This window comes from Macaca nemestrina, chromosome 6 (assembly GCF_043159975.1).
Source record: "Macaca nemestrina isolate mMacNem1 chromosome 6, mMacNem.hap1, whole genome shotgun sequence".
Taxonomy (NCBI): Eukaryota; Metazoa; Chordata; class Mammalia; order Primates; family Cercopithecidae; genus Macaca; species Macaca nemestrina.
Genome location: NC_092130.1, coordinates 71029681 through 71173859, shown reverse-complemented (window position 1 = coordinate 71173859; position 144179 = coordinate 71029681). Strand labels below are relative to the sequence as shown.

Here is a 144179-nt window from a genome sequence, read left to right as displayed (position 1 = left end):
TAAAGGAGCAAAGCAAAAAGATTCAAATAAACATGATCAGAAATGACAAGCAGGATGTTTCCACTGACCCCACAGAAATAAAACCATCAAAGAATATTATAAACACCTCTATATACATAAACTGGAAAAACTAGAAATACATAAATTCCTGGACATATACATCCTTCCAAAACCAAACCAGGAGGAAGTTGAATCCATGAACAGATCAGTAATGAGCTCTGAAATTGAGGCAGTAATAAATAGCCTACCAAAAAAAAAAAAGCCCAGGACCAGATAGATTCACAGCTGAATTCTACCAGAGGTACAAAGAAGAGCTGGTACCATTCCCACAAAAACTTTTGCAAAAAACTGAGGAAGAAGGACTCCTCCTGAACTCATCCTATAAGGCCAGCATCATCCTGTTACCAAAGCCTGGCAAAGATACAACAAAAAAAGCTTCAGGCCAATATTCATGATGAACATTGATGCAAAAATCCTCAACAAAATACTGGCAAGTCAATTCCAGCAGCACATCAAAAAGCTTATCCACCATGATCAAGTAGGCTTTATCCCTGGGATGCAAGGTGGTTCAACATACACAGTTCAATAAATGTGACATCACATAAAGAGAGGACAAAAAACACATGATTATCTCAATAGATGCAGAAAAGCCTTTCAATAAAATTCAACATACCTTCATGTTAAAAATTCTGAATAAACTAGGTACTAAAGGAACATGCCTCAAAATAATAAGAGCCATATATGACAAACCCACAGTGAACATCTTACTGAATGGGCAGAAGCTGAAGTATTCCCCTTAAAAACTGGCACAAGACAAGAATGCCCTCTCTCACCACTCCTATTCAACACAGTATTGGAAATCAACATAGTATTGGAAGTCCTGGCCAGGGCAATCGGGCAAGAGAAAAAAATAAAGGGCATCCAAATAGGAAGAGAGGAAGTCAAACTATCCCTGTTTGCAAATGACATGATCCAATATCTAGAAAACCCCATAACCTCAGCGCTCAAAACCTTAAGCTGGTAACTTCAACAAAGTCTCAGGATACAAAAATCAATGTGCAAAAGTCACTAGCATTCCTATACACCAACAACAGGCAAGCCAAGAGCCAAGTCAGGAACAAACTCTTATTCACAATTGCCACAAAAAGAATAAATTACCTAGGAATATAGCTAACTAGGGAGGTGAAAAGTTAACTACAAAGAGAACTACAAACTACTGCTCAAAAAAACCAATGACACAAACAAATGGAAAAACATTCCATGCTCATGAATAGGAAGAATCAATATCGTGAAAATGGTCATACTGAGCAAAGTAATGTATAGATTTGATGCTATTCCCATTGAACTACCATTGATATTCCTCACAGAATTATAAAATACTATTTTAAAATTCACATAGAGCCAACAAGGAACCCCAATAGTCAAGAAAATCCTAGGCAAAAAGAACAAACCTGGAGGCATCAAACTACCTGACTTCAAACTATACTACAGGACTACGGTTACCAAAATAGCATGGTACAAAAACACACAGAGGCCAATGGAATAGAGAATGCAGAAATAAGACCACACACCTACAACCATCTGATCTTTGATAAGCCTGACAAAAACAAGCAATGGGAAAAGGATTGCCTATTCAATAAGTGGTGCTGAGATAACTGGCTACTCATATAAAGATTGAAACTAGACCCAATCGTTACATCATACACAAAAATTAACTCAAGAGAGATTAAAAACTTAAATGTAAAACCCAGAACTATAAAAACCCTGGAAGACAACCTAGGCAATACCACTCAGGACACAAGTACAGTCAAATATTTCATGATGAAGATGCCGAGGTCAGGAGGTCGAGACCATCCTGGCAGACATGGTGAAACCCTGTCTCTACTAAAAACACAAAAAATTAGCTGGGCGTGGTGGCACGTACCTGTAGTCCCAGCTACTCAGGAGGCTGAGTCAGGAGAATCACTTGAACCCAGGAGGCAGAGGTTGCAGTGAGCTGAGACTGCACCACTGCACTCCAGCCTGGGTGACACAGCAAGATTCTCTGTCTAAAATACAAATAAGATAAAATGAAAAATGCAATTGCAACAAAAGCAAAAATTGGCAAATGGGAACTAATTAAACTAAAGGACTTCTGCACAGCAAAATAAACTATGAGAGGAAATACACAACATAGAGAGTGGGAGAAAACTTTTGCACACTATGCATCTGACAGAGGTCTAATATCCAGCATCTAAAAGAGACTTAAATTGACAAGAAAAAAAAAAAAAAAAAAAAAAAAAAAAAAAAAAAACCTTAACAATCCCATTAAACAGTGGGCAAAGAGGATGAATAGACATTTTCCAAAATATGACATACACACAACCACAATCATTTTTTAAAGCTCAATATTTCTGATCATTAGGGAAATGCACAATGAGGTACCATCTCATATCAGCCAGAATGATTAAAAAGTCAAAAATAACCGATGCTGGTAAGATGGTGGAGAAAAAGGAATGCTTATACACTATTGGTGAAAGTGTAAGTTAGTTCAACCATTGTGGAAGACAGCATGGCAAATCCTTAAAGACCTAAAGATAGAACTACCATTCAACCCAGCAATCCCATTGCCGGGTATATGCCCAAAGGAATATAAATCATATTATAAAAACACATGCACATGTATGTTCACTGCGGCATTATTCAGAGTAGCAAATATATGGAATCAACCTAAATGCGCATCAATGATAGACTGGATAAAGATAATGTGTTACATATACACCCTGGAATACTACACAGCCATAAAAAAAGAATGAAATCATGTCCTTTGCAGGGACATTGATGGAGCCGGAGGCCCTTATCCTTAGAAAATACAGAACAGAAAACCAAATACTGCATGTTGTCACTTGTAAGTGGGAGCTAAATGATGATAACACAGGGACACACAGAGGGGAACAGTCACTGGGGATCCTTGGAGGGTGGGAGGAGGGAGAAGATCAGGAAAAATAACAAATGAATACTATGCTTACTACCGGGGTGATGAAATAATCTGTACAACAAACTGCCATGACACAATGTACCTGTGTAACAAACCTGCACATGTACCCCTGAACTTAAAAAAGAAAGTGTATATATACACCATGTAGCACCACCCAGTCATAAAATAAGAATGGAATAATGCCTTCTGCAGGAACGTGGTTGGAGCTGGAAGCCATTATTCTAAGTGAAGTAACTAAGGAATGCAAAATCAAATACTGCATATTCTCACTTACAAGAGGGAGCTAGGCTGTGCGTACACAAAGCCTAGAGTGATATAATGAAATATGGAGACTCAGAAGGGGGAGACAGGAGGGGGAGTAAGGAATGAAAACCTACATATTGGGTACAACATACACCACTTGGGTGACGGGTGCACTAAAATGTTGAACTTCACCACTATACAATTCATCCATGTAACCAAAAACCACTTGTACCCCCAAATCACTGAAATTTTAAAAAATTAAGGAAAAAGAAAATGTGGTACATATACACAATGGAGTACTATTCAGCATAAAGAATGAGATCCTGTCATTTGCAACAATGGATGGAACTGGAGATCATTATTTTAAGTGAAATAAGCCAGGCACAGAAAGACAAGCATCACATGGTCTCACTTATTTGTGAGATGCAAAAATCAAAATGATTGAACACATCGAGATATAGAGTAGAAGGATGGTTACCAAGGCTGGAAAGGGTAGTGGCAGGGGTAGGGGTGGGGCTGGGGCTGGGGGTGGGGGTGGGGGTGGGGGATGGCTAATGGGTAAAAAAAAATAGTAAGAATGAATAATACCTAATAATACTTAGTATTTGATAGCACAATAGCGTAGATATAGTCAAAATATTTTAATTGTACATTTCAAAATAACTAAAAGAGCATAACTGGTTTGCAACACAAAGGATAAATTCCTGAGGGGATAAATACCCTATTTTCCATCATGTGTTTACTATGAATCAAATGCCTATATCAAATTCTCTCATGTACCTCACAAATATATACACCTATGTGCCCACAAAAATGAAAACAAAAACAAATCTTTTGTGCCTTTTTCTCTCTCTCTTTTGTGCCTTTTTACTGGGTTGCTAATTTTGTTATTGAGTTGCCACAGTTTTCTCTTGAAGCACCCTCAAGGTCTGCTGGAGGCAAGAGGCAGACTGTGAAACGACTGGTTCCCGAGAGTAGCATCGCAGCTCAGGGTTCATGATGCTTCTGACACTTTCTGGTTCATGAAGCCCTGGCCCTGGTTTGAGCTTTCTGTCCTCGCCTTCTTCCTCAGAGTACAGTCTGGAGGACCGGCTGGCAGCGTCCCTGACGGCAATCCCCTGCCCTCTGCACCTGGGGAGTAGTCTGGATGGTTTTCACATGGCCCTTACCCTCACTGACATGGATGGGCCAGTGAGTTTACTTTGGGGTTTTGACTTTTAGTTCTGAATGTGTATCTTGGCTGCCCATTCTATGTCTCATCCTGTCCCAGCCAGCACCTCAGTTCTGATACAGCCACACACATCAGCATCAAGATGGAAGGATGTCAGGAGAATATTAAACGTTGTCTGGAGGCAGACATCCCACTATTTCATTTGTTTCATGGTATGTCTTTTTTGGTGTTTAATCTTCCAAAAAAATGTCAATTTATTTCTTATATCTGAAAAACTCATACCCCCCACCCCACCACCACTCTGCCGTGATGCTGCTCTCCCTCACCTAAATCCCACTGTCACTTCAGGCCCAAATTTAAACCTCATTTTCTCTGTAAAGCCCACCCTTACCTCCCGCCATCCCCTGACCCATTCCAAAAGGCACTGGGCACACTTTCTAGAGCTCGTGTTCACACTCTCTCGCTCGCTGTCTTTTCTCTGCAATCTTTAGAAAACACTGATTTCTTAACACGCACCACTACCTCTAACAGAGAACTTGGCCATCTTGAAACGTTGTTTTTAATGTTTTATCTCTCCTGCTTACGTCCAGCTCCTTGAGAGAGGGGAAAAGCGTTTTCTTATTGTAACAGTGCCTTGCAGGTAAGTGCTCAATAATTGTTTATATTTTGTCTAATCAAATTCTGTGTTTAAAGATTTTCCCCTTCATTGTGCTGGTGCCATGGAGAAGGGACCAGCAGCTATGCATATGTGTGTGAGTTAGGTGGGAGGAGAAGGGGGAGAGGGGGAGAGAGAGAAAGAGAGAGAGAAGGAAAAGAGATGACCATTTCCTTAACTTTTTTCAGGTGAGGCAGGTTGCTCCCCAGCATCACCTCTGCACATCAAGGCTGCTTACTGCCAATGCCTGCCACTCTGCCTAAGCATTTTCCTTGTTGCAAGAGCCTGTGCACCAAGCAAGTGGCAAGTGCCAATGAATTAATGCTCATGGAGGCAGCCCTCAACAAATGATGGATGGGGAGCTGGTGGATAAGTATCTCTGCCTTTTTGACAACTCCCTCTCAAGTGTGTGCTAACTCTGAGGTGTGTTCTACATCGTCTCCCAGAGATCTCTGGCGGGACTGAGCCCCAGTTTCTCACAGCAGTAACAAGCTGTACAGGCCCCTTATCATCTTCCTTCTCCCTCTGTCACTCTTCTGCTTCCTCATCAGAGCTTTTTGGGATCAGCCTCCAAATAAACTACTTGCACTTAAATACTTGTCTCAGGGTTGGCTTCTGGAAGAACCCACATCAAGACAATTTGCTTTGCATTCTTTTGGATGGTCTTTCCCTGTGTCTAAAACAGAAGCCAAATCCTGAACACTCTTCTGAGGAAGCTCTGGTCGGTGTCAGCAGAGGCAGGAGGACTGGTTGTGGCACCTGGCGTCAGGCTTTCTTGGAATAGCGTTGGAGGTCCTCTCAGGGCACTCCGGGCTGCTCTCCACAGGGTACTTCCACAGTCGGTTCCAGGTCTGGTTGTTTCTAAAACTCAGACCAAACGTAGTAGCACCCAAGGGAATTCACTGGGTCTGGCATGACGGCCTCACACAAAGCCAAGCAGTGTCTGAGTCTCTGTCATGAGTGGCTATAGTAGATTAAATTGGACAAAATTTTCAGGGACCTTCACCGAAGTGCAAACCAAAGCAATTGTTCACATATGCAACATTCACCCAGGTACTCTCCCAAATAAAATAGACAAGAATATTTATCTAACAGAATGGAAGAATGCCTTAAGAAAGACAAGATTCTCACAGCAAGGGTCAGTCTAGTATCAAACAAATTCTAACATATCTACTTTGAGTCTCAGTCCACTTTTAATACAGTAAAATTTCCTTCTTTACTGGCCTGTATCATGTTGAATCCATAATGCAACATGACCCAGCTTTGACATTATTTGTAGATATAAAAACATGATACTCTGGAAAGAATTATAAATGCTTCACTGAGCTTTAGTAGGAAAGTCTTCTCTTGAAAAACAGAAATCAATGTCTAGCATAACACGTGGCACTCTTAGAAATAAGGCAAATTCTATACAGAGTCTTGCCTGAAACAAGCTTGAGTACATTCTGTCCAGCAATTGTTATTACTAGTAGCTGAAGAAGAGTCTTACTAGAAGAAAGAAACAGGAATACTGGATCCACATTGCAATGAGAACCATATGTGACATGCATTAGCATCAATAATACTCACCATTCATATATTAGCATCTCCTACATTATCACTGAGGAATTATTGAGAACATTTGGTCCACTGTGACTGGGGACTCGCACCTCTTCTGGGTGGGACCAGGAATCTCTTGTTGTCAAGCTCTGTTGATGTCTCACAGCTGTCAAATGTGCTCATTATCCCAGTTCATTCTGAGGCTCCTCATTCACTTGCAGAACATTCTCAGCTTCTTCAGTTAAGTGTTCATGATGACAGACTCTCTGCTAGACTGTGAAGAGTACTCTGCTTTCCCATCACTGTGCCTGACGACTCGCCAGCCACTGGTTACAGCCTGGAACAGCATATCTACTGCTCCGTGGGACAGTTTGGCCCTACGTCTGTGTCCTCATGAAGCTACCTGTGCTGCCATCATGAGACAGTTTTATTTGAAAATTATCCATACTTTCTTTTAGGTGGGAGGTGAGTAGTATTCAAAGCTCACAAAATTAAAAAAAAAAACTACTGGAATATGAATTCTGGGACTAACTATAGTCTCGATTTTGGATGGCTGAGTGATTCTTTTCCATCACACTATCTGCGGGATTCTCCTTGGCAATGAAACCATTAACGCTGAGATAACGGAATAACAGTGCTGACCAGTGTATCTCTTTGGCCCAGGTCTTCGTCAGAGCTGAGCCCTCTTGAAATCTTGAGTTCTGAGTTTGGGTCAAACTAATTTGTGCCTCTATAAATGTCTTGCTTTGAGATGATGCTTGTTTTTAAAACAAAGGCAGAGCTAACGTAATAGATTGTCAAAAAACAAAGTTCCCAGGATAGTGAAAATCAATTGGATAATATTAACGTGTAGAAATGGCTTTCAGAAATGGTTCAAGTGGTTTATCATGATACAAGTCAGACCTCAGAGGACATTAAGCAAATGTTACACATGTATTAGAGTACGGGGAGTCTTTTCTTGACCGTATAACTTTAGATGCAGATGACCTGTCATCTCCCTTAGACTTCTTAAATGGCTCCAATACTCAGGATCCTACTTAATGGTGGTGCTTGAGCTTCTTAAATGTAATGGAACAGCTAGAAATGATTCCCTGGACTACTTTGCTGGATCTCAGCAACAGGTCAAAAGGCCAGGCCAAAATCACTGCTTGTACTAAAATCCCAGCTGGGTCAGGGACCTCATGCTGTTTATTGCCACCTGCCCTGCATCATCAACCTGCTCCTTGCAAATAGCTCATTTCCACTGACTTTGAACATTTAAACATGCTCAAGGCTCTTCTGTCTTCTCACAGTTGGATGACAATTGCTGGCTTTAATTCCTCATTCATTCTTCAACCCAGAAGCAGCCTGACCTGCCACTCCATGAAATTTGCTCTTGCCCAGATCACAAACAGCCTCTTTGTTTTTGAATCCAATGGACATCTTTCAGTCTGAATCTCACTTGACCTCTTGGCAACTCTGGGTGTTTTCAATCACCCTGGGATTTCACTAGGATGAGGCAGAAACTCGCAGGTCGAGGCAGTAGCTCCCTCTGACAGATTATACAAGGTGGGTACTAGGAGGCTATAAAGATTTAGAGTCATGAAACACACATCACCCCCTCACAATTCTGCCCAAGGTGGTGCTAGAAGTCCCAGTGGGGCACCCTGTGCTGTGTGTTGGCAGGAAGGAAAAACCAAGACTAGCTTTGCAGCATGTATTTTTTATCCCCTTTCTCTTTTTTAAAATTATCCCATTGGAGTAAGGATAGGACAACAGTTTCCAGAAAACATGCAAAAATAAGGGCATCATCCTTCTGGATGAGTTTATGCTAAGTGTATCAAGCTTGATATGTTACATTGTTAACAAACATTTTAACGGATGGAACTAGGCAAGAATAGCTATCATTTGTGTTTCTCCCTCTCTTTATCTTCAGTCACATGTCCTTCCTCCACATCACACCCCTGGCCAGCTTAATGAATTTCTATAATTAGCCATAACTTCTGATTTACAGACTTTACCTTTACCCTTGCCAACATATTTGTCTGCACCATGCTATAGCCATGGCTTCTAATCCAGCCAGCATTCTGCAGCACCTATAGAATTGCAGTCATCAATTTGCTTTCTTTATAGTGTGCTTTGTTTTCCTAGACAGCTTCTGGCATGTAGTTATATGAGGCCATGAGCATCATTCTGTGTGACCTTCTCATTTTCTCCTAAGCACCTAGGTAGTCATTTTGCAATATGCCTTCTTTCCTAATGCCTATTCTCCTCCTGCTGTCCAGACCACTATTATCGAATAGTCTTCTCTACTAGAAAGCCCTTCTTGTACACTGTGGTCCTTAATAAATGTTTTAGTTGAATCCCAAACCTGTCCCCACTCCAATAACTTGCATTTTTTCCCCTGAGTCTGCCTTCTAGGATTACCAAAAAAGTACCTGTGCGTTCTGTGAGAGCATGGTGTGTTTTACATGGCAGTCTCTAGAGTGAGTGAAGACTGATTTCATGTCTCCATTTAGGGCAGCCACCTCAAAACGCCCCTTCCTTTCTCCTTTCCATTGTTCTTAGTTTAAAAACACAAACCCTGGAGTCTTTACCACTGCTTATAAGGCCCTATTCCTGTTGTTGCTCTGCACAAACCTCCTATGCAGTTCTCCCACTCTTGGGCTAGGGAGCCACCGCAGCCTGCCTGCTGTTCTCAGACACACTAAAATCCCTGTCGCTCTGTCTGCACTGCTCTTCCTCTCCATTCCCCTGGGCTCATTCTGCACCTCTGTCAAGTCTGCTTAAACTTCCCCTCTGCCCCAGCAACCCGCACATTCTGCCCCAGAATTCCCCATGGCCCAGATTCTGACTCTATCCTTTCGCCCATAGCAAATTATGTAACTAACTTATTTATTAAGTTTATTTGCTTAGTGTCTATCTCCAATGCCTCACCATGAGGGTGGGAATCTGCATCTCTCCACTGTTTATCCCAAGTGCTGAGCAAATGTCAAGTACATGGCAGGTGTTCAATTTATTCTTTATTATATGAATAAATGAATGAAAGGGGGTTAGATATAAGTAAAAATGCATTAAAAAGTAAATTTCAACAGGTTGTCTTTTCCTAATAAAATACCTCCAGCTCTACCTACTCTCTTCGTGTGCTTTTGCATCTCAGCGAAAAATTGACCCTTGCACGAAGAGACCAAAGAGGTTCAATTGCCAGAAACCATAATTTTGACAGAAAATCACATGGTGGGATAGGGTGGGTTTGGAAAGGAGTAGTTGGTGGAAGTCCAGCTGGAAAAATCAGTTGGATAGGGATAGATTCAGGAGAAAACGGTGAAGGGGGAAGAAGCAGAATTGCACACAGATCTACTGAACAGCTGGACACAAGGCAGTAACTAATTTAGAATGCTTGAAAGGGTCCCAAGCAGGGAAGGTAGTTGTTGCTGCTGATGCATTTAGTTTGAGTGGTGATGGATTTTAATTGTGCTGAGAGAGCCAAAGCAAGAAGACCAGGATACCTTGTAAACTGTCCAGGTCCAGAGACCAGCTGATCTTAGGGAAGATGAAACTAAGAAAAATGGCAGGAACCTGTGATTGCATCAAGGTTGTGCAGCTGGTGATATTGTGGTGCCTGCAGATGAGCTTATGTCCTAGTATTGACAATGGACATATCCAAGGTTGTTTTTTCCCGTTAGCATTCTCTGGGTTACAACTCCTCACTCTCAACTTTCTAAAATAGGGATCAGGGGCAGCAGATTGAGCCAAGCTTCTTGGAGCAGCTTCTCTCTGTTATGGGATGTGAGATGTCAGAACAGTTGACATGGTGACTCATCCACAAGGAGCTTCTGGTTTAGGGATAAGACACGTGTGTATGCAGACAGCTAATACAACTTCCAGTAAAGACGGTAATTCTATTTGGAGGAGGTGGAGGTTAAGTTAATATAGGAGACTAGGCAGGATCTTAGTAGGATGTGGGAAACTAATTCCTGACAGGGGGCCGCAGGGGCAAAGACTTAGAGATACTGGGAAAGAAAAATATGGTAGATTTTTCATTCAGTAAAACACGTGGCACACTTCAGGAGCAGCAGAGGGAGATAAAGACAAAGGAAAGTCATGTTCAGTTGGGGAGAACCCTGAAGGCCAGTCTCAGGGCTCTGGCAGCTTTTCTCTGGCAGCTATGATAAGTAATTGGATGGTTATGAGCAACTATATAAATGCCTCAGTACAGTTTTCCCTTAGATGTTGAGAAGTGAGAAGTAAGAGGAGCCCATTTATGGAAGGAGGCTGCACAGATCTGAATGCCTCTCAGGTCCAGCTACCATAAGAGACTGAAAACAGAAGGTGAAGCTGACTGTTTACTGAAGCCTGGGAGGCTGCTCCCTCAGCTCCAAGTTGTGGGTCATGCCTGGCCTCTCTGGACTTCTGAGGCAGGTGGCTACAGGCCATAGAGATGAAGAAAGTACATCAAAGCCCAGGAGAAATAGCAGTCGTGTATCTGAAATTTATGTTCCCTCATGAGATTTTCTACCTCATATTTTTTCTGCCAGCTTCCCAAATCTTTTTACTGCTTTTGTGTTTAGTCAAATTTTAAAAAAATCTTTAAAAGGAAATCTAATAGACACAATGAGTGAAAAATAAGCAGAAGGGAACTATAGATCATAAATCTGAAAGTGTGGAGATGAAACACATCTACTTGAGAATTGCGGTCATAAAGGCATCATCTAATGTCTGATTGGATGGTCTACTTCAAAAAATAAATATAGATGATTACAACTTCTTTACTCTCTGTGTATGTCCTCATAAGCCTGACTTCTTCAGAGGTTACAGGGCATGAGCAGAGAAATTGCTTTAAAAATAATCCTCTGTCATTTTTCAATTTCCAAATAAAATTGGTTATTTGGCTCAGAAAATACTTCGTGAGAGATAAATCATTTTTAAGAAACACTGAACTGCTATTAAGTTTTTTTCCTTATGTGGTAGACATTCCTGCCTTTAAAACAAATATGTACTGTACAAATTGAAGTATAGCAAGAACATTTGTTCTATCAAAGTTGACAAGAAAACATGTTTAAATGAAGATGCCATCTGTTTCCTGGCCTTAACACCGACATTTCCCTGTTCTTTCCATGCACCTACATACCTCAATGTACATCATGTATTAATAACAGACAGGGTGGCAGATGCTCCCATTTTTGCTGCCTTTGGAAACATGTAGCAGATTTTATTTAGATATTCTGTGATTATATTGTCTCATGTTGAACAACTATTGTAGACTTATGCTCCTCTAAGTAGCCAAAGTCAAGTACCAGCCCGCAGCATTTTATGTTACCTGAGGGGACTGGCTGCGAAGCTGTATTTTAAAACCAAGAAGGTATAGCAGCCCTGTCTGGCTTCCTCAGACGTCTTTGCTCTCTCTTCTGTAATAGGCAACTCTGGCCTTAAACATCTATTTTTGAGACACCCTCTGTCACCCACACTGGAGTGAGTGGGGCAATTGTAACTCACTGCAGCCTCAAACTCTTGGGCTCAAGTCATCCTCCCACCTCAGCCTCCTGAGGAACTGGGACTACAGGCATGTGCCACCACACCCAGCTGATTTTTATTTTTATAGAAACAGGGTCTTGCTATGTTGCCCAGGCTGATCTCAAATGCCTGGGGGCTCAAGTGATGCCCCTGCCTTGGCCTCCCAAAGTGCTGGGATTACAGGTGCGAACCATTGTACTCAGCCTTAACAGACATTTTATGTTTTTAAAACGTATGTTTTGGTAAGCTGCCGTGTACCCAGAAATACTTCATTCTTAACTCAAAATATCATGTATGGATGTGCACATATGTGCACACACACACACACACCCAACAGGATGTTGAAATTGCATTTTTCCTTAAAGATTTTTAACTAAAGTATAGAACCATCCCAGTACTTGAAGTAAATCCAATTCGAGTTTGACAGCAATCAATCTCTACATTTGTTTCAGTAACTCCACTTCATCCACTCACACACATCTTTGTCTTTTCATACTCTTTGGAGTGTTTATACTTCAAAAGCAATGCTAATAAGCTTTATCATTTCAATACAGTTAGCAGCACAGTATGTGTCTATTGGTGAGAATATTGGTGTCTATTTATAGACCTGTTTAGACAGCTTTGCTCTTCCACAATGTATAGGACATATTTTGTCACATTATTGGATTCAGGTTTATAACACAGCATTAATGTATTTATTAGCTTACATTGAAGGCTCTGTTTACGTGTAATCATAGTTTTTAGCATAAACACCTTTGGTGAGCATAATGTGTCCTGCAGTTACATGTGACAGTTCTCCTGCTTCTCCTTCACCTTGTCCAACCTTTTATACATTTGCTGAATACCTTTCTGCAACAGGACTTGAATGGCCATTCCTGTGGCACAATAAATCTAATAAAAAGTGTGCCCTGGAGAAGATGGAAATATTAATGTTGATGTTCAAGGAGAAATAGAGGTCCAGGGCACTGGAGAAGGGGAACTAAGGAGAACTAAGGAGCATGGGCTGTTCCGAATTGTGGGTGTTACTAGGAATACTATCCAAATAGTATCTAAGTTATCCAGCAAGCATGGCTTCATAGAGCACATTTCAAACACTCATTACCATTCTGGACAATGTCCAGAAACACCGCCAATGAGGAAAGAGCTGAGGGGCCTTTCCTCCTCCCCACCCCAGCTGCAAAACAAAAACGATTTTTAAAAAGAGGGTGAAAAAACTGATCCTATACTGTTCTTGGGCACAGAGTTAGGATTAAAGTAGAGAAGTACAAAGGGATTGATTTTAGCATTATAATAGGATGCAATTTGTACCTGGAGTTGCCCACTAGTGGGAGGAATGACCTTGGGAACTCCGTGGCGCTGATGTTTCCGTGGGGTGTCGCAGATGTTCTTCCATATTGGAGGATGAAATTGGCTCAGAGCAATGGTTCTTGAAGCTGCCTGTACTTCGGAATCACTTGAATTTCTTTGAACTGAAGATTTCTGGGCCCCACATCAGACTTCATAATCAGAATATCCAAGATGGGAAGCTCTAAATATATGTCCTTTATAAACTCCCCAGGCAATTCAGATGGGCAACCAGCATTGGGAACCACCCATAACACCTAATTCTAAGCTGTCATTCCAGATGGAATTTCTGCTCCAGATGCCTACGACAGTAACAATAATACCTCCATCATCAGATCTGTTTCTTTTTCCATGCCTAAGCTTTGCTTTCCTTGGTCTTGGCTTTACTTTCAGCCAGGCTCTCTCCAAAGGGTGGTAAACCGACAACTAACAGCTCCAGGTTAGTCCCTTCCAAGTAATACTCATTTGCTAAAACCTTGTTTTGCATAATATAGAGGCATGAAACTAGGAAGAAATTTAGGGGATTATGTGCTATTAACCCACAATTATATGAAAGTTTGTTTCCTTAAAGGGAACAGCTGGTCTCATTTCCTCCTGAGAACAGCACAAGATAAAATGAGTTTGGTTTAGACACAAGACAAGTACCTCATCACTGAAAGTCATCTAACTTCAATTATGTTACTGAGGACAGACACAAACATTCCCCTCCAGGAATCTCTGGAAACTATATGGGTTTCTCCGTGCTCAAGAGGGCTAAGTCCTGCCTACAGGTCAGATGCTCTGACGGCACTAGATTCTATATTAACTTTCAGCCCCTAGATGCATCTGCAATTTAGACTGCTTTCTCAGGTCTGACTTCAGTGTCTCTCTAGGATAGGGCGTGGCTGTGTCTGGCAGCAGAGGTTGTTGTAGTGGCGATGGTCAAGGGCTTGGCTTTAATTTTCACATATAAAAATTGGGGAACAGGGAGGTAATTGGACTTTGTAGTTGTCTTGTTCATTTATTACCTAACTCCCCTCTCTGGAATGAGAGAGAACTAATTTGATTGGGTCAAGGATATATTCCCCAATGCCTAGAACTTCGATCGAATAAATAGAAAATAACTGGCTTTACAGCTGGGAAGAGAAGGGAAATATGTGACTAGCCTGTGGCTGCTTCTCGCGAGACTTGGAATGTGCAGTGAATGCAGCACCTGACCCAGCATAATGTCCCCTCCCCACCAGAGCAATGAGCACCAAGAAGAGTTGGTGGCCTGCGAGCTGTGCTCATCTTGGGAGAGGTCACTTGGTTCAGCCTCAAACTGAGTCACAGGCCACTGCGTATCATCCATATCAGGAAGCTGGGAAGGTGGTAGGGAAGAGCAGATGGTGGGCCAGTGCCAAGTGGGGTAGGGCTCTTCACTACACAGCAAGTAGGTGCTCCATGCAGTGTCCAGAGCTCCATGCTGTCAAATCAGGGAACCAAAGAGACATTTATTAAGCCGGTGTCAGTGCAATGTGACTTCTGGGCTAATTGATCAAAAGCCTGCTTGTCTTCTCTTCCTCCTTTCGCTTCTCATTGATCTTTAATAACACTCTCATCTTCGGACAGATCAATGTTACAAATGAAAAATATAGTACAGCTTTTTCCCTATAGAAATCCAAATTCACTGGACCTTCCTTGACCCTTTGTAAGATTGTATTTGACAGAGAATGCCCTGTCTTCATGGCCATCAGTTGCAAGAGTGATCAAGGTAGAGACTTGAGTGCCAGGATGGGGATGGTTTGAAGATCTATTTCACAGATAACCTGTCCTTCCTTAGGAGTGGTCAGTTGGTCTTGACCATGCCCAGCAAAAAAGTTTTTGGAAACAATCTTTTACAATTTACACTTAGGAGACAATGGAGTAGATATCTTGATTTTTTTTAAACCTAGAATTTTTTGCCACCCACTGTCTAAACATGACAGACCAAATCTTCTAAAGTGTTTAACACCCACAGCCTGGCAACATGGAGTAGAAAAACTCATGTACAATATATACTTTCAAAAGTATTTTTAGTTTCTTCCATGAAGCAACTTATTTTATTCTTGTAAAAAACATTTAACTGTCAGCAATGGTTCATGTCTGCTAAGTTCTGCAATTCCCACCAACAACTCAGTTAAAGACAATGAACAGCTTCATTTGAATTTGTTTGTCTCAGTCATAGCAGGCTCACAGACACCTGGTAGGTGTCCCTTGGTTTACCAAGGGAAGCAGTGGCATCTGTTCTCCTAGAATAAAAAGTCCAAATCCTCCTCTAGACTAGAGTACATTTAGTTCTACCTGGTGTGGTATATTTGTCTGACATAATGTGTGGGATATATCATTTTCTTTGGGGGAAAAGATGGCAGAGCTAATTTGAAGAGTTTTTAAAACTACTCACAGTGTTGTGGGCAGGTTGTTAGGAACTGCAAGGAAATTCCCAGGGCTAGCAACAGCAGGGAGTCACTACTCTTGGTCAGAGAGGGGATGGAGCAGTTACAGCACCCCAGGAAGAACAGCTGCAAGTGGAGCTGTCCTAGCCCAGAGCTCGCCCTCTGCCCACTCTCGTCTCCTGCCAGCAGCTCCTGTCAGCCGAACCCCATCAGAAGCCAGAAGGCAAGGGAGCCCGCTGAGGTAGCCTCCAGAGGCACACAGCAGGCTGGCCACAGGATCCCAAGGCAAATGGAAGATATGCAGCAAGTGACGAGGATCGAGGGAGACAGGGGTGATCCACTGAATGCTCCCATTCATCTTTGTTCATTCCTTCATTTAGACATGTTACTTGCTAAACACCTATAAGTGAAAGCACCTTGGAAGACACAGGTGAAGCATGGAAAATGGTCCCTTCTTTCAGGGTGCTCTTAATTGAATGGGAAGACAAGGCATCACCACACAGAATGCCAAAATAAGCGCTAAGCTGCCAGGCAGAGCACTGCAGAGCGCATCAGTGGGACTGGAGTTCGGAGGCGGGAGAAGGCAGTGTGGGCTCTGGAGGAAGGTGGGTGCAGGTGGGAGCATAAGAGGATTTTAACAGGTCCCAGGTGGGACTGGCCTCATGATTTTTTAATGAGTTCTAAGACTGTACAAAAATTTTTTTTTTTTTTTTTTTTTTTTGAGACGGAGTCTCGCTCTGTCGCCCGGGCTGGAGTGCAGTGGCCGGATCTCAGCTCACTGCAAGCTCCGCCTCCCAGGTTTACACCATTCTCCTGCCTCAGCCTCCCGAGTAGCTGGGACTACAGGCGCCCGCCACCTCGCCCGGCTAGTTTTTTGTATTTTTTAGTAGAGACGGGGTTTCACGGTGTTAGCCAGGATGGTCTCGATCTCCTGACCTCGTGATCCGCCCGTCTCGGCCTCCCAAAGTGCTGGGATTACAGGCTTGAGCCACCGCACCCGGCCAAAAAATTTTAAATACATATACCTTTTTACTGAGTCTTTACAATGTGCAGGCGATTTACATATAATCTTTTGTCAAGGCCTTACAGCACTGCCTTGATGGATATTATTTCCCACATTTTATGGATGAGGACAAGTGAAACTCAGAGGCAGGGTGTTTTATCTAAGGTCACATCTAGTGGTACAGCAGCTTGGATTCAAAGCCAGTTGTTTCTGACATCAAATTCCAAGCTACTAACCTCCTTGAGGATAAAGGACAATTAGCAACAGTGTCAGCCCTGGGTTAAAACATTTTCCGATATCCTCATGTGCTCTCAGATGCCTGGCAGCTAGAACCTGGTCCCCATTTGAAGAATCTGTCCAACTTGTAAAATTGGTTTCCACATGAGCTGCCTGCACTTAGGTGTAGTATTCGCATCTGAGGAAGTCTGCATGGGGTGCTGTCTCTGTATTATCCCTGTTAAAAGCCCCCTAATGACTTCTCATTTGCCTGGAATCCATGGACTATGTAGACAGACAGTGGCCCCCTTCTACCTCTGATTTGATTTTCGACTATATACCATGTTCTCACTCAGCTCCAGCCAAAAACACTGGCTTTTTCTTTGACAAGTTACATTCTTTCCCCCATAGGTTCTTTGCCCTAGGTCTTCCATCTGGAATCCTCTCCCTATAGATCTTCACAGACTGGCTCCTGTTATTCACTCAACAGAAATGTCTGAGTCCTTTGATCATGCCCATCATGGCTCCCCACTCAATCTCTGAATCACCATCTTGTCTTATTTTCACTGAAAGATTCATCACTGTCTGGTATTATTGTTTTACTCTGTCTACATCAGGGTTGGAAACTTTTGCTATCTTATGCAATGTTAGATAACTGTGCCTCAAGTAGTATCTGGCTCCTTAAATGTTTTTCAAACGAATGAATTCATGGAGATGAAACCTGGCTCGGAAAAGTAATAACAGTAGGGTATATTCAATATTTTATACTCACCCATATTTCAAGTGTTATTTGTACTTATATTTCAAGATGAGCAAAGCTTAAAGATGTCCAAGGATGGGTATTTGTGTTGATTCCAAGTCTCTGCTATTATAAATAGTGCTGCAATAAACATATGTGTGGATGTGTCTTTATAGAATGATTTATAATCCTTTGTGTAAATACCCAGTAATGGAATTGCTGGGTCAAATGGTATTTCTGGTTCTGGATCCTTGAGGAATCACCACGAAGCTGCAAACCATCATTCTCAGCAAAGTAACACAGGAACAGAAAACTAAATACCACATGTTCTCACTTATAAGTGGGAGTTGAACAATGAGAACATGTGGACACAGGGAAGGGAACATCACACACCGGGGCCTGTCAGGGGAGTGGGGGGAAAGGGGAGGGAGAGCATTGGGACAAATACCTAATGCAAAAAGGACTTAAAACCTAGATGATGGGTTGACAGGTACAGCAAACCACCATGGCATATGTATACCTTTGTAACAAACCTGTACATTCTGCACTTGTATCCCGGACCTTAAAAAAAGATATCCAAGGATATGCAAGCAACAGGACTGTAACATATACCTCTTGAAGCTAAGTCATTGGCTTTACAAATCCACTGTTGCTGCTTATGTGATTTATGGCTGTGATTGGGAAGCCTCCAGCCCCCACAAATACAGTAGCTTAAGTAAACACTTTTCTCTCACGTGTTATTACAGAATTCAGTGTCTGTCAGTCAGAAAGTGATGTCCATCCTTGGATCCAAGCTGGCTGTCCCAGTTGTTGGCATTTCCTAGCCAGTTGAAAGGGGGAAAGAGGGAGTGGAGAGCCCAAAACTTCCTTAGGAAGACATGATGGGAAGTTGCATACACTGCCTTCACGAGAGAGATAGGAGAAGCTAGTTTGGGGAATGTGTGCCCAATTAAAACTTGGTGAGTTTTGTTACAAGAAGGAAGAGGAGACTAGATGTAGGGGACAATGAGCAGTCTGAGACCTTGTCACAAGCCTATCAGATACAGGTTATCACCACCTCCATTTTACATAGGAGAAACAGGGGAGAAACTGGCCAGCCTTAATGAAATGGTTTTCACCATTAGTGAAAGAGCAGAAATCGTAATATTCCATTTTAGTTCCCCATTTCATCATTTCACACACAGACACACACAGACACATGTTCTGTATTCAGATGAGATTTAGCCCATTTTAATCCTGCTAAATCTTCAGCCTTGACCTCTTAGAAGTTTGAGTGATTAAAACACTCTTAGAAGTGTTTTAATCAAAATGGACAAGGAAGTAAGTAAAGGTGAGAGCCCAGAGGGCTGGGACCCTGTCTGACCCTTTGACAGCATAGCTTGCCTCCTTCTGTGTGTACTGGGCTCCTGGGGAGGCTGTCTTCAAAGGCAGCATCCCCAAATAAGGTAGGACCTGGGTCTCAGGCAGATGGGGTTGAGTGCACATTGGGGGCTTTGTAAATAATGAGAGTCAGGTTCTCTGGTTGCTGAGCAACATACAGGTCATTAGAAAGTAGAGTAGCCACAAGTTCTTGTTTGCTGGGACAGTCCTTGTTTATAGCTGTTGTCACAGTGTAATTAAGAGTCAATGCCCCTCTCAAAACTGCACCAGTTTAAGTTACAATGTACCCTACCAATAGGCCTATGTTACCACTGACACTCAGGCTTAAATGTGTTGGGGCAAAAACACTTTGGAAATCTTGAACAGCTAAGCAGGAGAGATGCCTGACGTGCCTCAATACCAGTCTGTGGATTTGATTGCCATTATGAAGAGCCAGTGAGAACTTGCTAGTTATTTCCTAGTTCAAATTAATGGAAATTCTATTCTGTTCGGTAAACCCAAATAATCTAGTTATAAAGGTAATTTTGTTGTCTGTTCTTAGATTATCAAACAGCATAAATGTCTTTGTTTTATACTGCAGATTAATTAATCATTAAAATATCTAGAAACAGAAGCATGCATAGTCACAAAGTATCCAAAATACATAAGACTTTATAAAAATCTGTAAGACACATTCAATAAGTAACCTAGAATTCATCTATTTCCCGTCTATGCCCTTTGGTTTCATTCATTTTTCAGAATACTGAGTTACGCTGCACATGGACTTTCAGAAATGTTCTGAGTTAATCAAAATGTACTCAATTTGTAGCACAACAATTTTATTTCCCAGGGGTCATCATCACCACTCCATATCTAAGAACCTGATAAAAAATCCCAGAGATTTGTAAAATGAGTTTTCAAGGAACTTTGTGATTTGGAGTAAGAAAGGTGTAGCTAAAGATCAACACTAAAAGCGTCTGCTTCTTGAAGTTGGAATGAAATACAGGAAATATTCATTATCTAAGAATGGGTAAAAGAACAAAAGCTACTTAAGGTGAACTCACTTACAGTAGCAACCAGAATTTCATAGTTAGTGATGAAAACAAAGGTTTGATAGAATTAAAAAATTGTAGATTTTGGTATAACTTGCCAACAAAATTGTAGTTCAGCATATACCATATTTTACTTAATGCTTGATTTTTTACAACATGACCACTAAGAGGATGATTTAGCCCCACTTTTCAAAGCCTCACATGTGCAATTTTGAGCAGTTCTATAACATCACTTCCATCAGACATCACTTCTATGCAATCCTGACTATTTCACAAGAGTTACATTTTTATTTTTCAGATCAATTGACATTATATTAACAGTGCATTGTTGAATATTCCAGACCACCAATCATACTGGAACCTAAATAAAGACACTGATGTGACTGGTGGGAATCAACACTAAATGGAGAATATTTGAACGGGGAATAATTTCATGACTGTTCTGTCTATTAGATAATATCTTTCAAGACCCTCATGCCAAAAAAGCAACAGCAGCAAGGCTGTAAGTAATAGACTCTGGACTTATCGAGGATGCCCTGTACTTCAGGCTTGAGTCCTAACTCCAACATGCACTCTGCTCTTGAACAAGTCACTCTGTCCTCCAAGCCCAAGAAAACCAGATTTTTGTGGGATCCAAGGGGTTCTGTATAAACGCTTTAATGTACATGTTCTGAGGGTGTGTGCTCATACATTTCCTTGAATTCAAGAGTCCGAACCTCGAATCTAAGGTTTCTCACATGGTTTCTAAAGTTGCTCCCAGCACTCACATTCTCTGGTTTCCGATCAAATTCTCGGTGAGGAATAAAAGTAGAAGATCAGATTAAGTGTGGGGTGCAGTGGGGGGTGAGGAGTACGAGGGAAGTGTTTGAACTGTTATCTGTAGTCAGTGTTGAAATGTAGAGAAGGAAAGAAAAAGAAAAAGAAACAGAGAGAGAGGCAGAGAGAGAGAGAGGCAGAGAGAGAGAGAGAGGCAGAGAGAGAGAGAGAGAGGCAGAGAGAGAGAGAGAGGCAGAGAGAGAGAGAGAGAGGCAGAGAGAGAGAGAGAGAGGCAGAGAGAGAGGCAGAGAGGCAGAGAGAGAGAGGCCGAGAGAGAGGCAGAGAGAGAGAGGCAGAGAGAGAGAGGCAGAGAGAGAGAGGCAGAGAGAGAGAGGCAGAGAGAGAGAGAGAGGCAGAGAGAGAGAGAGAGGCAGAGAGAGAGAGAGAGGCAGAGAGAGAGGCAGAGAGAGAGAGAGAGGCAGAGAGAGAGAGAGAGGCAGAGAGAGAGAGAGGCAGAGAGAGAGAGGGGCAGAGAGAGAGAGAGGCAGAGAGAGAGAGAGGCAGAGAGAGAGAGAGGCAGAGAGAGAGAGGCGGAGAGAGAGAGAGAGAGGCAGAGAGAGAGGCGGAGAGAGAGAGAGAGAGGCGGAGAGAGAGAGAGAGAGGCGGAGAGAGAGAGAGAGAGGCGGAGAGATAGAGAGAGGCGGAGAGATAGAGAGAGGCGGAGAGATAGAGAGAGGCGGAGAGATAGAGAGAGGCGGAGAGATAGAGAGAGGCGGAGAGATAGAGAGAGGCGGAGAGAGAGAGAGAGAGGCAGAGAGAGAGAGAAGGGGGAGAGGGGGAGGGGGAGAGAGAGGGAGGGAGAGAGAGAGGGAGGGAGAGAGGGAGGGAGAGAAAGAAAGAGAGAAAGAGAGAAAGAGAAAGAGAGAGAGAGAAAGAGAGAAAAAGAGAAAAAAAGAGAAAGAGAAAGAGAGAAAGAGAAAGAGAGAGAAAGAGAAAGAAAAAGAAAGAGAGAAAGAAAGAGAAAGAGAATGAGAAAGAAAGAGAGAGGGAAAGAGAAAGAGAAAAAGAGAAAGAGAAAGAAAGAAAAAAGAGAAAGAAAGAAAAAGAAAAAGAGAAATAGAAAAAGAGAGAGAAAGAGAGAAAAAGATAAAAAGAGAAAGAGAAAGTGAAAGAGAGAAAAAGAGAAAGAAAGAGAAAGAGAAAGAAAGAGAAAGAAAGAAAAAGAGAAGAGAAAAAAGAAAAGATTTTTTTGAGTTTATGGTTTCAGGGGAGTCAGGATGCTGTATGGAATACTTAATTATGTATATACAATTGCAAATCATTAGAAATACTGGGCACTCAGCTGAATCTATTTTTAAGGACTTAAAACATCATGAACTACTATCCTATATTAGTAATTATGACAAAAAATCATTGTAAGTATCAGGCTAGGAAGACAAAAAGAGCATGTACTATTTAATATGGGTAGAGTCAGCTCTCTGAGAACAGAAACTTGCCTCTTATACATTATTCCAAACCTTGGCATCATCATAGCTGCAACTTTATTAAAGACTAAACAGTAAATAAACTAAGACCTCAATGTGATATTCTTGTAATAGCAAATACAAGAAATAAATTGTTTTCATGGGTCAGCTCCACTTTCAAGGCTCTTTAGAATCTCCTTCGATGGACTTACAAGATTTGAGTCGCATTTATTCATCATCTGCTCATCAGGAACGGAGGGACTCAAGATAGGGAAATCTGGCATGGTAGTTCTACATTAGTGTACAGCTGAACTCATGAAAGCTTGAGTGACAAGGTTCACTGGTGGTTGGGCTAAAGCCCAGGGTTTTAGGAAGTTGCTGATATTTTTTATTTAGCACTCTTAGCCAAGTAGAACCTGTCAGTGTGGGGTTTGAGAACTTTATGTAAAAACTTGAAGCAGGTTATGGAGACTGAGTTAATTCAAATAGAATCAGAGGCTAGGACATAGAAACTTGTTAAAGCAATTTACTGAGCTGATTTCTCAGAAATTTTTGGAATTTTAAAGGACTCCAGGAGATCACGTTTGTTGGGCTCCTGAGCAGACCTTTCTTGGTAACATATGGTAAGAGACATGTGAATGATTGAAGCTGTATAGAAAAACAACGAGCAGGCTAGGCGTTGGAAGAAAGAAAATGCTTTCTTCCCCAGCATTTATTTCTCCCTTTTTAGTAGTAGCTCCCATTTTTCATTGGAATCCATCCTTCCCCACTATCAGCCTATGGGACACCATCCAAGGCTCCATGGGGTGGACTCTGCTCAAACACGCGACTCCATATTTAATCACAGCAATCATGACACCATCTCCTTTTGGTTACAGTGACTCAAAGACTAATGGGTGTGACCAGAGTGGATGGTGAGTCACTGGATTTTCTGGGAGGCTACTGAAGAGACTTTCTAGAGACAAACCTAGGAGAGTGTGAGGATGTAGCTACTTTACTACCTTGAGAGTAAAACAGGGAGATTTCAGGCATCATCTGGAAAAGCCTGAGAATGAATATAGTCAGACATTGAAGAGAAACTGAATCCTAGAGGTCCCATTTAAGCCTCGAACCCAGCCATGCTGAATACCAGGTGACCCCCAACTCTTCAGTTCTGTGAGGCAATAAATTCCCTGCTTAATTCCAGATTAGACTCAATCTCTATCACTTAGAACAAAATAATCCTGATTAAATGTACTTGCCCTTGAGATTTGAATGTATTTCAGGATGAATATATCAGGCCACTGTCTCTTAGTTGACCAAATTTCAAAAACTGCTGAGAATAACTCTACAACTGGTGCTTGTGTTGTATGACTCCAGGGGTGCTGTTCAGAGACTACCCAACAAAGAGATTCCCCAAATCCCAAGGAAGGTGCAAGAAGGTATGAACCCCAGCTCTCCGGAATCTAATTCTGGGCAATGAGGCTCTGAGAAATCTATCTTCCAAAAGAGCCACTAAAGTAAAATGGGAGAATCACCAGTGAACTAAACCTGGAATTAGTATCGAGGTATATCCTGCCTGAAAAAGATTTTACAGTTCAAGAATATTTTGTAAGTTAAGTATTACTATTTTCACTTAATCAAAACCGGCATGAAAGCTATAAGTGTACTTTTATGAAACTGTGAGACTTGTTTACATAGTAAAAATATGAATTTTAGGTCATTGGCCCACTACTTTAATACGGATAGTTTTGCCTTACAAAATGAAGGTAGATAATAGCGATGACAGATTTTTTTTTTTTTTTTTTTTTTTTTTGAGACAGGATCTTGCTCCACCACCCAGGCTGGAGTGCAGAGGCATGATCTCAGCTCACTGCAACCTCTGCCCCGCCATGTTCAAGTGATCACCATGCCTCAGCCTCTGGAGTAGCTGGGGTTACAGGTGCATGCCACCATGAACGGCTTTTTTTTTTTTTTTTTTTTTTTTTTTTTTTTTTTTTGTAGAGATGGAGTTTCATCATGTTGGCCAGGCTGGTCTTGAACTCCTGACCTCAAGTGATCTTCCCCCATCGGCTTCCCAAAGTGCTGGGATTACAGGTGTAAGCCACCACACCTGGCTGAATTTCTAAGAGATATAAGTCCTCCCCATAAAAATCTCACAATTTGATCCTAATTGGTAAGTTGAAAAAACTCATTGGAAGCTCAGACTTCTTTAGGAGAGTCTACAAAGCTGAGTGGCAAGGTCTTCCCCATCGTCACGACAGTTACAGGATGACTGGTGGCTCAAATGGATGGCTGAGGGACTCCTAGAACCTTCAACAGCTTTCTCCTAGTCCCCAACTACTATCACAAAATGTCCTCCCCATAATCCCCTAAAATGACATCACTTGGAGTTCCCTTTGTGTTGTTGAACATCTGCAGGTTACTAGCCAGCCGAACCTGAAGGTGGTTACTTTAGCCAGCTGGGTGGATTGAGCATGGAACTGGGGAAACTGGGAATAGGATATCAAGGGAAACCATGTTCCTCTCTGGGCAGGATTAAATCGGTTGAGGGAAGGAATTGAGAAAGCATGTATTCAACTTTCTTTTCTACCATTTAGAGGCACTTCCATGTTATTTGATCTAACCTTTCATTCAGCCCTTTGAGGTTTTTGGTTTTTTTTGTTTTTGGAGATGGAGTTTTGCTCTTGTTGCCCAGGCTGAAGTGCAGTGGCGCAATCTCGGCTCACAGAAACCTCCGCCTCTGGCATTAACCCCATTTTTACAGATAACTCATCAGTTATGTCTGTGTTTCACAGTGAGATATAACTACAGTGGCTTTCTACAAGAAAAGTGTTTATTTTCTCATGTAACCAGCACAGAGGCAGGAAGGCTAGGTACAGCATCACCTGAACAATACTGAAGTTCTATTAGTAAGAAAGAAGTGGTGAATGGAGAGTGGAGGTACTAGCAGTACCTAGCACAGCTGATGAAAGATTAAGTAGGATACTAAATGTAGATAGCAAATAAATAAAGCCAGGATTTGAACCTTGGACCTGACCCAAAGTCAGTGTACCCCCTCCCATATTATAATGACTCTGGATGAGATCCTAAAACTGGAAGGCACAGATTACCTTAGGTTAAGCCATCAGCATGTAGGAGCAGTTACCAAAATAAGCTCTTCATTTCCACCTTCGTCCTCAGGGCTAATTACCACCGCCATCGCTTTCAGCACCTTATCTACCCTTACATTGTGATTTGCCTCCACTTTGGTCCTGAGGCCACTCTGGAGAGTGTCTGTCAACTCTGGCCCTGTCCTGTGGAGGCTCCAGGGGAAGTGGTCGTGCAGTAGCATGATCTTGGCTTACTGAAACCTCCCCCTCCTGGCTCAAGCAATCCCCCCACCTCAGCCTTCTGAATAGCTGGGACTACAGGCATGCGCCACCACTCCTGGCTAATTTTTTGTAGTGAGGAAGTTTTGTCATGTTGTCCAGGCTAGTCTCGAATTCCCGGGCTCAGGCAATCCACCCACCTCAGCCTCTCAAAGTGCTGGATTACAGGGGCGAGTCACTGTACCCAGCCAGGATACTTCTTCATCCTGGTAGACGGCCTAATGCCTAAGCATGACCCATGACCAGGTGTCCCTGTCACAGGAAACACTGGCAGAAGCTCTTGTGGCTCTTTTCTGGCCCGAGGCCAGTTTATTCCTACCAGGATAGCCACTCTCCAGGAGAGCCCTGAGCGGGAGGAGAATTAGATTCGGGTATGTTGGTCAGGTGAGACACAGAGGCGACCACAAACAAGATATATGAAATGAGAGAAGCATTATTATTACTTACACATCCCTGAGGGCCGATGGGAAGTCCAGAGACAGCAGAGTGCTCAACTGGCAGGTGGGAAGGGAGAGCGAGGGCTTGAGACTAGGCCTCTACCACGGCCCAAGGGCTTTCCTCTGGGAGCTGTGGATTGGCCAGTTTAAATAAAACAAGTGTGTATGTGGGTGGGGGTTGGGGGGTGGCTTATTTACCTAACTCTGGTGTTGACCTTAGGTTTCCTCATGGCCAGCAGCTGTGGAGTGAGTTGGGCTTTGGGTTGGTGAGATGAGAAACACATGGACTCCTCCAGGCACGGTGGCTCACGCCTGTAATCCCAGCACTTTGGGAGGCTGAGGCGGGTGGATCCCTTGAGGTCAGGAGTTTGAGACCAACCTGGCCAACATGATAAAACCCCATCTCTGTTAAAAATACAAAAATTAGCTAGGCTTGGTGGTGCACGCCTGTAGTCCCAGTTACTTGGGAGGCTGAGGCAGGAGGATTGCTTGAACTGGGAGGAGGAGGTTGCAGTGAGCCGAGATGGTGCCACTGCACTCCAGCCTGGGTGACAGTGTGAGACTCCATCTCAAAAACAAAAAGAAAAAAGAAAAGAAACACATGGGCTCTATCATGCCCCTCTAAGGAGGAAAAGTCACATCTAGACCAAAGGCAGCAGGGTGCGACTGGGTTTCACACAGCTGATGCCGGGTCTGAAAGTGGACACTGAGGCAGCAGCTATATTAGACAAGTGATTGACACCTTGACTAATTGGGTGTGAAGATGACGTTTCTAAAGTTTCTTCCTTCAAGAGAACACATGTGCATTGTCTTGTGCTCAGCACCAGCAGGTGTGGACACCAATCGCTCTTCTCACAAAAGCCATCTTTTTAGTTGCCATTGCCAGGGTTTTGGGGGAACTAGAAAGAAGGTCAGGAAGCTAATTAGGGGAGGGATGCACGCTTATGGAAGATAATCTCATGCTGAACATCGTGATGAAAATGTATCCCCTGAGTCCTTCTTGAAGGGGGTTTTGCTTTTCTAAGTGGTATTAACTTCATCGTGTTTTAGCCAACACTCTCAGGAAAGCATTACAAGAAAGGGTGACTGTGAGGTTTTTTCCTAGATTATGTTGTCAACCTAATTTTACATAAGTCAATAATAAGAACACGCTGGCAGATGACTTCTATGAGCAGGTAACATTTCCTCTCCTAGTTATCAACATGGCCCAGGTTCAAAATGGCTAAATGTAGGATGGGAATAAGTGTAATGTGCTTCTAAGTTAATTGTTTTATTTTGAAATAATCACAAACTTACAGAAATGTTACAAGTATGTTACAAATAACTCCTTTTTTCTGGATCCATTTGTAATTCACCAACCTGATTCCTATTACCTCTAAATACTTCAGTACCTATTTCCTACAAACAAGGGCATTCTCCTGTAGAAACATGATGTAACTATCAAAATCAGAAAAGTAACCCTTATATATTGTTGCCATCTAAACCTCAGCCTTCCTTCCATTTTAGCCAATTGTCTCCTACGTGTCTTTTATGGCAAAAGGCTCCAGAAGCACTGCAATTGTCACATCCCTTAGGTCAACTTTAGCCTGAAACAGTTTCTCAGTTTTTCTTCGTCTTTTCTGACCTTGAATCTGGGAGATTATAGGTCAGTTACCTTGGGGAGTGTTAATCAATTTGAGTTTTTCTGATGTTTCTTCACAGTCAGATTCAGATGACGCATCTTTAGAGGGAATATCACAGAAGTCCTAAATGCCTCCTGTCAGGTGGTACAGGATTTCCATTTGATGGAAACATCATTGATGATGTTTCTTCACTTTGACACTTGAGTCAGGTGATGTCTGCCAGAAGTTCCCATTGTAAAGTTACTCTTTTCTCCTCTGTAATTAACAGGTGTTGGTGGAGAAATCGTTTGAAATTATGTAAGTATCCCATTTATCAAACGATATTTTATTCACTTATTTATTTATATCTGAGTGGATTTACATTTCCTATTTTGTTCAATGGGTTGTAGCCTTTCATTGTTATTTAGTTTGTTGCACAAATCGTCCCATTTGGCCAGGGAGGGCCCTTTCCAGCCAGCTTCTAGTCTTTGAGATGGTTCCATCATTCTTTGATCACTTCCTTTTCTGGCTCAAGATGTCCTAGGCTCATCTTTTCTTTTCCCAACCCTGAAATCAGCCATTTCTCTAATAAGCCCTGGTTTCTTTTAGCGGAAGGTGATTTTTAGAGATCGAGATCTGGGTATTAGGATTATCACTACTCCTAGGCATCTCAGCTGACAGAGGTAGGCACTGGATCTGTGTTACAGTAGGTAGCTAGGCAGGCATGAGCAGGGCAGTGGAGGACTCCCCCTCAACGCACACCAGGAGGGTCAGACGACCATCAGGTGATGGTCAGGCGGCTGTTAACTGTTTCTCTAAATAACTGGTCACAGCCAGCGCCAGGGAGAGGTAGTCTCCTAATAGATAGAAAACACCTGAAACTGGTCAGCAGCTTCCCAGTAAGATCTCAGGAGTGGGATGAAGTAAGGCAAGATCCCGGAAGTATGCCAGTGTATAAAACCCCAGGTCAACAGGTCAGGCTGCACATTTGGATTCTCAAGTTGCTCACTTGGCCCTCTTACAAGCTGCACTTTCCTTTCCTTCCTGTTCTAAAGCTTTTTTTTTTTTTTTTTTTTTTTTTTTTTTTTTTTTTTTGAGACGGAGTCTCGCTCTGTCGCCCAGGCTGGAGTGCAGTGGCGCGATCTCGGCTCGCTGCAAGCTCTGCCTCCTGGGTTTACGCCATTCTCCTGCCTCAGCCTCCTGAGTAGCTGGGACTACAGGCGCCCGCCACCTCTAAAGCTTTTTAATAAATTTTTACTCCTGCTCTGAAACTTGCCTTGGTCTCTCCTTCTACCTCATGCCCCTCAGTCAAATTCTTTTTTCTGAGGAGGCAAGAATTGAGATTTGCTGCTGGTAACTTGGGGGTAACTTGGATACCTGCCACCACTAACATCTGTGTGCACACGCACATTTACAGCTACATTTATACATCTATGGATACGGAAAACCATGGATTCACACTGATACATTGAATTCCCATTCAACACATGGCTTCCTTCTCATTTTCTTCCTCTCCACATTTGTGACTCCCTTCACCAATGGTGAAAAATCTCGATTCCATATGATTAATATATTTTGTATTTTATCAAATCCCCTGGATGTAACCAACCTCCCACCTGACCCGTCGCCATGTGCTCCCTTGTACTCACCTCTTGTGGGTTCTAGTTCTCTATAGCTGAGCTGCCCCTACAGGGATGCCTTCCTCACCCAGCTTGGCTCTGACACCGTGCAGCAGCCCCCTGACTTCCACCCTCTTCTCCCACTGCCTGGCATCCTCAGCTTGGGGTTTGATTCCCTGTGCTGGGCCATTCTCGTCGGGGACACTGTCCATATTTACTTGGGCTCCAATACTCTGTAGGACTTGAACATACCATGCTGAGCTGCCCCTCTGCAGGACTGCCTCCTTACCCTGTTCTGATGCAGGCACTTTACTCTGTACCATTGTGGTTCCCTTCACCCTGGCACCCCTACAGTCTTCACTCTGCCCTAATGGCTTTAGCACTGAATTGTTCAGGAAGGAAAGAGAATTAGAAAGAAGTCATGATTTGGATTAAAACATTTTTAGAAAATAGCTTTGGAACCTGAAATGAACCATGATCTTTGATTTGAAAGAAAGAAAAAGAGGGGATTTTGGAGGCCTCCAGGCCAGTGGTCTTTTCCTCTGTTGAGGGCAGTGGATTAAGTGGTATTTATGTGTTTAAAGGAGCAGATCCCTGCACAGTAGAAGTGCTTTTCCCCCTAATGGGTAAAGGAGACAATAGGTCTAGAGAATGCCCACGTTGGTCTAGCGTTGGAACAACAGAGGGAGTACATCAGCTTAGTTTGTTAACACCAGCTGCACCCATAGTGGATGACCACACACATCCTTCAGAGAGGCCTCAGGACCTCCTGGCCCATGGCTGTGGCTTCTGTAGCTGCCCTAACAACTTGACCCTCAAAGATTCTTTTCTTCTGCCACATAAAAGATAATCTCATAGGAGGCTTCATCATTTGTCTTCAAAGCTTTAAAAATAAATTTGGGCATTGTGTTTAGTGCACTACTTACATGAAACCACTGCTGTTTAGAAGAGTAGATTTAAATATTATTCATGAATTCTGTGAGAATCTAGATGGTTGTTTTACACTAGGCAGAAATTTCAAATGATTATTATAAAGGAAAACATGAGTCTTTTAAAATAACTTGGTATGTTTATTTAGATACACAGGAGGTAATGGAAGTCTGTATTAGTATGTTTTAGCAAAGCCTTATCAAGATGGACACTGGGAACTCCTGACACAGTGACTGGCCTCTCAGGCTGTGTACCTGGCCTGTCCTCAGGCAGAGCACAGCACAGCCTAATAGCCCCTCTCAAGAAACAGCAATGAGGAAGGAGTTTGTGCTATGTCTGCAAATTCCCCAGGGGAAAAGGCTTGGTTTGTTTTAGAAAACATATTTGCTTGTTTTTATATTTCTAGAAAAGATTAGCAAAATTCTTGCCCTTTAGAGTTTTTAAAAAGGTAAAATAGAATTGTGATTGGGGGAAATGTTAGCACTTAGTTTCTGTTTTGAGTAAAATCATAAAGCAAGATTCTCCAACCCACGGCCCACAGGCTGCATGCAGCCCAGGATAGCTTTGAATGTGGCCCAACACAAAGTCATAAACTTTCTTAAAACATTATGAGATTTCTGTTTGCATTTTTTTTTTTTAAAGCTCATCAGCTATCATTAGTGTATTTTATGTGTGGCCCAAGACAATTTTTCTCCTTCCAATGTTGCCCAGGGAAGCCAAAAGACTGGACACCCTTGTAGGTCAGAACACTCCTCACCTCAGAGGGGCCTCCTTCCTGCAGGGCCAGCGAGGACCTGTGAGGCTCTGCTGGGACGCGGACGCAGACGAGCTGCCACACCTCAGCCTCACTCCCTCATGAGCCCTGAGACCCAGGAATGTGCACGACTAGAGACTCCACTCTTAGTTTGAGGGCTGGAAGCAGTGGGATCATGGGTGGGTATTTCCAGGTCCTATAAAAATAGAGAATTAAGGAAAACTGAAGCCCTTCAGCCAGCCTCAGGACCCCAGAGTCCTGTGTTCTCTGTTCCATTGTGATCAAAGAACCAAAGTAAAGTGTGTCCTGAAAGGTCACTCAGCCCTAATTATGGCAGGACTCAAAACAGGGAAAGAAAGTAGTGGTCCTATGACAGAATAGCTTGCTTATAAGGTGGCTTTGTAAGCAAAAACTATGAATAAATTATAATAAAAAATTTCTACACAAAAATCTTTGAGGATAAATGGAACAGTGTTCACTGAACACTTAAAACACGTACACATGAGGCATAATATCAGTGGATTAACTTTGCTTCAAGAAATAACAGAGATCATGCAAGTCCCTGTGTGGTTAAGATTTTTGGCAGAAAAATTAAGCTATCTTTGTCCAAACTTTAGTGTGTATAAGAATCTCCCAGGAAACTATTTATAATGCAGATTCCTCGACCCCACCCCCAGAGATTGCTTCACATGTCCACGGAGCAAACTGTAATCGACAACAAATCAGGGAGAAAAGAGAAAGGGTATCATAGGCGGCCAGGACTGTTTAGTGTGATGCAGGCCTGGGGAGCCCAAGTCCCTCATTGTTGAACTGCAGATAGCCGGGAGAAAGGCATGGGTGTACGTCTTTTGAAAAGAACAAATTTACTGAATTATAAAAGTAATATAACGATGTTACATTCAGTTCGAGAAAATAAACAACTAATCCTATTATCCAACTACTCTAACATGTTAACTCTATTATTACCTCATTCTCATCTTTTTAACAGATGCCTAATTTTACATAATCACAGGACAATTTATAAATCACATACATTTATAAATTGTCTCCTCCTTTCCTCTCTGTTTTATTGCACATAAGCCCTATTCCATGTCTCCTCCTGGTCTCCCTAATCATAATTGTAATGAGCTCCATGTTGTCCTATTGGTTTCACAGTCACTTACTTTATCATCATCCAACTGTTGAATGCTTACTTTGCTTCCAGCGTTGCCATGTTGAATTCCTTCATTCCTAGAACCCTTTGACCTTCTGGATCCAATCCAAAGGTAGATTCCCTTCATCCTTGGGATCTGTTTTTTTTAACCCACTGAATGCTCTTCTCTTGTGATCTTCCTTTCAAGTCAGGGCCCAGGCACAGCCTATTGGCCTTGAGAGCAGTGCTGTGAAGGGCTGGGGGCAGTGGAATTTTCACCGAGCTCAACTACTGAAGGATGCTAACAAGGATGGGGATTTTTTTTTTTTTTTTTTTTTTTTTCTGTGCTAGAGACCGTCCAGATCTCTGGAATAATTGTAAAAAACAAACAAAAATGAACAAATAGGAATCTCTCAGGGACCAAAGAAGAGCTTATAGAATTAAAGAAAGGAGACTTTTTGGAATGAAAGGAAAGGAGAAAAATGGAAAATAAAACACAACCTGAAAGCTTGAAAAATGATAACAGCTAATGCTTATTGAGTGCTTTTTGGGACTTTGAGGGATCTGAGGAAATGGTGTCCCTCTTTCCTGATCAACTTCTAAACAAACAGGGAGACAAAGGAGTGGCAGATGGTGGCCAAAGCTGCACCTTTGTTACTGATATAGGCAGAGGAAGGAAACAGTTTATTTCTGTAGGCAAATGCTTTTCTCCAGGGCCACTTCTAGAGTGCACAAGGTCCTGGGTAAATATTTTTGTTGGGTTCCTGTCTATATAAATAATTCGACTGAAAAATATATTACAAAATTCATGAGCCCATGTGTGATACTGTGATTTGTCAATGAAAATTTAGATCAAATAATGAGTGAAGAAGTCCTTCCATGTGGAAACAAACATCAGGAATAGGGAAGACGTGTTCCTACCCAACACTGACTATGTGGCAGATCCTAAATACTTGATGGATGTCAACTCCCTCATAATAACCCTAGATAGACAACCATCTGTCCATGTTTTATAGATGAGGCAACAGGTACATGGAGGTTGAGTTAGCTGCTCAAGACTTCACAGCTAGAACATGGTAGGACTAGGATTTAAACTCAGCCTGACTGATGAAGGAAAGAAGGAATGAAGAAGGAGAGACAGGAGAGAGGGAAGAAGGGAAAAAGAAAAGTGAGAAAAGGCAAGTGCCTGTCACCTCTAGAGCAACTGGCAGGATTGTTAATTCCTTCCAACTTGGAGTCTGTAAATAAATATTGCCTCAGCTTCCCTGTTTTTAAACTCAAGAAAATTTGCCCAGAACCCTGAATTTGTATTTCCATTTTATAGGAAAAAATATTCTTTTTGGGTGCAGTCAAGCTCATCTTCACTTTTGTAGAGATCATCTCTGACATTAACAGGTTGCCAGATAATGCTGTTGCTCAATTTATAAGACAAAATGTTCCCTTCATTGTCTTTATTTTTTTACCCAGCAGGTTTCCTACTTTAAGACCAGGAGGCAATTACCGGCTCCTAGTGATAATCAATCAGTGTTGTCATCCTTAAAGAGCTCAAAATTTCATCCTGTACTTCTATTTTCATAAAGTGCTGGCTGCAGAGCAAGCTCTCAGAAATGTCCCTGCTTCCCCACGCCAAGTTTTGGGTCTTAAAACTGACCCAGAACTGAAGCAGAGAAACAGAAACTCAAAAACAGAAGGCTTACTCTGCTTATTTGTCATTATTTTCCCACTTTGCTGGTGGAAGAGTATCTGAGACAAAGCAGGTTGTAGGCAAATGTTACCTATTCAATGAAGGCCATTGTTTCTGATCTCACCATAGCTGCTGCCTTGACTCACAGAGAATGACAGTGAGTACAGGTGAAAGGAAAGCAGGAACAGTATTTGGCATAGTAGAAAAAACTGTTAGTAGTCAGAAGAACTAAATTCAAGTCCTAGCTCTGACACTGGTTGGCTGTGTATGATCCTGGGCAAGTCACTATCACTGTTTCTTCCTTAAGGGAGCTAATATGGTGGTTATTTAGATCATTTTTTGATGATTCTCAGCACAAAGCAGTCAATGAGCAGACAAGGATCTTTCGCCAAGTTGCTTTGGCAACATTCTCTCAGGCTCCGGTTAGGCGCCTGTTCCTAGAGATGATGAGGCTATGGGTATTCATTAACCAAAGGGATTAGCCGTCTGGGATAGAGACCAATTAGGACAGAACAAGATCATGTAGAGTGGATTTAGTGTGAGACACAGCAGGGACCCAACATTTACCCCTGGTCAATCACAACTTGCTTCCTACCCAGGCCTTACTAGTCTGTAGAAATACAACAGGCTTCCTTTGACCACATCATTGTTCTTACCTATTTGCAGGTGTGGACAGTGGTCACTGACACTGTGGACACCATAGGGGCTGGCAAGAAAAAAAAATGGTGGAGGCAGAATTCTGTCTGCAGTGGATATAAAAGTAACATAAATTGCATCTGCTGAGATCAGGTTTTTTTTCCAGGTAAGAGTAAATCAATTTAATGTTCAGGCTCCTCTCCTTAACCTCTTCGGGCTTATTCTCTGTGATTGTTAATACAGATAATTACCAACTTCTAAGTTTTTTGGTCCAAATGTTTAGTGTTTTCATCCCCAATGAAATAATGTTTAAAGGGTTACTGAGCTTGCAAGGTTAGTCTGCAAGAACTATTAGTGATGTCACTAAAATTTATTTTGTTCGTACTTACCTTGAGTATTAACTCACTCACCTATGCAGTAAGCAACACAACAAGGCAGTTAAGGGCATTGGGTTGGAATCCTGACTTCCTTACTTACTTGCTATGTGAGCCTTGGCAGCTACTTAATCTTTTGATGTCTTTGGGGAATTATAATAGTGTTTACTTCTAAGTTTTATTAGGATTATGTGAGGATTAACTAAGCTATTGCACGTACAATGACCCAAAAATGTTCCCAGCACATAGTATGCACTCAATAAATGTTAACTAGTTTACTGTCACTGTGCTGCAACATTATTTTTTATCTCTTCCGTTCTTTATAACCAAAGAGCTTACTTAACTGAAACAGAGGCTCACTCAAATTCTCTCCAGTACTGGCTTGTGTGTGATGTTATAAGGATATTCATGTTTGGTGTGGGTGGCAGATCGGGATAGAAAGTAAAAAGATGCCTGAGGAAAGGAAGGAGCTATGACTACTTCATTCTGGTGTTCCACTGGTCATGAGGCTCAGCTTCCTTCTCTCCCACTGCAGTTGGCTTCTTCTTCAATCCATTCTTAGGTATTTTCTCCCATTCAGTTATTAACTGTTCTTAGTTTCTGCTTCCTCATCACTTCAGCATGTCATGACTACTTACAACTTTAATATCCCTCCTCCTGCAACCCTTTTGCTTCACCTCCCCATTTCCTGTTGGGAATTCCCTATTTCCCAACATAAATTAGTGAGAGAAGCTGATAGGCCTGCCTTATCTCCAGCACCAGGTCGCTGGTCAACCTCTGAATGTAGGAGCCTTGAGTCAGGTGCCCAACAGTCCAATCACCTGTGGCTGGGAGGAGTAGGGTTTGAGGCCTGTGTTATCCCATCCCTTTAGCAGGGGCTATGGTGTTGAGAGACAATTCTTCCTCGATTTCTTGTATTTCTGCACATCTTCTGAGCAAGAAGCATGAACAGCTTTGTCCTGTCCTGCGTTTTCAAAGATGTTTGGATACCAAATTGCTTCTTAGGAGACAGATATGTTGTCCCCTACTCTCCTCCCAGGTCAGAGGACAGATTTGTTCCCTGAGCAAAATGAGGATAATGTCTTGTCTTGGGGCAGGTTTCTAGCAGTCCCCTAAGATTGGGGTTTCCTAAGCTCAAATTTCCTTAGCTGTGACACAGACTCACACTGTGTGTGTGTAGCACCCGAAAGGGAGACTGGGGGAAAGGCAAACTGATGTAATTATGAAACTCATGCTTTCTACTGTGCTATGAGAAATGAAGTCCTTTTTCTCTGATCCAGGGATCTTGTATCTACTCCTGGGACCTAGGAAACTTGTTAGCTTGCAAGCGGGGGAAAACCCTGAATCCTTTGCAGTCCTTGACAATGAGAAGGCATATTCTCCTTCAGGTAGAATGGTCCTTGCAGGCACTGTGGTAAATCCATCCAAGGCAGCATTCTGTTCTGCTTCCCCTTCTACTGAGTTTCACCTACATATAAATTAAGCTTTAGGTAGTTCTTCAGGGCCTTAGTTGTGGGAGAAAATGCATTATACAGTAATGAGGGTTGGGGAAAAAAGAACCCAAAGGATTGTGCAACATTTCTGCCCTCCCTGAGCGAACCTCGGTTATGCTCAGATTCGGCACCTCTGCTATACCACAGTGCTGCTGCTAAGTTGAGAGTGGGGACTGTCTTAACATGGCTGTGCATCTGCATAGCATTTATTTCCCTTAATGTCCAGTGTACTTTCATTTGGCCCATTCAGCTTCTGTGAGAGTCACAATACAGCAAGTCTGACAATTTTACAATGATGCTTACTCCTTGTTAAGCCCTTAGTAAGATAGTTTGCAGGGTTCATTGTGTTAATGCTGGTACGCCAGCATAGTTACAAAAAAAATTATACAATATTCTGTATCAGAGCCTACATGGCCAGCAGAAAAGCAAGGCTTCAGAATTGCCTGCTTTATGTTCTATTTTCTGGATAAAACCACACTGGATGCACATGTGTGAATGCTGTAGCACAGGAAGAAGAGAAAACAAGCAAAAATAAGGCACAGGATATAAGGTCAAACACTGGAGTTTTGGTTCTTCTATTCAACTCACCCCATCTCTAGAAAATAAACTCTTGGCTGGTGCTGGTGGCTCATGCCTGTAATCCCAGCACTTTGGGAGGCTGAGGCAGGTGGTTCACCTGAGGTCAGGAGTTTGAGACCAGCCTGGCCAACATGGTGAAACCCTGTCTTTACTAAAAATACAAAAATTAGCTGGGCGTGGTGGCACATGTCTGTAATCCCATCTACTCAGGAGGCTGAGGCAGGAGAATCGCTTGATCCGGGGAGGCAGAGGTTGCAGTGAGCCGAGATCGCACCACGGCACTCCAGCCTGGGCGAGACTGCATCTCAAAAAAAAAAAAAAAAGAAAAGAAAAGAAATTATTCTCCAATTTCCCTGGTTGTAAGACATCATGACCTGCTGTGGGCCATGGGGCATACGACCTCTTAGGAGATGGGTTCAATCCTTCAACCTATAAATATCTCAATATAGCTATAGATCCTTTGGGCTTGAGAGTACGTGCTGGTAGCTAAAGTCACCTTAGGGGGCTCATTCTTTCCTTGCTTTTGTTTCTAGCTTGGGTAATCACAGAAGAGACACTAAGGCCCTGTATGTCAGGCATTCCCCAAGCTAAGATGAAATCCTTTCTACTGAGCAAATCCAGCTGTGCTAGGGGTGGGCACGCGTAACACTCTCTTCATTACAATGGACACTTCAGGATGCCAGGGATCTTGTCTGTCTTGTTCACAGGTTTGTGGGAATAGGCACTTCGTAAATATTAAATGGACAGCAGCTCAGGTTATGCAAATATTTAATTTGTTGGGTTTAATGAAGGTGTTTTTCAGTGGATTGAGAAAGGATTCCCATTTTATATGTCCTAATATACTATTTTCATAAGCTCTCTAATTTGGATATGTTTGAACATTTTCTTTCAGGTAGTATTTACTCATTTAGATGTGGGTTGTAACCAAGGTGCTCACTTGTGAATAGATTCATTATCACTCAACTGAGGCTAGAGGTAAGCTCCTCATCCCTATCTTCATCTGCTTTAAAGATCAATTTAAACGGAAATAAAAAGTCTAATATTCTAGAATGGCACGAAACCTAGAATACTGCAATACCAGGGTTGGGGGATCCTTGGTGCAGGTAAAGAGGAAGAATTATTTGCTGGGGCCAAAAGCCAGTCGGCATGATGGCATGTAGAGAAGCCCCTTGTAACAGCTGTCTGTAACACTTGGGTTCTCTTCACAACTCATTGGGACTAGACTAATAGAACTAGGGCACAATGTAAACGGCTGGATTTTAAAAAGAATGCTTTAAAAAAGAATTTAAAAATGGCATTTAAGGATTGATATCAAAAGGAAAGCCCCTATCAAGTGTCTCTTCCTACGAATGAAACAACTTGGGAGTAGGTTCTGTACTCTTTGGAGTATTTGCAATTGTGGAGAGCAAATGTCCATGGCTTCTAGAGGAACTGAAATCCAGACCTTTGGAAAGCGTAGCACAAATTGCTTGTAGAAAGATGTCTGCATAGTTAGCTCTCGCTGGCTAAGAGACGACAGGATGCTATACACATTTCAGGCCTGGGACAGTCTCTGCAGAACAGTTTAAGAAAACCAGATTACCAAGCAAAGGGAGGAAGTTCTCATTAGATCTTACTGGTGATTAAGAAACTTCACTAATCAGGGCCACATTAGAATCTTGGTCATCAGTACACAAATATCTTAACATGTTAGCAAAATAATATAGCAAGGAAAAAATATTTCTCAAAATTCTGAACAGATCCTAATTTTTTTCTGATAAAACAAAACAACAAAACAGACTGCATCTCAATGTACTTAAATAATAACACTGATAACACTGATCAGGTAAGCTGTTCCTACTCAGGAAGGCAGCATGAAGTGGACAAAACCCACAGCATCTCGTTTAAGAACCAGGGCTCTTTGACCATGTCTGGGGCTCAATTTTTTTTTTTTTTTAATTTGTAAAGTTGAGATGATAAATAAACCCTGCAGACTTATTATGAAGATGAGCTAAGATAGAGAGCCTAACACTATGCCTAATATTTAGTGCTTCATAAATAGGAACTATTGTAATGTAAAAATGCATTTAAAAAATGAATCTTCGTAAGAAGAAACATTGTTGTAATCTAAGGAAATCACAGTGACTGGCAGAATTTTTCTTACTGACAGTAAGTAGTATCTTTCTAAAAAGATAAGATAAAGACCTCCCTGTCAATGTTCACTATAAAAACCATATATTGATTATATACTAATACTGTAAGATGCAATAAATTGCCAACTATCTTTATTAGTGTGTTAGGTTTGTTGCGTTTTAGCAAAATTAGTATTATGAAAATTACATTTTATTTTGACTTAATAAAGTTCCCCCGTCAAATTCTCAACTCTTGAAAGGTAATTAATATGTTTTTAACAGTGTTTTAGCTGAAATGTTCATCAATCTCCAAAAAGTGGTGCTATAAACAATGATGGAAACAAAGTATATTTCCCTATGACTTTGCACATCAATGAAAAACATGTTTTTTCAAACCCTTATTCATGCACAAATAGTGGTAGTACTGAACCTACAATTTAGATTCATTATAGAGAAAACAGAAGTAGGGTGATTACGTGACTTTGTCAAGGTCATGTTATTTCAAACACAATTTTGAGACAGGAAAAGGTGGACTCCAAAGATTATTAAAATGAGCTTGACATTGATCACTTAACAAATTCTAAGGCAGATTATTAAACAGATGGCATGTAAGGAGTTAGAAAAAGAGGTAGTATGGTTTCACTAAAATGAGGCATTTCCAGCTGACTTCATTTCCTTTCTTTAATATACTAGCACATTAGGCTACTTCCAAAGACAGTGCATAGTGCATCTGTCTGCCAAACATGACAAAATTTTTAGTGTCCTTTTTAGGAAAGATGAAGCAACGGGCATATGAAGTGACTGGTAGTTACTGCAACAACTGTAACCAAAGTACTAATTAACAGATCACTCATCTGAAGTGCAGTGTATAGTGGCATTCTGAAGAGTCCCTGTATTGCATCACATTCAATTCAACATGTATCAACAACTTAGACAAAGCCACTAAATACCAAAGGTATGCTTTATCAAAATTGGAACTGATGCAAGGCTAAGTGGAAAAACCTGAATTCACAAGAACCTTCATAAACTAAATTCAGTAAGGATGAATGCTGTCCTTCAATTAGGTTAATAAGAGACTGTATAAAGACTAGGCGTGGACTTGGCTTACCAGCAATACCTGTGAAGCTCAGCAACAGACAGCAAACAGTATGACAGCCTGGCTAATAATGATGGTGGTAATAACAACATACACCAACCATAACAGCCATAGGAGAATCACTCTGAAGTTGGCAACAGTGCTCCTGAATCCTGCCCTAGTTCGATCACAAAATTGTGTTTAATTCTGAGCAACATACTTTAAGAGGAGTGAAAGAGCCAACCCTAGGCTGGTCTGGAATAGATATCATGTAAGACTTCAGAACGTGTGAAGCCTGAAGCATATGAAGAGGTGACCACACAGAAGAAACAGGACTTTCTATCTAATTTCACATGTGCTGTTTATAGAGAAATTTGGTGACAATCTTCCAACAATGAAATTCATCCTTTGCAGGGGTGACGAATGGCTCCATCCAGCAGTGGCTGAATGAAAATGATGATGAAATGATAAAAAAACATCGACAGTAGAGGTATACCACTGTTTCCAGCTTGGAGACTATTTTTCTAGTACATATTTAACCTGTTAGAGAAGAATTGGAATTCTAAACTTTCTAAGCATTTAAACAAAATGGTTAGTTTTTGTCTAACTTTGTAAATTTTTTTGAGACAGGGTCTCACTATGTTGCCCAGGCTGCTCTTAAGCTCCTAGGCTCAAGCAATCCTCCTGCCTCAAGCCTCCTGAATAGCTGGGATTATAGGTGCACACCACCAGGCCTGGCTAGTCTTTGTCTAATTGAATGGCGTAATTTATCAGCACCCAATTGACCCTTCTGAAATGAGTTCTCTGAACTGTTTGAGAACCATGAGGAATCTTGCTAAACAGGTAGATTTAATAATATTTCCATGCCTGATTTGCAGAAAACCACTGACGTGAGGTGGGCTCCCTTCTTATTAACGGTTTCTGCAGTCCGGAGTCAGTGTGGAAATCAGGTTCTGCTGAAACCTACAGGATAGCTAAGGATGTCAGGCAGGAGAGGGCAAGGACTCAGAGACCCTCCAGCAGTAGGAAGTCCATCAACTACTTCTGTCTGGCTCTTCCTAGGGCTTTCTTATATTATAGTTCAAGGACTTTTAACATCACATGCTCATAGTGTTGTCATTAACTCTAAATCCTTCAGGGTTACATTATAGAAGTGATACAATTACACAATTAAATATTAGAAATGACCACCGAGTATATTCTGTTTATTGTTTATGATTTACACAGAAAATGATGGGCTGGGGTTGTAGAACAATAAACCAACCATTACATTTAGACCTGGGCTTTTGAAAAACTTGCATTCCATTTTAACAATTCATATGTATCTAACAAATACATAAATCCAGATCACAAATAATCTTAAGAGTTAGAGATAAACAATTAAGAAACACAAAAGAAAACCACATAGATCTACCTTTAAATATCAGCATTCATATTACAAGAAATAAGAAAATGTTAAAAAAATAAAATTAGGTTAAGTCACAACATAAAATAGAGAAATAAGATAAATGCTATTTTATTAATATTCATACTTATTTCTAATTTACCTTCATATAGTCTTAACTTTTTCAAAAGGATCCAAGATATGACCAAATAATATTTTAGTATCTGAACTTGCCAGCCTTAGCTATACCAGAGCTTGTTACCATGAAAATCCTAAAACCTCAATTTTCTTTTTCCTTTTTAAAATTTAAGCCAACTCTTACTCAACTTTTCTCCTTCACAGCAGCTGTTTATAGATAGTAGGGAGCCAAGAATGAAGGACAGTAACAGATGGAAAGCAAAAAGTACAACAGCTATCTTAAGTTCTGCTCTCAACATTGCTGGTTGAGTTTGGAACCAAAACCTCCTAACAACTGGCAGATAATAGATAAATCTTAACAGGCAAAGAAGAAATATTTTCTTTGGGACAGCTGCTATCTAGAAGAAAACCAAGGTTCCTTAATATAGTCTAAATATAATGTGTGGCTTATTATAGAGAAATCTTTAGCAACGTAAGTTTAACCAGTAAGTGTCACAACTGATCAACAGTACTTAAAAGGAAACAAACAAACAAAAATCACACTAGCCACAAATTTCCACAATATACATATGAAATTAATTTTAATCTGATTTGACTCCTTGACACTAACTGATCATTAATGAAATATGGTATGGAAAGATCACAGAGTAGAAAACAAGCAAAGATTAGTTTATACAACAATGACTATATACATCAGAGGGAAAACATGCTAGCTAATGCAACATTAAGGCCTGAATGTAAGCATTTCCAAAGTCACAGAAGCCCCAAAGAACTCCTAAATTACAAATTCATCACATTACATGCATGCAATGTTCACTTTTGTTTTACCCATAAAAGGATACACAGTATTTTGCTGTAAATACCAGACACATTTACAATATATGCAAAAATTAGAATGCAAGTGTTATGTTCCTTATATTTAAGCCTCAAATGTGCCAACAGTGAAAATTCATTTATTTTTAAAAATGAAAAAAAGAGACGGGATATAAATACTCAGAGGAATTACACAAATAAGATGTAACTCTGCATTTGGGAAGCCATATAAATATTCCTTTCATGTGCCCAAACTAAATTATCAATGGACCAATTAGATGGACGTACACTCACTATGTGCTTTACTGTTTTACTTGCTCAAATGTGAGATTCTAACAGTCATCATTCTCTAGTGTTAACATCAAATCACATTTGTAAGTGAACTATTATGTCCATGTTTGCACATACTCTTCTACTGTGTGTGATTACCTAAAGGAGACACTGTGCATCTTAGTTTGGGGTTATATAATTACAAAGATGACCCTGTGCAAGTTTTCAGACCTTCCAAAATACTGTAGAAGCAAAATTACCTTAAACTAACTATATCCAATATTAAACAAATGTGCCATGAGTGTTCTGGGCCTTCAAGTATAATTTTTACCAAGGAGAAACAGGTTGGGTGAGGTTAGAGAGGGTTTCATAAGGCCATCTAATTCAGCTCATTGTACCAAGCCCTGAGCACACTAGATTCTTTGTATGCTTTACTAACCTTATGTTAAGCACATCCACTGGTTTCATTAAGGATTTTACTACCTAACTTTATTTCAGGGGGAGTTACTTCTAAGATTTAAAACTTTTGTAATGTTCTGGCCAGAATTTTAGCCTTCATTTGGCATTCTGAAAAGTCCTAATTTTAAACAAAAATGGACTTTCTGAAAAATTTCTCAGCATATGAACCAAGAGGTTATGGCGTAGCAAAACCAAAGGGACTAGTGAAAAAGCATACTTTACAATTTGTTTCATTTCCAATGAAACCAAATTTTACTACTGTTGTGAACACAGTCTTAACATTTGATGCAAACAGGAGCGCTTAATTATAATCACTTAGTGGCAGTATTATAGACAAAGCCAGTAACGTATGCCACACAGATGATTATTTCTTCTGGAGGAAGTCAACTGATAAGCTTGGCTTTACAATTAATACAAACATATTCAACTAAAGAAAATGGATGCACTGTCTCAACATTCAGCTTGAAAATGTTTAATACTTTCTGCAAACCTAAATTTAGTTTAGAAAGGTTAATATTCTTTCTAAACTATGGCATATACTATATATAGCTTTTTTAAATATATTTATATATAATTATTTGCACATGAGATTTAGAAGGAATTTGCAGATTTACTTTGATACACTGATCTCATTTCAACTGTTAAGGTTTAGGGCGCTTCTGCAGTACTGTCATTTGAAGGTGGGGCATCAGGATCAGGCTCAGAGGAAGGAGCTGCAGATGCTTCAATAACTGCAGGTGGGAAATGACGGCGGCACACAGGGCATGTTCCCGACTGGAGAAAAAAAAAAACGTTAAGAGCCACCAGAATCATCTTAACTGCCACACAAATAACTTAGAAAAAAAGAAAAAACAGTATCATTATCCTAATAATAAATATCTTAACAACAAAAAATAAACTTCAAATCCACACAATGCAGAAAGACATTATTTTCATACTATTCCCTCTGTGCCCAATCAGACTCTAATTTCTTTGAGGGTAAACAATGTCTCTTATTAATGTTCATATCTTTAAGGTCATTAATCCTCCTTCATTTAGTGAGTTTTAATTAAGAGCTGCTAAACTCAGCGGTGATGCAATGGCAGAGGGTGAGCAAAGAATCATGGCACATGTCCGCATGGAGGTCAGAGTTTAGCTTCAACAATAATCTGAACGGAATTATCATTATTTAGTCTATTATGCATTTATTAGAGAAACCACAGACCTACTTTAATTCACATCAAATCATTTATGATTTATTTATCATTTATGATTTGGTGTGAATTAAAGAAGGTCTACGGTAAATTAATGTAGATCTATGGCAAATTAAAGCCCCATTTTAGGGTAGCACAGATAAGTCAAAGCAGATGGACTTCAGACTTTCTTTCTAAGCCATGACATTTCTTTCCAAAAAGAGGTAAGAGTGTTAGGTGCCTTCTAAATGACAAAACAATCAGCCACAGACCTTGGAGGGAAGGTGGGGAGGGGAAAGCAGTTATACTAGGAGTACAACATTCTAGGACCAATGGATGATTATAGAGCTACATTATCTGATAAAAGATTATCCCCTTGCAAATCTGGTCTTTTTCCCAAAGAGAACTCCCTGCTGGAAGGGAGGCTGAAGAGATCATGCTGTTGAAGGCGACAAAGAACTGTATCTTGGGAACATTCTCCCCAGAAAAAAAGCAAGAAAGGCTTCACACTAAGATATTTCCTGACAGGAGAAAGACTGAAGAGACTGTTACCTTGAGTTACAGCAAAGTCTCAAGTATAATTCAAGGCTGTACAACATATATTATGTTTACCGTTTAAGAATTCATTTTAGGCCGGGCGTGGTGGCTCATGCCTGTAATCCCAGCACTTTGGGAGGCCGAGGTAGGCGGACTGCCTGAGCTCAGGAGTTCGCAAACAGACTGGGCAACATGGTGAAACCCCGTCTCTACTAAAATACAAAAAATTAGCTGAGTGTGGCAGCGTGCGCCTGGTAGCCCCAGTTACACAAGAGGCTGAGAAAGGAGAATTGCTTGAACCCGGGAGGCGGAGGTTGCAGTGAACCGAGATAGTGCCATTGCACTCCAGCCTGGGTGACAGAGCGAGACTCCGTCTCAAAAAAAAAAAAAAAAAAAAATTCATTTCAGCAAACATTTCTTGTGTACTTGCCATATAGATTGGGCCCAACAGTAACATTTTAGAGTCAAATAGATGAGCGTGGTCTTGGTGAACTATGTACTAGCTATTTAAACTTAGACAAGTAACAATCATTAGAAAACAGGAATAAAGATACCGGTAAGTCCTAATGTTCTGTGAGGATTAAAGGAGAGATCATGAATCATTAAAGAGGAATCATCTGACAGTGACTGACACACAGCAGGCACACAAAACACTGCTTCTTAGGTCTCTGAAACTATCGTGGGAGTTTAAAGACAGAATTTATTAAGGACAGAAAAGGTGGAATTTAAACTGCACCTACCTATATCATCTAATCTTACAGATGGTATAGGGAAAAATCATGCCAGACTTCAGGAGCAAATGTACAGAAACATAAGCAAATGTACAGAAAAGTAAATCTGAAGAAACAGGTTGAGGTCTAAATCACAGAAGGTCTTGAATGTCAAGATTAAAGCTTCAGATTATTCCACAGGTGACTGGAGGTCTCTCTCTTTCTTTTATGAGAAGGGAAGTACATGATCAGAACTATATTTCATAAAAAGCCTTTAATGATGGAATGATAGATAATGAAGATTTGGAAGAGTGGGGGGTAGGAAGGGGGGAAGATAATGAGAAATTAGTTAATGGGTATAATGTATGTTATCCAGGTGATAGGATATCCTAAATGCCCTGACTGGACCACTACGTAACCTATGCATGTGACAAAGCTGCACATGTACCCCACAGATTTATGCAAATAAAAAAGAAATGAAAAGAAAGTACCTCTAAAGGAAGTAAGGAAATAAAGTAGGTAACTACAATAGTAGTTAAGACAACAAACGCTGAAGGTCTAATGTATGGGAGTGGAAAGAAATGAGGGAATGGACCTCACAGACTCAGCCACGCTCAATATTGTTAAGAGTTGGTGGCTCTGCATTTTCTGCTTCCCCACTAATTTTAATAACACCTACTTTCACTACTACCACCATCATGTACAGACACTGAAAAAGTCATTTTCTACTGAATTCTAATTTTCATTAGTAATAAGTTTACCATTACTTTTCCTACACTATATGTTTACTATGTGCCAAATACCATATTAAATTCATCACGAATTACCTACTTTAACTCTTATAAAAACCCTACAGGTTGGTATATTGTACAATACAGCCATCTAGGCTGTATTAATAAAATGCCAGATAAATAGGTCAAGAAAAATCACCTAAAATATTATTTCCCAAATTAAGTTCTGGGAGAGGGGAGACAGCAAGGAAAACAGTATTTTAAAACTAATTCAGAATCCAGCATTATACCTCAATCCAGAACGCCAGGAAGTCTCATGAGACTTGAGACACACATGATCTCTACACAGGCAATTACTCCTCAAATAGTACATGTTAGCACATGCTGTTTACTAAAGACTGCTAGCTCGTCTTTGTAACTTGCATCCTAAGTTTGTATTTGTGATTTTGTTGTTAATAAAATAAAAAATCTCTAATTTCTAATAACAGCTTTCATCTGATTTGTAAAATATTTACTGGGCACTTACTACCTGCCAGGCACTATGGGTTATCTCATATACAGATATTTTATAAAATAACAGTGAACATTTCTAAACTGGATTTCAGAGATTTTAAGTGGAGTTTTGAGAACAATGAAGTGGCAAATAGAAATAGAGGAACAGCAAGAAAGGAAAAGGAAAAAGAGGGAAGGAAGGAAAGCAAAGGGAAAAGGGAAGGAGAAAAAAAGCACTGGTTATAGGGGAAAAAGATAGTTGTATTCCTAAGTAGATAATCTGGGAAAGTGACTTGGGAATTCCTAGTGAGCTGGATGGTAAATATCCTTTATGCAAAAAAATAGACTTCACAGAGAAGACTGAAGTAAAACACTCACTTTATTTAAATAATTCAAATATGCTTAAGATTTATTGGGCAAATATTTGAAGGCAATATATAAAAACTGGAATAGGAGCTATTTGGTAGGTTATTAAATATCTTTCATATACATTTCAGAAACACCAACCCGTATTAGCAAAATAGCTGTATATTGTTATAGTACTTTGAGTAGTGCCAAAGGCTTCTCTGCTTGAGATACTTTTGAAAACACCAAATTTCAAGGTTATGATTAAAATTCTAATCAGCTTTATTCTAAAATAATTTTTCAGATATTTAATCACTTCCTAAAATGATTAAAAGCATGTTATTGTTGGCTATGTTATTTTTAGACAATGTTAATAAAATAAAATACTTCCATATTATCCCTGATTTGTAATCATTAAAGGCAACCAGTTTTTAACAATGAATTAAAAAGTACTACAAATTTGTAGCTAAATAAAACAGGTCTAAAAGATACTACCATTGGCTGGGCATGGTGGCTCACAACCTGTAATCCCAGCACTTTGGGAAACTGAGGCAGGCAAATCACCTGAGGTCGGGAGTTCCAGACCAGCCTGACCAACATGGCGAAACCCTGTCTCTACTAAAAATACAAAAAATTAGCCGGGCATGGTGGTGGGTGCCTGTAATCCCAGCTACTTGTGAGGCTGAGGCAGGAGAATCGCTTGAACCACAGAGGCAGAGGCTGCAGTGAGCCGAGATCGAGCCACTGCAATCCGGCCTAGGTGACAAGAGCGAAACTCTGTCTCAAAAAAAAAAAAAAAAAAAAAAGAGATACTGTTATTATTCACTTGCAGAAGACACTATTAAAGTATTAAATTTTAAATTAATTATTCTATCACTCACCTTTTGTAGCCAAATTGAGACACAAGGTTTGTGAAAGAAATGGTGACAGGGCAACTCTGTTGCTATATCATCCTTAATATACTCACTGCAACAGATTGGACAGCATTGTTCCTGACCAATAGCTGAAAACAACAAATAATTTAGATCAATCACATATAGTTCAATTTTAATAAAACTGAAAAGCAATATATTATACTCAGAGAAGATACCTCTGAAAGACGAAAGAGCCAATCTTTGATCAGTTAATTGGCAAGCATTTCTGTCAAATACTTGGCAATTTGGAATCTAATAAATACTGCTTTTGTAAAAAAGCTGACAAAGGAACATTTGTCGCAGTCTATCACTTGAAAATTAAAAATATTCTTATACTAGGTGAATTTGTAAGCATCTGGTTCTAATAAACAAATATTTAATCATCTAGGTACACTGATAATATACTTAAATGTGCAATGTGTTCCTCAACATTTGAGATCAACTCTGCCCTTACCAGTGTGATCTTCAAGAACAAGGGTCTCTGGAAGACCATCGATGCTTTCCTTACTGGCTGGTGGATTGGCCACCTCAACATCCACTGCAAGAGACTCTAAATGTGCCAGAGCAGTCTGAAAAACAAAAGGTACAGTTCTTTGTTAGGAAATACTTTAAAACAGTAACAGAAAACTATTTTTTAGGGTATCTTCAAAATTATATCACCATTATTCTCTTCTTGTTAGTTTCTTTTGCTTTAGTCCTTTGCTCCTTTTGCCTCTTCAGAAGAAACTACCACCACCAACAACAAACCAAAACATTAAATATACACGCAGAGCCCAACTTTCTACACGTGAAATAAAAATATATCTTGTCTCGGCTGGGAGCGATGGCTCATGCCTATAATCCCAGCACTTTGGGAGGCCAAGGCGGGTGGGTCACTTGAGGTCAGGAGTTCAAGACCAGCCTGACCAACGTGGTGAAATCCTGTCTCTAGTTAAAAAAATACAAAATTAGCAGGGCGTAGTGGTGCATGCCTGTAATCCCAGCTACTTGTGAGGCTGAGGCAGGAGAACTGCTTGAACCCAGAATGTAGAGGTTGCAGTGAGCCGAGATCATGCCATTGCACTCCAGCCTGAACAACAAGAGTGAAACTCCATCTCAAAAAAAAAAAAAAAAAAAAAAACCCGGGTGCGGTAGTGTGTGCTATAATCCCAGCTACTCAGGAGACAGGCAGGAGAACTGCTTGATCCTGGGAGGCGGAGGTTGCAGTGAGCTGAGATCACCACACACTCCAGCCTTGATGATAGAGCAAGACTGTGTCTCAAAATAAATAAATAAAAATCTACCGTGTCTCAATAATCATCTACTTTTCCGTATTTATATTTTGAAGGAGTGGTTACTTTTTCCAACTATTGGTTCCTATGTGAGATCAATAACATGAAAGAAAGTAATAAACATTTTAGAAAGGTTCACTTCATGAAAGATAAAATGTGGCTGAGGCTACCAGATGCTCCAAGTATGGAAGCAAATAATGCGCTCCCAAATGGCTGTATCTACTACTGGCATGGATTTGGCACACCCACATTACCAGCTCACAAGTATTACTAGGTTATCTGGGTTGTGAATTTCATTTACAGGTTCAAATACCTATGTCAAATTACTGTTCTAACAAGGATGGAAAGAACATCAGATCATGTGATCATCTGGTATACGTCATCCTCATCCTTTCTGGCTCCAATTAGACTAGAACAGCAGTTGAGACTTTCGTCTTTTTGTCTGCAACCTGTACAATTACTTGCTCTTAGTGCACATGCTGCTTCGCCTGCCTGGTGCTTTCTGTCTATCCTTTAAGTCCTATCACTCCCTCAGGGACTGCATAAGTCCTATCTCTTCCAGGAAGCCTGTCAGTGGTCCTAGACTGCACTAGTATCCTTCTGAACTGCTACTGTATTCAAAGAATTGGTATTACACAGTTTAATTATTACATGTTAGTATTACATCCTAATTATAGCATCATAAGATTATGGAGCTATGAAAGACCTTGGCTTCTTTGTAGGGATGAAAAACTTGAAGGAAATTTGACAACTATCAAAACTGGGCCTCCCATCCTGGTTGGAGTGCAGAACATTGTAGCTGCTACAGAAAACAGCCCAACAATTCCTCAAAATTAAAAACAGAATTATCACATAATCCAGCAATTCTAGTTCTGGGTACATACCTAAAAAGAACTGAAAGCAGGGACTAAAACAAGTATCTGTACACCCACGTTCACTGCAGCATTATTCACAAGAGCCAAAAGGTGGAAATAAATCAACTGTTCATTGATGGATGAACGGTTATGCAAAATATGATGTACACATACAGAAGAATATTACTCAGCCTTGAAAAGGAAGGAAATTCTAACACATGTCACAACATGGATGAACCCTGAAGACATTATGCTAATGAAATAAGCCAGTCACAGAAGGATAAATACTGTATGATTCCTATATGAGATACCTAAAGTAGTCAAATTCATTGAGACAGAAAACAGAATGGTGGCTGCCAGGGGCTGGAGAGATGGGAAAATGTGGAGTTACTGTTTACAGCAATGTGAATACACTTAATTACACTGAACTGTACACTTAACTGTAGCAATAGTAAATTTTATGTTATGTTTATTTTACCATAATGAAAAAAAAAATGAACAAGCCAGGTTTCCCATATAGAAGAATTCTGCCTGACAGCTTAGCTAACACTCTATTCTTTTGGACGGCAAACTTAATATTTTATACATGCCTAAGGTTCTACCATAGATATTCCCGAAAAGAAATTGAGATAACTTATAATAGAGGATTACAACTTGCTTTGGGCCAAGCCTAAAGCAAAATCAGGACTAAAAAAGGAAAAAGCAAAAGGGTTCACCAAGAGTTAATAAACACAGTTAATATTATTGAACACCAAATTTGACTCTGGATATGCAGAGAAACATTGCAGAAAATAAGACACGCTGCTCTAGTAATTGAATTATTGCTTCTCAGCTCCAAATACACCTTTCATTTCTGCTCTTTGAAAACAGACTTGGGCATTTAAAGTATTTTCCCTTTTGTTAGCCGACATGATTTTAAGTTTTGTCAGTAGAGGGTGCTGGAGAGACACTGCACACGGAAAGGACTTTGCTTCATGGTTCCCTTGGGCTTGCCCCTGCAGTGTGCCAGGCTTCCCTGTGCACAGATGGCTTCTCCAGCATCAGGCTCCTCCAGTGTGGGTGGCTTCTCCAGTGCCTGGCTCCTGAAGCACATGCCGCTTATCCAGTAACTGGTAATTGCAGGACAAGGTGGCCAGTAGCTTCTCCTGGTACTCATCTTGGGTGGTTCTGCAGCAGAGTACCTAGGGGCTTGGTCACATCACTGTGAAGCTTCTCTGGTGCCCCAGAGGGCAGATTCTTGCCAAGTTCCAGAAGGCAAATTTCCAGCAAGTTCTGCCAGCGCAGTACCATAAATACTCCTCCGTAAGCCATGGCTGTGTCCTTCCCAATAAGGTCTGGCTTTCAGCCTTAGAGGGGAGGGAAGTAGAGTGCTCTATCTCGGCCCTAAAGCTGTTCCTTAAATCTGCTAATCCTATATTCTTTAGAGTTTGCTTTATTTCCTACTAGCCAATCCTTTGGTATTCGAAACTTCTGTTGTAGTTAATATTTACAGTAAATTTTCCCTGTTCAAATTACTGTATTTCTCTCTCGGGACTGAACTCAGACTGATACAGAATTTGTATTAAGAGTGATCCCAGGACACATTTAAAGCAGTGCGTAGAGGGAAATTTATAGTACTAAATGCCCACAAGAGAAAGCAGGAAAGATCTAAAATTGACACCCTAACATCACAATTAAAAGAACGAGAGAAGCAAGAGCAAACACATTCAAAAGCTAGCAGAAGGCAAGAAACAACAAGATAAGAGCAGAACTGAAGGAGATAGAGACACAAAAAACCCTTCAAAAAAATCAATGAATCCAGAAGCTGGTTTTTTGAAAGGATCAACAAAATTGATAGACCACTAGCAAGACTAATAAAGAAGAAAAGAGAGAAGAATCAAATAGATGCAATAAAAAATCATAAAGGGGATATCACCACCGATCCCACAGAAATACAAACCACCATCAGAGAATACTATAAACACCTTTACGCAAATAAACTAGAAAATCTAGAAGAAATGGATAAATTCCTGGACACATACACCCTCCCAAGACTAAACCAGGAAGAAGTTGAATCCCTGAATAGACCAATAACAGGCTCTGAAATTGAGGCAGTAATTAATAGCCTACCAACCAAAAAATGTCCAGGACCAGATGGATTCACAGCCAAATTCTACCAGAGATACAAAGAGGAGCTGGTACCATTCCTTCTGAAACTATTCCAATCAATAGAAAAGGAATCCTCCCTAACTCATTTTATGAGGCCAACATCATCCTGCTACCAAAGCCTGGCAGAGACACAACAAAAAAAGAGAATTTTAGACCAATATCCCTGATGAACATCGATGCAAAAATCTTCAATAAAATACTGGCAAACCGAATCCAGCAGCACATCAAAAAGCTTATCCACCATGATCAAGTGGGCTTCATCCCTGGGATGCAAGGCTGGTCCAACATATGCAAATCAATAAACATAATCCATCATATAAACAGAACCAAAGACAAAAACCACATGATTACCTCAATAGATGCAGAAAAGGCCTTTGACAAAATTCAACAGCGCTTCATGCTAAAAACTCTCAATAAATTAGGTATTGATGGGACGTATCTCAAAATAATAAGAGCTATTTATGACAAACCCACAGCCAATATCATACTGAATGGGCAAAAACTGGCATTCCCTTTGAAAACTGGCACAAGACAGCGATGCCCTCTCTCACCACTCCTATATAGTGTTGGAAGTTCTGGCCAGGGCAATCAGGTAGGAGAAAGAAATCAAGGGTATTCAATTAGGAAAAGAGGAAGTCAAATTGTTCCTGTTTGCAGATGACATGATTGTATATTTAGAAAACCCCGTCGTCTCAGCCCAAAATCCCCTTAAGCTGATAAGCAACTTCAGCAAAGTCTCAGGATACAAAATCAATGTGCAAAAATCACAAGCATTCCCGTACACCAGTAACAGACAAACAGAGAGCCAAGTCATGAGTGAACTCCCATTCACAATTGCTTCAAAGAGAATAAAATACCTAGGAATCCAACTTACAAGGGATGTGAAGGACCTCTTCAACGAGAACAACAAACCACTGCTCAATGAAATATAAGAGGACACAAACAAACAGAAGAACATTCCATGCTCATGGATAGGAAAAATCAACATCGTGAAAATGGCCATACTGCCCAAGGTAATTTATAGATTCAATGCCATCCCCATTAAGCTACCAATGACTTTCTTCACAGAATTGGAAAAAACTACTTTTAAGTTCATATGGAACCAAAAAAGAGCCCACATTGCCAAGACAATCCTAAGCAAAAAGAACAAAGATGGAGGCATCATGCTGACTTCAAACTATACTACAAGGCTACAGTAACCAAAACGGCATGGTACTGGTACCAAAACAGAGATACAGACCGGTGGAACAGAACAGAGCCCTCAGAAATAATACCACACATCTCCAACCATCTGATCTTTGACAAACCTGACAAAAACAAGAAATGGGGAAAGGATTCCCTATTTAATAAATGGTGCTGGGACAACTGGGTAGCCATATGTAGAAAGCTGAAACTGGATGCCTTCCAAACACTTTATACAAAAATTAATTCAAGATGGATTAAAGACTTAAATGTTAGACCTAAAACCATAAAAACCCTAGAAGAAAACCTAGGCAATGCCATTCAGGACACAGGCATGGGCAAGGACTTCATGTCTAAAACACCAAAAGCAATAGCAACAAAAGCCAAAATTGACAAATGGGATCTAATTAAACTAAAGAGCTTCTGCACAGCAAAAGAAACTACCATCAGAGTGAACAGGCAACCTACAGAATGGGAGAAAATTTTTGCAATCTGCCCATCTGACAAAGGGCTAATATCCAGAATCTACAAAGAACTTGAACAAATTTACAAGAAAAAATCAAACAACCCCATCAAAAAGTGGGCGAAGGGGTTGGGCATGGTGGATCACGCCTGTAATCCCAGCACTTTGGGAGGCCGAGGCGGGTGGATCACGAGGTCAGAAGATCGAGACCATCCTGGCCAACACAGTGAAACACCATCTCTACTAAAAATACAAAAAAAAAAAAAAAAGGCAGGTGTGGTGGCAGGCGCCTGTTGTTCCAGCTACTCTGGAGGCTGAGGCAGGAGAATGGCATGAACCCAGGAGACAGAGGTTGCAGTGAGCCAAGATCACACCACTGCACTCCGGCCTGGGAGACAGAGCAAGACTCTGTCTCAAAAAAAAAAACAAAAAACAAAAAACAAAAGTGGGTGAAGGATATGAACAGACACTTCTCAAAAGAAGACATTTATGCAGCCAACAGACACATGAAAAAATGCTCATCATCACTGGCCATCAGAAAAATGCAAATCAAAACCACAATGAGATATACCATCTTACACCAGTTCAAATGGCAATCATTAAAAAGTCAGGAAACAACAGGTGCTGGAGAGGATGTGGAGAAATAGGAACACTTTTACACTGTTGGTAGGACCGTAAACTAGTTCAACCATTGTGGAAGACAGTGTGGTGAGTCCTCAAGGATCTAGAACTAGAAATACCATTTGACCCAGCCATCCCATTACTGGGTATATACCCAAAGGATTATAATTCATGCTGCTATAAAGACACATGCACACGTATGTTTACTGTGGCACTATTCACAATAGCAAAGACTTGGAACCAACCCAAATGTCCATCAATAATAGACTGGATTAAGAAAATGTGGCACATATACACCATGGAATACTATGCAGCCATAAAAAAGGATGAGTTCATGTTCTTTGTAGGGACATGGATGAAGTTGGAAACCATCATTCTGAGCAAACTATCGCAAGGACAGAAAACCAAACATCGCATGTTCTCACTCATCAGTGGGAACTGCACAATGAGAACACTTGGACACAGGATAGGGAACATCACACACCGGGGCCTGTCATGGGGTGCGGGGAGCGGGGAGGGATAGCATTAGGAGATATACCTAATGTAAATGACGAGTTAATGGGTGCAGCACACTAACATGGCACATGTGTACATATGTAACAAACCTGCACATTGTGCACCTGTACCCTAGAACATAAGGTATAAAAAAAAAAAATTCATGGGAAGAGCATGCAGAAAGAAAAAAAAAAAAAAAAAAAACCAGTTCTGCGTCTTGCAGGACACAGAACTGCATTTGGGGATTGGTTTGGTTAGGCCTGTGAGCTTGAGCTCAGTGCTGAGCTCCTTGCCAGTAAGAATGGGATGCTATTAATCCATAGTCTGTAGTGGCATCACAATTAATCAAGGTATCACTGTGGTTGACAGTGATGAAGGTCCAACTGAAGCAAGTGTCTTAAGAGCCCAGAGAGCTGCTATACTTGACCTTACAGCAACAGTGATCTAACTATAAAAATCGTGATGTGAGATGATTTATTAGTAAGTGCCCTTGTGCACCTACAGAAAAAAATTACAAACTCAGGTCTCTTAGCCCTCACAACAGGGTATGAGAGCCAGAAAGCATCCATGACAGCCCTAAAAGAAGCTCTTGCGCCTAAAAATCAAACACAAAATGTAACTGTGTGGATTGCTAAATGAAAATTAGAGTTGACTTCTCAGTCTCATCAAATTTCTCAAAAGTTTTACCATTGATTGGTTAAGGAATAAGATTCTGAAACCTGGAATGAGGACATCTGCTTGAACTCTGAGGAAACTGATAATCTTGAATCCCCAAGTCACTCTGAGCCTCCTGTTACCAGTGGAAATAGTCTGCCCTCCACAGACTAGGCTTCCTCTGCTTGAAAACCCTGTGATAATAAACCCTGGAGTGTGAATCTCTTAGTGCTTTCATGCCCAACAGTAAAGTTACCAGAAAACTACAGCAGACAAAAAAAGAAAGAACAACTGAAGATATAAACAATGTAGGTTTGGGTTACTCTAACAACTAAAGAATCCTAACCAGCTAAGTGAGCTTCTGGCTGAGGGCAGGGAAAAATATGACTGGGTCATGGAAGAAGGAAGTTATAGCTATCATTTACAGTCTCACGACCAAATACAGAACAAGGATTAGTAATTTTGCATATTTTATGTGCTTATTTTATGTATGTGCTTATTTGTATATATTAACAGTTTACTTTTTCTCTTTCCCATTTCTATTTCATATACCAGTTGTTGGAAGTTAAATTTGCAATTTAGTCTTTATATAAGAGAACATTCAGTGTGACTATGAATTTATGGAGTAATGCATAGCTAGTAATAGATACAATGACACTTGGAACTAGCCATCTGCTCATTCTGGGGAAAGGGTGAAACTTCAGTTGTAGTAATAGCTGTATTTTGTGGGCTGAAAACACAATTCTATTGATGGATGGAAATTTAAACGTGCATTGAAAGGTATGTATGGAAGCCAAGTTGTCAACATGCTGGAATGTTCCATTTATGGAATTATTGCTCCATAAATCCAAATTCACCATTGTGTCAGCTCTGTGAAAATCTGGGCTGTTTACTTTCCCTCCTAACAGCTGGCATGATGCTAAGCTTTGTTCACAGAGGATGTTGAAGAACACTGCTGGAGGAAAGGGCTTTCCTTCTGTCCCAGTGTGCTTGCTTGACAGAGCACACCGGGACTAGTGTGATGTTCATAGCTTTTTCTAGCACTAGACTCCTACAGTGCACACAGCTTCTCTAGCAGCCAGTTCCTGTAATGCACTTAGCAGGGAGCAGCCTCCCCCAGCACCCATGTTGGACAGTTCTGCAGCACAGTGCTTCCACTCAGATACCTTCCTATGAATAGCTCTCCTCAGCACCCTAAGAGAGCTGACTTCCAGCAAGTTATACCAGCACATACCACAGTGACTTCTCTCTCATACAGCAAGCCACAGCGATGCCATTTCCATCAACGTCTGGACCTCAGCCCTGAGGTAGACTAGGCACTCTTCCTTGGATTGTCCTAGCTTTGCCTGACAGGTGGTGGTTGCTCCTTATATGTGCTTTTCACATATTCTTTAGAATTTTTATTTCCTCCTAGCCAATCCCTTGTTACTCTACTTCTTTGTTCTAGTTTAGAATTCTTTATATTGAACTTTCCCATTGCAAGACAGGAAATGGAAGGTAAGATCCTGTTATCTGTCCCTTTCCTTCTCACATAGCTATAATTATGAATCTTATCCAATTTCCCATATGTACTACTGAAGATAGAACCTGCTTGCAAGAACTCATCTCTGCTACACATAAACAGAAATAAAGGATATTATTTATAGTAACTTTCATTTGGGGAGGTTATTCCAGGCTAATTACGCTTTGATATATGTTTGTCTTAATGGGTTCATCATCTCTTTCTAATGATTATCTGCACATTTGCAGTGCTAATAACACCTCAAATTTCATATATGTAAAAATAACTTATTGCCTTGGTACTGTCATGTATTTAAGATAATCCAGGATCACTTATAAGCAACACAAGCAAAAGATAGCATTTTATGGCCACTGCTATGAAAATCTATAAAAATTAAAAAAACAAAAAACAAAAAACTATCTACACCTTTAGGCAGTACAATGTATTTACAATAGTTAGTCCAAGAGTCAGAAAGACAACTAAATAGCCTAAATCACCCAATCTAGAATACATTTTAAAGTAGCATTTAAAGTAGCATAATCCTTTATCAGCACAAAATTTTGTTCTGAAGAATAAAATACAATTCAGTTTTTAAAGAATGAAGATAGCAATACTGATTCTGAATGACAATCACTGAATCCAGATTTGTTCACTGATTACATCACTTAGTTGACTGTTGATTTGAATAAACCTGTATGAATATACCATTTACTGAGAGCTCCCCAATACAAGCAGGTATTTTGCTAAAGGCTTTAACACAATCTCACAACAACCCATCAGGTAGATTTTATTATTCCCATTTTCTAAATGAGGAAGCTAAAGCTTAGAGAGGTTAAGTGAATTATCCAAGGTCACATAGCCTAACTCTTTAACACAAAAGCCCATCTTCTTAACCTCCACATTACTGCCTTCCGAGTGCCTATGCCTGGGTATATATAGGTGCTATTGTATGTAGAGACTTTACAAGGGGCCCGTGGGTATGGACAGTCTTAAGATGATCAGTTTCAATAAGCTTTCATAGGTAATCTTTCTTCAAAATGATCCACATAAGAATGTACCTGCAGTATATCATGCTGGTTCTCTGTTCTAACATTCTGTTTATACTTACCTTTCTTCCACTTTTATAAATAAAAGCACACTTCTTACCCATTCAGGGGGACAATCTGAAGTATGGAGGTAGAACTGAACTCTAATGACTAACTAACAAATCTTTTGGGTGACTTCCAATCCCTTGCTTAAACAAACAAACAAACAAAACTGAACGAATCTAAGGAATATCTAAACAACTTAAGTTGATGTGATTCTGGGTAAATATCTCAAAAGAATTCAGTGACAATGCCATAATAAACTCCTTCCATTCCTGTTAATTTATTTAGGTGAACAACATTTTTCAACCTTACATTCATAAGATGAAAATCAAAAGTAAAACTTATGCTGAAATGTTTCTCATTTCAGTAATAAATAAAATTCACTCATAACTGGGAAAGGAAAATGCCTCCATCTCATTAGATGCATTTCCTACAAAATACTTATCAAAATTCATAATTTATTTTTGATCATTTGGATACTATTAATTGTAACTCAATTTAGCCACTTTTTACATTAAAAATTTTAAATATTTTTCTAGGGAAGAAGTACAATAAAGTAAATAATACTACTTAGATTTATGCTGAAAAATTTTAGATGTCAACATAAACGTGCAAGGGGATTTTTTCAAAATCCATTTTGAGAAGTAGAAAAGTTTCAAAAAGTTAAAGATGTTTAATGTTTTATCCTCTCCTCACTCAAATTAGAGACACAGATATAGGGAAACAAAGACATATTGCCAGTATTTTCACCAAAAGCCACTACCTGAAAAGAACGATCAATCTAGTATTGGAAAAATACCAGAAATGAAAGCAACTACTTCCAAAAACTTATAGGGCTGCTTGAGAAACAAACAAACAAAAACAAGCAGTTTGTTTTGTTTTTGTTTCATTTAAAGAGTGTTAGTGTTAAATATAAAAGAAATAATCATAGATTATTTTTGTTTCATTTTAAAAAATGATTAAATAAATGCATACTGAACATAGGAAAATAAGATTTCTGGAGAGTGACAGGAAGAAAACTGTATTGATTTTCTAGGAGTGAAACATTTCAATCAAATTCAAATAAATTAAATCAGAGCACTAAACTGTGAAGAAGCTGATAAGCCTTAGAGAAGAGAGATGCTTAAAGCCATTAAACAGAGGCATAAGTATAGACTGGTAGGAATAATGCCACTGGGTTCACTACTGGTAGAAGCCAACAACGTGAGACTGTAAGCTCTTACTTGCCTCTTGTCTTAGTTCACCGCTAGTGCCTTTACCTAGCATGACCTCTCAAGACCAGTCTCTCTGGCTCTTCTTTCCAGATGCCAAATGTCACATTCCCCACTAGTAATAAATAATAAAACATTTCATTCTCAACACTTCTTTTTAAAGTTATCTCCGTATTATAGGAAATCATAAACCATTAGCATAAAATGAAAGACTAAATGTTGTGAAATCAGACCCTAGAACAGACCTAGCACAAGGAAATGAGTGATCCTTAATTTTTATATATTTCTGATGCAAGTTACCATGCTATACCATTATTTCTTATGTGTCAGAATTTGCCAAGGCAGGTTAAATAGTTTGGCAAAAATCCTAAGTGTATCCTATCTCATGATGTTCTTTCTGACTTTTTTCCTAGTATAGAGTATTTCTGCTATGGTTACTTTGAGAAAAATTATTCATTGTAAAGCATAACTGAAAGCAATCTCCATGGACAATTACATATGTAAAAAAAGTGATGACAAAGCAGAGCTAGCATAAATGTATGCGAACATGTATATGCATGCATGCATGCGTGTGTGCAAATGGATAGGTATCTAATATCTATAGATGTCTGTATCTAATATCTATAGATATTAGATGTCTAATATATAGCTAATGTATATGCTATGTATTACATAGTTATATATAGCTAATATATACTGTTATATGTTATCTATGTTATATATAGCTAATATATACTAGGTATTATATATAGTATATACTATATACACTAGATATGTTATATATAGCTATATATATTATAATATATGTAATATATAGTACATATAGTATATAATATATATTACAAATTAGAGGTAATTTAAAGACAAATATATCTAATAGAGATATAATACATCCAATATATATTATATATTATATACTAGAGAGGTAATATATTAGATATATAAATATATTATTAAATATATCAATATTAGATAGGTACCTGCTACCTAATTTGTCAATCTAAAGTAGACTTCCTGGCTGGGCATGGTGACTCATGTCTATAATCCCAGTGCTATGGGAGGCCAAAGTGGGAGGATTGCTTCAGGGCAGGGGTTTGAGAGCAGCCTGAGTAGTAACATAGTAAGACCCTATCTCTACCAAAAAAAAAAAAAACAACAGAAAAAACCCAAACCAGGTCTGATGGCCCGTATCTGTAGTCCCCGCTACTTGGGACAGGCTAAGGTGAGCTGATCGCTTGAGCCCAGCAGTTCAGGGCTGTAGTAAGCTATGACTGTACCACTGCACTCCAGCTTGGGCGACAGAGTGAGATCTTGTCTCAAAAATAAATAAATACATAAACTGGACTTTCTAATCTCAGAAAATTTAAAGACAAAATATATTATAATGCTTCTAAAAGTTCTTACCAAGTTTTTTGTCCTCTCACCTGTGGCTCATTCACCAGTCATTTCTGTACCTATATTTTGGAAATCACTTTGGAAATAGTGATTTAAAGAAAGATTTCTTTTAATGAAATCCACTGGTACAGTAGTAGTTCCCAAACACGAAAATACTTGGGCTTTGAACTTAGGCAAATAACATTTAAGAACAAGTTTTTCTGTTTTAGTTAAATAATGAAAAGAAGGCAAGAGAAACTTAGGCAGCAAATATGCCCCATTTATTGAAGTGTGTATATGTTTGTTGGGATAAGGAGCAGCAAATTTCCTAACTGCATTAGGCAGCCGGAGAGTATTTAGAAGCCATGAGAAAAAAAGAGATTTGTAATATATCCTTAGCTTCAACTGCATTTCACAAATACACCTGTGCATGTGTATATAAGATATTCACTCTCGTACTTGTATAATTCAATAGAGAAAAAGGTATTATTTTCTAAATGTAAGCAAAACATTTTCCATCCTGCAATAAAAACTGAGAAATACTGAAATTTAAGGCAAACTAGCAGGACACCAAGTATAATATGTATACACATACTGGTGACAATTATTATTCAATAACTGTTACTAAACTGATGGGAAAAAGATTCACCTTTTCTTAAGAATAGTCTCAAAATCCCTTTAAACCTTTATCATTTTGCATCCCATCAACTTATATATGGACATTAGAGTTATGAACATACCTCCATAGCCTGGGCTAAGCGTTCTTCTAATGCCATGTAGGTAAGGAACTGAGGATCCACATATGAAATAGCTTCGGCAACTCCTAGTCCATCTGCAAAGCCATCAAATAGGCTGAAAAAAAAAAAAGAAAGAAAAAAAAACAGAAAAACAAAACTCACCACTATGATTTGGGAAATCTTATGCTGAGGACATAATTGTATTAGCATACTGATAAGCCGATAAGCATGCTGTGAACAGAAAACCTTAAAATATTTTAATACCAACTTGTAGGGTTAGGGGCAGGAGGAACCCAACAGAAAAGTGAGGTGCTGAAGATAAGTAGTTAAGATACTACTACCTCATCCAACAGGCTGCCAAATTCAATGCACAAAGTTTATAGAAAAATTCTCTTTTGTGTTTCTGGCTCCAACTCTAGAGACTGCTTAAAGGTACCAGTTGAGCATCCCAAATCTGAAAATCTGAAATCCAAAATGTGCCTATGAGTATTTCCTTTGTATGTCATACTGGCACTCAAAAAGTTTCAGATTTTGAACCATTTTAGATTTTGAATTTTCAAATCTGGGATGCTCAACTGGAAGTATATGCAAATATTCCAAAATCTAGGAAAAAAATCCCAAATCCCAAACACTTCTGGTACCAAGCATTTCAGTTGAGGGATATAGTACATTTCCCCACCTGATTATTTCCCACACATTTCTTCTGTTTTTCAGTTTCCAATTTGCATGTAGATGAGAGTATGACAAAGAAAATAACTATATATTTTTTAATTCTATCATTACTCATGGCCTCTTTTTTCTTTTCTCATTTTGTAATGCTGAATAATTCTAGATTTTAAAATATTTTATTATTTCAAGCCTTTCTCATTAATCTATCATCTCCTCTTCTAAGATTAGGCCACCTCCATTACTATACAGCTTGAAAAATATCTAGCTCCTAACTGCTCATTTTTATTATAATTTTCTCTTAAAAACCGTTAAGCTCCTAGAAGGAAAATATGTCTCACTTTGGTCCTATTCTCTTTCCTCCACCCCTGAACACATCGAGATTCCTCCCTTTCCTCTAGTCTTGGAAATACTAAGTATTTCAAAATTTGAAAACTATAAGCATGTCCTTGGTCCTCTTCTCTCTAATCTTGCTCCCTTGGAAACTATTAATATATTCAAGCCCATTTTCTTCAATTATCCTCTCTGCAGGTAATTCCTAAATCTCTACCTAATTCCTAAACTCCCCTGAAGCTCCTGACCTACATTTCTAGTTGTCTGTGGGGCACTTTGAGTAGATGTATTCCTACCACCTCTTAAGTACAAGAGATCCTAAACTGAGCTTATTTTGTCTAAAGACAAACTTGTTGACTTTCATATCCTATCATATTTGAATATCATAGTCCTAAACATCCACAAACAACCTAGCTCAAAAATCATTTTGATGTCAACCCATGTGCCATAATTAAAATTACCCATCTATTGCCGAGAGACACAAAAATGGTTCTTAAAAAGAATATGTTATAGTTTAGCAGTATCTGGAAATCAAGTATCACACAATACAAAGCAACAGACATGCTCATATAATCACCGATTTTGGAATTAATATTAAGAATTACTGAATCCATCCACCCTTGAAATACTGAAACTCCCTCATCTAGCAGTAATATGTAATACAAAGAGAAAGAGCCCTGAAGTCAGTAAGACATAGTAGGTGTGCAAAGGTGCCTGGTACAGGGATGGTACCATAGTAGACATTCAAGAAACAGAAGAAACATTCCTTCCATGCAGAAAATACACTGCTTTCTAAGGTGGTATGTACCAGTGCAGGATAGCACTACTAGGAATTTAAAACATATTAAGTATTCCTACTTGTAACTTTTGCTCTGTTGCTGTAATTCTGCCTGCTGAAACAACATAAATTGTGTCTTCCTTCTCTTTGCAAAACGACCCTTCAAACGACTGAAGACAACTATCTCCCAATAATTCTTTTCTTCTCCAGGCTAAGCAAATCTAGACACTCAAAGCATAATATCCAGTTGTAATTTGGCCCACTACAAATAATCAGTTAAAAATCCTAAGATCATGTACTTGGCAGTCACCATGGTAATAACTGTTTCAGGCCGGGTGTGGTGGCTGTAATCCCAGCATTTTGGGAGGCCAAGGTGGGCCTTTGAGCTCAGAAGTTCAAGACCAGCCTGGGCAACATGGCGAAAGCCCGTATCTACAAAAAAATACAAATATTAGCCAGGCATTGGTAGCTCATGCCTGTAGTCCCAGCTACACGTGAGGCTGAGGCTGGAGAATCACTTGAGCCTGGGAAGTAGAGGTTGCAGTGAGTCAAGTTTGCACCACTGCACTCCAGCCTGAGTGACAGAATGGGACCCTGTCTGAAAAAAAACATAAAACAAAAAACGAAAAAACAAAAAATTGTTTCAGACAAGAACCACTAATAGGTGCTAAAACTAGTGGATGGAAGTTTGACAGTTTAAGAAGAAACATGTTATTTACAGTCTCAAAGTATCTTCACGCTAGAAGCCTATTGACTACAGTTGACCCCTAAACAACAGGGGCTTGAGCTGCGTAGGTGGGTACCCTTAACCTCAGTTTTTTTTAACACCCTGCCACCTCTGAGATAACAAGACCAATCCCTCCTCTTCCTCTTCAGCATACTACTCAAGATGAAGACAGCAAGGATGAAGACCTTTATGATGACCTACTTCCACTTAATGAAGAATAAATATATGTTCTCTTTTTATGATTTTCTTAACATTTCTTTTCTCTAGCTTGCTTTATTGTAAGAATACATATCACATACAAAATATGTGGCAATCAACTGTTTACTTTATCATAAGGCTTCTGGTCAACAGTGGACTATCAGTAGTTAACCTTCTGAAGAGTCAAAAGTTATGCTTGGATTTTCTAGTGCACAGGGATCAGCACCCCTAACCCCTGTGTTGTTCAAGGGTCAGCTGTATAAAAGGATAAATGACAACTGTAAAGAAATCTGAAAGATAACATCATAACCAAATCAGATTTTATATCACCAGTAATGGGTTGATTTGACACCATGTATTTTCTGATATGTACTGCAAAGGACAAAACATCATTTCTAGGGTGTTTCTGCTAAAAATTCACAACTCAAATCTATTCATGACAGACAAATACACCCTAAGGGACATTCTAAAAAATAAATGACCTGTACCGTTCTTCTAGTGCCATGTAGGTAAGGAACTGAGGATCCACATATGAAATAGCTTCGGCAACTCCTAGTTGCCGAAATCTCAGGGTAACGAAAAACAAAGACTAAGGAAATGTCCACATTAAAAGAGACTCGTTAACTAAATACAATGAAAAATCTAATACAAAGATTAGACCAGAAAAAAATTTCTCTAACGGCACTGGTGGAACAACTACGAACATCTAAATAAGGTCTGTAGATTAGATGATATTGTATCAGCATTAATTTGCTGACTTTGACAATTTTACTGTGTTTTGTAAGAAAGTAGTCTTGGATTTGGAAATTCATTCTAGAATATTTACAAGTAAAGAAAGGGACATCATGCCTGCAACTTACTCATAAGTGGGTCAGAAAAAAACCTTACTATAAGTATAAAGAAAGGAAAGACAGAATGGTAACACAAACGTGGTTTTAAAATGTTAGCATTTAGGAAATCTTAGTGAAGGATATATGAGGATTTTTGTACTATTTTTGTCATTTTTCTGTAAGTCTAAAATTATATCAAATTATTTAAAAATTCTATTAAGCCACAGTTATATCCACACAGAATTAACTTCTCACAATCTTATTAGGTTAATAAGAACTCAATTTCTTACAGGAAGACAGAGAAGTTAAGGAGTTATCAAACAAAAAACAAACGGTAGAGTTGGGATTTGTCAGTACCTAAAACGATGATTTCTCTGTGTCACTTCCTACCACACCAAGCTATCAGGTACTCTTTAGTATTCTGAACACTAATGCAACTTGTAACTAATGCAACTAATGAAAACAAGTAAATAAACTTGATAGAGGACTTTTTCCATTTTCCTTTAAACTAAATTAACGAACCAAAAGGCTTCACTTTTTTCCTAAGCAGTGGTGAAATGAAAAAACGTGTGCCAAAGTTTGACCTCAGAGACAAGAACTGCTGCTCTTTGCCATGGCTTTACCCATAGCATGCTATTTTAATATAGAAATGAAACCACATTTTCATTTTATCAACCTTTAGACATTGCCACATAAATTAATGTAGTACCATATAAGCAAATAATGAGGTGCGGACATAGAGCAACCTTCAAAATTTGTGTCTTAAAATTAATGCTAAAATGTTTCTATAATTTAAAAAAAAAAAACTACTTTGAAGCTCTGTACAGTTTTAGACCATTAGTAAGGTTTCTAAAACCTTAACACAACAGCCATATCTAGAAAGATCATCAGTGAACTAGAACCTAAAGTAATAGTTTCTCAAATTTAAGTTCAAATTATATTCAGAGGCTGGGCACGGTGGCTCACACCTGTAATCCCAGCACTTTGGGAGGCCAAGGAGGGCAGATCACTTGAGGTCAGGAGTTTGAGACCAGCCTGGGCAACATTGTGAAACCCTGTCTGTACTGAAAATATAAAAATTAGCTGGATGTGGTGGCAGGCGCCTGTAATTCCAGCTACTTGGGAGGCTGGGGCAAGAAAATCACTTGAACTTGGGAGGCGGAGTCTGCAGTGAGCCGAGATCACACCACTGCACTCCAGGGCAACAGAACGAGACTCCATCTCAAACAAACAAATTATATTCAGTAAAAACTTCCATTATTCCTTCAAATTTTTAGGTAAAACAACTTTTTTGGAAGTTATTTGGAAATATGTATCCATACCCTGAAAAATACTACGTATCTTAGTAATGTCACCTCCAATTATTTGTCCTAAACGAAAAACCAGAAGTATAGAAAAAGTTTTATGCAGGATGGGGAAGAAAAAGTTCACTGCACTATTTCAATGAGTCAAAAATCCGTTAAATCTTAGTGCCCCTATAGGAAGGAGCATCTTCATAACAGAGCTGTAAAAAATTATTTTTAGAGTCTTGAAAATGTGCAACAGAAAAAATTCCTTCATATGAAACCATAATTGCCTCCCAACATGCACAGATGATGCTAAACAGATGATTCTTTCAACTGCTGAACACTCTGAGGAATTACTTTGCATAATGGAGACAGAAGACTTCCGAATTAACAAGGAGTGCAGTAAAAAGGTAATGGGGAGAGAGAGAGAGGAAGGAAAAGACAGAAGCATCAAGATCAGCAAGACTGGGACTAGGTAAAGCTGCTTATTCTTCATAACGTATGGGAAGCCAGAAAATGTGTTTTAAAGTATGAGAATGTTTAAGGTAGAATTACAAACTGCATGGCTGTAATGAAATACCATTTCTACTTCCCCAAAATGGTAATAAAAGTCTGTTCTCCACACATTTTTTCCCCCCTTGGGAAGTAAGAATAGGAAAGGGCAAGGAAGATCTCAAGATGTTCAGTTTCCCTTCTAGAACAATCTGGAGAAGTACAGAGAAGTAGCTAGCACACACAGAAAGAGAAATTAAAGACACAAAAGAGGGCTTAAAACATATGTTCCAGAAACCTGAAGAGATTCAGGAGATATACATGAGTTTTTTCTTATTTATTTTTCTGAATTTTCTGTAAAGGAATTTTAACTGGAAAAACAACACAAATTCTTTAAAATATATTTGTACAGAGAAAGAAACAAGGGTGAGTACATCAAGATATCTTTTTTGCCCCAGAAAAAGTAAAAAAAAAAAAAAAAGGGGATCAGTTAGGACACCTTTCTGCATCTCAATAGTTACCTGCTTCCAGTGGGCTACTACACACTTGAAAGACACTATAAACCAAAACAGTTAAATTCTGAGCATTGTATCATAAGTAGTAACAATTTCACGATACAATTCACTTATATGTTACTTTCATTTGAAGCTGACTATTCTTTGTCAAGCATAAAGTAAAGTAAATGCTTTCAACATCTCTTGGAAAGTAAAATTTTATCTTCTATATTTTACATACAGAGAAGGAAAAGGAAGAACAGGGAAGGAAAACTATTCTTACGGTTTTCTGATTCAACCACAGGTTTTAAAATTCAAGTGGTATTCATTAAGAAGCTATTTTTGAAAGAATTACGCTAAGTACTACAGGGCATATAAAGCAAAATTTTAAAAGTCAGAAATCTAAAACTCAAAAAATGTGTATAAGTAACTAGGATATAAGGTGAGCTTCAAGAGAGCTAAAGGTCAAAGGAAGAGGTCACTGACTGGAGGAAGCAAGAAAGGGTCCAAGTTGGAAGGAACATTTGAAATGAGCTTTGAAGAAGAGGAGAACTAACAGATGGGAAAAATTAGAATATTTCTTAGCTAGCAGAGATTTAATTTTCATAATTGAGAATCATGAACTCATTCTACTCAAAGAGTCTAATTAAGCATCCTAATAAAATCATGCTACATACCTCCAATCCACATCTAAGTCTTCACTCACACTGGAGTCATCCTCCAGGTTATTGTTACCATCCAACATGAAAGCTGGCTGTGCAAATTCATTGGCAGGTTCATTTCCCTCATCACTGCTGCTTTCATTGACTTCATTGTACTGTAACCAAGGAATTTCTCCCTCTTCCAAGGATGTCTGTTCCCTAGTACAAACATTTTAAAGGAAGAAAAAAATATTATTTTAAAACATACCGTAACACTGTCTTTAATTCTATTCCATGCAAGTGGATTATGTTGAGTTCTAAGCTCTTGGTACTTTTATAAACCTAAAAAACTGTCTTCCTTAACTGCAGAATTATGTAAAAAAGGAAAGAAATTAGTATAGGGTCATATGTATACAGAAATAGTTCCTAATTACATAGGAACATATTTATTTGATTTACAAATTATCTATGCTCTGTTTTCTCCTTCTGTAGGAGAAACATAAGAAAAATCCATCCCTGACTATTTGAATTTTAAAACACTGCTCTTGAGTACTTTCCCTTCACAGTTAAAATGAATTCCTTAACCTGGCCTTCAAATCCTTGCATAACACATTCTTTCTGTTCAGCCCACTTCTCCAACAGCATCTCTCATCACTCTTCCCCCAGCTACTAGGCTCCTACTGTTCTTCCTACTTTTGCAACACATGGAGATCATTTCTACCTTGGGGCCATTTGCTCTACCTAAAATGTTCTTGCACTGAATGTTTACCTTGCTTTCTTTTTGATGTTCATGTCAGATTATAAGTCACCTGCTCAGGGAGGCCTGTCTTGAACATTCAGTTTAAATAGCTCTCCAGTTACTGACTACCACATAACTCTGCTTATTTCAATTATAAAATTTATTTTTGCTTAACATTTTCTTATTTGTTTACTGTCAGTCTACTCCTAATAGAAACTAACTAAACACGAACAGAGACACACAAATCTATGGTACAGATCAAGAAAATAAGGAGGAGATAAAGGAAGCATTTCAAAACAGGAAGAAAAAAAAAGGACTCCTTAGGCTAGGTGCAGTGGCTCACCCCTATAATCCCAGCACTTTGGGAGTCCCGAGGCAGGCAGATCACTTGAGGCCAGGAGTTTGAGACCAGCCTGGACAACATAGTGAAATGCTGTCTCTACTAAAAGTACAAAAGATTAGCTGGGTGAATGCCTAATTTCAGCTACTCAGGAAGCTGAGGCATGAGAATCACTTGAACTCAGACGGCAGAAGTTGCAGTGAGCTGAGATGACACCACTGCACTCCAGCCTGGGCAACAGAGACAGATTCTGTCTCAAAAAACAAAAAAGGACTCAACAACAAAATGTATTGGGACAACTGCGTATTAGGCTGTAGGGAGGGAGGTTAAATCCCTTAAATAAACTTTAGCTATACTTTTTTGAAGTACATGTGCATATGCACCCCCACCCTCACTTAAACAATGAGTACCAGAAGAGTCATGAGAGAAAATTTTACAAAAATTTCAGTGTCATTCTAAGTATGATATAAAACCCTGAAGTCACAAACAGACTGATAAATTCTACAACATTCACATTAAAGAAAACACTCACGGAAAAGTCAAAACGCCCAAAATTTGGACACAAAATTCAAATTGAGAAAAGTGAACTATAATACAAGAGAGACAAAGGGCTTTTCCTTAATAAATAGAAGCTTAAAATGTAAAAACAAACCATAAGAAAAACATCAATATATATCAACAGAAAGGAGGCAAAGGTTATATTTGGTTGGCAGAAAAGGAAATTCAAATAGCCCTTAAATATATAAAGAGAAGCTCTGCCTCATTTATAATAAGCAAAATGCAAATTAAAACAACTATGTTTCAACTATTAGCAAAAATAAAAAATTCTGATAATATCCTGTGTGTTGGTGAAATTTTGAAGAAAGGCAACCTATAGAGTGTTGGTAAGAAAGTGACAAATTTAAGTTCTTTGTAGGGAAACCTGGCAATAGCTATAGATTAGGTTTATGCACACTCACTGACCTAGTGGTTTGGCTTCCAGTTATTTCTCCTAAACAAGTATGCACAATGTGTTTTTTTTTTTCTTCAGCATTACTTACAATAACCAAGACTGTCCACCAAATGAAACTGGTATACTCATTTAGCATTATACAGTAAGTCCTCACTTAACTTTATAGACAGCTTCTTAGAAACTGTGACTTTAAGCAAAACAAGGTAGTACTATGCAGATTTTTAAAAAGAATAAAGGAAATCTACATGCATGAATATGAAACAATCTAAAAAACAGATCTATAAACAAAACAAATAACAAAAGCAAGGTGTACACATATGTCTACACAATGTGCTACCGGTTGTATAAAAAAAATGGAATGTGTACACATATATGCTTTTATGTGTATAGAAGATATTTAGAAGTTCAAAAAGGAAGCTGGTTATAATGGCTTTAAATAAAATCTAGGTTAGAAAAAATAAATATGTAATCATAGATTCATCAAAACAAGGTTGCCAGCTCTAAGAGCAAGTCTAAGGATGAAAAATGTGTGAGTAAAACCATAATTTGGCACTATAATAACGTAAAAGACTAATTTTGAAAAACTGGGCTTCTTAAATTACCAACATTCAATATCTCTGCTCTTGCTTTTTCTTTTGCATAGTAAGTTCTTTCTGAACCCTAATTCTCATCTTTAAGAACTCAGCTCAAAAGTCAATTCCAAAGAGACATCGTCCCTGACCACTCTAATTAATATCTTCATTATTTACCTTCTTTCACATTACTGTTTTATTCCCTTCACAGTAATCATCACAGTGTGTAATGTACTGGGTTTGTATCTTGGTTATCATCTGCCTTTCCTACTGCAATGTAAGCTTCATGAAGGAATGTTATTTGTCTTGTTTACTGATACACAACTCCAATATCCAACACAATGCCTGGCACAAAGTAAATGCTCAATAAATATTTGCTGAGTGAATAATTACTAACACAAATGACATATGGATAATTTATACTTAGTAAACTAAACTAACAGTGATTAAAGGCAATCAAATATAAAATCATGAGGCCAGGCGTGGTGGCTCACGCCTGTAATCCCAGCCCTTTGGGAGGCCAAGGCAGGCAGATCATCTGAGGTCCGGAGTTCAAGACCAGCCTGGCCAACATGGTGAAACACTGTCTCTACTAAAAATACAAAAATTAGCCAGGCATGATGGTGGGTACCTGTAGTCCCAGCTACTCAGGAGGCTGAGGCAGGAGAATCACCTGAACCTGGGAGACGGAGATTGCAGTGAGCCGAGATCGTACCACTGCACTACAGCCTGGGCAACAGAGAGCAAGACACACCCTCTCTCTCTATATATATATATGTGTGTGTGTGTATATATCTCATGAAGAAGAAAAAAGTGCCACCTCAACCTACCACTGTCAAAACCAATTATGTTTGTGAATTTCTCTTTATAGATTTTTCTATATAATTTCTAGATTTTCTTATAGGATTAATCTCAAGCTGAAAATGTATATGCTTCAAGAAGTACAAGTTTTACTATTAGTCTAGACTGAAAAAGTTTTTCCTAAAAAAAAAACAAAAAAAACATAATTTACCAAAATAGTTCCCATGAGAGACTAAGAATTAGAACCAATTATCATAGAAAAAAATTATCATCAAAAAGATATTCTCCTACAATAAAACAAGAGGCCTAGATGGTTTCACAAGTGAATATTAACAAACTTTAAAGGAATAAATAAACTAAGCAACAGATGCAAAGGACAGAAAAAGAAAAAGAAAAGCATAAACATTCTTTTAGCAAAGCGAGTACCAAACTGATACTGAAACAAAAAACTAAAAGACAATTTGCATCTAGAAATCTCAATATAAAAATCCCATGTAAAATATTAGAATCCAGCAGCCCATTAAAATAACGATAAACCATGACTGTGATCAGATTTGGTTTATTTCAAGGAGCAAGGGAAGTTGAATATTAGCAAATCTAATTATAGAATAATTCCTCATGATCAGGGCAAAAGTGAAAAATCATCATGATCATTTCCATTGATGCTAAAAAGACTTTAATAAAATTCAACAAACATTCTTGCTAGAAACCCATAAAATAATAAAAGGTTGGAAGACAGCTACAACCATTCATTTACATCTTGTCTATGGCTACTTTTATACTGCAACAGTAGAGGTGAGTAGCTGCAACACAGACTGGACACAAAGCCATGAATATTTATTATCTAGTCCTTCATAGTATGTTTGACAACCCTTACAGTACTAGAGCTTTCTCATTAAAATGAGGAAAGAATAAAAATGTTAATCATCAATCACTGATATTTTGGAGAGATCATACAATGCAATTAGACAAGATTATGAACACTAGCTTTTGCAACTAACTTTCTCCATTTCTGTGAATGAATCACTGATTTCCCTCTTGAGGCTGTCCTTTCTCCCTTAAGCAATGACAGTACTAATTTACCCATTCCTATCTTAACCAAAATGACATTTTAGGTGCCCAACTTTTCTTATTAAAGCAAAGTGGAGACATACATTGTGTCTCAATAGAGGATACTGAAATTATCAGTGTTTTCAACTTAATTGTTCTTTTTAAAATACCAAAAGCATAATGAAAAAATCAGGGGGTCCTATTGGTTCTACATAAGGCTTATAAATACAATTAACGGCATATCCAACATTTGAATGTGATATATACCACTCTTGTACAATATACAGAAAAATAAATCTCACTGTTCTCAACATACCCTTCCTGAAGAGATAATTCTTGGTTTTCTTCTTCAGGGCCACTGCTATCACTCTGTAGCTCAGGTTCATTCTCATCTTTTCCTGGCAGAGTCTCCCAGCTTTCATCACTTGAGGATTGATCTTTTTCTGTACCAGAAAATCGATGAGGCAAAGAAGCAGACCATTCCCCATCACTGCATTCAGAACTGTAAATCAGAAGAGAAATAAACTATCATTATGTGTTCAGTTATTTTTATCATTTGGGGTGTTAACTAGATGATACGGTTTGGATCTGTGTTCCCACCAAATCTCATGTTGAACTGTAATCTGAAATGTTGGAGATGGGGCCTGGTGGGAGGTTACTGGATCATGGGGGTGGATCCTTCATGAAGAGTTTAGCGTTATCCCCTTGGTACTGTTCTTGCAATAGTGACTGAGTTTTCACCAGATCTGGTTGTTTAAAAGTGTGTGGCACCTCCCCCCTCACTCTTTCTTGCACCTGCTCCTGCCAAGTGAGAAGTCTTGTTCCCCCTCTGCCTTCCACCATGATTGGAAGATTCCTGAGGCCCCCCTAGAAGCAGAAGCCACTATGCTTCCTGTACAGCCTGCTGAACTGTGAGCCAATTAAACCTCTTTTCTTTATAAATTACCCAGTCTCAGGTGTTTGTTTATAGCAATGCACGGATGAACTAACACACCAGACATCACAGTATAGAGTGGACTGCTGATGCCACACATGCTTCGTTAGGTGTTAATTCAATCTTTAGACTATTAAACAAATAAATGCATGCAGCAGAGTATGACTCTTTGAAAAGAATATGGCACATGGCAAGTTATGGAACATATCACTTTACTTTTTCTTTCACTACATCCATGGTACCTAGATAGGGGCTTGTCATATTTTAGACATATTTCTAAATAAACTTTTAAGTACAATTTGGTAATCTTAAATGCTACCTGGAATAAATGTAAGTAGACTTACTGCATATCTAATATGACTATAACAACTTTCAAATTATATAGTGACAACTAATGACATATTTTCTATGAATAAATTTCTACTATTACCATGTAATAAAAAGTTAACTGTCTTTTTTCTTCCTTTTTCCCAAAGAACTTTTAAAGAAGTGACATTCAAATGCATAAAAAGCAGTACTGGCAAAACTTTACTGTCCTTAGGTAGGACCGTGAATACGAAGTAAGTTTCAGTTCAGGCCGGGCATGGTGGCTCATGCCTATAATCCCAGCACTTTGGGAGGCTGAGGTGGGCGGATCACCTGAGGTCGGGAGTTCGAGAGCAGCCTGACCAACATAGAGAAACCCCGTCTCTACTAAAAATACAAAATTAGCCGGGCGTGGTGGTGCACGCCTGTAATCCCAGCTACTCGGGAGGCTGAGGCAGAAGAACCACTTGAACTCAGGAGGTGGAGGTTGCGATAAGCCAAGATTGCGTCATCGTACTCCAGCCTGGGCAATAGAAGTGAAACTCCCTCTCAAAAAAAAAAAAAAAAAGCACAGAAAATTACTTTTTTACATTTAGCTTTAGTCAACTTGGTTACATTTAACTACTCTTAGTTTTTAAAGAATTAGTCATCTTATAACTACCAAAGGCTAAAATATTACTTATTAGTGTTGAAAGTAAGTCTTAAATGCCCCCTACAACCATATCAACCATTCTGGTTAAGAATCTCCTCAAAGATTTCTCTATGTTCACTTGACTTGGAAAATCAAAAATAACAATTTTAGTTTACATTTTTGAAAGGAAGTGATAATTGGTAGGAAAATTATATTTTAAAATGATGATTATTATGTCATTAATATGCAGTTAGTGATTTCTTTTATTAACAGATGCACTCAAAAGATCAAGATGCTATTAACAAACAGTAGCACTAATCTAAGCTCTGAGAAGTTTAATAGAAGCAAAAATATAAAATCAATTGCCAATTTCCAGTAAACAATGGATGGCAGGGCACTAACATCCCGGAAAAGGAAAGCTATAAAACCTAGGCATAGCAACTAAAAGGTGTTCTTTCAGCTGGGTCTAAGCCAAAGTTCCTTGTATTCTGTACAATTTTCTGTGGCCCAAAGAATAATCTAATATAAACAATTTCTAGACTTATGTAAGTGTAAAAATCCAACACAGAAATTTGTTTTAAAGGAGCTTATTCAGCTAAGTTTCCTTGACTAAGAACCTTATAAAATTCAAAGCTAAATTACCAACTCCTATTGTAATATGTCTTTAACAATTAGGGCAAGATTTCTACATAAATTTGTGGCAATTCCTAACATATATAAAAGAGAAGCTCATTTAAAAAAAAATAAATTTCACTCAGAATATGATCCTGTCCAAAGAGGTAACGTAAAAAAGCTCTCACTTTTCCATATTAATCAAATAACTCATGGAGTATCTCTAAACTTCAATACAAGAGGAAAGTCTATGATCAATAATCAACAAGCCTATTGGACTGGCAAAATTATGGATTTTTTGGGAAAGTTATGGATTGGCAAACTACTACAGGCTTGGGTTCAAACCTGGCTCTGCTGTCTGTTTTTTAATGGTCTGTGAGCTACAAATGGGTTTCACATGTTTATCTTTAATTCTGCCTCTTAGTCACCAAAGCCTAAAATATTTACCATCTGCTCCTTTAAGAAAAAGTTTGCAGACCCCAGGCCTATATCATTATTACTCATGATACCTAACCCTCAATGCTAAGGAGACAACTTTTAAATGTATATCCCCAGTCAGCCCCAACCACCACACTAAGCTTTTCCTATCACTAACTACCCTCTAAGCATTTTAAGATTTTTCACCTTCCTTGTCAAAAATTCTATTATGAAATTCATCTGTCAGATGAATCCCTCTCTTGATTTGTTATCTTTTAATGTTATCACCATGCTCTCATTCTGCAAACACTTATTTTTTGACTCTTCACAAACTGCCCACATTCAAATCCTTTCTTACTTTCCATTCTTTCTCTGCACAATGGCTCTTATAGTCTAGCTCCTTTTTCTCCGTTTCTCCTAAAATGTAAAACCCTGGTTCAAATGCTTTTCTCCAAATTAGACCTATATAGTCAATTATTAATTGGTGTTCCTAAATTTAATTCCACTCCCTCAAAATGCATTCCGAATACTACCATCACTTCAATTTACATATCAAACAGTACGTTTATAGTATTACTCCAAAAAACCTTCAACAGCTCTTTTTCCCTAATGCTACAGCTTTAGTTTCACAAACAAGCCATTTGCCTATCATTCTCACAATTTTTGTGGCAGTTGCACATTTACCTTCTGTCTTAAGGTATGATAGTTGAGAATACAGGTCCTGAAGTCAGTTTGCCTGGATTTGAATCCACTACTTATTAGCTATGAAAATCTCTCTATGCCTTTATAGTCTCACATATCAGGTGAATAAAACAACAGTATTTAATAGTTCACTGGGTTCATGTAAAGGGTATATGAATTAATATATATAAAACATTTTAACAATGCCTGATAAATAATGAGCCACCAATAACTGTTAGCAAATCTTTTTTTAACATTTTTTTTTTTTTAACTCAAATACATTTAGTCAGGATAAGCAATAGCCATTAAGTCCTGGATTTGATGTGCTACCTATATTTTACTTTCCATTAACATGAATACATAATGATTAAAATTAAAAACATTGTCTGTGTACCACTTAATATATTTCACCCACTTTGGAAATAGTGGCCTATAGAATAAAAAGTTAAATGTCTTTGAACAGCACTTATAATTTACTGCTATCTGATCCCAGTACTTTCTTGCATCCAACTCATGAATGCTCTATTTCAAACAGTGTCCTCAAAGTGTGAACTTTCACTACAACCATTCCTCTTGCCATCAGGAACATCTTTACAATCACTTCACCTTTTCCCCACTTCTAGGCCCAGATCAGACTCTATTTCTTTCAAGACCTTCCTGTATAAAATCGCTTATCTTGTTTTTCAATTATTTCATGAACTAGACTTCTTGTTTACTCAGTGCAGCTCACTACAACACAGCTGCTTCTTTAACATTGCAATTATTTTTCATAATAGTGCAGAGAAATCAAAGGAAATGGGTACTGAGAAAAGACAAACGGATGTGGAAATTAGGAGGTCACCACGGACATTAAAGAATATAGGGCCGGGTACGGTAGCTCACGCCTGTAATCTCAGCACTTTGGGAGGCTGAGGCAGGCGGATCACCTGAGGTTGGGAGTTTGAGACCACCCTAAGCAACATGGAGAAACCTGGTCTCTACTAAAAATACAAAATTAGCTGGGCGTGGTGGCGGGCGCCTGTAATCCCAGCTACTCAGGAGGTTGAGGTAGGAGAATCGCTTGAACCTGGGAGGTGGAGGTTGCAGAGAGCTGAGATGGTGCCATTGCACTCCAGCCTTGGCAACCAGAGCAAGACTTTGTAAAATAAATAAATAAATAAATAAATAAATACAAAAGAAAGAAAGAAAGAGAAATAAAATTAGCCAGGCATGGTGGTGCACACATGTAGTCCCAGCTACTCAGGAGGCTGAGGCAGGAGAATCGCTTGAACCCAGGAGGCAGAGGTTGCAGTGAGCTGAGAGTGCACTGCCGCACTCCAGCCTAGGTGACAAAGCGAGACTCTACCTCAATAAAAAAGAATATACAAATAATATTAGGAATTGGATTTCAAGGCAGTAAGAAGAGTAGATAGTGACAGAATAGAGGCATTAGGTATGGAAAACTTTTTCTTAAAACTCAGCGGTGAAAAAGAAAACACAAACAGGCAAATAACAGAGAGCAAGAAAAAGTAAAGGTTTTCTTCAAGATAGAGAAAAACTCAAGGTTGAGAGATAGAGGGAAGCAACCTATGAGTAAGGACAATTAGATGAAGTATCAGAAATTACTATAGGCACAGAATGAGAGGGGCTACCTCTCTTCATTGAAGAGGAAATTAAAAATACAAATAAATACTACTATCCCCTAATATGGAGAAGAGGAAAATAAGAAAATTCACATTTATACATTTTTAACTTCTATAGGAAAACAAGAAACGAAGTTAACCACTAGGAGTACATGGAAGGAAAAACAAAAAGGGAAAAGATTTAAAAATCACTTTTTCACGCCTGCAATCCCAGCACTTTGGGAAGCCGAGGTGGGCGGATCACGAGGTCAGGAGATCGAGACCATCCTGGCTAACACAGTGAAACCCCGTCTCTATTAAAAATACAAAAAATTAGCCAGGCGAGGTGGCGGGCGCCTATAGTCCCAGCTACTCGGGAGGCTGAGGCAGGAGAATGGCGTGAACCCAGGAGACGGAGTTTGCAGTGAGCTGAGATCGCGCCACTGCACTCCAGCCTGTGTGACAGAGTGAGACTCCGACTCAAATTAAAAAAAAAAAAAGAAAAAGAAAAAACATCACTTTTTAAGAAGGAAGCAACAGAACAAACAGGACACAAAAATGATCATGGAATAGTGAAGATCCATTCGTTCTAGATTTTAAAAGCGGGTGAGTGACACATTTAAAAGTTCTCCAAGTAAAAACTAAATTAAGTACTACTTTGATCTTCATATGATCCTTCACTGGTACTGACCCCTTTTAGCACTTAAGAGTTGTATTTAAAATGCAGATGACTATAATTTACTCAAATGTCACACTGTATACACTCAATTGTGAGCTAAAAAAACTTCATATACAGAATGATATTATAGACAAAATTTATGTACAAATCCTAGGCAGAAATAAGCTATGGAAACATAAAACCAACCAAAAGCAATCTCTTATTCCATAATTCCCCAAGGTACTTGTTAGTTTGTTCTTCCTGGCATTTATCATAGCCATAAGAAACTCAACTATAGGAGCCTAGGAAAAAGTGAAATTTTAAATATTTTGTTATCTGACATAATCTAAACATTTTGGAACTTTTACCACTATTAACACTGAACTGTAATGTCATACAGTGATACAAATGGATTATGTCCAAATATATGTCTGCTTAATTTTATTAAGGCCAAGATGGCTATGATTTTTGAATTGTGCCTGCCTTTTGTCACTTTCTGGTCTTTTTCCTTAATATCAGGATATTGTAATCCCATGAACTCCCTAGCATATCTGCAGAACAAACACATTTACACCTGATGTGCTCCTTCCAAACTTCTATGAACTTGAAAACAAGATAAAAAGGTTTGCTAAAATGTCAGCGCATGTGCTTTAAGATCTGTGCCTTAGCTGCATATAGATGTTTTATTTATTGTGGGTAGTACCAAGTTCTCAGAGAAACTCTTTCTTTGTGGCTTTCAGGTAATCTACACAGAAGAGGAAAGGTACTTAATTCAGCCTCACAATATAAATATGTATATTTTGTCTTCTTCATAAAGCTAGTGAACGTTATGGGAACAGGGACCATTACGATTTGCATTAACAGGGCACCTGGAACAAAGTCTGGCACTTAAGAAGATTTCAACAAATCTTTTAATGTATCATATCGAAGTCAACTAAACGGCTAATAATCATTTTATTTCCCAATAACTTCAACAAAATAAGTTGTCCCATCATTGTATCTTAAGTAAGGTTTTTTTAATTTTAAGCAAAGTTAAGTCCTAAGAACACAAAAATTCTGCAAGAAACCCCAAGTGCTATAAGGAATGGTCAGTAGATGGCATGCCTCTCTTCAAAGCAGTTAGGCCCAAGGTTAAGATGTGCTAGTATTGCTGAAAGGTTTTTTTTAAACTCAAGATCTTGTCCTCAAACAGCTACTAAACTTCTCAGGGTATACTTCAAAAGAGCAGGGTACTAACCTTAGCTCTTTGGTCTAATTCTAAGTCTGGTAATTATATGCTGCCTATTAAAATTCCCCTTGGAGTCCTAATTTAATAAGATGGGGCTCAGTTCCTGTCAAACAACTCAGAGCAATGCTACTGGCTGCAATGCTTATCCCATAGAGTGTAACATTTCAGATGTGATTAAGTGATCATTTAGAATTTTTCAGGGAAGAAGGCAATCATGAATTCATTAAAATACTTTTCTACTTATAAAGAATATATATTCCATATTTTTTAAAAAGTAGCCAAAGTTCCTATATCTGAAAAATGCTGGTCAGGTGCAGCGGCTCACGCCTGTAATCCTAACACTCTGGGAGGCTGAGGCAGGTGGATCACTTGAGGTCAGGGGTTCAAGACCAGCCTGACCAACATGGTGAAACCACATCTCTACTAAAAATACAAAAATTAGTTGGGCATGATGGCATGCCTGTGGTCCCAGTTACTCAGGAGGCTGAGGCAGAAGAATTGCTTGAACCTAGGAGGCGGAGGTTGCAGTGAGCTGAGATCATACCACTGCACTCCGGCCTGGGCAACAGAGAGAAACTCTGTCTCAAAATAAATAAATAAATAATAAAAAAATTAAAATGCCACAATGAACTTTAGTTATATTCTTGATGAGTTCTACTTTGGCTATTATAAGCATGACAAAAAAACTTTTCAAGTATATCAACTTTTTAAGCTTTACAAAGAAAACTCAAAGTTCACAGACTCAAATTAAGCAGCAGTTCTTATACTTTCCATCCAAAACCTGAGAAGACTAGTATCACCATTTCTCCAATCTATTAATACAAGAAATAGGCAGGATGACAATGAAACATCAGGGAGATGAACAAGGGCAAAATGAAACTAAATAGGAGTGTACGGCTATTAAATTCCAACCTTTAGCTGGCACCATATTAAAAAGGCACCCTGGCAACTATAATCCTTTGCAGGGAATTAGGGTAGAGGACAGGAAACATCAGCATAGAAATGGAGTTTCTGTACAGAAATAGAACAGTCTGTACAGAAAACTGTCTGTACAGACAGTTTGAGATCCTAAAACATATCTTAAGGCTATGGATAAAAATACAAGTACAGTCCTAGGCAGAACCATTATCCTTTAGAATTTATTCTGATTCCTTAAAGCAAAACAAAACAAAAAACTTTTAAGTGTTTTCAGCATTTCAGTGTGTCTTAAAGAATGATCCTCAAGTAGTTCCATCATTTTGGCATACCCTAACCACGGGCTCTGTAGTTAATATATTACTAGCAATTTAAAAGGACAAAGTTTCTATTAACTGTAAATGTCTTTTTCCCATCTACACATTGTGCTTGTAAAAAAAAAATATATATATATGTGATATATATATATACACACACCATGGTTCAGAATATTGACATCATTTAAGAAAAAAAATTAAAAATAAATAACAACAACCAGAACTACAAATAACTAAGAAAATACCTTATAACTATCAAAAGTCCAGGGTCCTTTCAGGCAAAGAATACACTTCTACCACTGACCACCCCCAAAACAAAGAAAATCAGTTTAAAATCCAGGAGCCAGGAAGACTACCCTTTCTCTAGGGGTTGGCAAACAACATAACAATTTCATCAACTTCATCATAAGACATTATAACCGACTACAAAAAGCAAGCAGAAGAGAGGTATTTATTTTGCCCAAAATGACAAAGGTACAGCCAAATTAAATGATTCTCCTTAAAGAAGAAAAAGTGTAACTGGGGGAAAAAAATAGAAGTACCTTACACTTTCAAAAAAATAAATTATCAAAGACTGTAAGTTTTGTCTTTTTAAAAAAAAATAGTAACCTAGAGGTATAATATTAGAGACTTGCAATCTAATTCAAAATCTTAGGGCTGAATGTGTTTTGGAATTTTTATATATATTTCCCAGATTTAGAAATACTACTTAACAATCCCCAGCGTGGTCCAGGCCAGCACACAGTAATCAAACATAATCATGTTTCTGCAGTAAAATATACAAATATTTGAAAAAATACCCTCATTTCAATTCAGATCCAGATCTGCTTATCCAGGAAGTTAACATCAGGTCAGGCTTTGTGTCCAATTTCTGTTTTTAGAAGTGTGGATACTGAATAAAAGACTGTGGGCTTGAACTGAAAAAATCTTTACCCTTAGCTTAAAAACAATATATCATACAAAAATTACTTACCCTTAAAGTTTACAAACTTTGAAAGAGTAGCAGAAATTACATTTTAAATATTTTTTATAATAAATTACACATTCTGTATTATAGTAACTTAATTCATATGTCCAAAGAAAACCAAATGAATTGTTTTATGACATGAATTAAAATGCCTTCATATTCAAAATGGTATATTTCTTCCTTTATAGTACTTTCTAGCTAAAAAAACCACACAATTATTTCTACTAGCTAATAAAATCTTGCAATTGCACTGTAATTGAGCACTGTCAGGGGTGCAACTAGCTTACAAGGACTCATGAAAATCTGGACACTGAGATAATGGAAATTCAACAACTGAACAAAGAAATTCTCCATTTTTTTCTTGTTTCTATTGTCTTATGGTTTGGAAAAAAAAATACAGGTTTGTAAGAGCAATCACAATGTTTATTATAAGTTTTATGTTCTCTTGAAAATAGCAAAGAATAATGGTGAACAGTCTCTGGAATACCTAATCAGGCACTCAAAGCCCAGCTCTACCATTCAGTTGCTCTGTGACCTTAGGAAGTTATTTAACGCTCTGTGCCTCAGTTTCCTTATTTACAAATGAGGGAAATAATGGAACCTACCACACAGAGTTGTTAATGAGAACTGAATGCTAAGAAAAAAATAAGTAAAAAATAAACTTAGCAATAGGAAGACCACAAGAAGAATAGATAAAGAGGGAAACAGGTGATATTAGTAACTACTGGCAATGTTAATGAAGTATTACCAACCAATAATTTGTGACATTAATCACTTTTTAAACCAAGACTGGCTTAATGTAGGTTTTCAAAAAATACAATAAATGTTTATCTTACATTTTATTAATTGAAATACCATGAACTAACTAGCATCTCTATCCCTTTATAATAATTAATAATCATTATCTGAACTTCTTTCTGTAAACTACTAAAATCTCAAAAACATTTTTTTGTGAAAAATTCTAATGAGTAGTTTGCATGTATGGTTAGCATTCAGTAAATAAGAATATCTGGTAAGTCAAAATGTCTAATTGCTTGATCTTATCCAATAACCCAACCATCAAACAGGGTTCTAGAAAGAAACCGCTTCATTTACTACACAATCTGAAAAAGTACTGGATGTGACCTTACCTGTCTTCATCTTTGTCATAGAGTTGGTAATAATCTCCACAGCCATTCCAAAAGGTGTTATCCACTTCTTGCCTTCCTGCTGTGGCTCCACTTTCTGGTGTTATTTGGTTATTTTCTGTTTCCCTTTGTGTAATAACTCTCGAGTATGGTGGATCCAAGAACATACAGTCATGCTCTCCATCATATTCTTCACATTTTATTAACAGGTCATCTGAGCCACTTTCCTCAACTTCCAAAGCCTCCCTCCATCTTTGAACACTTCTTTGTTTCGCCTCATGCCTATTAAAACCTGTTTCTTGGTCTACCTGGCTTGAACTTATCAGTTTTCTAACTTTTGGCCTCACTACCTGTTCAGGAGAACTTCCATGGTTCTTTTCCCTATCATTGGTATTTTGTTCACTACAAATATGCCCTGGACCGTAGGCTGCATCTTCAGTTGAATTTTCTGTCTGTCTTTCCTGGCTAGCATTGTTTTGTTGTTTCTTTCTAACCATTTCATCTTGAGAAGACCTCTGAATTTCCTGGCCATTCTGATGGACAAACTCAGTATCACCAGCAGAACTTTTCGCTAACGGTACAGAATCTAACTCTTCAAACGCATCTCTTACTTCACAGTTAAATGAGGGAACTGGTGGTGAAAGATCAGAGTGTGCCTCTGCCTCTCTGTTTTCCAACTCAAATATTGTATTGCCTAATGACTCCTGATATCTGCTACCCTCCACGACTTCTGCAGAAAGTTGAAGACGGTCATTATCTTCTCCATGTTTGCCATCTGGATCATAAGAGTCTGTATGAACCAAAGCAATTCCATTTTGGACACTTGAAGCATTACAAGCTCCTGGAGTATACTCTCCCTCAGAGTGATTATGAAGATTTGTACTGCTTCCTAAGGTATCCCTGCCTTCCTCACTATGATGTACTGCAGCAAAGGACTGACTGCTCTCAGTGGTTTGATTCAATGCTGAACCACAAGTGGGAATTTCTGTTTCACTTTTTTCAAATATAGGTTCGCTGGGCAAAGAAGAATCAACTTGATCCAAAGGACTGGAACCTTCATAGAAAACAAAAGAAAACATATTTTGAAGGATTAATTTAGATAAAATTTTATGTAATAACTATCACTTAAGTGGAAATCATACCAATTATTGCCTACTTGAATATATGAGTAAATTTATTTACCAAGCACTTCTATGCTCCTTAACTTAACCGGGGATATAGACTGGTTACTCTATGAGTTCATTTATGTCAATGTATAGCCTTTCACTATCATCTCCCTCACATGTCTTTGGCGGTTTTCTATCTAAATCCTAATATCTAATGCATTCTGCAAGACACATAAAGGAGAAACTCTTGAGAGGTTATACAATGGGAAGCCTCTCGTAAGTGGAGTCTAGGGTAACCAATCTGCCCTCCCAGTGATTTCCAAACTCACCTTCTTTATTACATGCAGGCAAAAACAAAAAAAAACAAAAAAACAAAAAAACAAAAAAGCCTTCAAAAGTACTTATGACAGATACAATAACTATAGTTACAGATCTAAGAGAAATTAGACCCTATTGTGTTTTGTTGGCAATTCACAAAATTATATCTCAGTATCTAGACGTATTAGATTATAAATTCGATTGTTGAATACATTTATAATAAGTCAACTTTAGATATGTTATAGTTATGACTATCAATATGTTGATTCTTGTAATAGTTCAACTGTGAGAATTCTCAAACATGAGTAAAATCATATCTATAAATTACTTTAAGCATAACTATCTTGCATCACCACTAACAATAAAAAATGAAGACATTAGAGATTTGTTGGAATAAAAATTCATGAATTGTAAAATAACTGAAGTTTGGCTATGACATATTGTATGAAGGGTTTTTTTGTTTTATTTTTTTTTGAGACAGAGTCTCGCTCTGTCACGCAGGCTGGAGTGCAGTGGCGCGATCTCGGCTCACTGCAAGCTCCGCCACCCAGGTTCATGCAATTCTCCTGCCTCAGCCTCCTGAGTAGCTGGGAACAAAGGGTTCTTTAATGGGATGACCTTAGTCAGTAATTCAGGTTCTTACATATGACAGCAAAAATAATCTAGAAATGTCAAGTTTGCTTAGAACAAGAGGAAGAAGACAAATCCAGTCCAAAAATGTGCAATTATGGTACATGGGATAGCTGCAAAATACTTTTTCAAAACCACCAAATCACTAAGAAATTTTAATTGAATAAGCCTTCCTTGTCCTTTGGATTTTGTATGATGAAAAAATAAACAAGTCAAGTTAAATTTAGAGATAAAATTAAAAGAAGAAAAGTTGGCCAGGTACAATGGTCCATGCCTCTAATTCCAGCACTTCAGGAGGCTGAGCTGGATGGACCACTTGAGGTCAGGAGTTCGAGACCAGCCTGGGCAACATGGCAAAACCCCATCTTTACCAAAAAATACAAAAATTACTCAGGTGAGGAGGCGCATGCCTGTAGTCCCAGCTACTTGGAAGGCTGAGGCAGGAGAATCACTTGAACCCAGGAGGCAGAGGTTGCAGGGAGCCGAGATCATGCCACTGCATGCCAGCCTGGCTGACAAAGCAAACCTCCATCTAAAAAAGTAAAAAAATAAAATAAAAAAAAGGAAGGCCAGCACGGTGACTCAAACCTGTAATCCCAGCACTTTGGGAAGCCAAGGCAGGTGGATCACTTGAGAGGTCAGGAGTTTGAGATCACCCTGGCCAACGTGGTGAAACCCTGTCTCTACTAAAAATACTAAAATTAGCTCGGTGTGGTGACAAACACCTGTAATCCCAGCTACTAGGGAGGCTGAGGCACAAGAATCGCTTGAATCTGGGAGACGGAGGTTGCAGTAAGCCAAGATCGCACCACTGCACTCCATCCTGTGCAACAGAATGTGACTCCATCTCAAAAAAAAAAAAAAAGAAGAAGAAGAAGAAAAGTTATTTAAATATCATATGCAGGGAAAAAATATCTCTACTTGATCCACGTTTTTAAAAATTTCAAAACATTTCTTTTTGATGCAAAGATGATTTCCTTCGGCTGGAGGTTATGACATTGTAATCACTACTATGACAGCGTAGTTATATTTTAATGATTGGCTATATTCTATTTTCTTCTATGTTTAAATATATACACCATTAGTATTAAATTCAATAATAATTTCAAAATAGAATTTCTTGATAGGAAATGTGCTGCATTTGCACTCACAGACATGCATAATACCCACCCAAAAACTTAATTATAAGATCAATTCCTATATAACTATTAATAACCTTTAAATAATTATATGTTACACACCTGAGGAATTTTCCTTTGGAACATCATCTAGTTCCAACACTTCATAGTCATCACCAGCCCGACCTAAGCTTCTTTCATGCCTGGTCATACATGGTTTAAAACTGACATAAGCATGTCTTCTTCCATATCTCCTGCCTGTAATTGTCTGATATCCTCCTGCTGGTTTGGGCCAGGCAGCCTTACCAGATTCTTGGTCCATTGCTGAAAAAAAAGTTAAAAAATTAAAACAGGAATAGCAATGAGCTTTATTCTGGCAACCTGTTGGGGAAAACTACTTCAGTTTATATTTTATTACTTATCAAATCATATGCTTCTAAACATGAAGTGTACCTCACTAGTATTATAAAACATTATTCTTCACTCACTAGAAAATTAAACATGAAGTACTATATAATAAGAGTTAGTGGCCTCTTTCCTTCAAAAAATATGTTTTAAAATTTGGTTCAAGATATTTCAGATTTTTATGATGAAACCTACCAAAAAAATATTTTCCATATGCCAAATTATTATACTGCCAAAGCTCTTTATGGACTGGAGATCTTCCAAATTAAGTACCTTATATATTAATATAAGTGCTCAATACATATTTGATGAGTCAATTACTAGCATATGATATGATGGTTACAATTACTTTAAGAATGAAAACATTTATGTCAAAGATAACAAGTAACCTCTTTAAATGGTATCCGTACCATGAAGAATCAACCAGACCACAATAAATATGTCCCAAAGATTAACGTCAGATAAAACTATGCAAAAGAAAACAGCAATGAGCCAGGTCAAACACACACTACCCTGCCTTCAAAACTACCAATGAATGGTATATGTTACGGTAAGAAAAGCCATCAGCATTTAAATGACTTGACTATTAAGTTTTGATGACTGAGGGGTATATAGCAGTAAACAGCAGCAACTTTCACTAAGTAGTACATTATTACTCACACATGCATATTAAGTGTAAGTTTGTTTAGTCAATTACGTATTACACGTACTACGCAGCAACTAAACAAAATATTTTCTCACAGCATATGGTACAGTCAATAAATGCAACGGTTGCTGGGCGTGGCGGCTCATGCCTGTAATTCCAGTACTTTGGGAGGCTGAGGTAGTCGTATCACTTGGGGCCAGGAGTTCGAGATCAGCCTAGCCAACAAGGCGAAACCCTGTCTCTACTAAAGATACAAAAATTAGCTGGGCATGGTGGCACATGCCTGTAATTCCAGCTACTCGGGAGGCTGAGGCATGAGAATCACTTGAACCCATGAGGCGGAGGTGGCAGTGAGCCAAGATTGCACCACTGCACTCCAGCTTGGGTGACAGTTTGAGACTCCGTCTCAAAAAAAATGAATAAATGAATGAATGAATGAAACAGTTACATAATTTTTTAGTTGCATTAAAATAAGAAATATAATCACTTCCAAGAAGGAAACAGAAACAACATGTATTTATAATATACACACATATCAAGTATAATAATATCAAGTGTTACACTTACTTAACCCCATCAGTAATCTTGAGGTGGATACTGTATTCTATTTTAAAAATTGAAAAATTAAAGTTAAAATTAAGTGTTGGATAACTTGTCTAATAATCTAACAGTACGACTCCAGAACCAATGCCCTTAACAATTCTACCAAAAGAATAGTCTCCAAACTGGAAAGCATAAAGCTTTCCAAGCTAAATGGGTATGGAAAGAAAATATCAGAATTTCTAATTAGAAACTAAGCTTTACAAATATTCAATATATGGATCAAAACCAGGCTTTAGTAAGATAATATGTCAGATGATCACATGTCACTTACTGGTACTCAAGGTACCCAGAGGGAGAAACAAGAAGTGCTCAATGTAGAAGAACTGACTTTCCTTACCTGCTGGCTCCTTTTCAGTGTACTGTGACATATATGGCAGTGTCTGTATGACTAGTTCAGTAGAATTATAGATGTGATTTAGTTTTTATTCACACTATGGATAAGCCACAGGAGATTCCTACAAAGAAACAATGAATTGAACAACAGATTAATAATAAAAGCAAAAAAACAGCAAAAATGATACTTCCGCTCCTCCTAGGGAAGCCTTATAATAAAACTTAGAAAAATACAATGTGATGTAGCCAGGCACGGTGGCAAATGCCTGTAATCCACCTTAGATTACAGCACTTTAGCAGGCCAAGGTGGGCAAATCAGTTTGAGCTCAGGAATTAGAGACCAACCTGGCCAACATGGTGAAAGCCTGTCTCTGCAAGAAATACAAAAATTAGCCAGGCGAGGTGGTGCACAACTGAGGTGGGAGGATTGCTTGAGCCCAGGAGGTAGAGGCTGCAGTGAGCCGAGATCACGTCACTGCACTCCAGGTCTGGGTGACAGAGTGAGATCCCGTCCCAAAAATAAATAAATAAAAACAAGCAAAATGCAACATGATTTGACAAGCCAATCAAAAACCCTTAGAAATACCAAAATGGCTATCTGAAATACAGATTTACATCTGCTCTTGACAAAACTCAACTAAGTATATATCATCCCTAAGACTGTCAGTGACAACAACACATACATAATTTATAAGTAAACAAACAAAAATATTAAAAGTACTGACACGTACTTTTTATTAAATTTACAATAATTTAAATAATAAAAAAGTTTAAACAATAAACTTTTACAATATTAGAAGTACTGACTACCAAACTATTTGGGAGTCTACTACACTGTGCTATCATTGCTTCTCTGTCAAGCAGTAAAGTTCCTTTAGCCCTGGAATTGCTAAAAGGTAACTGTAAGAATACAAACTTCATTTTTTAAAAATGTGTAATGGTTTATAACAATTAATAATGTGTGTAAATAATGATGTATTTAATCTTTGCAATAGTCAATTGATCAGATAATTTAATCCCAAATAACCTATTTTCAATCAGGAAAAACTATAATTTATCATGGAACAAATACAAAAAGAACTTCTGTTTTGAAATTAATGCATTTATTTACTATTTGAAAAGTACTACTTGAGAAGTTGCAACCTGTGGTTTTTTTGAAAGTTTGGTTAAGTTTTTTATTTAAACACCTTAATCATTTAAACACTTGAGCTATTGCTAATTGCTCATCATTAATGCAAATTTATTAGACAATAGCTCTGTAAATGAGTTTAATTGTATATGTTACCTCTCTAATCACAGACAGATATATATTAACATATGTAAGAGTACACACCCACATTCACCCATATAAATTACAAATTCAGTAACAAGTTATGATCCTTTAAAGTATCTGAATCAAAAGAGGCTGTTAGCAACAGCTGAAGAGAAAAGGAATATAAAAAAATAATAATCTTAACATACTGGCAAAAACAAAGGTGCGAATTAACAATGTTTTTTTTGTTTGTTTGTTTTTCGTTTTTGAGACCGAGTCTCGCTCTGTTGCCCAGGCTGGAGTGCAGTAGCTTGATCTTGGCTCACTGCAACCTCCGCCTCCCGGGTTCAAGTGATTCTCCTGCCTCAGCCTCCCGGTAGCTAGGACTACAGGCGCGCGCCACCATGACCGGTTAATTTTTGTATTTTTAGTAGAGACAGGGTTTCACCATATTGGCCAGGCTGGTCTCAAACTCCTGACCATGTGATCCACCCTCCTTGGCCTCCCAAAGTGCTGGGATTACAGGCATGAGCCACAGTGCCTGGCCGAAATGTGGGTTTTATTCTGAGATGGAAAACCATCGAAGTTCTGAGCACAGAAGAGACATTTGACTTCTGTTTTAAGAAGAACGCTCTGGCTACTGTGTTGAATAGCATGAAGGGGAATGAGGTCAAAAGCAGGGAGCACTGTTACAAAGCTATCAAAATAATACTGGCAAGAGATCACAGTGGTTTGGACCAGGGTTAAAACAAAGGGGGTAAGAAATGACAAGATTCTGGACATACTGTAAAAATAGAATCAACAAAATTTACTAATATAGGATATGAAAGAAGGTCAAGGTTGACTCCAGGTTTTAAAGGCTGGGCAATGGGAAAAATGGAGTTAATTTCAACTAATGTAGGAAAAACTGTGTAAGAGGCTGATTTGAAGAAAATATATTCAGTTCAGTTTTGGATGAATTAAGTTTGAGATATCAATTAGACATTCAAGAGGAAATGTTAAATAGGAGTCTGGAGTTGATTGAAAAATTATGAGCTGTTAGTATAATTTGGGAGTTGTCAGTGCATAGATTATACTAAAACACGTATGAACTTGGATGAGATCTCTAGGTGTACATGGAGAAGTAAAGTTAAGCCCTGAGACAATCAAATATGAAGAGCCCAGGGAAAAAGAAGCAGACTGGGTATCCCTTTTCTTAAACGCTTGGAACCAGGAGTGTTTAGGATTTGGGATTTTTTCAAATCTTCGAATATTTGCATATACATAATAAGATATCTTGGGGATGACATCCAAGTCTAAACACAAAATTCACTTGTTTCCTACACATCTTACACACAGTCTGAAAGTAATTTTATACAATACTTTTAATAATTGTGTGCGTGAAACCAAGTTTCTGTTAAGTACTGATGTGTGGAATCTTACACTTATGGTATCATATTGGCAGTAAAAGTGTTTCAGATTTTGGGGCCAGGTGCAGTTGCTCATGCCTGTAATCCCAGCACTTGGGAAGGCCAAGGCAAGCAATCACCTGAGGTCAGTGAGACTACGTCTCAAAAAAAAAGCTTCAGATTTTGGAGCATTTTTTAAATGTTAAATTTTTAAATTGGGGATGCTTAACCTATACCAGAAAAAAATAACAGAGAGGCCAGTGAGAGAAAAGTTAAGTCCTGAAGTGTGAACACCAAGTGAAGAAAGTGTTTCAGGCAGAACTGACCGTGCCAGAAGTTAAAGTATGATGAAGGCCTATCACTGACCACTTAGCAACATGGAGGACAATGGTGAATGGCGGCACCTTTGGTAGCATGGTTGGTGCAAATACGTGATAGGAATGCTGCTAAAGAGAGGAAAGGCATTGGGAAGAATGCAGAAATCATGGAAATCATCCTGTTTCTTAAACTTTTCTTTAATGTGATTCCACTTTTTTTCTTACTCTTTTCCAAGCCGTCTAACATCCTGATCTAAATTTAGTCTACCTGTTTTCAAGGGCTATTACTCAGCTACTTCTGTGGAAATCTTTCGATTGTACTACCTGTTCAGGTAAGTCCCCTACTTTGAATTCCATGTTTTTATCATTTTTTTTCCTTTACTGGAAGATGCTCAAATAACGGTTTCAACAACTATATGTTGGAGGCAAACACTGAGTCCTTGGACATCTGAATATACTATCTCTCTCACACTTTAGTACAGTTCAAGACAAAATCACTTTTTCTAAACTTTGAAAGGCACTGTGTCCTACCTGTCTATTGATTTATACTGCTTTTGTAGAAACACCAAATGTTTCTGTCTGGATATTTAGGGTCTTGTCTCAATAGCTGGTATTCTATAATTTCACAAAGACTTGTTTGGGGCAGGCCATGTTTAAATTTTTCCTACACAGCACTGGAAGAGCTATTTTAATTTAGAGACTCTTGTACAGGTCTCAAATATATCTTTTTCCGTACTACTTTTTCTTTATTTGGTCCAAACGGGTTAATCATTTGTCTCTAAACTTTTCTTTCATATTTTCACTCTACAGACTGGGAGATTTCACTCACTTTTCCTTCTTTCACTTAGCCTTTCCTTATTCTCTTAGCCTTTCATTATTCTCTGTAACAATCTTTTTAATTTCTCATACTTTCTTATTCTGTGATTCTTTATTATTTAATAGTGGTTCTTGTTTTATGAATATAGACTAAAATCTCTCTGTAGATACTAATTATTTCTATTTAATCCGAGACCTCTATATTCTGTCTACCACAGTATTCTCATTTCTATCTCTAAGTATAAAAAACAAGAAAAAAAGCAAAACAGGGAGGAGATAAGTAGGGAATAAAAACCATAGCTAGGGTCAGGATTAAAATGATTACTCAGTCCAAATTTGTAGCTAAGGTAAATTGGGAACACTTAGTTTTTCTCTAAATAGACACTTCCTTTGTTGATCAGTTATTTGCTCCATGTACTATTCACCTAACATGTTTATAACAGACTCCTCTCTACTTGTGACAATTAGTCACTTCAAACAATTTGGGGTTTTTACATACTTCTTACTAGTACTAAAACAAATATATAAACATGTTGCTAAGAATTAAAGGAGTTAATCAGAGATGTATTAATTTCTAGGTCTCTCAATTATTAATCTAGAAGTCATCACTTTATCATTTTAACTACAGTATTATGCCAGCAGCTCTGGACAGACAATAGGAATAATCTTTAAGGATTACAAGGAACAACATGGACCTGCAAGATACACTTCTCACAGTAAACTAGTGAATTTAAAGACAAAGGCCTTGTTTATTTTTTATTTACATACACTTTGTCTAATACATTGTCTGGCAGTATATTTAAACAGTTACTGAACAAATGAATGAATGAACGAGATAATTCTGTGCTCCTTTCTCTGATGGAAATGTGGTCATATAATGGAAAGAGAGTGCTAAGTATTTGGGCACACATGGATTCAAACTTCATTTAGGCAAGTTAATAAACTGCTCTCATTATTAGAGCCCTCTCTTGTGACTTGTTTCTAATGAAGACAGTGTGATGGATGTGACTGTGTGTGATGTACAAGAATAGGGTAATAAAAGGAATTGTGGCTCCCTTAATCTCTCTGTTCACTCTTTCTAGAAGAAACCAGCTGCCACATCATGAGATCACTCAAGTAGACCCATGGAAAGCCCACATGGTGAAATACTGACTGTTTCTGACAAAATCCACAAGAAACTAAGGTCTTCCAGCAACAGCCACATGGATGAGCAACCTGGAAAGCAGTTATCTCAGCCCTAGTCAAGCCTTCAAATGACTGCAGTCCCAGCCTACATTTGACTGCAACCTCTTGACTGCAACTACTTGACTGCAACATTATCTTTACAAAGAATGTAAATTAAAATGAAGATTTAGGCACAGGGAGAGAAAAATCAGCTAAACTTTCAGAAGAGTTTCAACCAATAGCATGGATCTACACACTTATGACTCATCTTCTGGGAGCCAGAAATAACTCACTTTTAAAGTATCTTTTCTAGAAAAACAAAGTTGAGAATCAAATACAATTTGATCCTTACTTGAAGAAGTCTTGGTTACCCTTCCAAGTCCATTAGAATATTTATTTTATATTCTCTCATATTTATATTTACATATATGCCTCCAAAATGCCCTAAAAACATTTAAAATTCCTCTTAAATCAGTCTTCTATAATTATCTACCCTGCATTTCCTTTTAGTACATGAATTCCTTAGACACACAGAATTTTGATAATTTACACCTATTATCACAACTGAGATATAAATTCAGACTACAAACTTTATGACAAAATGCATTTATGACAAACTATGACAAATGTTATTAGAAAGCTATTTTACATATACATGTCAAAATCAACTATATTTTAACTTAGTTTACTAACATTATCTCGTCTTTTTATTAACTGCTAAGGCAAAATAAATATCCCAAGAGTTAACAAGGTATTTATTTTGAATAACAATCAAAGCCTACACTTAAATTATTTCTCATACTTGTATATTCTTTTTAATCTATCTCTAGATTTCTCCTATCTTCTATCTGCCAGCAAATGACCACCTACACATACACACAACTGCAAAATCGTCCAGTAGATCTTATTTTCTAACCAGTAGATACACAATAAATAAAGAATGAGGCGAAGTCATTCCTATATTTCACTGTAAATAATAACATGAATTTCCTACATAAACATGGAATAATTTCTCCACGTAAGTATTTAGAAATGTCTGTCGGCACTTTTAATTTTCAGTATAGAAGTCTTGTTCAAGTTAATTGAATTTATTCTTAGCCATCTTACATATTTCAATGCTATTCTACACGTATTTTAAAAACTTTTACACTTTGTGGTTGCTAGTACATATATTATAATAATTGGCCTTGTATCCAATCGCCTTGCTAACTTCACCTATTTTAATAATTTGCTGGCAATGTATTTGGGGTTTACGTTTTCTAATTTTTATATTATTTTTTGGCCGAGCATACTGGTTAGAGGTCCGATGCGGCCGGGGGCGGTGGCTCACGCCTGTAATCCCAGCACTTTGGGCAGGAGGATCACGTGAGGTTGGGAGTTCAAGACCAACCTGATCAACATGAAGAAACCCCATCTCTACTAAAAATACAAAAGTAGCCGGGCGTTGTGGCACATGCCTGTAATATCAGCTACTCAGGAGGCTGAGGCAGAAGAATCGCTTGAACCTGGGAGGCGGAGGTTGCAGTGAGCCAAGATTGCGTCATTGCACTCCAGCCTGGGCAACGAGCAAAACTCTGTCTCCAAAAAAAAAAAAAAAAAAAGAATAAAAGAAAAAACGTTCAATGCAATGTTGAATAGAGGGACAGACGTATTACACACAAATCAGTGGTTTTTCATTGAATATGATGTTAGCTGTATGTTTTTTGTTGGCAAATTAAGAATGCTTCCTTCTATTCATAAATTGATGAGGTTTTTTAAACATAAACACATGCTGAATTTTGTCAAATAATTTTTTTGTAAATTCTACAAAATTTACAATTTTTTTCTCTATGGACCTATGAACTCACTACATTATTCTGTAAAAGTGATAGATAACATTGATTAATTTTATTTTTTATTTTTGAGACAGGGTCTTGCTCTGTTGCCCAGGCTAGAGTGCAGTGGCCAGATCAAGGCTCACTGCAGACTCAACCTTGGCTTAAGAGATCCTCCCACCTCAGCCTACTGAGTAGCTGGGACCACAGGCATGAATCACACCCAGTTAATTGTTAAAATTTTTTGTAGACACAGGGTCCCACTATGTTGCCTAAGCTGGTCTTGAACTCCTGGGCTCAAACGATCCTTCTGCCTCGACCTTCCAAAGTGGTGGGATTACAGGCATGAGACACTGCATCCAGCCAAATTATTACTTTTAAAACATTTAACCAACTTAACTTTACATTCCCCAAACAAATCCATGTCGGTCACAATACATTAACCCTTTTATATCTCACTGGATTATTCTTTTATCTATGTTTATGAGAAATATTGGTTTAAAATGGTCTTGTCATGCTTTTGTCCAGTTCTCCTATCAAGATTATACTAAAGTCATAAAATACACAAATAAATCTATGTTCTTCTTGTTCTCTAGAAGAGTCTGTGTAAATCCAGGATTATATCTTACTTAAATGTAAGGCAGATTTGTCAGTGAAGCCATCAGGTCTAGGATTTTCTTTGTGGAAAGGTTTTTGACAAATTCAACTACCTTAATAGACAAAGAACAACTCAGATTTTCTATTTCTTTATAGGTAAGCTGAGTAAACTGTGTTTTTCAGGGATTATGACCTTTCATTCAAGTTGTCAAATGTATTATCAAGTTGTACATAATTCCCTTTCATTAACAATTTAATATAGAGAAGATCTGTAGTGATGTCTCTTTTTTTCATCCCTGATACGAGTATTTGTGTTTTCTTTCATTTTTCTTAATCAGGTCATTAGAGGTTTTCATTTTTAAAAAGTTTTCTTAACTAATTGACTGTAGAACTTTCCTGCTTCATTGATTTCTACTTTTATACTATTTCCTTCTTTCTACTTCCTTGGGTTTAATTCATTGCTCCTTTGAGATAAGAGCTTAGACTACTGACCGTTAACCTTTGTTCCTTACTAATTTATACATCTAAAGCATAAAGTTACCTCTAAGCACTGCTTCAGCTGTATTCCAAAAGTTCTGATATGTATTATTTTTATTATTTTTCAGATTAAAATGTTTTTGAATTTCCACAGTGACTTTGTTTTTCATTCATAGGCTAACCCAGAAGTGTCTTGGTTAATTTCCAAATATTTGCAGCCTATTTTTTTTGTTATTGGGTTGTAATATAATTCTATAGTGATCAGAGAACACGTGTTACATAATTTAAATTCTTTGAAGATTAATGATACTACTTTATGACCAAGAATATTTTTGCAAATGTCCCATATGCACTTAAAAATAATATAAAGCCTTCAGTTGTTGAATATAATGTTCTACAAATGTCAATTAGGTCAAGTTGATTAATCATACCATTCAAATTTCCTATTTCTTTACTAATACTTATTTTATCTTATTGTTCTACCAGTTACTTTGAATGTACTTAAAATCTCCAGCTAGGAATACGGATCTACCTTTCTTTTAGCTATTTTAGCTTCTGTCTTACATACTTGGAAGCTGTGTTACTATGTGAAAACATATTTAGAATTATGTCTTCTTGATAAATTGGCCCACTTATCATGGTTTTCTTTTTTTCTTCTCTCTCAGAATACTTCTCTCCTTAAGTCCATTTTGTCTGGTATTAATATAGCCACATCAGCTTTCTTTTGGTATTTGCAACAATACTGATTCCATCTTTTCATTTTACCTGTGCCTTTACTTGTAAAGTGCTTTTATTATAAACAGAATATAGGTAGGTCTTACTCGCTTCTATATAATATCTGATAATCTTTCTCTTTTTGTTGGAATATTTAATCCATTTGCATTTAACATAATTACCAATGTAGTCTGGTTTAAATCTACCATCTTGTTATTATTTTCAATCATCTCACCTGTCCTTTGTTCCTTTACTCCTCCTTTCTTGAATTCCTCGGTAATGATAATTTTTTTGTTATTCCATTTCATTTCATCTACTAGCTTTTTTGATGTATCCTTTAAAATAGCATTATCTTACTGGTTTTCCTAGAAATTACAAAATGTATCCTTGATGTATGCTGGATAATATTTCCTAGAAGCTCTAAATAACTTACCTTTCTCTAATGAGCATTTTAAGTTTTCTTCCAGCAGGCAATTATATTGCATGTAGATTGTCTTAACATCATAGAAGTCTGGTTGTGGTTTATGTTTGGACAAGTCCATTTCAGCTTGTCCTTATATCAAAGTGTGCCCTACACTCTTACCGTCTACTTCAAACTACAGATGCTCCTTGACTTACAATGGGATTATGTCCTGACAAATCTAGTATAAAATGAAAATATCATTAAGTTGAAAATGCTTTTAAGACCCTACTAAACCCATTGTAAAGTTGAAAAATCATAAACAAAACCAGTTGAGCACTGTCTGTAGTTCTTTTACCAGGTCCCAAAAGATGCAAGAAACTCTCATAACAGTTTAACTCCTTCATGTCCATGGTTGTTATTTTCATATAGCTCACCCTACATATAAGCCCCACCAAACATTATCAAGACTGTTTCAAACACCTTCAATATCCCTTTCTGAAAACGTCTACTTATTCCATTTCCATGCCTCCATCTGTCTGATGTTCCTTTAGCCTGAATAACATCTTTTAATGTTTGTTATGAGTCTGCCGGTGACAACTTCCCTCTCTGCTTCAGTATGTCTCAGACTGTCTTTGTTTTTGAAGGATATTCAAATGAAAACAGTATTCTACATTAGATGCCTTTTTTTTTTCTTTTTTGGAGCACTATAAAGATGTATTACTATTGTTTGCTGGCTTCCACAGTTTCCATTAAGAAGTCCATGCTATCTGAGCTGAATACATATACTCAAACACCTATCAAGTGAGTGTGCCTGCCAGTGAATTAAAAATGAGAGAAAATAAAATGTTTAAGGATTGGAAAGGAAGGAAAAATCTCATTATTCACAGACAACATGGTTACATATGAAAAAAAAATGGAAGAAACTACCTACAAGTAAAGTTCTACAGTAATAAGTTTTAGATGGTTGACAGATACAAAGTTGATATAAAAATGTATTATCACATTCCAACATATAGCTAGAAAACTAAATTTATTACTAATATTACCTAAAAAGGTTATTGTTTACAACAGCAACCACAAACATCAAATCCCTAGAAATAAACTCAATGAAAGATGCAGAATATCACTCACAGACATTTTAGAAGACATAACTAAATGGAGAAAAATCCCATACTCATTGGCTTGGTTCAGTTTCATGAATTTCAATTCTCCTTAAATAATATATCGGTTAAATGTAATCCTAATAAAATCCCAGCAGGCATTTTTTTGGGGAAAATTGACAAGGTGATTCTAAAATGTAAACAGGACTGTAAATGGCCAAGAATAACCAAAGTTATCATTAAAAAGAACAAGGTACAAAGAGGTAACTCTTTCAGAAGACAAATCCTAAAAACCTATGATAATTAATAAGAGGCTTGTTAGGGAATAGGCAGACAAATATATCAATGGAATAGGATAGAAAAGTGTCCAACAGACCGGGCGTGGTGGTTCATGCCTGAAATCTCAGCAGTTTTGGAAGCTGAGGTGGGTGGATCACTTGAGGCCAGGAGCTGGAGACCAGGCCTGGCCAACATGGTAAAACCCTGTCTCTACTAAAAATACAAAAATTTGCCACACATGGTGGTACATGCCTGTAGTCCCAGCTACTTGGGAGGCTGAGGCAGGAGAATCACTTGAACCCGGGAGGTGGAGGCTGCAGTGAGCCGAGATTGCCCCATTGCACTCTAGCCTGGGCAATAGAGCAAGACTCCATCTCAAAAAAAAAAAAAAAAGAAAAGAAAAGTGTCAAACAATAGAACTTTCTGTGATGATGAAATTCTGCAGTGTTCAAGCCTATATTAATTTTAATCTTAAACAGCCACATGTGACTAGTATCATATAGGACCAACACAGGAACAGAGTCCCGAAACAGACACACATTACATACAATTGACTTATGACAATGCTACATTACAGAGCTCTAGGGACAAGATACGTTTTTTCATTGAACACACTAGATTAATTGGATACTGATGCAGAAACAAAATTTTGCCTGTTTTCCACAAAATGCAAAACTCAATTCCAAAAGGACTGTAGATCTAAATGTAAAAGGCAAAACAATAAATCCAAAAAAACTATAAATCTTTATATTGTTGGAGTAAAGAAAGATGTTTTAAAAAAGGGAACAAAAAGTAAAATTTCCTAAAGAAATAAAGGGCCAATGAACTGCACAACGGAATTTAAAATTTCCATTCATAAAAAGATACCATTCAGAGACTGAAAAGGAAAGTCACAAATGAGAAAAGAAATGTACATTACATATAAGTATCAAAGTGCTCACATACAGCATATATAACATACTCCTAAATATAAAAAAGAATAAGATAATCCAGAAGAAATGTGATAACATGATGAGACACATTCCAGAAAAGGATACACAAATGGCTAAGAAACATATGAAAAGGTATCAATTTCATAAACTGGCTGAAATCATAAATTAGAACAAGTTACTATTATACACCAGAGATGAAAATTAAAATATTAACCATATCAAATGTTAGTGTGGATTTTAAGCAACTTTCACTTTACAGTTGTAAATATACATCTCTGCATTCATCTTGGAAAACTTTTTGGAAGCACCTACTAAACCTGAACATATGCATATGATATGGTCAGGCAAGTCCATCTTCCAAATGCATACCAAGACATATAAAAATGTTCACCTACAGTCCCACTTATATGGCAGTCTGTGGAGGGTGACTGCTTGAGCCCAGGAGTTCGAGGCTGCAGTGAGCTATAATCTTGGCACTGCATTCCAGCCTGGGCAACAGAGCAAGACCCCATCTCTAAAAAATTAAAGAAATTTTTTAAAATGTTCATAGAAGCAATGTCCATAATAATTTCAAACTGTAAACAACCCAAATGTTCAACAGCAAAATGGGTGAATATAACAGAATATATTTGTAGGCAAAATACTATAAAACAGAAACGAACTACAGCTACCCACAACAGGAATACTACAAACACAAATGGATCTCATAAAAATGAATGAAATGAAAAACAGCCAAATACAAAAAATTCATGCTGTATGTTCCATTTTTATAAAAGTTCAAAAACAAGCAAAATTAATCTATGGTGTTACATACCAAGAGAGAATAACCACCTTTTCCGGAGAAGAGGAAGACAAAATGCTGAAAGGTATTATAGCAGAAGGATGTGCTAGTAACATTCTAATTCTTTTTTTTTTTTTGAGACAGAATCTCACTCTGTTGCCCAGGTTGGAGCGCAGTGGTGCAATCTTGGCTCACTGCAACATCTGCCTTCTGGGTTCAAGTAATTCTCCTGCCCCAGCCTTCCGAGTAGCTGGGATCAAAGGCACCTGCGACCACACCTGGATAATTTTTGTATTTTTAGTAGAGATGGGGTTTCACCATGTTGGCTAGGCTGATCTCAAACTCCTGACCTCAAATGATCCACCTGCCTCGGCCTCCCAAAGTGCTGGGATTATAGGTATGAGCCGCTGCACCCGGCCACATGCTAATTCTTGACTTGGTTGGTGTTTATATTGACTTCAGTCTGTGCTAATTTACTGAAGTTACACACATTTTTACAAGCACAGTGCAATAAAAAGTTTTATATAGTCACTGGAAGAAAATATATTCAAGTGTTAAAGTTATATTTCAGTTTGGGTCTATGAGTGATTTTTATGCCTTTGGAAGGCATTTTTTGTTTTCCAACTTTTCTTTCACACACTTGTGCTCCTTTTGTAATTGGCAGAAAAATGTTTAATCACTTTGTTAGCAACAGGTTTTTATGGACCACTGAAAATTAGGCTAAGACACTTCAGAATGCAAAAACACATATTTAATTATTAGACAAAAATAGAAAGTGTGAAGTGGAATTATCCTGGGAAACCTAGGACATGAGATCCTTCTTCTAACCACACAAACATTAGAGAATAAGAAACACATGTATAAAACAAGAGCTCATGAAAATTCAACTTCTCAATTTCTGTTTCTAACAGTATGACAGATAAAAAAAATTTTTTAAACCTCACAACTCAAAGCAAATACAAATGTCTTAACTCTGGGTAGGGGGTGAATGGTGGAAAAGAGAAGGAATATCTCGCCTAACAATTCAAAGCCACAGCTTAATCTCATTAGATTTGTGGCTGCAATTCATACAACCTGTATGAGCCAACAAACCACAAAGTGAGAATATTGTTAAGTCTTAGGGAGCGGTGTTCCAAGTACCTGGGAACAAAGCTAATTCCTCTCAGTTGAAAGTCACCTCACTTTCAACCCAGGTCAGAATTCTCACATGTAAAATTTCAAAGAATATGAACTCACAATAAAAAGTACAACATACATGAGAAAGAACGTTGACAAGAATTAAAATAAAAGGAAACGGAAAATGCCTATGAAGACTTCAGATATTAAGATTATCAGATGAATGTTTCTTTAATGTGTAAATCATAAAAATAAGGGTCACTAAAAGTATAACTTAAAAGGACAACACTAGGCTGGGCCCAGTGGCTCATGCCTGCAATTCCAGCACTTTGGGAGACTGAAGCAGGTGGGCAGTTTGAGCCCAGGAGCTCAAGACCAGATGAGCAACATGGTGAAAACCCATCTCTATAAAAAATGTAAAAATTAGACAGGCATGGTGGTGTGTGCCTGTAGTCCCAGCTACATGCGAGGCTCAGGTGGGAGGTCACGTGAGCCTGGAGGTGGCGGCTGAAGCCAGCCGTGATTGTGCCACTGCGCTCCAGCCGGCGACAGAGTAAGGCCCTGACTTCGGGGGAAGGAATAAAAATCTTCCCACAAGCAAAACAATAGGCCCACAGGTCTTAATAGAAATTTCTATCCAAATATACAAATAGATTTCCAGTGCTAAACCTGTTTGTCCAGAGAACAGAAAAGGATTTCATAAGCTTGTTTTAAAGACATGTTTTAAAGTTCATTTGAAGAGCAGAGTAAAATCTTCATGAACTAGCCAGACAAGGCTGGGCGCAGTGGCTCATGCCTGTAATCCCAGCACTTTGGGAGGCCAAGAGGCTGGTAGATCACATGAGGTCAGGAGTTCAAGACCAGCCTGACTAACATGGTGAAACCCCGTTTCTACTAAAAATACAAAAAATTAGCTGGGTGTGGAGGCACATGCCTGTAATCCCAGCTACTCGGGAGGCTGAGGCAGGAGACTTGCTTGAACCCAGAAGGCAGAGAGTGCAGTGAGCCGAGATCGCGCCATTGCACTCCAGCTTGGGCAATAAGAGCTAAATTCTATCTCAAAAAAAAAAAAAAAGAAAAAAGAAACGGCCAGACAAGCAGACAAGTCACAAAAATAAAAAATTAGATATCAATTCCAGTGATAAAAAAACAAAAATTCTGAGATATTAGCAAGCCATTACAGCAATATATTTGAAAACAGTATATACTGAGTCTATTCCAAAACAGACTCATTAGATATGATTGCTTCTATTTTCATTAATAAACATTTCAGTGGATGGAGAAAAAGCATTCAATGAAATTCAACATTCATTCAAGTTTAAAAGAACTCTCAAGAAACTAAAAATGGAAAAGAATTTACTAAGCCTTATAAAACTAATCAGTCCAAAAGGTATGGCAAAATTATATTGAACAGTGAAGTGTCAGTATCATTTCCTTCTTAAAATGCCAACCATCACTTCTACTTAACATGTAAAGTTCTTTATTCTTTTTTTTTTTTTTTTGAGACAGTCTCTCTCTCTGTGGCCCAGGCTGGAGTGCAGTGGCACGATCTCAGGGCACTGCAACTTCCGCCTCCCGGGTTCAAGCAATTCTCCTGCCTCAGCCTCCTGAGTAGCTGGGATTACAGGCGTGTGCCATCACATCCGGCTAATTTTTGTATTTTTAGTAGAGACGGGGTTTCACCATGTTGGTCAGGCTAGTCTTGAACTCCTGACCTCATGATCCACCCGCCTCAACCTCCCAAAATGCTGAGATTACAGGGGTGAGCCGCCACACCCAGCCTAACATGTAAAGTTCTAACCATCGTAAGACCAAAAAAAAAAAAAAAAAGGTGGGCGGGGGGAGAGGGGGAGAAAGAGGAAAACAAGAGATACTAACAAAACTAGGAATGTAGAAATAAAATTTGTAAAAAGTAAAAATAAAACTCTATTAAAGTGAAAAGAAATCTAAAAGAAAAACTTGAGACATACAAAAAAATTTAGTGATAGTGTCAGTGCTATGGTTTGAATGTTTGTGCCATCTTCCAAAATTCTTAATCCACACTGTGGTGGTAATAAAAGGTGGGGTCTTTTGAAAAGCGATTAAGTCATAAGGGCTCTGCCCTCATAAATGGACTAGTACCTTATAAAAAGGCTGGGGGGGAACTACTTAGCCCTTCACGCTCTTTCATTTTCTGCTGTGAAGACAAGCACCAGGTGCCATCTCGGAAGCAGAGAGCAGCCCTCACCAAACACTAAACCCACTGGCACCTTGATTTTAAACATCTAGGCTCTAGAATTGTGAGAAATAAATTACTTTCTTTATAAATTACCCAGTCTTAGGTATTTTGTCATAGCAGCAGGAACAGATTAAGACAGACAGCTATAACATCAAGATACAAAAGTCAGTACAGTAAACAGCTATAAAAAGTAATTTTAGAAATACACCATTTGTAGGAGTTCCACTTCTGCAGGGTATAGAAAGCTGGAGTGTCACTCCCACTTCAGTTGTGAAAGGGAGTGACTGCCAACAAGGGAAAGGAATGAAACCCTTCCTCAACACTTCTCCCTAGTAGGAAAAAAAAAAGCAACAACTTTATTTTTATTTTATTTTTTGAGATGGAGTCTCATTCTCTTGCCCAGGCTGGAAGGCAGTGGCGCCATCTCGGCTCACTGCAAACTCTGCCTCTCAGGTTCAAGCAATTCTCCTGCCTCAGTCTCCCAAGCAGCTGGGATTACAGGTGCCTGCCATCACACCCAGCTATTTTTTTGGTTTTTTTTTTTTTTTTAAAGTAGAGACAGGGTTTCACTATGTTGGCCAGGCTGGTCTTGAACTCCTGATCTCAAATGATCTGCCCGTCTTGGACTCTCAAAATGCTGAGATTACAGGTGTGAGCCACAGTGAACGGCCAACAACTTTAAACCACTAGGGAAGGGCAGCAATCTCTGTACTCCATTGTGGTTTGGGTATGAGTAAAAGAAAAAGACCTTTACTCCTAGAGCACAGTTAGGAAACAGTTTATAGTCTTGGCTCCTATACCGGTACATTAAAGATTTGCTACCACTGGGGAAGGAGCAGAAAATCTCTCCTGCACAAAACCTATCAAAGATACGGGCCGGGTGCAGGGCTCAGGCTTGTAATTCCAGCACTTTGGGAGGCCGAGGTGGGAGGATCACCTGAGGTCAGGAGTTCAAGACCAGCCTGGCCAACATGGGGAAACCCCATCTCTACTAAAAGTACAAAATTAGTTGGGCGTGGTGGCACATCGCTGTAATCCCAGCTACTTGGGAGACTGAGGCAGGAGAATCGCTTGAACCTGGGTGGCGGAGTTTGCAGTGAGCCGAGATCACATTAATGCACTCCAGCCTGGGTGACAAGAGTGCAACTCCGTTTCAAAAAAAAAGATATGAGGCAGAGTTTGGCTACCATGGAGAGAAGGTACAGCATCACTGGCCCATACCCAAAAACAAGAGACACAAGGCTTGTGTAGCACTGAGTACAGATAAGGAAGACAGAGAAAACTCTGCATCCATCCCCAGGCTAGTCAGCATCAAGAAACAATAGTCTACTGCTGGGGATAATGAGAGCATGTGGAGAAACTTCTCCACTGAGGGATGGGCACACATGAGAAAGCTGAAAGTTGACAGTGAAATAGGAACACTTAGAAAAATCAGGCACTTCAGCTGCCACAATAAGCATAAGGTAACACTAAACAATGCAACCGCAGAAACAAAATCCAAACCCATCTCAATCATGAATTAGACTGAATCAACGCCACACCACACTAAAAGCCTAGCAGATGCAGCAGCAGACTCACATTCAGACATAAGAATTATTTGCCTCAATCTCTACTGTTCTGCATATGAAGTCTTCCATTCAGTCAAAAATTACAAGACAAAAAAGTTAAGGAGGAAAAAACCCTCTTTATCAAGAGACAGCAATGAACAGAACCAGATAAGGCAAATAACAGAATTATCAGAAAAGAAAATTAAAATAACTACGATTACCCTTTTAAAGACTCGGCACAAAGGTAGGAACATGCATCAACTCATGAGAAATTTCAGGAGAGATGAAAATGGAAATGCAAAAAATAAAAAACACAGTAACAGAAATGAAGAATGCATTCTATAGGCTCATTAAAAAACTAGGGGAGGAAACTTTTAGTGAGCTCAAGATAAGTCAGGTCAGGCTCAGTGGTTCATGCCTGTAATCCCAGCATTTTGGGAGGCCAAGATGGGCGGATCACTTCAGGTCAAGAGTTCAAGATCAGCCTGATCAACATAGTGAAACTCGTCTCTACTAAAAATACAAAAAATTAGTGAGACATGGTGGTGCATGCTCATAATTCCAGCTACTCAGGAGGCTGAGATACGGAGAATCACTTGAACTCAGGAGGCAGAGGTTGCAGTGAGTCAAGATCGCACCACTGCACTCCAGCCTGGGTGACAGACTGAGACTGTCTCAAAAAAAAAAAAAAAAAGTTAGGTCAAAAGACATGACCCAAGCCTAGATAAAAAGTGATTTAAGTGAAAAGAAACACATTAAAAAACAACAGCAACAAAAACCAGAATAGAGCCTCCAAGAGTTGTAGACTTCATTAAATGAACCATCATGAATTTAACTGGAATCCCGCAAATTGGCGGTGGGAGGGAGAGCAGTGGAAACATTAGAAGATGCTGTGAATTTTTCAAACATTATTTAAAAGATCATAAATCCCAAGAAGCTCAGTGATTCCCCCCTACAAAAGCAGTATAAATGTAACACACACAAAAATGTACACATATCCCACGATGTAACATCTCTAACCTGCTATAAAAAATGAATGATATGGCCGGGCACGGTGGCTCACACCTGTAATCCCGGCACTTTGGGAGGCAGAGGTGGGTGGATCACGAGATCAGGAGATAGAGACCATCCTGGCTAACATGGTGAAACCCTGTCTCTACTAAAAAAAATACAAAAAAAATTAGCCAGGCATGGTGGCGGGTGCCGGTAGTCCCAGCTACTCAGGAGGCTGAGGTAAGAGAATGGAGTGAACCTGGGAGGCTGAGCTTGCAGTGAGCCGAGACCGCGCCACTGCACTCCCGCCTGGGAGACAGAGCAAGACTCCATCTCAAAAACAAAAAAACAAAAAACAAAACAAAACAAAAAACGAATGATACATGCCTGCAATCCCAGCACTCCAGGAGCCCAAGGCAGACCACTTGAGGCCAGGAGTTTGAGACTAGCCTGGCCAACGTGGTGGAACCCTGTTAAATACAAAAATTAGCCAGGTGTGGTGGCGGGAGCCTGTGATCCCAGCTACTTGGGAGGCTGAGGCATAAGAATCACTTGAACTCAGGAGGTGGAGGTTGCAGTGAGCTGAGATGGCGCCACTGCACTCCAGCCTGAGCAACAGAGTGAGACTCTGTCTCAAAAACAACCACTACCACCACCAATGACAGCCTGGGCACAGTGGCTCAGGCCTGCAATCCCAGCATTTCTGGAGGATAAGGTGGGAGAATTGCTTGATTCTAGAAGTTGGAGGCTACAGGGAGACAAGCTTGTACTACTGCACTACAGCTTGGGCAATAGAGCAAGACCTTGTCTCAAAAAACAAACACATAAAATAAAATTTAAAAAACACTGATAAAACATATTTGATACTGACAGTAGAAAAAGGAACTAAATAAGAATCACAGCCAACTTCTTATTTGAAACTGTGCAAGTCAAAAGGTAATAAACAGCATCCTTAATATTAACACTGTGAACATTAAATGTATATCCAGCAAAATCTTTCAAAAGAAAAAGTGAAACAAAGTATTTGTGAGACAATCTTTGGAACTTTGTTACCAGTAGAACTGAAATGCAAGAAATGTGAAAGGAAGTTCTTCATGCAAAAGGAGTAAGCACTGGAAAAGAGGCCATTATAACAAAGAAAATGAACTTTAATTTAACTTATACTACTTTAAATTCAAATTTAAATAGCTACACTGGCTAAAGACTACCATATTAGACAGCACAGGAATAAAACAAACATTACAAGGTATTATGCATTTATGGCATTTGTAAAAGGTAAAACAGTAATAGCACAAAAGATAAGGAGAAATTGTAAATATACATTGTAAATATACTGTTGTAGAGCTCTGACACTATGAAAAATGTGGTGTAATATTGCTTCAATATGGTATATTATTAAAGATGTATAATATAAATCACAGAGAAGCCAATAACTTTTTAAAAGAGAAAAAGTAAGTGTAAGTAGTGAGTCAATGGTCAAGATAAAATGGACTCAAAAACAGGGATCAGAGTAAGCAGAAAACAATTAAGATTATATATTTAAATCCAACTACATCAATAATTACATTAAATGTAAACAGTCTAAACACTTCAATTTAAAAACAGGTTTTTCGAGATGAATTTAAAAAGGCTGTCTAGAACAAACTCATTTTTCTTTTTTTAATTATACTTTAAGTTCTAGGGTACATATGCACAACAGAGCAAACCCATTTTAAATAAAAGACAGATTAAATGGATGGAAAATAATATACAAACACTAAAAGAAAGCTAGAGAGGCAACATTAATATTAGATAAAGTAGACTTTGGAAAAGAATACTATCACAGATAAAGAGGGCATTACATAATGATAAAGGGGTTCGTTCACCAAAAAGTTTTAACAATCCTAAATTTACACGCACCTAACAGGAGGTTCAATACACATGATGCAAAAACTGAAAAGGAGAAATAAATAAACTCACCATTATACTTGGAGACTTCACTCTTCTCTCAATGATCAATGAAACAAACAAAAACTCAGTAAGGAAACAGAAAGCCTAACAAGCACCATCAATCAACTTGACATAGAATACTCCATCGCTAAACAGCAGAATACACATTATTTTGAAGTGGACATGGAACATTTACTGAGAGTAACCATATTCTGATCATACAACAAACATGAAAGAATTTAAAACAAATTATACAAAGAAAGAGACATGCAAAATCACCAAATATTTGGAAATTAAACAGCAGCCTCCATGGGTCAAAGTGGAAGTGACGTAAGAACTTTAAAAATAATCAGTGCATCAAATTTGTGTGAGCACCTCGGGCAGTGCTTGGAAGGCAAAGAAAAAAGGTCTCAAGTCAATGACCTAAGCTTACACCTTAATAAATTAACACAGAGGAATTTTAAACCCAAAGCATACAGAAAGAAATAGTAAGGAGTAGAAATCAATAAAACTAAAAATAAAAAAATCAAAAAGCAATCAAATAAAAAGTTGACTTCGAAAAGATTAATAAAATAAACCTGGAACCAAATAAAAACAAGTGAGGTCACATTGCTAATAACAAGAATGAAAGGAAAGACATCACTACAGATGTCATGGGCATCAAAATAATTAAGAAACAATTTTATGACAATGAATAAATGAAATAAGACAAATGCCTTGAAAGACAAAAACTACTAAACCGCACTTAGTGAGTGACTCATACAAAGACTGAAAGCTTTCAAGAAGAAATAGATAACCCTAATAATCCTGTATCTATTAAAGAATGGGCCGGGCGTGGTGGCTCACGCCTGTAATCCCAGCACTTTGGGAGGCCGAGGTGGGCGGATCACAAGGTCAGGAGATCGAGACCATGGTGAAACCCCGTCTCTACTAAAAATAGAAAAAATTAGCCGGGCGCAGGGGCGGGCGCCTGTAGTCCCAGCTACTCGGGAGGCTGAGGCAGGAGAATGGCGTGAACCCGGGAGGCGGAGTTTGCAGTGAGCCGAGATTGCGCCACTGCACTCCAGCCTGGGCGACAGAGCGAGACTCCGTCTCAAAAAAAAAAAAAAAAAAAAAGAATGATTGGACTTATCCCTTGAAGCCTTCCAACAAAGAAAACTCTAGGACCAGAAGAGTTCACGTGCAAACTCTAAAAAAAAAAAATTATAAAACAAATAATACTAATCCTGATAAAATTTTTTTCAAAAATATAAGAAGAAACACTTTGCAACTCTATGAAACCAGCATTACGTGAAAAAGTATCTTTCATGAACATAGATGCAAAACAAAAAAAACAAAATATTTCACCAATTTATAAAAATGATACTAGATAATACACCATCACCAAGTGAGGTTTAGCCACAGAATGGAAGATGATTCTACATTCGCAAATAAGTTAATGTAATTCATCACATTAACACAGAAACAAACCATATCATCTCAATAATACAGTAAAAATACCTGACTAAACTCAACATCCACTCACGATTAAAACAAAACAAAAAACAAAAAAACTCTCGGCCAGGCACAATGGCTCATGCCTATAATCCCAGCACTTTGGGGGGCCAAGGCAGGAGGATCATGAGGTCAGGAGTTCAAGACCAGCCTGGCCAACACGGTAAAACCCCATCTCTACAAAAATACAAAAAATTTAGCCAGGTGGCATGTACCTGTAATCCCAGCTACTCAGGGGGCTGAGGCAGAAGAATCGCTTGAACCCACGAGGAGGTGGAGGTTGTAGTGAGCCGAGATGGGGCCACTGCACTCCAGCCTGGGCAACAGAGCAAGACTCCGTCTCAAAAACAACAACAACAAAAACTCTCAGCAATCCAAGAATAGAATGGGAACATCCTCAATGTGATAAAAGGCCACTTGTCTTAGTCCATTAGGACCGCTATAACAAGCTCCCATAGACTGAAGTGGCTTATAAACAACGGAAATTTATTTCTCAGCTTGGCGCGGTGGCTCACGCCTGCAATTCCAGCACTTTCGGAGGCCAAGGCAGGCGGATTACCTGAGGTAAGGAGTTCGAGACCAGCCTGGCCAACACGGTGAAATCCCGTCTCTACTAAAAATACAAAAATTAGCTGGGCATGGTGGCACACGCCTGTAATCCCAGCTACTCGGGAGGCTGAGGCAGAAGAATTGCTTGAGCCTGGAAGACCGAGGTTGCAGTGAGCTCAGATTGCGCCACTGCACTCCAGCCTAGCCAACAGAGCAAGACTCTGTCTAAAAAAAAAAAAAAAAGAGAAAGAAATTTACTTCTCAGTTCTGGAAGCTGGGAAGTCCAAAATCAAGGCGCTGGTAGATTCAATGTTTGGTGAGGGCCACTTCCTGGTTCACAGACTGCAGTTTTTTCACTGTGTTCTCATATGGCATAAGGGGATAGGAGCTCTCTGGGACCTCTTTTATAAGCACACAAATCCATTAATGAAGGCAGAAGCCTCATGACCTAACCACCTCCCTGAGACCCCATCTCCAAATACCCTCACAATGGGGATTATGTTTCAACACTATGAATTTTGGAAGGACATAAGCATTCAATCTATAGCACCACTATCACACTCAATAATGAAAGATTCAAAGCTTTCTTCTTAAGATCAGGAACAGAGAAGGATATCTGCTTTCACCACTGCTATTCAACATCATACTGGAGGTCTTAGTCAGTCTAATAAGAAGAAAAGGTGGAGGGAGTTACATACAAACTGAAAAAAATAAAACGGATCTATATTTGCAAATAACATGATTCTCTACATAGGACAATTCCAAAGAATCTACAAAAAATTTACTCGAATAAATGAATTTAGCAAGGTTGCAAAAATCAAGGTCAGTATGCAAAAACCAACTGTATTTTTACATATAGCAGTGAATAACTGGAAACTAAAATTTAAGAAAATTATTATTTACAATAGTACCAATTATTACTTAGATATAAATCTAACAAAATGAGTAACATCTTTATGATGCAACTACAAAATGCTGACAAAGGAAATGAAAGAAGACCTACATAAATGGAGACAACATGTATTTATGAATTGGAAGACTCAAGATGTCGATTCTTCCTAAATTGATCTATGCATTCAATACAATCCAAATTAAAATCCCTTCAGGACTTTTTGTAGAAACCAACAGGCTGCCTCTAAAAGTTTTATGGTAAAGTTAGAATAGCCAAGGCAATTTTGAAAAAGAATAAAGTTCAAGGATTCATATTACCTAATTTCAACACTTATTATAAAGTAAAAATAACCATGACAACTTAGTATTGGCAAAATTATAGGCACAAAGATCAAGAGAAAAGTACAGGAACAGATTCACCTATATGGTCAACTGACTTTTGACAAAGTTAATTCAATGGGGAAAGGAAAGTAGTCCCAACAAATGGTGCTACAACTACATATACACCTGAAAAGAAAATGAGCCTTGACCCTTACTACACACCATATACAAAAACTAACCCAAAATGTATAATGTGCCTTGACATAAAAGCCAAAACTAGAAAACTTATAGAAAAATCGTAAGAGTAAATCTACACAACTTTGCATTAGGCAAAGAGTTCTTAGAACACAGAAGCACAAATCGTAAGAAAAAGTTGGTAAGATGAATTTATCAAAATTAAAAGCTCTTCTTTTAAAGTTAGGAAAATGAAAAAAAAAAAAACAAGCTTTAGATTGCACTGTGTGTGTTTATGTATCACTGTGTCAAATAAGTTGTATTAAGAATGCATTAAAAAATGCTTACAACTCAGTAAGACAAACCACCCATTTTTTTTGTTTTGTTTTTTAACGAACAAAAGATGTCAACAGATCTTTTGCTCATTAAGACATACACTTGAGCAAATTCTCAGCACCATTAGTCATCTGGTAACTGCAAATTAAAATCCCAGTATGATACCACTACATACCCACTAAAAGCGCTAAAATTTAAAAGACTGAAATAACCAAGTGCTGAGGACGATGTGGAGCAACTGGAACTGTCATACACTGCTGACGGATATGTAAAATAGGACAACCACTCTGGAAAACAGCTTGGCAGTTTCTTACAAAGTTAAACATCTATGTATCATACAACCCAACAAGTTCCATTTCTAGGAATTTACCAAGAAAAAAAGATGTTCACAAAAATTCAAAATAAATGAATGTTCATTGAATAAATCAATGTTCAATAAATGAAGTTTATTAATAACAGCCCCAAACTGTAAACAAGCCAGGTATCTGTAAATAGGTGGAATGGTCAACAAACTAGTAAGTCAATACCAGGGACTTCTATTCAGCAATAAAATGAGATGAACCAGTTAAGTACAGAAAAACATGGATAATCCTGAAAAACATGCCAAGAGAAAAAGCCAGATACAAAAGAGTATGTATTACATAATTCCACTTATATGAAATTCTAGAGAAAATGATACCAATTTATAGCAAGAAAAAAAGGATGAGTGCTTTCCTAGTCCTGAGGGTGAAATTGTGACTGATTGTAAAAGGCAACTTTGGGGGAGATGAAAATATGCTATACCTTAATTGTGACATGAAAATATTCCACTCTTGACTGTGGTGGTGGTCACAGAGTACACATTTGTCAAAAACAAAATACACTGTACATTTTAAATAAGTACATTTTATTGTATCTAAATTATCCTCAATAAGGTTGATTTTCTAAGAGGGTGATCTCTCAGGAAAATATAAACCAGGGAATACTGGTGATGACCACATATACCACCTCAAAAGATGTCAAAAATATATATATAAGAAAACTCTTTTATGGTTTTTAAAAATGTCAGAAACAACAACATAATCATCTTGGAAAGCCAAGACTAGAAGAAAATATTTTAATATTGACGGCTTTACCAGAAAGCTTCAGCAAACATCATAATTAATGCTAAAACATTAGAAGCATTCCCCCTTAAAAGTCAGAAACAATACCATGTTTTTAGCTATCAGTGCTATTAGTTTTTAATCTATCAGTGTTCAACATTTTATAGGATGTATAATTGCAAAAGCAATGAGAAAAACACCTAAGTTATAAAAACTGAAAAGGAAACCACAAAACTGTAACTATCTCCTGATAATCAACTCATTAAAATAATTTGATACATGATAGAAAACTCAAAAGTTTGGCTATAACCAGAGAAAAGAGAGAGAGAGGAATGTTATTTAAAGTTTCCATCCACCACACGAATCAAACCATAAAATAGCTAGGAATACTGGGAAGGAATGTTATACGTATGAAGAAAAAAAAGAAAAACTATAAAAATTTCCCTAAGAATATAAAACAAGATGTGAATAAAATGGAGAGGCCACATTTCTGAGGAGAGAGACTCAATACTATAAAGATCAGTTGTCTCCAAATTAATCTAAAATTTCAATACAATCTTATTCAAAATAGCTAAGGATTTTTAGTTGAGTCTAAAGTTTACCTAGAAGAAGAAATGTGTAAGAAACATTCAAGAATATTTTCAACAAGAATAATAAAGAGGGAGAAAGGGTTACCAAAATTTAAAATACGCATAATCTTTTAACTGAGCAACTCCACTTCTAGGAACCCATGCTCCAGAAATAATCACACATAGAGGAAGTTTACTGAATTGTTAACGGTGGCAGACAATCAGGATGCAAGCAGGACTAGAAGTGGAAGCGGTACTTTTTATCTTACATTCTTCCATACTGTTTAATTTTTTTAAATCAAGGATGAGTTAAAATTTGTAATTAAACATCGATCAATTAATTAGAAAGTTATTTTCACTATAAATCATTATTTGTGATACCAAAAAGAAACTACAATTAAATGTCTTTCAAAAAGGGAATAAATTATAGCCCATTCAAACTGATGAGATACCAGTTAGCCTTTAAAAAAGTATTAGGGAGACCTTTATGTAACAAGTAAAGGTGTTCAAGATATGTAAATAAGTCAATAAGCAAGCGGTATGCAAACATGTTTGATATATGGTATAGCCTCCCTCAAAAAAAAAAAACTTTACCTGTACGTTTATGTGTTTAGAAGTGCATTTGTAAGAGCGTTTTGAAAAATGAACACTAAACTGTCAACTTGACACTGGAGTGGGACTGGGGGATGAAAAGAAATATTCTAATTTTACCTAACAGTCCGTTATTTACATTGTTGAAATGTACATCAAACTTGCCATGTCTGTAATGAATTTTTAAAATTAAGTGGTTATCTCATATAAAATTGACATGAATCCCAAAAGACAATTACAACACTGAAAAATATAGTTTAAACGTTTATTACTGTTATCCTCAGGTTTATTCACATACACTTCACATAATCTGTAGCCTTCAGCAAAGGTGACTGCCATTTTAAAGAAATGTGACCAAATATTTCATGATAAAACAGAATACATTAAGCCTGTAACGAAAATTTTAAACTTCACAAAACCAGCAGACTCAAAAGAAGTGCCTATGCGGATGTAAATTTTTTTTTTTTTAATGTCCGGAGACAGAACTCTCAGATTACTCTTCCTCCCTGCAAAATGACTATTTACCACCTCCCTTTGCTTCAACTTGGTCTGAGCGTCTTCAAGCTCACCATTTTGAATGTGCGCAAAATGATTAACAGTCATCTGAGGGAGGCCAAATTAAAGGTGCATCTGCAAGAGGAGCTCTGGCCTGACATCGCTAACAGAGAACAGCCCTGGCGGAAGGGTGCTGATCCCGGGAGTAGAGCGACTGCTGCGGCTCGAGCGGGGTGTCTGCGTGCCGAGCCTCACTGACAATCGGGGAAAATGCAGACGCCCAGCAGAGCGACGGCAACGGAAGGCTCCTCGGGGGAGGGGGGCTGCAGGCCTGTGGCGTAAGATGGTTCCGCTCTACGCGGGGAGACGGGAAACCGGCAGAAGGGGGGTGTGAGGTGTTGGTTGGGGGGCACACTCTCGGACAGTGGCGAGTGTACGGGAAAGCCAGCGGGGTCCTTGGCCAAGTCACCAAGGACAGCAGAAGAGGCAGGAGGAAAGAGCGGCAGCGGAGACCCCGATACCAACCGATGTCATCCGTCGGGGGGCGGCGGGAGCGACCGTCCCGGATAGGAGCGCGGCCCGGGTCCGGGCTGGACAGGGCCCAGGAGGCGAAAAAGGGTTCCCACAGCCATCAACCCCACCCACCATGGCCGGCGCAGCAGGCCAGGGACAGGCCCCGCTCCTTCCCGAGGCTAGAGACAGAGAAACTGAGGAGCAGAACGCAGCAATTTCCTCGCCCCGACCCCCACACTCCCTACAGCGGAACAAGCCAGATTGGAAAAAAAAAAAAAAAAAAAAACCCTCACCGAAATGTGCAGCGGCTCCGGAGCGAGAACAGCGCTCGAACCTCCACCCGCCACCACCGCCTTCTTCTCCGCCTCCAACTCCTCCCCCGCCGAACGCGCAGCGGCTGGCGGCTGTGGCGGCGGCGGCGGCGGCGGTGGCGGCGGCGGAAGCAGAGGCGGTGGCGGCGAGTCCCGCCCCTTGCGCCGCGGTTGAGGCGAAGGAGGAGAGTATGCAAGCCCCGCCCTCATGGCAGAGATGACCAATCGGCTTACAGGATCTCTGCCGGGGGACAATGCATACGCCCAATCAGAACCTGAGGAGTGGGCTCACGTCAATGGTTGGGACGTGGCAGAAAAAGGGAAAAATACTTGGACCTTCTCTACAGCCTGCTCCCCCATCTCCCTCAGGGGGAGTTCACCATTGGCTGAAGAGCGGAAAGACGAAGCCGACTCCGTCCCCCACCCCCAGCCGGGCCCACCTCCTTTCCCTGCAGTACTGCGACGTTTGGGGAGGGGGCGGAGCACCGTGTAGGAGCTAAAACAGCGCGGCCTTTTGTGGTTTGGGCTGAGAGAAAAGGGCGGGGTCTCAGGGAAAGGGAGGTGGGTGTGGAGAACTAACAGAAGGACTGGCGCAGTTAGGCTTTTTCGGAAATTCCAATAGCGACAACCAAAATGGAGGCGTTAAAATCGATCCTGATTTGACTGGAAACCTGATTAACAAGGTTAAGGTCTGGCATAAAGTTCAGTTACAATTCAGATATCTGTGGGAGAAAAAAAAAAAGACAGGAGGAAAGGCTCGTTTACCCACCCTGACCCTGGGCACTCTGTGGCGCTTTCCACCCTCCCTTTCCGCGCTGACCCTTGCCCCTCGCTTCTTATTCTGCTGGGGCGGGGTTCAGAGGAGGCCTGCCTTTCCTCTCCATAGCCTTGGGCTGACCACAGCCTCCCAGCTTGCATCTTGAGGCTGTTTGTCAAGCCGGGAAGTAACAGCTCCCATGACATGCAGCCAAAATAAATAAAACAGCTGTAGTCCCCGGACACCTTGCTTAATTTAAACCTGGGTAACAGTTTAGTTAATTATGTCAGTGATACAAAACTGTTTCTTCGTTCCGCACATGTTCTTTTTATTCATCTTGAAACGTGTCCGCTTCTCTGATTACAGTCCCGCTGTCTTCTCTTATTCCCTACCCCCGACCCGTCGCCCGGTGCCCAGGATGTATTCATCGCGACCCCTCCCCCACGAATTAAGAGCCCCACTTCTTGTGCTGTCCCCTTAACAACTGCAAACTCTCTTGCCTGTGAACTGAGACAATTTTTTCGCTGTTGTTGGAAACAAATTACCCAAAATTTACTGTAGAAATTTAGGTTTATGAGAATTTGCCAGACATTTTGTGAAATCCCATCTGAATCCCAGCCCACTCCTGTAGTACATTTCTTACCAAGAAACCATTCCTCGCTTGATATTACCCTGCCTTTACACGTGTTGCTGTAGGAGTTCTGACTCTAACCATCCAAGTACCTCTTTGAAAAAAACAAAATTCATATTTTAATTACATTTCCCTAACTTCCCTTTAGGGTGTTCCAGATTGGCCCACTTGGAACATTAACCTGTTCTGGAAGGCAGGGATTCCCAAATTTCAACCTTTTTCATACTGTATCTGTGTATACTACTCACTATCCTTTTTTCTTTAAATAAATGTATGTTTTCTTTAATTTCTTTAAGAAGGAGACTTTATAAAAGTACTATAAATGGAAAACTAGCATCACCTATTATAAGTTGAAAGTAACTAAGAAAAATGAATGCAAAACAATGTTTTTAAATTGTGGCTACAGATTGTTGCCCACTAAAGGCTCTAAGTCTAAAGACAACTCTCTTTGTTAAAAGGGCAGGCTACCAACCATTAGACAGACATTAAAGATATAGCACTCAAATGGTATTTTTATCATGATGTCATCAAAGGATAGAAAAAATAGAGCCAGAATAACAATCACTTTCTCACTACATGAGTCATTGTTTTTAATCCTGCATGCATGTCCCAACTACAGTTAACCAAGGCATCATAAGTGAGCTCTTACTATGAGAAACACTGGAATGGAGGCTGAAAAAGCCTGTACTCTAGAATCAAACAGACATATTCACATACTGGCTCCTGCATTTGTAGCCATGTGCCTCTGGGCAATCTACTTTGTTCTCTGACCTCAGTTTCCAATTTATTATAAATATGGGAAAGTAATAATACCAATTCATGAGTTGTATAGATTAAATAACCCTATCAATGTAAAGCATATCATGCCTACAATGAAGTACTAAATACATAATAGCTTATGTATTGTATTACTACATAGAGATAATAGTATATATTATTCGCTTATATGTATTATTGTTGATTCCAGGGTTGGGAAGCACTACCTAAGGCAATGGATTGAAGGTACTACATGATATTCTGCAGTGGTTCCTAAAGTGTATTATAATCCCTACACCTACAGCATCAGCATTACTTGGGAACTTTTAAAAAATGCAAATTCTGGCAAGGCGTGGTGGCTCATTCCTGTAATCCCAGCACTTTGGGAGGCTGAGGTAGGCAGATCACTTGAGGTCAGGAGTTCAAGACCAGCCTGGCCAACATAGTGAAACCCTGTCTGTACCCAAAAATACAAAAATTAGCTAGGCATGGTGGCACATGCCTGTAGTCCCAGCTACTCAGGAGGCTGAAGCAGGAGAATCCCTTGAACCCAGGAGGCAGAGGCTGCAGTGAGCCAAGATCGTGCCACTGCACTCCAGCCTAGGTGACAGAGTGAGACTGCCTCAAAAAAATAAAAATAAAAAATAAACATATACATAAAATGCAAATTCTCAGGTGTCAACCTCAGACTTGAATCAGAAACTCTAGGTATGTTGCCCAGCTGTATTTTTACAAGCCTTCCAGGTAATTCTGATATGCATAAATTTGATGACCACTAATTTAAATAGAAGAAGGCTCGGTCAAGGAGTGAGAGGATCTATGTTCTAATCATAGCCTTAGAGTGATGTCAGCCAAAATGAAGGTGTAAGGACCTCTGAAAATTCTCTTCAGCAATGAGAACACTGGCAAAATTGTCAGAACCAGCTTTTTTAGAACTCTGAAAATTTACCAAAGGTTTGCAGCAATCCAGGGAGTATTTATTCAAACAGCTGAATCTCTAAGAACAGTGAGTTTTGTGTCATTTTGACTTGCCCTACTCTAACAGTCACATGTCCAGGTCCACTGTAGCTTTGAAAACCAACAGCCCACAATTGTGAAAATGAGCAGGCTGGTAGCCAGCAGGGGAAGTAGAATGGTGCTGGAGCTCCTTTAAAGAGCCTAATTTCCAGAGAACTGTCATTATTTGACCTATCTGGTGGTTCTGCAGATTGTACAAGGCTGCCTTTATTTGATTTCACTCCAGACTCACCCAGTGCAAAGACTTTTCCCCAGGGGTCATTTGTCAAAAACAAAAACATTGATTAACTTTGCCACTGTCTTAGGCAGTGGAAACAGTTGGGGCCAAATACAGCTTAACCAAACACTTGAAAGTGATGCAGGGCAAGTGGGCCCCAAAACTGGGGCTTAGCCCAGGAAGGTTCCTGGCTTCACCCAGGGAAAAATTTGATGGCAAGCTGCTGGTGTTAGACAGCGATTTTTGTTGAAGTGGCAGTGTACAGCAGCAGCAGAGATACTGCTCGTTGCAGAGCAGTGGTAACCCATGGGCAGCATGCCCAGAGTAGCAGCATATGTGCTGTTGGAAGCTGTATTTAAACCCACTTTTAATTATATGCTAATTAAGAGGTGTATTATTAGAACTTTCTAGAGGTGAGGAGTTTTTAGATCCATATAAGGTAATTTTCAGGCCGTTGCCATGGCTTGTTGCCATGGCATTTGTAAACTGTCATGGTCCCAGCAGGAGTGTCTTTATAGTAATGAACAGTGTGGGCAGCTAGAGGTCACTTTTGTTGCCCTTTGCTGGTTTCAGCTGGATTCTTTACTGCACTCTGTTTCTACCAGATCCTGCTCTGGTAAGAGCAGTAGTGATGGGTAGTGACCAGTGCTCAAAAAACAAATCCTGCTAATTAATCTCCTACCTCAAAATGTAAAGCTGGAGAATGAGATGTCCATAGGAACTTTGAAAAACTCTGATATGGTTTGGCTATGTCCCCACCCAAATCTCATCTTGAATTCCCATGTGTTGTAGGAGGGATCTGGTGGGAGGTGGTTGAATCATGGGGGCAGATCTTTCCTGGGTTATTTTCATGATAGTGAGTAAAGTCTGATGGTTTTAAACAGGGGAGTTTCCATGCACAAACTCTCTTCTCTTGTCTGCCACCACATGAGACATTACTTTTACCTTCTGCCATGATTGTGAGACCTCCCCGGCCAAGTGAAACTTCAAGTCCAATAAACCTCTTTCTTTTGTAAGTTGTCCAATCTCAGGTATGTTTTTATGGCAGTGTGAAAACAGACTAATACTGTAAATTGGTACCAGTAGAGTGGGGCATTGCTGAAAAGATACCCGAAAATGTGGAAGTGACTTTGGAACTGGGTGACAGACAGAGGCTGGAAGAGTTTGGAGGGCTCAGAAGACAGAAAAATGTGGGAAAGTGTGGAACTTCCTAGAGACTTGTCGAATGGCTTTGCCCAAAATGCTGATAATTATATGGACAATGAAGTCCATACTGAGGTGGTCTCAGATGGAGATAAGGAACTTGTTGGGAAGTAGAGCAAGGGTGACTCTTGTTATGTTTTGGCAAAGAGACTGGCAGTATTTTGCTCCTGCCCTAGAGATTTGTGGAACTTTCAACCTGAAAGAGATGATTTAGGGAATCCAGCAGAAGAAATTTCTAAGCAGCAAAGCATTCAAGAGGTGACTTTGGTTCTGTTAAAGGCGTTCAGTTTTATAAGGGAAGCAGAGCATAAAAGTTTGGAAATTTTGCAGCCTGACAATGCAATAGAAAAGAAAATCTCATTTCCTGAAGAGAAATTCTGACCAGCTGCAGAAATTTGCATAAGTAACGAGGAGCCAAATGTTAATCTGGAAAATATCTCCAGGGCACGTCAGATGTCTTCACAGCAGCCCCTTGCATCTTAGGCCTGGGGGCCCAGGAGGAAAAAATAGTTTCTTGGGCCAGGCCCAGGGGTCCCTGTGCTGTGTGCAGTCTACTGATTTGGTACACTGTGTCCCAGCCACTCCAGCTGTGACTGAAAGGGGCCAACATAGATCTCAGGCCATGGCTTCAGAGGGTGCAAGCCCCAAGCCTTGGCAGCTTCCTTGCGGTGTTGTACCTGTGAGTGCACACAAGTCAAAAATTGAGGTTTAGGAACCTCCACCTAGATTTTAGAGGATATGTGGAAACACCTGGATGCCTAGGCAGAAGTTTGCTGCAGGGACAAGACCCTCATGGAAAACCTCTGCTAGGGCAATGAGGAAGGGAAATGTGGGGTTGTAGCCCCCACACAGAGTCCCTACTAGGGCACTGCCTAGTGGAGCTGTGAGAAGAGGGCCATCATCCTCCAGACCCCAGAATGGTAGCTCCCCTGACAGCTTGCACCATGTGCCTGGAAAAACTGCAGACACTCAATGCCAGCCCATGAAAGCAGCTGAGAGGAAGGCTGTACCCTGCAAAGTCACAGGGGAGAGCTGCCCAAAACCATGGGAACCCACCTCTTGTATCAGCATGGCCTGGATATGAGACATGGAGTCAAAGGAAATCATTTTGGAGCTTTAAGATTTGACTGCCCTGCTGGATTTTGGACTTGCCTGGGGCCTGTAGCCCCTTTGTTTTAACCAGTTTCTCCCATTTGGAATGGCTATATTTACCCAATGCCTGTACCCCCATTTATCTAGCAAGTAACTAACTTGCTTTTGATTTTACAGGCTCATAGGCAGAAGGGACTTGCCTTGTCTCAGATAAGACTTTAGACTGTGGACTTTTGAGTAAACGCTGAAATGAGTTAAGACTTTTGGGGACTCTTGGGAAGGCATGATTGGTTTTGAAACATGAGATTTGGGAGGGGTCAGGGGCAGAATGATATAGTTTGGCTGTGTTCCCACCCAAAACTCATCTTGGATTCCCATGTGTTGTAGAAGGGACCTGGTGGGAGGTGGTTGAATCATGGGGGCAGGTCTTTCCTGTACTGCTCTCATGATAGTGAATAAGTATCACAAGATCTGATGGTTTTAAAAAGGGGAGTTTCCGGCCGGGCGCGGTGGCTCAAGCCTGTAATCCCAGCACTTTGGGAGGCCGAGGCGGGCGGATCACAAGGTCAGGAGATCGAGACCACAGTGAAACCCCGTCTCTACTAAAAATACAAAAAATTAGCCGGGCGCGGTGGCGGGCGCCTGTAGTCCCAGCTACTCAGGAGGCTGAGGCAGGAGAATGGCGGGAACCCGGGAGGCGGAGCTTGCAGTGAGCCGAGATCGCGCCACTGCACTCCAGCCTGGGCAACAGCGTGAGACTCCGTCTCAAAAAAAAAAAAAAAAGGGGGGAGTTTCCTCGCACAAAGAGTCTGCCACCATGTGAGACATGCCTTTCACCTTCTGCCATGACTGTGAAGCCTCCCCAACCACGTGAAACTATAAGTCCGATAAACCACTTCATTTGTAAATTGCCCAGTCTCAGGTATGCTTTTATCAGCAGTGTGAAAATGGCCTAATAGAAACTCCAACACATTCCTGGGGATCTAGAAGCTCACACACATGCCCACAGCTGTGTGAAGCTGTTCATACACTCAGAAAGACCTGTGAAGAACCTAAGCATTCACCTTAGGCTGATCTTGAGGCTCTACATAAGTAGGAAGTGAAGGTTAAGGGAGAGTTATTAACTGCCTGCTTTAGTGTTGAAGCCATGCTCCTGTACTCCAGTACACACACAGACCATCAGTAAACACTGGGAGATGTATTGTTTCCAGGCCTTTAAGAAAATATGTCTACTCATTAGCAGAACACTAAGCTAAGCAAGCAGAAACATTAAACTAACCAAGCAGTGGGAGTGGCCACACAGGACAAAGAATATAGACTTCATAGTAGTTCAGAAAAGTGACTAAACAAGCAGCAATAAACAGCAGCAACAACAAAAAAGTCCAGGAAGGAGAAAGACTCTATTTTCCAGAGCTGCCATATCATATTTTTTAAATGTCTGGTTTTCAACAGAACCAGAAGTCGGTTCTTCAAAAATATATTTTTTAAAATGATGAGCCTTTCACTAGACTGAACAAGAGAAAAAGAAAAAAGACTCAAATTCCTAAAATCAGGAATGTTAGAGGAGACATTACTACTGGCCTCACAGAAATAAAAGGTTAACATAAGGAAATACTGCGAACATTTGTATGCTGACAGGCTAGAAAACCTTGATAAAATGACAAATCTCTGGAAAGACACAAACTACCAAAACTGACTCAAGAAGAAATAGGAATTCTAATCTTAGCCTTTTCATTTATGACCTTGGGTTGATTATCTACTTTTCTTGAGCCTTAGTTTCCTGAGCTAGAAAATAGAGATAATAACATACATGTGTCATAGCATTTAAATGAGGTGGTGACTATAGAGAGGTTTTATTAGTTATATATTAGTCACTGTAATAAACCAACTTCTCAAGTCTTAGTAGCACAACATAATATTGCTTATTATTAAAAAGCCGTTTAGCAGAATGAGCAGGATGCTCTACTTCACATTTAGGAAACTGAGGTCTACCATCTTTGATATGTGTCTTTCATGATCAGTCTGAGTATCAATATCCAGCCAACAGAATGAAGAAACCTTGGAGAAAGTGAGTTTGAAATATTTCTGAGATTTCTATTGATCTAGCAGGCAAGTCATTGTCATTAGCGATCATGATCTGCCAGCAGATCACCTTGAATCTGTGGAGGCTTGCTGTTAGGCTATGATAGGGTTGGTCTATTTCAGCTTTGCTTTTATTGTTAGGATATATCCCTTATTCCCAGGTCATGTTCCTGACTCACAGAGTTACCCTTCTGGGGTCTCAACTGAAAGCCTGGGATATTTACCAAGGTCTCTCTTTCTCTTGGCAGGACTTACATTCCTGTCTTTGTCTCCTGGGCCATATGACTGCTGAAAACTTCTCAGCCCTTTATTATAGTCTCAGTTGGTATTTTCTGCTGGTTTTCTTGTAGTCTTGCTCTTTGCATAAATCATTTAGGAGTCAGCTAATAACTTGAGGGAAATTTGTATAAAGGTTTTTAGTTTCCTTCTTTGTAGTTCTTTCCTCTTGTGGGTATTTCCTCTTGAGTTCAGCCATTTTGGCAACCTTGAACTCTTATCTCTGTCTCTTCTGTGTACTAAGGGTCCTTGGTGTATCCACTTTCTGTCTGAACTCTTCCTTGGTATCACAATTTGGTAAATTTGGTAAAAACCAAATTGCTCTTAGGGAAAAGTCAGTATGAATGTGAAGCTCACTTCCTGAGTTACCCTTTTCTCAAGGATCATAGGCTCTCAAGTCTTTCCAACATTGCTAATTTTTTATGCCTTCAAACATTTGTTGTATATAGTTTCCTAGTGTTTATTGTTGCTGTCAGTGGGTAGGTTAGTCTGATAGGAGTTAATTAGGAGCAGAATTCAACCAGAAGCACACCAGACAGTTGTTTTAAAGTTTTAATAGGAAAATGCATTTTTAAAGTCTAGACTCATGGTCCTTTAGTAGTATAATTCCTTCCAATTCTTAATAAATTTCTGATATTTTTCCTTTTTGGTAGTTCTATGAGTCATTAGCCATATTCAGAGTTCTTTCTAGATTTAATTCTCAAGTCTGGTTTAATTCTTTGCTTCCTTATTTCCATGTCTCTCTCTTTCCATTTAATGGTGATTATACCTTGATACCATCAGGCTTGGGTGGGAAAGCCATGCTCTTAAATTGAATTTTTTCATAAAGATTGGTCTTAATTGGTTTTTGTTGATCAAACCCTTTCTGGTTTTTTTTAGCTTACAGTTTAGGGTCTAGTAGTGGAAGTTCACTTTCCCAGTCTTTTGCAGCCCCAAACTTCTGGAATTTCTGTTTCATTTCTATTTGTAAATAGCCATTTCTCACCTGAGCTTATTTCCTTCATCTCATAGTTTGCTAGCAGTCAGTAACAATAATACACACCTCTAATATTCTGTAGTTTTCAAACCTTTTGCCCTGGAGTTACAGACTGCAGGCACAAGTATCACAGTGATAGACAATCAGAACTGGCTTCTTCAACCTTCATTACAAATTTTTAACACGCCTTTAAGTATGGGAGACAGCACTTCCTAGGACTCCATTTCTTGGATTCCTTAGCTGTTAGGCTGCCAGATATCATTTAGGTTCTGCCAATTACAAGCACCCACATGAGATTTGGAAGGTGAAGTGAATTTCATAAGTCAAAGCTACCGTTCTGCTGTTTTGGCTGTTTCTGCTGCAGACCCAGTGTGGAGGAATTGGAATTATCTCTAGCAGCTGTGGCAAAGATCTAGTGTCTGATACTGAGTTCTGTGGCAAAGATCTAGTATCTGATATTGAGTGCTGTGGCAGTCCAGAGTCGGGTTTGGACATCATCTTGTTGGTATGAATTGTGATACAGATTGTGTGGTACTGGAGCTGGGAGTGACAGTGAAGTTTTCCTTGAACTGCCAAGCAGCTCTTGGTGCTTATGGTAAGGGCACAAGTTATTTTGGCCCAGTTTTGCAGTGTGACTTTAGGGATAGTTCATGGAAGCTCCAATTAGAGCCTATTTCATCAGCCTTCACAACAGTAGTGTGAGACATTTTATAACAAATAATACACTTTTTGTCTGACCAAACTCGCTAGAGTGGATTAAGTTCTTTAAAACTATTTCTAAATAGAACAATAGGTAACCTGATTTTTTTCTCTCAGAAAAGTTTTAGTACATTTCCTCTTTGTGTTCTAAAATTTTGCAACAATTTGTTCTAAATGTTTTTCTTTTTTTCTTTTCTTTTCTTTTTTTTTTTTTTTTTTTTTTTTTTTTGACTCAAGTGCTAAGCATTGGGTAAATCCTATTCTGTATAAATACTTAAATCTTTGAAGCCAGGGAAATTTTCTTGTATTATTATATTGATAATTTCCTCCATTCTCTTTTCTTTCCTCTCTAGATATCTTCCAATTGTTTTCTCTCACTCTTTCATCTTCTTTTTGTTCAAATTTCTTGGAGAATTCTTAAACTTTATATTTTATTACTTGTATTGAATTTTTCTTTTTCTTTCTTTCTTTATTTTTTTTTGAGATGGAGTCTCACTCTGTTGCCCAAACTGGAGTGCAGTGGTGCGATCTCGGCTCACTGCAACCTCTGCTTTCAGGGCTCAAGTGATTCTCATGCCTCAGCCTCCTGAATAGCTGGGATTACCGGCACACACCACCACGCCCAGCTAATATTTTGTATTTTAGTAGAGACAGGGTTTCACCATGTTGCCCAGGGTGGTCTCGAACTCCTGAGCTCAGGCAATCTGTCAGCTTCGGCTTCCCAAAGTGCCAGGATTACAGGCATGAGCCACCGCACCTGGCCAGAATTTTTCAACCATCGTTTTTTTAATTCCTATGATTTCTTCTTTTTCATGCCATATTCCTCTTATATTATGAATATAATCTTTTCTTGAATTTCTCCAAAAATCTTCCTTTTTTTTTTATGAGACACAGTCTCACTCTGTCACCCAGGCTAGAGTGCAGTACAGATTCTAATTAGATATTTTTTTTCCTTTGCAAAGATTCCTTATGTTCCTTGAACTATGTTGGTTTCTTTCGGTGTCATTTACAGCATTTTAAAATTTTAAGGCCGGGCGCGGTGGCTCACGCCTGTAATCCCAGCACTTTGGGAGGCCGAGGCAGGCGGATCACAAGGTCAGGAGATCGAGACCACGGTGAAACCACGTCTCTACTAAAAATACAAAAAAAAATTAGCCGGGCGCGGTGGCGGGCGCCTGTAGTCCCAGCTACTCAGGAGGCTGAGGCAGGAGAATGGCGTAAACCCAGGAGGCGGAGCTTGCAGTGAGCCGAGATCGCGCCACTGCACTCCAGCCTGGGCGACAGAGCGAGACTCCGTCTCAAAAAACAAAACAAAAAAAAACAAAAAAACAAAAAAATAAAATAAAATAAAATTTTAATATTTCTCTTTCTTACTGCAAGCTTTCTTCAAGTATATGATAATCCTTCATTTGTTTTCTTATTTGAATAATAAATTAATTGGATGGTCCATGAATATGTGTGGGACTTGCTGATTGTCAGGCTTTACTTCAAGGGGAGCTAACTGTTTTCCTGGGAAAACCGTAAATACTAGAATGCCAAAACTTTGCTTCAGGGCTGTTAGATTTCTTTTTGTCTTTTTTGTTTGTTTGTTTCCTTTTTTTTTTTTTTTTTTTTTAGATGGAGCCTTGCTCTGTTGCCCAGGCTGGAGTGCGGCGGCACAGTCTCGACTCACTGCAACCTCCACCTCCTGGGTTCAAGCGATTCTCCTGCCTCAGCCTCCCGATTAGCTGGGTGTGGTGGCATGTGCCAGTGTCTCCTAAAAATACAAAAATTAGCTGGGTGTGGTGGCATGCGCCAGTAGTCCCAGCTACTTGGGAGGCTGAGGCGGGAGAAAGGATTGAACTCGGGAGGCGGAGCTTGCAGTGAGCCGAGATCGTGCCACTGCCCTCCAGCCTGGCGACAGAGCGAGACTCCATCTCAAAAAAAAAAAAAAACAAAAAAAAAAACAAAACCAAAAAAAAAAAAAAACCCATATATATATATATATTTTTTTTTAAATTGTAGTAATTGCAAAATGCCAAGACAAATAGGCTAGGAGATTCATAGCATGATATCAGCTGTTAGTGAAAAGACAAATTCTGAAGAATTTGAAGGAAGAATCGATATTGATTGGTCCAGCTTTTTACTCAATGCAGAAATCCTTTCCCAAGGTCTATTTAACACAACAATATTTGAGGAGCTTATTGAGATAAGGTTTTATTCCATCTCTGAACTATTAGAAGTAGAATGTTAGAAATTTCTTACTTAGGTAAGATAAAATCTTCCTTGTTTATTTATTTATTTATTTATTTTTCAGATGGAGTTTCACTCTTGTCGCCCAGGCTGGAGTGCAGTGGTGCAATCTCAGTTCACTGCAACCTCTGCCTCCCAGGTTCAAGTGATTCTCCTGCCTCAGCCTCCCAAGCACCTGGGATTACAGGCATGCACCACCACGCCCAGCCAAAATCTTCCTCCTTTATAACATTCACCCATGAGTTTTAGATCTGATGGCTCTAGTTATTCAGAATAGAATATAGAAAGTTTTGTCTGGCTGGACACAGTGGCTCACACCTGTAATCCCAGCACTTTGGGAGGCCGAGGTGGGTGGATTACCTGAGGTCAGGAGTTTGAGACCAGCCTGGCCAACATAGTGAAACCCGTCTCTACTAAAAATACAAAAACTAGCCAAGCGTGATGGCACACGCCTGTAGTCCCAGCTACTCAGGAGGCTGAGTCAGGAGAATCGCTTGAACCCCGGAGGTGGAGGTTGCAGTGAGCCAAGGTAGTGCCACTGCACTCCAGCCTGGGAGACAAAGTGAGACTCTGTCTAAAAAAAAAAAAAAAAGTTTTGTTTGCAGTCCGCATTTGTTTCTTACTAACTAGATGACGCAATTCTTGCTTTCTACATATGGAAAATGAGGAGTATAACAGCACCTACCCCTAAAGAGTTAACATGAGGAATAGTGCAATAATTAGCAGTTAGGTCAGTATCCAGCACATAGTGAGCATTCAATAATTAGTGACAATGATCACTAATTAAATGATAATTATGATGATGATGACTGAGGAGAGCAAAGATCACCTGGTGGCCATCAAGCAGACCATCCAGAGGCAAAACTCCTTAACTGAGGAATTAAGAAGTGATTAGACTTCCCTATTACCTAAAGCAGGGCTGTGGTTCCAGACTTCTTTTCCAAAAATTTTTAAGTTACTAGAATTTCTGTACATCTCCAGAATGCATGCATGTCGAGACTTGTGCAACCCTTGCTAACACCAAAATGCCTACAAATGTAATCATTTGTCATGACCTACATGGCTAATAAATGATTCAAATTACTTTTAAGCTCCCACTTTAAGGTCCATAAATACCCCTAAGGAAAAATCCACTGTGGTGTGCCCAGTCCTCCCTTGCCGAGGTATCCTGCTGCACTTTCCTGCAGCATTCTTTCTGTCTCATGAAACCGCCATTGCAAAATTGTAACTGAGACAGTGAAAGAGATCTGACCTAAACAACTCCATCTTGCTTCTAATCACTAAGCCGTCTTTGTTCGTTCCTGGGCGTAAACTGAACTAACTTTGGGAGAACTTGGTTTATACTTTATAGTTTAAAACAAAGATGATCACAGCTCTTTCCCAAAACAAACCTCCTTCTTGCCTGGGATGAGACTGCCTTTGTAGGACTATCAAATTAAGCACAAGATTAGAAATTATGGCTTAGGAGTCATGCAGCTGGAGGCTATAAGTAAGATTCTGACCCTCCCAAGACTATTCCTAAGATCAGTGTTTGAGATATTTTGCAGACCCTGCACTTAATGGATGAGCTGTCACCACCCAAATCCATAAACTGGCTCATCTTATCTTGTGACCTCCACCCAGGAACTGACTCAGCACAAGAGGACAGCTTCAACTCCCTATGATTTCATCTCTGACCCAACCAACCAGCACTCTTGACTCACTGGCCTTCCCCCACCAAATTATCCTTAAAAACTCTGATCCCCAAATGCTCAGGGAGACTGATTTGAGTAATAATAAAACTTCGATCTCCTGCACAGCCAGCTCTGTGTGAATTACTCTTTCTCTATTGCATTTCCCCTGTCCTGATAAATTAGCTCTGTCTAGGCAGTGGGCAAGGTGAACCCATCAGGCGGTTATGCTAATAAAACTTTCCTTTTCAAACCTATATTGCTGTTGGTAAACTCTTACCAACTCATGACTTTCCAATGCTGGGACTCTGACACTTTGCCCAGCGTTTTGGTGGTCTGTAAGGGGATTTTACTGAGATTTCTCTTTTTCCTCCCTGCTTCCCTTGGTGCCCTGGTTCTTTACTCATGGGAATTGATGGTCCCTGGCTGAGGCCACTCTTTAGTGGGATCCTGAAGCCTAGAGAAGGGATACCTGTTTGTTGCTGTTCTTAGAGGTGAGAGACTGGCCAGGGTTCTTTTCTGGCCAGTGAGCCAGCTTGAGTACTCTTTGGGAATTGAGGGTTTCTGGCCCAAGTCACTCCCTGGTGTTACCCAAAGGCCAAGACAAAAGGACGAATTTGCTATTCCCTGTCAGGGTAACAAGTCCACTTTCACTTTATTTTTTTATTTTATTTATTTATTTGAGAATGAGTTTTGCTCTTGTTGTCCAGGCTGGAGTGCAATGGCGCGATCTCCACTCACTGCAACCTCCGCCTCCTGGGTTCAAGCGATTCTCCTGCCTCAGCCTCCTTAGTAGCTGGGATTACAGGCATCCACCACCACGCCCAGCTATTTTGTTTGTTTGTTTGTTTGTTTGTTTGTTTTTGAGACGGAGTCTCGCTCTGTCACCCAGGCTGGAGTGCAGTGGCCGGATCTCAGCTCACTGCAAGCTCCGCCTCCCGGGTTCCCGCCATTCTCCTGCCTCAGCCTCCCGAGTAGCTGGGACTACAGGCGCCCGCCACCTCGCCCGGCTAGCTTTTTGTATTTTTTTTTAGTAGAGACGGTGTTTCACCGTGTTAGCCAGGATGGTCTCGATCTCCTGACCTCGTGATCCGCCCGTCTCGGCCTCCCAAAGTGCTGGGATTACAGGCTTGAGCCACCGCGCCCAGCCATTTTTTTTTGTATTTTTAGTAAAGACGGGGTTTCACCATGTTGGCCAGGATGGTCTCGATCTCTTGACCTTGTGATTTGTCCACCTCAGCCTCCCAAAGTGCTGGGATTATAGGCATGAGTCATCGCGCCCGGCCACTTTCACTTTAACGTTCTGTAAACCGTGCCTTGGAAATGAGCAGCAGCGATCTCAACTCTGCGCAGACACGCGCCACTGGTGGTGCACCCAATTTTGGATTCAAGTTCATCACAGACACTACATCATAAGTTATGGTGAGTTCTCCTTCACATTGGGTTTGAGCTGACCACTGAAACAAGGACATGCCTGGTCTGGTCACCTAGGCAGGGGCAGGCCCTCTATCCATGGTGGGATATCTCTGAATAGAATGAGACAAAAGGATGCCCTAGGGCTCTTGAACTCCCTTTTTCATTCCTACTTACCCTTAGATTGTATTCTTAAAAATTAATCCCATTTTGACTCACAAACTCTCAGAAAGAAGCATATAACTTTCTTTTGTATTCAGAGGTTCCATATGTTCAGGTCTTTTTGGCTTTATCCCAAAACCCAAAATTATGTGAAAATTGTCATGCCTGCTTCCAAGGAACTTCCTCTGTCCTTGATTTTTTGATGTCTTAGATGATCCTTCCTTTTGACTGTCACACTCTTTTCAGCCTGTTCCCACTTCACCTACCCCTTCTCCATCTGCTCCATCCCCCAGTAAACCCCCTATCCCATATCCAGATACTTTATCTGCCTTACATACTGGCATGGGAGTCACGAATGCCACTGGTACAGAGTCCTCGGAAAATCCCTGAAATGTTTTGCCTGTCTTCGAGGTGGCAAATGGAGATTTAGGAACAATTTGAGTTCGTGTCCCCTTCCCAATGTCTAATCTTTCACAAATTCAATCCTGGTTCATTTAGCCAGGATACCTCTAAGTTCATTCAATAATTTCAGGCTTTAACTATTGCCTTTGATTTAACCTGGCAAAACATATTCGTGGTATTAACTACTTGCTGTTCTCATGAAGAAAAGTCACGCATATGGTCTTTAGCTAGAGTTTAGGGAGATGAAGCTCATGCTTGTAATCCTAATGAAAATAGAACTGGGGCAAAAGCTGTTCCCGACACAGAAACCAATTGGCAATATCAGGCTGCCAATGCTGGCCCAAACAGAGGCAGGGGCAGACGAGATTATATGATAACTTGCTTGTTGGACGGAACAAAAAAGCCTATAATAAAACCTGTTAATTTTTCTAAACTATGACAAATCACTCAGGAGCCATCTGAGAACCCTGCCCCTTTCTAAGTTAGACTGGTGGAGGCCGTGCATAAATATACAAATTTAGAACCTGAAAGCCCTGAGGGCCAATCCACTCTGGCCATACATTTTATAAGTCAGGCTTCCCCAGACATTAGACAAAAACCCAGAACATTAGGGCAAGGCCCACAAACTCCCTTTCCTACTTAATTAAATTATAGCCTTTAAGGTTTTCAATAACCGGGAGGAAACATCAAAAATAAAAAAGGCTCAACTGGAGGAGGAAAAATGCTGTCACCAGCTAATTACATGGCAACAGCATTGGCACATTGTTTTTTGTTAGCTAATAACCCCAAGGCTAGGCCCTATAATACTAACAGAATGGAGGCCTGTCATCACTGCATAAATCCAGAACAGTGAAGTAGAGAACGTCCAAAACCTTCAGGTTACAAGCCGCCTCTGGGACCCTGTCCTCATTGCAAACAAGAGGATCATCTGAAGAGCGAGTGTTCCTCTCTCCCTCATGAAGGGGGGCACCTCTTACTTCTGGGCTGTCACAACCACAACCTTGCAACCTACCCAACAAGGGGGTCCTGCAGAATGAAGACTAGGGCAAGGGCAAGGGCAAGGGCAAGGAGAAGCACCTCTAACTCTATTCCTGGATTATGATCAAGCCTCTGAAAGTCATCCTCTAGATGACTGATGGGGCCTTGAGGCCATCCAGGCCCCATCTTTTCCATCTCTATGGATGAGCCTCAGGTAAACCTGACTGTGGCTGAACGAGAGATAATGTTCCTCTTAGATACAGGGGCCAGTTATTCAGCTTTAAATGTTTACTATGGCCCAATGTGCCAGTGCTCCATTTTCCTCATGGGTATCAATGGAAAACCCCAATGAGGCTGTTTCACACCTCCACTCCCTTGTAAAACGGAAGGTTATTCCTTTACTCACTCCTTTTTAGTCCCGCAAAACTGTCCTATCATTATTAGATCATGACTTACTCACAAAATTACAAGCTAATTTACAGCTAAGGCCCCCACCTTCTAGCTGTATTAACACACTTCACCAAAAGAGCCACTACAGTCTATGGAACCTCACATTCTAGAACAAGTGCCATTTGAGGTCTGGAATATTTCTCTACCTGGCCATTCAATATCAGCTACTCCTGAGATTATTCAGTTTAAAAATCCCAGTAATTCCCAATAAACCCCTGAATACACCCTTGAAACCAGAAGCATGAAAAGAGTTAAATCCCCTAATAACAAAAATTTTAACCCATGGATTCTTGTACCCATGCAACTCACCTTACAACACTCCCATTTTAGCTATAAAGAAACCAGATGACTCCAACAAGTACAGGACCTTAGAATTACTAATGAAGCTGTTATATTTATTTATTCTATTGTCCCAAGTCTGTACACCGTTTTTGGACAGATTCCCCCCACCACAGCTTAGTTTACTGTGCTCGATCTTAAGGATGTCTTTTTCTGCATTCCTATACACCCAGATAGCCAATCTTTGTTTGCATTTGAATGACAAGACTGAGATACTCAAATGATTCAATAGTTAACTTGGCCAGTTCTGCCCCAGGGATTCAGAGATAGTCTCCACTGTTTTGGACAGGCCCTAGCTAAGTACCTGTCCACGTGGGAGCTTTTTCCAGATAGCCATCTGTTCCAGTATGTGGATGACCTACTATCTGTAGTCCTAACAAGGCTATTTCAGACCAAGATACAGTATTAGCACCAAATAAACTTGCTGATTATGGGTGCAAAGTGTCTCCTTTGAAGATGCAAATATCCACACAAATAGTTCAATTTTGGGGGTCCTATTTTAACCTCTGGTACAAAAAGCCTCTCTAGTACTCGTAAAGATCTTATTGTAAACATGACAACTCCAGTAACTAAACAACAGCTGCTGTCCTTTTTGAGTATGGCCAGGTGTTGCAGAATATGGACTCCTTCCTTTGGATTAGTAGCAAAACCCCTTCATATGAAACCCCCGAGGGAACCGAGGAACAACCTCTATCCTGGACTAATGATAGGAAGCATGCTCTAAACCAAGCTAGTCTAACCTGTGGCCCACAGGCTGCATGCGGCCCAGGATGGCTTTAAATGCAGCCCAATGCAAATTCATAAACTTTCTTAAAATATTATGAGATTTTTTCACTTTTTTTTCTTTTTTCTTTTTTTAAGCTCATCAGCTATTGTTAGGTTTAGTGTATTTTATGTGTGGCCCAAGATAATTCTTCTTCCAATTTGGCCCAGGGAAGCCAAAAGATTGGACACCGCTGGAAGCCTAACACTTTTTGTTTTTTTGAGATTGAGTCTTGCTTTGTCACCTAGGCTGGAGTGCAGTGGTGCAGTCTTGGCTCACTGCAGCCTCCGCCTCCCAGGTCCAAGTTATTCTCATACCTCAGCCTCCCAAGTATCTGGGAGTACAGGTGCATGCTACCTTGCCTTGCTAATTTTTTGTATTTTTAGTAGAGATGGGGTGTTGCCATGTTAGCCAGTCTGGTCTCAAATCCCTGACCTGAAGTGATGTGCTTGCCTTGGCCTCCCAAAGTGCTGGGATTATAGGCATGAACCACTGCACCCGAACATGTCTAAACACTTTAAAACAGGCTTTAATCTCAGCCCTAGGCTTAGCCCTACAAGATCTGACTAAGCCTTTCTTTTTGTTTGTACACAAATAAAAGGGAATAGCTTTTGGAGTCTTCGTTCAAGATCTGGGGGTCCTCTAATTTGCCTTACAGCATATTTTCCAAAACTTTAAACCTAGTATCCCAGGGATGCCCCCCTCCCTACTTAAGAGCCTTAGCAGCAGTGACCATCTTAGTCCAGGAAGCCTCAAAAATATATTGTCTTCCCCTCTTGGGCTCTTATAGTTTTTTGGCATTGCTATTAATAATAATTATTTAAACCCTTTTCGAGCTTTGGGCCTATCCCACCTTGACAATTTTCTTCATTATTGTGATTGTACTCTGGGAGCAACACCTCCCACCCAAATCACTGTCTTGAACATAATTTCCAATCCAGAATTTCATTCTAGAAGAAAAAAAGAGTCCTAGGACTTACTATGGCTGGAGTTGTGGAAACTATCACAACTCTTGCCTCTGGAGAGGGTTTTACTTACCATGAAATCACACCGTGGGGACTTACTGCCTCCCTTGAAAGAGCCTTAGCAAAAACTGGTACAAAGTCTATTGATGCTAGAAAATTCTTAGACTCACTTTTTTTTTTTTTTTTTTTTGAGAAGGAGTTTCACTCTTATTGCTCAGGCTGGAGTACAGGGGCGTGATCTCCACTCACTGCAACCTTCCCCTCCCAGGTTCAAGCGATTCTCCTGCTTCAGCCTCCCAAGTAGCTGGGATTATAGGTGCCTGCCACCATGCCCAGCTAATTTTTGTATTATTAGCAGAGACAGGGTTTCACCATGTTGGCCAGGCTGGTCTCAAACTCCTGAAGAAGTCATTCACCATGACCTAGTGGGATTTATCCCTGGGATGCAAGGATGATTCAACATATGCAAATCAATCAATGTGATACATCATATCAACAGAATACAGGAAAAAAATGTATGATTATTTCAATTGTTGCTGAGAAAACGTTTGATAAAATTCAACATCCCTTTATGATAAAAAAAAAAAAAAAACACCCTCAAAAAACTGAGTATAGAAGGAATATATCTCAACATAATGGTCATATATGGCAGACCACAGCTAGTATGATACTGAATGGAGAAATGCAGAAAGCCTTTCCTCTAAGATCTGGAAAACAACAAGGATGCCCACTTTCAATACTGTTGTTCAATGTAGTACTGGAAGTCCTAGCTAGAGCCATCAGACAAGAGAAAGATATAAATTGGAATGAAATAAATCAAATTATCCTTGTTTGCAGATGATAGTCTTATATTCAGAAAAACCTAAAGACTTCACCAAAAAATATTAGAACTGATAAACAAAACACAGTCAAGTTGCAGGATACAAAATCAACATACAAAAATCAGTAACATTTCTATATGTCAACAGTGAACAATGTGAAAAATAAATAATCTTATTTATAATAGTCACAAATAAAATTAAATACCTAGGAATTAACCAAAGGAGTAAAAAATCTCTATTATGAATACTCTGAAACACTGACAAAAAATTGAGAGGACACCAAAAAAATGGAAAAATAATCTATGTTCATGGATTGGAAGAATCAATGTTGTTAAAATGTCCATACTGCTCAAAGCAATCTACAGATTCAATGCAATTCCTTTCAAAATACTAAATGACATTCTTCACATAAATAGAAGTAACAATCCGACAATTTATATGGACCCACAAAAGACCCAGAATAGCCAAAGCTATCCTAACCAAAAAGAACAAGACTGGAGGAATCAAATTACCTGACTTCAAATTAGACTACAGTGTTAATGTAAACCAAAACAGCATGGTCCTGGCTTAAAAATAGACCAATGGAACAGAATAGAGAACCCAGAAACAAAACCACACACCTAAAGTGAACTCGTTTGTGACAAAGGTGCCAAGAACATACACTGCAGTAAAGACAATCTCTTTAATAAATGGTGCCGGGAAAACTGGATATCCGTGTGGAGAAGGATGAAACTAAACCCCTATCTTTCACCATATATAAAAATCAAATCAAAATGGATAAAAGAGTTAAACCTAAGACCTCAAACTATGCAACTGCTACAAGACAACATTGGGGAAACTCTCCAGGACATTGGTTTGGGCAAATATTTCTTGAGTAGTACTCCACAAACACAGGCAACCAAAGCCAAATGGACAAATGGGACCACATCAAGTTAAAAAGCTTCTGCACAGCCAAGGAAACAAACAACAAAGTGAAGAGACAACTCACAGAATGGGAGAAAATATTTGCCAACTACCCATATGACAAGGAACTGGTTAATAACCAGAATATAGAAGGAGCTCAAAGAACTCTATAGAAAAAAATCTAATAATCCAATCAGGCTGGGCACAGTGGCTCACGCCTGTAATCTCAGCACTTTGGGAGGCCGAGGTGGGCGGATCACCTGATATCAGGAGTTTGAGACCAGCCTGGCCAACATCGCGAAACTCTGTTTCTACTAAAAATACAAAAAGTGGCTAGGCCTGGTAGTGCATGCCTGTAATCCCATCTACTTGGGAGGCTGAGACAGGAGAATCGCTTGAACCTGGGAGGTGGAGGTTGCAGTGATCCAAGATCCCGCCATTGCACTCCAGCCTGAGTGACACAGCAAGACTCTGTCTCAATAAATAAATAAATAAATAAAATAAATAAAAATCCAATCAAAAAAGGGCAAAATATTCGGAATGACATTTCTCAAAAGAAGACATACAAATGGCAAACAGGCATATAAAAAGGTGCTCCACATCATTGATCATCAGAGAATTGCAAATCAAAACTACAGTTAGATACTATCTCACCTCAGTTAAAATAGTTTCTATCCAAAAGACAGGCAATGACAAATGCTGGTGAGGATGTGGAGAAAAGAGAACCCTTGTACACTGTTGGTGGGAATGTAAATTTGCACAACTACTATGGAGAACAGTTTGGAAGTTCCTCAAAATGCTAAAAATAGAGCTATTATGTGACCCAGCAATCCCACTGCTGGGTATATACCCCAAAGAAAGGAAATCAATATATTGAAGAGATATCTGCATTCCTATGTTTGTTACAGTACTATTCACAATAGCCAAGATTTGGAAGCAACGTAAGTGTCCATCAACAGATGAATAGATAAAGAAAATGTGGTACATGTGCACAATAAAGTACTATTCAGCCATAACAAGAAATGAGCTCTTGTCATTTGCAACAACATGGTTGGAGATCATTATATTATGTGAAATAAGCCAGGCACAGAAAAACGAACATCACTTGTTCTCGCTTATTTGTGTGATCTGAAAATCAAGACAATTGAACTTATGGGCATAGAAAGTAGAAAGATGGTTATCAGAGGCTGGGGAGGGTCTTGGGGGAGGAGGAATGGGAGGGGATGTTACCAAAAAAAGTTAGGAAGAATGAATAAGACCTAGTATTTGATAGCACAACAGGGTGACTATAGCCAATAATAATATAACTATACATTTTAAAACAACTAAGAGTATAATTAGATTGTAATACAAAGGCTAAACGCTTAAGGTGATGAATACCACATTCCTTATGATGTGATTATTACACATGGCATGACTGTATCAAAACATCTCATGTACCCCGTAAATATATATACCTACTATCTACCCACAAAATTAAAAATAAACAAATTAGAAAACTAAATAAAGACTGGCACATAAAGTATTCAAAACCATGTTGTGAACTTAACCTTGCAGTTGAAAGGCACTGAATACATTCTTTTTTTCTTTTTCCTTAGCCAATGTAATATTAAAGACTATCTTTTCTTAAAAAAAATAAAAGCAGTGGCAGGGTTTGAGAGGATTGACTCAAACTTTGAAAGAAGTTCTACTTTGGGTAAAGTGCTATCAAATGGCATTGCATGCTATGGACAAATATTTTGTGTAAGGAAGAGTCAATCGATGTGGCAAGCTTCATTTTTGTCTTATTTTAAGAAATTGCCACAGCCACCCCAACCTTTAGCAACCACCACCTTGGTCAGAAGCCATCAACATCGAGGCAACACCCTCCGCCAGCAAAAAGATTAGGACTAGCTGAAGGCCCAGATGATTGTTGGCATTTTAAAGCACTAAAGTATTTTTAATTAAGGTATATACATGGATTTTTAAAGACATAATGATATTGCACACTTAATAAACTACAGTGTAATGTAAACATAATTTTTATATGCACTGGAAAGCCAAAAAAATTGTGTCATTCAATTTATTGCAATATTCACTTCATTGCCATGGTCTGGAATGAAATCTTCAATAGCCCGGAGGTAAGCTGTGCATACTGAAGAGCAGGCAGTATATACAATGTGGGTCTGCTGGACAGAGGATGATTCATGTCCTGGGCTGGATGGAGCAGGAGGGCACGAGATTTTAATCACACTAGTCAGAACAGTGCAAAATTTAAAATTTATCAATTGTTTAAATCTGGAATTTTACATTTAATATTTTCAGCCCTTCTTTGACTGCAGGTAACTGAAACAGTGGAAAGTGAAACCATGGATCGAAGGGCCTACTGTATACCTTATCTAACTTGTATAGGAAACTGAAAAGAGAAAGAAACTGTTTCTTCTATACAATCAACATTTCCAACATTTCTGTGACCAGATGTATCAGGGGTTTTCCCACACTGATTAATTCTCAGGCACCAGCTGGTATCCTACACATCATTTCAATTCTGACACTATCTACCTGGAGTTATGTCAGATCCCACAGGGTTAAGAGTTCAATCCCACAAGACTGCTCCCACATTCAGATGACAATTGCAACTAGTGGGTCCCTAGGACACCCACACTTCTGTCTTACAGAATGCAAGATTTGGATGCAAATCAGGGTTCTAGAAACTCTCTCCTCATGTTCATTATTTTGCTACGATAGCTCACAGAACTCAGGGAAGTATGTTTGCAGGTTAAATATAAAGGATTTGATGAGGAACATAAATGAACAGTCAGATAAGGAAGTGCATAGGACAAGGTTCAGAAGGGTCCTGAGCTAAGGAACTTCCATCCCTGTGGAGCTGGGCTACATCACTTTCCTGGCATATGAATGTATTCACTACCCTGGAGACTTTCAAACCCTGTACTATAGGGATTTTTATGGAGGCTTCATCATGTAGGCATAATTCTTTTTTTGAGATGGAGTCTCACTCTGTCACCCAGGCTGGAGTGTAATGGCACAATCTTGGCTCACTGCAACCTCTGCTTCCCAGGTTCAAGCAACTCTCCTTCATCAGTCTCCCGAGTAGCTGAGACTACAGGCATGCACCACTGCTCCCAGCTAATTTTTATATTTTTTTAAGAGATGGGGTTTCACCAGTTGGTCAGGCTGGTCTCGAACTCCTGACCTGGTGATCCACCCACGTCAGCCTCCCAAAGTGCTGGGATTACAGGCATGAGCCACTGTGCCCAGCAGGCATAATTAATTCTTAACTCAATACCCTGCCCTTCTCTCCTCTCCCTTTCCTGAATAATGGCTGGGGCTAAAAGTACCAAGCTTCTAATCATGGCTTAGTCTTTCTGGTGACCATTCCCTATCCTGAAGCTACTCAGGAGCTCACCAAGAGTTGCCTCATTAGAACAAAAGATGTTCCTATCACTGAGGAAATTTTAAGGGATTTAAGAGTTCTGTGTCAGAAACCAGGACTAAAAGACCAAATATTAGAAAAAAAGAAGTTCCTAGAACCCCTATCACTTGGGAAATTAGAAAAGTTTTAGGACCTGTGTGACAAGAACTGAGACAAATACTATTTATATTACAATATCACCTAATTTGATTACAGATTCATTATAATCTTTGTCACCTTTCCTCAGCAATGTTTGTATCACTTTTAGGATGTAGTATTCAGGTTATCATTGCATTATTAGGTTTGCTTCTTCAAATAACTGAAATTCTTATCCATAGTTTTAAAATTGAAAATAGAATATAAAGCTATAATACAAAATACAGCAATATAAAGCAATGAACTATATAGCTTACATTAGTTCTTTATGAAAGTAATCTTAGATAAGAAAGACTTGATTATAACATGTTAAATACAAGCCTCATTCCTAGAAATACATGTACCTTTTACATGTAGTTCATGTTTTTATCCCAATCATCTATAAACTCTATGAGGGTAAGATATATGTCTGTTTCTTCACAATTGTATTTTGCTGTGTAGTAGAGTCTACTTGCGTGCACACATGTGCACACGCGCACACACACACACACACACACCCAGTGTGGAAAACGCATCATTTGGGTAACCTTAGTTTTTACCTACAAGCAAAAACTGGCTTTACCTTTTCAAATGTTGACCTTGCTTTTGGGAAGTGGTGGTATTTAGAATTCTGAATGGGACTTTAAAACAAACAAACAAACCCCAAGGTGCTATATATTGTATTAAATTAATCTAATCCAGGTTTCTCAGCCACTACCAAACCTCAGAAAATTAACACTGACCAGTCATGGTGGCTTATGCCTGCAATCCCAGTGCTTTGGGAGGCCAGGCCTGGAGGATTGCTTGAGGCCAGAAGTTCAAGGCCTGCCTGGGCAACATAGGGCCACCCTGTCTCAAAAAAAAAAAAAAAGAAAAAAAAAAGAAAATTAGCTGAGCATGGTGGTGCACGCTTGTGGTCCCAACTACTCAGGACGCTGAGGCAGGAGGATTGTTTGAGCCCAGGAGTGTGAGGCTGCAGTGAGCTATGATTGTGCCACTGCACTCCAGTCTGGGCAACAGACTGAAACTCTGTTAAAAAAAAAAAAAAAAAAAGTTAATGTTTCTATTGCCAAACGTTTGGAAATGTTGACTTAGAGATGGGAATAAGTAGCCAGAAATTGCTTTTGTAGAATACCCCCTAATTATGTTTTGGAAAGAGACTAAGTGTAGATGAGGACACTGAGAATGAGAGATATTTTGGACTGTATGGCCATTATTATGCAGATAATATTCAGCTTTATTCAGCCATACATCTCTCTTTCCTTTAGCCCAGATGGTGAAATGACTCATCTCTTCCACTGGCCAGCAAAACAAGGGAGACAGAAGAGGAGCTGTTATAATCCAGATAAAAATGGATGATGCTTCAGAGGCAGGGGAAAATATTTCTAGGCAATGATGGTAGTACATTGATAGTGCTTGTTAATACTTTACATTCCTTTTCAGGTTCACAGCTTGAGTTTCACATTGCTTCCAGATTCCCAAGAGTAGTTCTGAGCAAGAATTCTTTTTATCTTTCTCATGTATGCAAGTTGTAAACATTTTTGACCTTCAAATGATTTGTTTTGGTAATTTCACTTTATGAAGATGAAACATTATCCTTCAAACATGTGACTTTTTTTGTTACTTTCCTTGAAAACCATCTAGCAATTTTATATGAAGTACGTTCTTATTTACAAATGTGGCTAGGGTTAACGTATAGTTCCTTCACTGAATAACCGGAAAAATGCCTACTGGATAGAAAGAACAATGAGATAGAAAATTATGGGGTCTGATAGACAAAAATAAACAGTAGGAGGAAGAGAGTTTTATGTATGTCTCTTTCTGTGGTTGTCATTAGGTGAGGTTATGGTTATGGTAAGTCTGTGTGTAGGGCCTTTTAGGTATGTAGTCACAGATAGTTTTGTACTTCTTTTTTTTAAAAAAAAATTTATTTTATTTTATCTGGAGTACGTGTGCAGGACGTGCAGGTTTGTTACATAGGTAAACATGTGCCATGGTGATTTGCTGCACCTATCAACCCATCACCTAGGTATTAAGCACCTAGCATGCATTAGCTATTTTTCCTGATGCTCTCCACTCCCAACTACCCTCCCTGAACAGGCCCCAGTGTGTGTTGTTCCCCTTCCTGTGTCCATGTGTTCTCATTGTTCAGCTCCCACTTATAAGTGAGAACATGTAGTCTTTGGTTTTCTGTTCCTGTGTTAGTTTGCTGAGGATGATGGCTTCCACCTTCATCCATGACTCTGCAAAGGAACTGATCTCATTCCTTTTTATGGCTGCATAGTATTCCATGGTGTATATGTGCCACATTTTCTTTATCCAGTCTATCACTGATGGGCATTTGGGCTGGTTCTGTGTAGTCGTTGAAGAAGTCATTGATTTCTAGGAAAGTACTAGAGTTTGTCACTAGCTAGAAGTTCAGTTTCTAATACAAGAAAGAGTTTGAAATATTAACAAACAGGTAAGATTTGTTTGTAGCTATTAGTGGCATAGTTGTACCTCTGAATCTAACTTCTGGTTCCATTTGTTAATAAAGCCATCAGCCTGAATTTCCTAAATGACAGTTCAAACCATATTATTCCTCTATCCTAAAATATTTTATAACTGCCCATTCCCTCTAACATTGGGAAAAATCTTTCCCCTGGGTGTTCTGGGACAGTCCTACACAGCAGGACCTACTTTGCTGTTGTTATCCTGTGAGGGCTGTTTATGTGTACTATGCTAGCCAAACTAAACTTGTCTACAGAATATATAATTTATTAGGATTCCACTACAAACTTGCTGACACTGCTCCTGTCACCCAAAATGACTTTCTGCAGTATAGTGGAAATTTCTGTTTTGTATCTGCCTAACAGAAATTTTCTCTTCTTCTGGTAACAATGTCTAGATTTTCCACTGAGGATAAACCTCCTCTCATTGCAAGCAATCTTGGTTGGTATCTCAGTCAAGGTGCTCATTCCACCTCTGCCTGGTATATAAAAGTGGATCCATTACACAAGATAAGCCAGTCCAATTCTCTCTCTCCCTAGAATTTGAATCTTGAGCAGCGTAATAATACAAATGGTTTCAGCTGATTCATCAAGATAGTGGTGTTTATTAAAAGAGATTGCCAATTATCTTCTACTTTCTAGATATCCAGATTTCACATCCTTTCCAACAAAAAATTATTCAGCTTTTCTGTAATTCAATGAGCTAAGCCTTTACACATCTAATAAGTTCCCCATCTGCTTCAGTTAGAGACACTTTCTATTGCTTGTAAACAAAGAATACTGATGGACCTTATGGTAGGCAGAATAACAGCTCCCTAAAGAGTCCACATCCTAATCCCCAGAACCTGTGAATATGTTATGCTACATGGCAAGGGAGAATTAAAGTTGCAGATAAAATTAGTTTGCCGCAGGGTGCGGTGGCTCACGCCTGTAATCCCAACACTCTGGGAGGCTGAGGTGGGCAGATCGCTTGAGCCCAGGAATTTGAGGCCAGCCTGGGCAACAGGACAAAACCCTTTCTACAAAGAAAAAAAAAAAAAAAAAAAATCCGGGTGTGGTCTTGCGTACCTGTAGTCCTAGCTACTGGGGAGGCTGAGGTGGAAGGATTGATTGAGCCTGCGAGTTCAAGGCTGCAGTAAGCCATGATCGTGCCGCTGCACTCCAGTCTGGGTGACAGAGAAAGACCCTGTCTCAAGAACAAAAAAAAGCAAAGAATGCATTCCTGCTAACACCTTGATTTTAACCCAGTGAGATCTATTTTACATTTCTGAACTCCAAAACTGTAAGATAACAATTTGTGTTGTTTTAAGTCACTAAGTTTGTGGTGGTTTGTTAAAGCAGCAATAGGAAATTACTACAGATCCACAAAATATGACTGCATAAATCCTACATTTCCTTCAAAGCAAATACCACTTTCTCCATGAAGGCTTTTATTTTTTATTGTTTTTAATTATGAAATATTCTGAAACTTATGAAAATGTAGATAAATTTATCATTAATATATGTTTGCCACCCAGTTTTGTCAAATTATGAAATTTGTAATATTAGTTTTAGTATTTTAAAAAGTAAATAAAACATAACCAATATAGTTTCTTGAGTACAGTTTTCTTGATCTTATTTCCCTTCCAATTTCCCCAGATTTAACTCCTAACCTGAATTGTCATTCCTGTGCATAGTTTTATAATTTATTTTAAATTTATTATATTATAATTACAATGATAATTTTATAATTTAGTTATTCATACATAAAGAATTTATATTTTTCACATTTTCAAATTTATATAAATGATAGTTTCATGTAAATCATTCAGCAACTTTTCACTGAAAATTGTTTTAAAATTTTATGCATATAAAATATGTAAATCTAATTTATTTCCACTAATTTTGGTATCTAGTGGTGTGTAAGCTAAGTAGCAGTAACCAAATCCCTCAAAATAGAGTGTTTAAACTAGGTAAGAGTTTTCCTTCTTATGTAATAGTGC

At 39.1% G+C, this 144179-nt stretch overlaps 1 protein-coding gene across 1 annotated transcript; it reads right to left on the bottom strand.

Moving 5' to 3' along the window:
* Positions 1–41353: 41353 nt before the first annotated feature.
* Positions 41354–115496, bottom strand: LOC105471097 (praja ring finger ubiquitin ligase 2). Its single transcript, XM_011723469.2, has 10 exons — positions 115340–115496; positions 88199–88316; positions 86331–86531; positions 83039–84089; positions 72958–73143; positions 68224–68406; positions 61746–61857; positions 48598–48712; positions 48111–48232; positions 41354–44016 (listed from the first exon to the last, which is right to left on the bottom strand). The coding sequence occupies exons 2-10, from the start codon at positions 88227–88229 to the stop codon at positions 43891–43893; spliced, it is 2127 nt and encodes a 708-aa protein (XP_011721771.1). The 5' UTR covers positions 88230–88316; positions 115340–115496; the 3' UTR covers positions 41354–43890.
* Between the last annotated feature and the right edge of the window lie 28683 nt (positions 115497–144179).

Coding starts and splice junctions, on each gene's coding strand:
- LOC105471097 (XM_011723469.2), bottom strand. CDS start 88,229: ATGTCACAGTACACTGAAAAGGAGCCAGCAG. Junction 61,858..68,223: donor GACTTAGATGTGGATTGGAG/GTATGTAGCATG, acceptor TTTTTTTTTCAG/CCTATTTGATGGCTTTGCAG. Junction 48,233..48,597: donor TGTTCTTGAAGATCACACTG/GTAAGGGCAGAG, acceptor TGTTGTTTTCAG/CTATTGGTCAGGAACAATGC.